We start from the raw sequence: 144,179 nt of genomic DNA, 5'->3' as shown, positions 1-144,179 counted from the left end.
CAGTTCAAACACAAAAGAAGTTTGCTTCACTATAAGTAATTGCTTTTTACACCCAAACATGAACCAAAAAATGACTTCTGACCGAAACAACTGATAAAAGCAGCTGAAATTAAAAGGTTGGTAGCCTGCATGTTTTTTTTTAGGTTTCAGTGTATTGCAAGTGGGAATGTTTTTCAAGAGCAACATTTGTTTTAGTGGGGCTATGATTGCTGTGACACACGGCCATACAGTTACCTAAAAGAAGTCATATATAGTTCTTATCGTCACTTTTATTGTTATCGCAATAGTCCCACAAAATTTTGCAATACAACTATAAGTCCATATTGCCCACCTCTACTGCCACCGCCATGTTTTACCTTGAGAACTGCTTTTGTGGAGTGAAGAGTTCAGTGTTTTTACCTGCAGGTGAACTCGCTTCAATATCTAAGGCTGACTTCTGAGAACGGTCGCTTAAATTTTAGTGTTTCTTTATTTATGGGTGTGACATTATGGGGACTTGGGGAGAGGGGGGTGATATTGGGAAAACTATTTCCTTCCTTTTCTGCATCCTTCTGCAAGACGCCTCCAAAACGGCACATTTCTTTCCAGATGTGTCTTTGAGCAGCAGTCATCATCGCCTCTGCCAGCGAGCCAAGTGACACCGAGGAGGAAAATAACTGAGTCAACATCCTGTAAGGATATGAATAACAGACGGTGAGTGGGAGCCAGAATGCAGGGGGAAGACGAGCGATACCTCACAGATATCTGGGGGCCTTAATCTGTATTTATGACGCTGCGGAAAATCACGGCATTATTTCACCTTCCTGAAAGCTCGGCGGCGCTCATCTCGGGTTGGGGTTTGGGGCTGGGGCTGGGGGGTGGGGGGTGATGAAGGGGGAAATTGTCCTACTTGCAGAAATCCGAGGTCAGCGCGGAAAATATTTCACGGGCGTTGTCAGACCGCTCAGCACACTGTGAATAATGCCTCAACATGACACCGTAATGCTTGTTCAGGTGAAAAACGGTTCTCTCTGCAACTTTCTGGGCCAGCGGTAACAATATTCCATCCTGTGGTGGTGTGTGTGTTCGTGTGTGTGTGTGAAAAATGGCACTACTTCTCATTCATGTATTCATCCTGCAGAGATAAATTAGACCCCAGACATTTCAATCTAACTTCCTAAATAGAGTACTTTGTCATCACTAACGAAAGGAAGAGTGAAGGGGTTCTGGGGGTCTGGAGGGGTGTTGGGGTTTTTTAGATTCTGCTCATCAGGAACAAGATGAGGCGTGATGTGATCATTTGAATTAGTCATCAATTAAACTTGCGGTAATCCCTGAACGCCACATGAAGACAAAGCGTCTCTTTAATTTGAAATCATCCCTCATCGTCTTTGAGTGCAGCAGATAATTGAATATTCTATCAAAATCATTCACATGCGGATGCAAGATCTGAATTTGGCACAGATGTTCCCATGGGCTAGCTTTTTTTTGAAAAAAAAAAAAATCGTTAGCCACTGAAAAATTCAACATGGTCGAAAAGGAAAATGTATTTTTTGCACTAAAAATTGTCAATATTTAACACAGATGAATACTTTTTGTTTCAAATCATGTAATCATATTTTCTGATAAATTTTTAGATTTTTTTTCCAAGATGGCCACCATGGTTGTTATACGAAAGGCATTTTTCTGCTAGATATTTTTTTAAATGGCCGCCATGACGATAACGGAGAAGATGCTTGCACTAAAATTGGCAGGAGTTATTGCCAGTGGTGGGCAAAGCTAGCCAAAGAGTTAGGTTCACTAAATGCTAATTCGCTAAACAGGAATCTTAGCTGTGCTCACATTAAACCACTAAACAAGTAAAAAGTGAAAGCTAACGCTAAACAAGCCAAATACTTCAAAAATTAGCAGAAATTAACTACTAATCGCACAAAAACTTAGCAGAAGCTAACGCTAACCATTTACACAACTATCGCACATCTTCATCTCTTTCCAGTTGATGGATGGTGTGAGACTCGCAAACAGCAAAAGTCCTCAGTTTTCTGGATATTACTTTAAAGTTGCATGAATTGGATGACCAAAGTTGAAAAAAGTTCATCCAAGTCATGAAAATGGCTAGCATTTTATGCCAATAATTGGTTTAAAAAGGCTCAAAAACGGCGTCCATCTTGATAAAAGACTGTCATTCTGAAATTCAAGTGGCTTGTGGGAAGTATTAGAAAAAAAAAAAGACAACCTGTTAGGTGAGCATCTCAATTTTTATACTTGTCTCCACACTTGATAGATTGTTACGGTAACATGGCTCACTATTCGGCGTTCCAGCTGAGCAGCAACATGGAGCGCATCCAGATGTAAAAAGTACAGCTTTACCCAGCTACAGGAGCGCAGCCGGGTAAAGATCATTGGCTTTGAAGTGACAAGGCTGATGGCCGCTGGTTTACTTATGCAATAATGGCCTTTTAATTGAGCTCTTTGTAGCATCAAAGCTCGACAAGGAGGTTTGACAGCAGCACTGTTTCTCGCCTCCCCCTTCTCTGTGACTGACGGGCACAATATGGTCGCCATTGCCCCGACTCAGCATCCTGCGACTGTCACGAATCTCGAAACCGGACACCTGTGCCTGCGGGGACAAGCTCCGAGTCCAAAAGAATTTGAAATTAAAGCGCTTATCCTGTCGAGAAATTGATGCGTAACTGCAGGGCAGTTGGATGTTTTTCTTCTCTTTTTTATTTTTATTTTATTTGGCTCCACATCATTCACATACCCGTATGCACGCCGCTGGTTTTGATTTATTCCCAAAGACAGAAATACAAATAAAGAAAGCAATCTCATTTACCAGCTCCCAGTGTTGCCACAGTGTGTTAAACCACAAGTCAAGTGTTATGACAGGCCCTGTCTGCGTGGCTGCCATGTCTTGGGGGGGCAGCGCAGTGGGCGGCGCGGCGGCGTTTGCTGAGCGATGACAGATGTGGGACGAGCGCTGTAATGCATCTTTCCTCTGTAGCGGCGTGTTTTTTTGGGCTGAGCTTATCGCCGCTGCTGACCGGTGATTATGCGGCCCTGTGTTTGGCCCCTGCTCATGTTTGGGTTTCTAAATGGAGCGTGGATTTGTTTCTGACATTTACGAATGATGTTTGTGCTGTGGGTTAGGCTAAATAAAGTCATCAAAGTTTTTTTTGGTTTTTTTTTTTGGGAGCTGGGGGCTAAGAGTAGCTTTTTCTTCTCTCGTCTGTCCCCAGTTCCTTTGTCGTCTTCCTTCCCCTCCCCATTGAAAACTACCTGCAGGGTTTTCTATCAAAGTAACTCATCGAACAGAGCGGATCGATGTGTGACACGGGTCCAGGGCTCTGTTACAGCTAGCCGCTTTTTCTTTGATTTTATAGACAGATTCAGGATTAATGGGGATCCAGGTTCAGAACAATTGACTCCTGCATCCCCCTCCTTCTCCTTTCTAACACAAGAATTTCTATTCTTTATTAAAAGACTAAGAAAACCACAAAGGAAGCACTCAGCAGGTATAATGTTACAGTACTGGTAATATTTTAACAGTTTAAGAAAGAAAGGTTACCACTTTATTCTAAATACTTATGACCATGTTGACCACATTTGCTGTTACCCCTGAAAAAGCCTTCTCTAAATAAATTACTGGCTCACCCGACCAAATCATTGAATTCATGCGTCCTGATCACTTCCGTGGCCACAGCCGTATAAAATCCAACACCTTGGGATGCAGAATGCTTTTACAAACAAATGGAAGAACTGATCGCCACCAGAAACTCAGTTAATCCCACTGTCATGCAATGAGAGGAGGCCAGCTCAGCAAAAAACTGCAGTCATTAAGTTCCATTGCTTCTCAATATTCCACAGTCACAGTAGTTTGGTGCAGAGCGGATGATGATGAGGATGATGATGATGATGACGACGACTTTTCAGGAGTCAGGCTCATCTGCTTGATTCCAATCAGACTCTTAAAGTTGAAGCGTTATCAATTTTCCAGGCATGCAGTATCATTTTACAGCGCAATCAAGTAACTATGTTGCCTTCAGTTGTTATAAAAATTATGTATATGTCAAGCATAACATAATAGAAATTTGTCTTTGCAATTTGACGCCTTGAAATTGGCCTCCGTCGCTTTAAGAATCTTCTACTTTGCCTTCAGCACATCGTCACAAGAGTGTTTATCAATTAAGCCGTTGAATCGTTCTGGGAGGGTTGCACTGAGAAGTAGTTGGTATGATGAGCTCAGCAGATTCACGGTTTCACCAGGTATTTGCTCATTGCTGCTGCCGCTAGTCTAGAGAAGCTGAGTGGAGACGACTCGGGACAAGGGTTCTCTGTGAGGCGGGAAAAAAAATAACATGATCAAATGTTCAGAGAAGTTGATATTACATCATCTTGGACAGTTCGTGCTATTGAGTGTGTTTGAGGATTGCCTCTTTCTGCTTCTGCACAAGCAAGGTCTATAGAGACATGGATCACTGACTTTTCCATTTAACTATCACCGGAAAACGACGGCATAGTTTTATGATGTCACAGGGATCCTGATCTTCGGCCAATGGGTTTGCTTCACACAGGTTTGACATGCTCTGAATGCTGGGACCTGTTTTTGTTTAACCAGTTTTTTTTTTGTATTCAGGCCATGCAGCCAGCAATGTGAAACTACACATGCTCCTTTAGTCCTGTAAGGCCAAGACAAACCGGTTCCGATCTGACGGATGCATGCAGGAATTATAACTTGCTAAAGTTGCTGGTGCCTCACAGACCGCCGCTAGCGATTCCCTGCAACCGTGTCGCTGATTGTCTATCTTGATCAGAACTACCAAGCGATTTGACAGGAATGTAATGAGTGCAACAGGAAGTGAGAAGTGAAACCCATCTGCTTCGGGGAAAAAGCGGATAAAACTTTGACTTACAAAAAAAGGAAAAGCAGTTTACTTACCTGTAGTACGAGCTCAGAAGTACAGACATGAACGAATGAAACGGTGATCTTGTCTGAGCTTGTTCCAGTAGTGTTTGCTTGTGTTTATGCTGGCAGGATTTCCAGTACATACTCTTTCGTGAATACTCGATCTCACGAGTCCGGTGGTCTGACCGTTGAGCTGTATGTTGTTTGTCGGTAAAAAAATAGGTTGTGTGAGGAATCGAACGCAAGCGTCTTAACCTTAACACAGGCTAATCTAAAACATCCTGGTCATGGATGTGCACAGATAGATGCTAAGGCTACGCTAAAGCCGCTAAAGAATCTGCCCTTTTTCCTCTGGACAAAAACATGCCCTTTTGAAATCTTGTTTTTTTTTCTCTTTTTTTAGTGTATTGTCCCTTACAAAAAAAATCCCATGAAAATCACATGTGGTTCACACAAATTTTTACATGTGAATGATGTGTGAAAGATGTGAATCACATGTGAAAGCACGTGTTTTCGTGTGATTTTGGAACGTTTCGTGGTAAAATCCACATGTGAATCACACATTTCCACATGTGGAAATATGTGATATACGTATACTTATACAGTATATACAATTATAAAATAATGGGACCACTTTGTTTTAGCATGAAAATGTCCAATTTCTTCATATTATTCACTTTTCACGATCAATATGAGGTCACATGTCAATCTCATATCATTTTCTAAGACATAACTGCATACTAAAGTAAACTTGTAGCTATGAATCAAGACTTCTAAGACAAGCATATATATACACAAAACAATTTATTTACTACAGTTTGAAACTGTTGAGAATCAAAAACAACTTTTAACATCTGAGCATGACACCACACAGATTTGCCCCAAATTAGGCCCAGACAATAAACGTGTCGAAACCAGGGGTGTATGGCCGAAGACGGCACATGGCCATTTATTTGAAATAGGTATACATTACATGATGTTCAAGCTGTGGCTGTAAAAAAAAAAAAAAAAAATCTTTACTAAAGCAGCCAGCGGTTTCATGTGCCGCACATGGTGTCCCTTTTTCTTCCCCGCCCTGGAAAGTGTGTATTTTAAATATGTTGTGGCAGTAAATAAATGCCAGGTTGGCACCGCTAATGGCATTTAAAAGACACGAGGTAGCGGTGGAAAACGTGCTATTGATGATCAAAACTACTTTCCACATAATCGATCGGGCTGCAGATGCGAGCGTACGTTGGATCCCAAACGTACGAGCAAATCAACCCAGAAACGGTTCACCAGACACAAAATCAACTTCCTTTCACGGATGTCAGTCCCCAGACGTAAACCCTGCTCAAAACCGGAGTGACTATTGGCAGCAGCTAGTTTTACAAAGAATCAAGAGCAGTAGTTGTGCCTTTTGTGGAAGATGTAATGAATTCTTTTTAAAAACCCGACTTTCCACTTCAGGAGGAATGCTTTAATACTGACAGGTTGTAATTCACCACGATGTCAGCGAACGCACCGTTTCTTTTAGTAAGGAAACGTGCAGAAATGCTATCTGTTTTTTAAGTTCGCTCCCTTCTGCTTAGAAATGAAAGCTTAATGGAACTATAAAATGTCACTGCAAAGAACAGTTTGCTCAATATCCACTCCCCACCACGAAGAAAGAATCAGTTTAATAAATGTAAGTGAATGTTAGTTGCTGACTTTATTCTTAATTGCAGTTTCTGCTGGGAGACGTCCAGGAACAATCGGTCACAATGTTACTTGGGTCATTCTAATCCATGTAGAAACAGTTTAGTGCAAATGAATAAGATCACTAGATGAATACCCTGAGAAACGTGAGAAGCTTGACATCCATTTTAGAACTGCTGCAAACACAAAGGGAGATCGATGGTAAATGATTACATGGCATAAGGGAGCAATGGGAAGGTTTGTTTAGCGCCTCCAGGGCTCCGCAGTCACAATCAATTTCCCTGAAAACGTCAAGTAAAGGTCCCCTAGATCGCTAACACCGCCTTAGGAGTGCATGTCAAACAGCCGCTTTAAAAGAGCGAATGTCAAATATTTCAATGCATAGTTGGCTTCGATGAAGACAATCCAACCCAGCTGGTTTCATGGTTCAAATGTGGCAAAAATTAACACTTTGAGTTCCAACCCCAAAGATGGTTTTGTAAAGTCACAAGCAAAACTCAAAAACAGAGCGTTGCATTTTTTTTAGGGGGGCTGATATAGCAGCAGATTTGAATCAAATTAGTTTTTGGCTAAACGGCCAAAGCTGTGAATGCTATAAAAAAAAAAAGTTATGTTCACTTAAAATACATTGCCGTCCTTGCCCGAAGTGATGTCGCACAAGCAGTTCTTTTGTTGGCTTTAAGAGCGGTTGTACTTAGTCACAGATATAGTTTGTCCTTTAATATTTAGGACAGAAAGAACATCAAGGAACAAGTGTGTGTAATCAGTTTGGTCGCCAAACATCAGAACAGCACAAACAGAAACTCTCCTTAAGGCAAAAACAGAGCAACTTTCTCTCCAACAAACCAGCAAATGTCTGTGGGAATAAATTATTTTATTTATAAAAAAGAATACCTACATGCATAGCGAGGATAGACATTTCAGACTAGCTGAATTTTTAGTAAACCCAGAGGAAAAACTGGTGGTGGATATTTTTTCTAAGGCTGACAAAAAATCTGATGAACACGAGAGAAATCAGGCCTTCGTTTTATGCTTTACTTTGTACAGAGAGTCTGGCTTCTCGGCTATTGAGAAACGATTACTTCCAGGAGGCGTGGACTCTGAAGTTTTAAATGTTACCCATTCGCTAACATTGGCCCATGACGAAAATAATCCGCCAGACTATGAAGCTTACAGGGTCTTGTCTGCACCATAAATAACCATCCTCCTCTGCGAAAAGAGAAGTGCTGAGCCGAACAAGATGGCTGCTAATGTTAATTCAATATTTTGAGGCGTGGCTAATGGGGACTGAAAGGCTTTGCTCACTTCCTCTTTTGCCATTGCCAAAACTACAGACTGTAATTCTAAAACAGTGCAGAAAATCGCCGTTCACAATTTCTTCTTCTGTTTGCTGATTGACCCTGTAGAAATTCTGAGAAATTCAGGTCAATGAAAGAAATCCGATATGGAGGAGTGAAAAGAGATTAGAATTGCACAGGAAGGCAATGGCTAAGCTGGTTACAGAGAGAGACAGAACCTACAAAAGTGTTCAAACCCCTTAAACGTGGGGAAAAAAGTAACTTTAAAAAAAAAAAATTCCAGTTAGAACCAGAAACCTCAATCTATTTTCTTTAGGATTTAATTGTTATTTTATTGTACAATATTGTGAATATTATGTAACTTCTTAGAGGCTGCAAAATATCTGAGACTGGGGCACAGCTGGACAATGACACTAAATATACACAGCCACAGCTACGATGGACTGCTCAAGATCAATTCGTTTTACATAATGGCCTAGACAAAGTCCAGATTTAAATCCAAATGAGAATCTGTTGGACAAAAGGTTGGTCTACAAAGCATTGGATCGTGGGGACTGGATACAAAACACCCTGCGTACATGTCAGGTTTTTATTTTATTTGCATTTTCCATTGTGTAGGTCCATCACATAAAATCCAAGTACAGCGCATTAACATTTGTGGTGTGAAATACTTTTACGTGAAACTGTATGAATCATGGTGTTCGTTAGGGGTGGTCCAGACATTTCAGTGACAAAAGGTTAAACAGTTTTGATTTAATCCTCAATTAGGACAGAAAATCTTTGCTGACGCAGCGTTTTTACTGGCCATCAGCCGACACCTGCGGCTTGTTGATGCAAGATCCTCTGGGGAAAAAGGAAAAAAAAAAAAATATCCTAAAGAGTGTCAAAAAGCATATTCCATGTCAGATGAAATTTCACTGAGCCACGCAGTTCATTGTGATTGCAGGATGGCAGCCTGATCGCTCTGGATCGTTCCACCCACACATGCAAACCACCTCTGCGGTGTGTGTGTGTGTGGGGAGGGTGTGTGTGGGCAAAATGCCTTCTACAGAGGACGAGTGAGCCGACACATGATCATTAAACAAATCCCAAGGACGAGGAAGAGCATGGTGGTATTTAAATACACTGTCTTTTGAAATTATTTTTGAATGATATATTTGCAAGATAGTGATTAAAATGCACGGCATGGATACATTTCTTTATTTATTAATATTAGGATTTTTTTTATGAGTGGATTTACCGTATTGTAAATCATAACCGTGTCTATAAAGTCGCAGATTATATTTGTAACTTCTCTTTATTGATGATGTGCAACTTAATAATTTGAACTTTGAAGGTTTTTGTATTTCGCTTCATTACACCAACAATCTCACGCATGTTACTTAGGTTTTTCAATTATAGTGCAAGACAAAGTGGTATTTAATTGTGAAACAGAAGAAAATGACACATGGATTTAAAATTTTTCAACAAATAAAAACTTAAAATTGCCGAAGTGGTGCCTTACGTTCGGCACGGGCAAACCGTTAGCGATGGGGTAAAATTTAAAACTTCAACTAAAGGCCACGCCTACAGAAAATTGTTTCTCAAGAGCCTATAAACCTTCTGTACGAAGCGAAGCGTAGAACGAGGGATTGGTTTTTACATGGGCAAAATTATGATAATAATGTGTTTATCAAATTTTGTCAGCCCTAGAAAATATCTACCAGATAAATCCAGTAGCTCGAGTTTACAGAAAATTGGAAAAATTCAGCCAGAAACATAATTTTCCGCTGCTAGCTAACTTCAAGATAGCATCGGTAAAAAACAAAAAACGTACATAAAAGTTATTAATTTTGTGTGAAGTGTTTTAAACAGAATATCCTTTGACATTAAGCTTCGCCAAGATAAATTTAAGGGAAACGTTCTAGTGTACATCACGTAGCTTCTTACTAACTTTTACTATGGAGCAATACTACATGGTTTACAAGAAATTCAATGATTTTTGCCGCAGTTTTAATTAAACAACCAAAAACAAGCTGTAAAAAAAGCTACTTGGTTTGAGTTGCTTAATTTTAACTGCATTTCGAAAGCCAAAAGGAACACAGTGTCCATCTGCTGAGAGCAAACAGTGGCGTATTGTCACAGCGGGAGCGGTTCAGAACGACGTCTTAAATTTTGTTTTATTGTTTCGTCATGTGTCGATAAGGGAATGAAAGGAAACTTGTCTCAAATTGAGCAACAACAGGAAGCAGTGATCGCTCACAACCACTTTGCCGGTGCTTGTTAATGACCAACTTCAAGGCAAGTCGTGAAAAGTTAAAGACAAGAGCTCTATTGTTTATCGTGACCTCTTTCTTTGTGTTTGACCTTCCCTGGCTTTCCATGTACTCCCCCTCTTTTCCTTTCTCCTCCTATAGACTTTTCTCCTTCATTCTGAGGGAATCCACACCTGCGCACTGTGTGCCATTTCCAGGAGTTCCCAAACTACAAATTTGATGCAAAAGAAGTCAAATAAAATAAGTCTTCTACCTCCTAGATTTTGATAAAATACATTAGGGAGTTTTAAAAGAATGATTTCATCTATTCAGTAAAAAATTCAATCAAACCCACCTTTTCCATTTGAAAACATAAATACAGGTGGTCGTGACCACTCAGCACCAACAACTGACAATTAGTATAGAGATACCTGAAAATGAGTTGTGTTTAATGTCCTACAGCAGTCTGAACTTTGACTTGGCCACTCCAAATCTTAATTAAATTTTTGAGGCATCCAGCATTAGACTTGCTTTACATTATTACTGCTGCATAACCCACGTTCCCATTTCCAACCCGTGGCAACTTTGAAAAAACTTCGCAATTTCTGTTAAGTTTTTTACTCCAGGAAGAAGTGTTTTTTTTTTTAGCCATATATCGAAATAGATGTGTTTAACAAAACTGAAATGGAAACCCTTTTATTACATCGCAGGAGTCGTGTGATCAACAGCCGGATGTTACTACTGCCGAAAACGACAAAGAAGACGACAGGAAGTGGTAGGAGGATGATGATTTGTTTTGCACAGTGTGCAGCTGGCACAACCAGAGTTTTCACAGCATCACACAGTTCATAAAAGGTTGTGTGTCTTTCTAATGTAGCTCTTTTGTAAAATCACAGATTACAATTTCCCCAAAACACTGCATACTTAGCAGCTCCCAATATAAGGGGCCGTCTCCTCTGATGTCTCATAGATGAGGGTTAACGCCATGCTTGAATTACATTTAAACATCTAATTTAAGTGTCTGTTGCTATTTTTAAAGACTTCTCGCGTGAACAAGCTTATTCATGTGTGATTGTGATTTTGTTTCTTACCTAATGGAAACACTGCAATCGCAAAATCGTGTTTTGTCGACATGAGCAAAACATAGACAAAGATTTGCGCACATTCGTAACGGAAACGCAGTGGAACAATTCTGTTTCCTGACTGTGTCGGGTTGGTTCGGTTAGATTATTTGGATCTTGCAGACCTGGTAATATATGTCCACATTTTTCCTGTTTGTTATTGTTTATGGACTTCCTGTCCACTCCTCATGTCACAGTCCTGTTGTCTTGCATCCCAGCCGCCGTTGTCTCCGCCGTCTCCTCGGAGCTGCAGACTGTGACCTTGTTTCCTGATTAGATGCAGCTCTCACTGCCTGCCTCTTATCACACGGACGACATTGATGGATGGCTGTAAGTAGCCGCTCTGCTGTTTGGGACTAGAGGTCAAGGCACCAGTTACACTAACCTAATGTTGTTGTTTTCGGGGGGATTTTTCACCAACCTAATGCTTATTTCAGCTCATTAACAGGACCGGCAGTGAGTTGGGAAAGGCAGTTCTCTTAGTTGCAAGCATCATCTCAAAAAGAGATCCTGCTTTTACATAAGTATTTATTTATCTCCCCCTCGCTTTGTGCTTACAAGTCATTGCTTTTGAAGATTAGGGAAAACCGCGCACAAACGTCTTGCCAGCTAACTCGCATTATGCAGCCGTTTGCCCACAGGTTATGAGGGATTAGGACTGATTTCGCACTCAATTGATGCCGCAGAAGGGTTGAGAGAATCAAAGCCCCGCAGACTCGGGCTATTTTGGGCTGCTGCTAATAGTTCTTGTCAGGCGTAATTTTTAAGTACTTTAACCAATTCATTGTATAATTGGGTTAGCAAAATTAGCTCATTGCGAAGTCAGACTGCAGCCGGTAATGCAATAAAGTTATTAACATTCCAGATTTATGTAACCATTAATATAGAGGTGATCTGTCTTTATCGCATTTTTCTTTACTGGTAAAAAAGGCAGAAATTAATTTTTAAAATTCGAGTCGTCTGTGACTTGTTCTAGTTACTCAAATGATTTTTTTTCCCCCCTCTTTGTGGTTTAAATCAGTTTTGAAGAGAGACCTGAAATAAAAGCTTATTTAAAACAAATGGTAAAATACCAGCTAGTAGAAAATAGAACTTTAAATGGTTTACAGTGTCTTGCAAAAGTTTTCATATTCCTTAAGCTTCTTCTTTTTTTTTGCATTTTGTTAAGCTACAGCCATAAATCTCAACATATTTTATTTGGACTTTATGCCAGCACACAAACACAAATTAGCAAACAGTCCCTGCTTTTTAAATTTTATCTTTTTAAATAAGAGATTGAAAATGTTTTGGGAATATAGTTAATCCCAAAATTATTCATACACATTTTTCATTTGAAAAGCATTTTTATTGAACCAAGCAGTTCATTTCTGCTATTTTACACAGGCATTTCTCTAAAAACGATAGCACAACATAATGAGTGTCGGTTAAAACACAAACATATCTGGTTTTATTTGTGTTTTCTGGCGTGTCAGGAATCTTTATTAGCAGAAGCTAAATGAGCGTTTTGCAGGTTTCCTGGTATTTTTGGTGAATTATCTCCACGTTTTGGGCTTCAGGTCTCTTTACCGTCACCCCTAATCTTTAGCTTCCTCTCCAAATTCTCTGTCAGATTCAAGTCAAAACATGTTCATCTGTTTAAAAAAATTACTATAAATCAGAATATTCATATAAATACTTTCAGGCTTCAGTTCATGTGTTTAATACGCCGTGAGTCAAAACTTTAACTCCTGTAAAGTATGCATGGACATAAACTTTCAAGTCTTGCCATAGCTTTTCAATTTAATTTAGCCCTGAAGTTTTGACTGCGTCATTCTGACACATGAATTGAAATCTGTTTTTGATCTCAACCATTCCAGCCACCTGCGTGTTGTAAACGCGTCCCTGCACGAACACGCCCAATTAGAAATGATTGCATTATGTCCTGCGCATCGTGTCAAGTTCTGCAGAAGACGGCTAATGGCCTTTTTATCCAAATCAGGCGCGTGGCAACGAGAAAACGATTTAAAGGCTGGTCAACCCTGCGGTTGTGGACCTCTACCTATGGCTTCTGGCAAACTTTAAATATAACTTCTTGTTGCCTTTTTTCCCCCTAGCCACTATAGTTCTCCTTTCACTGTTTGGTTGTAGCTTTTTTTCTAGTAACACCTTTTTCACAATTTTACACTTACCCCCATAAATGAGGTGAAAAAGTTCTAGAATTTAATCAGACAGGAAGAAAAACACAACAGAGGCTAAACCTCACCTTCTGAGTTGTGACACCAGCTACTGAGACCGTTTGTAATAAAATACGAGCAAATGGCCTTGTATGCTTTATTAGTGTTTGCCCGTCGAGGACCCGCTCTGCTCGCTGAAAACACTGCAAGATGACTCGTGTGACTTGTTTTCCGCAGCTCGCCGTGTCCTCTGCACAGTTTGGGCTCACAAAGAAGAATTTCTGTTTCATAAGAGGTTTGGGAACTGCGTCGGAACACACTCGGCATGCCGGTGAAAGTCCCTGCGTTCTCCGTCCTCTCTGACGCGCAAAAGGTTTGATTGTGAAAGACGTTGGCTGTACTTTTGGTTTCACAACGGGAGGTCTGATGGACACTCAGCCTGATGACGTACAAATATGGTTTCTGTGAATTCCAAAAATGAGATGTTCTGCATTCTTTGGTGTAGTAAGATGTATTTTTTAACATAACTGACGAGCATTTTGCTTGCAGACTGTCAATATTTCTCTATGCTGCAGTCATTTCTCATGAGCCGTTGAAACTGGATTGCTCAAAACTCTTTGAAGAAGCTTAATCTTGAATCTCCAAGAGTAAGTATACTGAAAAGGCAGCATATCTTTTTAATGCTTTCCAAAAAAGTGTTTGACCTTTCCAGAGCACCAACATTGCATTGGTGAAGGTTTTGAATGACATATGTCCCAATGTTACATCAGAAACTTATGTCTTGGTTCCCAGTGGATCCCAGTGATGCGTTCACTTGTGGGGTACCTCAAGGCTCCGTTCTTGGGCCACTTTTATTCAACATTGATATCATGCCACTCGTTCAGATTACAGTGCTCCAACTTCTCAGGCGATATGTATGCTGATGATGTACAAGTTTCTTTTTCTGCCACCGTGATTCAGAAAAGACAGAAGTCAGGTGTTGCCGTTAACTCATACTCGAATATTAGTAATTAAATTGGCCGACCGCTACCTTACAAGGCTTTGGGAATAAATAGTTTCCTAACAAAACAAGGCTCAGAAAAACTGTTCCCTGTTATTACATTCAGTGGGTTCAAATATTGATATCATGTCTTCTAAACAAAACATCATATTCATGTTCTGTTGTCCTGTTGTCGTGTTTTTAAAGTGTTTTTCATGTTTTTGATGTATTGGTCGTTCTTAAGACATACCTGGGCTTACCGTTTGTTTTATTGAGTTTTTCTCAGTGATATTTTAACAATGTTGACTGTTTTATAGACAGTTTTTAATTTTGTTTTTGAGGGTGCAAAATTTATATATGTATGCATAGTCATTGGAAAATGTGTTAAAAACACATTTCTTTCTTTCTTATTTCTTTCTGTCAAAGGCATATATACTGTATATATATATAAGTCAAACGAGTGAGAATTGTCACCTTGTGCGCGGATTAGGCTCCGCCTCTTACGCACGCTCTCCCCGCCCAGCTCTTTCCTGATGCGGGCAGACCTCGGCTGCTGCGCCTCCAAGTGCGCCCGTCGTGATCAGAAAGCCGCAGAAGTCCGGCCGGAGCGCACGCACTGGACCAGGTCTTCTCCAACCTTGGATTCTACGATCTTTTCACGCTTGCATAGAAAACAACAACAACAACTGTGCTTCATGTTTTATTTTTATTTTTTTAACTTGTGTTTGTTTATAATTTTTTTTCCCCCTCACGGATCTATATTTCAAGTTGGATACATGAAGATGCTTCCCACTAAGTAGCGCACCGGGACCGGGGCGTCTGTTTCTCTGTCCTCCGGGACATTTGAGGGACTCCTCCCGCTGCGTTTCCGCTTGGATTTCATTTATACGAAACATCTCGTGAGGTTTGGCGTCGTGGGGGGTGAAGGTGGGGGGAAAAAAGGAAACTATCGCGCGCATCACCTCCCGAAAGCACCGGCTTTATCTCCAATGAAATATCAGCCTTCGGGACCAGCTGCGGATCGAGTTAGTGAGCGGATCAAACTCAGCCACACCACCGAGTCGAAGAGGTCTCGCCCCGGCGCCGCGGTCTCCCTGCTGACCCCTCTGGACCCTCTACGGCAGGCGAAGCGGCTTCCCATCCGGCTGATCAAGATGTTGACGGCGCACACCGGACACTTGCTCCATCCGGAATATTTACAGCCTCTGACGTCCGCGCCAGTGAGCATCGAGGTATTTATTGACTTTTTTTTTTTTTTTTTTTTTATGATTTACAGATGGTTCGCTTTTGAACTGCGAGCCTTTGTGTGTTTTCGCGGCGGCGGCGAGGAAATTGATTTAGGAGAAGGAAAATTGAGAAATAGTCTCTTTTTGTTTTATTTCGTTTTTATCCAGAACGAGTACTTCTGTTGTGACTGCGTTGCAGTAAAAAATATAATCATGAAAAAGGTTCCGTGGTGTTTTAAGATAACCACAAGTTTATGTACCTTGAAGAAAGCAAATAAAACTCACTAGACTAATCGGCTGTCTGCCGATTTGCAGCTGATGCAAATTCACTTTTACCCCCAAAACACTGGAGGTTAACCTTTGTCTTTACTCAGTCCAGAAAAAAAGACATGTAAATGTAACTTTTTTTAAGCCCAAAGCCCCTGTCCAATTGTCGCCCAGGTAGTCAAACTATAGACTGATCTTTGCATCAACACCATCCACCTTTAAGCCACATTAGACGGCTTTATATCGGCGTCTTCTTATTATTTTACTTTGCAGCTGCATGGTCGTGTTGTTTAGATGGCCGGCCAAGTTTTTTTGTGTGTGTGTAGTTTCAATAAAACGCTGCTTGGGGGAGGGGGTCTGGGTCAGTGTTGGAACAAAATAAACATCACAGCCAGGGCTTGATTGAAGATAATGTGGGCCCCTGGGCAACAACCGGTTTTGGTGCCTCATGCAAACACACATAAATTACTTTAGATTGATCAGCTTCAGAGTTCTGTTTTTCCTTTTTTTTTTTTTTTTTTAGTGTGTCCACATCTTTGCGTCTGTTTCAAAAACAGTTTGTCAGAAACGTGGCATCAAGTCTAAAAGTGTCCAACAAAGTATCTTCAGTAGCTGTGCCAGGCCTGAAAGTGTAAGAAAAAAAATAAATGAAGAAAGAATGCGTTGAGCATGTTCCAAAAGATGATTGTCGTTGTGACGTCGTCTTATCTACATAAACATTCCACATATTAAAGCACTTCCTAGTGATCTTGAATCGTACATATTGTGGGAAAGTATACAAATTCTGCATTTGCAATAATTTCATTCATCACAACAAGGGGAAAAAAAGAGGAGCTCTGAAATCTCAAGGCCCAGATTGTTTTTGCTAAAGTCTGGAGCAGAACGCAGCTTTTTTCAGTCAGCAGAGAAGTCTGCAAATGTCAGATGATGTTTGAATTAAAAGCTGAAGAGCAAATGTCTAATGCAAAGAAATGTGTTGTTCAAAGTTTTAAAATATCCTTTGGCGTCTAGGAAACTATATTTGTTGCTTCTCTATTATTTGAACATTTCTTTAAAGACCAGTATGTCATTATGTGATAGCTACAGCCATATTTGTAAGCACAGAGAAACGCTTAAGACCAGCGGCCTTAAGAGACAAGGTAATTTGGACCCTACAAGTTTTTCACCCTTTACACAGTCCTACAGGGTCCCACTGACTCCGTGTGCACTTTTATGAGGTTCTTTTTTTTTGTGTGGTTTTGGGAACTGACGGTCTGACAGGACAACCCCCCTTTCCCTGCCGTCTACCCGTGACATCTGCCACGCTCCTCCTGAGTTGCTGGAGGGTTAAGGGATTTAAACCACAATATTTTATATGAAACTAAAGTTCTCCTACTCATAATAACCCAAATCTCATGCTTCTTTTGTAGCTGGATGCTAAGAAGAGTCCACTGGCCCTGCTGGCACAGACCTGCTCTCAGATTGGCAAACCGGACCCTCCTTCTTCCTCCAAGCTCGGCTCCTCCTGCAGCCCGGGGGACAAAGAATCCAGCAGTCGGTCGTCGTCCTCCAGCCTGAAGCTGGGGGAGCACCGCTCTTCTCTGGAGGACAAATCTAGCTTTAAACCCTACAACAAAAGCAACGTAGACTGTCGCAGGGATGGTGTTACCAGCAGCTCCAGCGGTGACAAAGTTGGATTCAGGGTACCGAGCAGCAGTAGCTCAACCACTAATGGGAATTCAACCAGCAGCCAGCAGTCCTATCCATCCCATGCTTCTTCGCCTGGCTCCAGAGGCACCAGCACCCCCCCAGGACAGGCTCAGCAGCATCACAAACAGAGCCCGTCTCCCGGCGGACAGCCCGCCTCGCAGTCCCAAACTCTTACCTCTGAACCCGGACGCGAGCAGAGCAGCCCCACCAGCACTTCCACTAGTAATAACCACAGCAATCCAAAAAAAGACGCTGACGGGGGCAAGGCGAGCGCAGACAGCCCGCACCACGCGAACTCCAGCCACGTCCGGGCGAGCACAAACTGCAGCAACAGCAGCTCAGACGGAGGCTCCAACCAGGATGTCGGCGGTAGAGCCGAGGCCGCCCAGCCTAGCCTCGGCCCTGGGCACGTCACGCCCATCTCTCCTTACAAAAACAGCCAGCCACTCTTCCCCTTACCCTCTTCCAACATGGCCTATCATGGATCTGTCATGGGGGGTTACGCGGGCTACCCATCCCAGTTCCTCCCAGGGTTGGACCCGTCCAAAACAAGCCTGAGCATGGGAGGAAAACACACGAGTTCCAGTCCTCTGACGGGCACCTCCCCGCCGTCCTTCATGCAGGGCCTTTGCAGGGACCCTTACTGTCTAAGCTACCCTGGTGTGTCTCATCTCGGCAGTAGCAACTGCAACTCCTGCATCCACGACCCTTCCTCCACCCTAAAGTCGAGCTTTCCCATGGTGTACCCTTCCCACCCGCTTCACTCCCTCCACCAAAGCTCCTTGTCGTCCAGCGTGTCCCCCTCCCTGTCTCATCCCCTTTACACGTACGGCTTTATGCTACCAAACGACCCCCTTCCCCACGTCTGCAACTGGGTGTCCGCTGGAGGGCCTTGCGACAAGCGCTTCGCCACCTCAGATGAACTCCTGGCTCACCTTCGCACCCACACAGCTTTGCCTGTGGGGATGGACAGTAAGCTGCTCTCCGTTTCCTCGTCTGGACCCGCATCCTGCCACTTGCACCTCCCACACCAGAGCAGCCCGGGCTCCCTCCCCAGCTCTCTGTCGCTCAGGGCTCCACCCAGCCTGGGCTTAGCTCGCTATCACCCCTACAGTAAGGTCCATCTCCCCTCTGGGCCTTCCTCCATCTCCCTGCACTCTCTGCCCACCACTGGCCCTTACTATCCCCACTACACTCTTTACAGTCAAAGACTTGGATCTGCATCAGCTCTTGGATACCAATAGAACGCCATGTACTTATGTGTTTCTCAGAGTAGTTTGACATTTTGGGAATTAATCATGTTTGCTTTCTTGCAGAGAGCTTGGGTGAGAAGCTTAAAATGGCTCCCGTGCACCTCTTAAATGTGAACCTATGGGCAATTAGCTTAGCTTAGCACAGCACCTGGAAAAGTGGTTACACTAGCTGTCCTGGCTTCAGCTGCTCTCTGAATCTCACGTGAAATGTTGTCCGAAAGGAATAATTCAGCTGAAGCAGTAATTTTTAGTTTTCAAACAACTTTGGGAAGGAGTTCTGAACCAACTGATGGAAACTTTAGATAATGTTTCTGATTTGACTTGTAAAATTGCTCATTTCTGCTTATTTTGCCCTTTTTTTTTTCAGATTAAAAAATCATATTTGAACATATTCAGCAGAGCTGAGCTGCTTACATAGTCAAGCTAGCTGTTTGCCTCTTTCTGAGCTAAGCTAACTGGTTGCAACTTTGTAGCTAGCTGGTCGGGAAAACAACACCTTGCTCTGCCAGAAAGTCAATAACTACATTCCCCAAAATGTTTTACTTTAAGATGAATTGTGACAACTTGCTGCTTCTTCTGAATTCAGAAATAACCTGGAGACACTTTTCTCTGTTCTTAAAAGCATCTCCGCTGTCGGTTTGAACGTTTATCCACAAGATTTCTAATAGCATTTCCCTTTCCAAATTCAAAGGGCATGCAGACCTTCTGTTTTTGCACATTGCAAGAGACTTGACTACCCTGAGGTGATCTACCGCTCTCTGCTATTCTGGAAATTGATGGTTGTGCATAAAAGCTTTCAGCAAACAGTGATGATTTGGGAAAGAAAAAAGCTAGTGTGTGAGGGCTGGCTGCTGGCTGCGGCCACTGGCTTCAGTTGCCTTCTCCCTGCAGGAGACGCATGAAAGCCTGAAACGGCACACACATTTAACCGGCCCAATGTTTTGCTTTGATTCCTCATGCTTCTTCCCGCTGATGACGTTTATTTATTTCCTACAGGATACCTGGCTTTAATACTTTCTATATATTCTCCTTTTACAGTAATGTGAGCGGACATGTTGGAAAGGTGTTAGAACTGTGTCTTAACACTTTCGTATTGAATGAATGTTAAAATCACATCTTGTTCTCAGCTTTTTGATTGTTTTTTTTTATTGTGATTTCCTCAACAAAATGAATAAAACTGAGATGTGATATTTTTTTGTAATATTGAAACACCCCATGGTGGGGCCTCGAGGGTGATGCGGTGAAATGGGAGCTCATATTTTGGTAAATAAACCACACTGAAGACGTGTATTCTGTTGTTTTCATTTCTGGTTTGAATCAGTTGAACTGGCAGGCTAGACCAGGGTGTTTGAATTTAATTTCTTGAAAGTTTATAAGGAGATTTTGGCATCCTCAATTAGCTTAACGATCTGGATTAGTTGGAACTGGACATTAGTCCTAAAAAGGCCAAGACTAAAACGTGTTTCTACCTTCTTATAACACCTCAGATCTCAAAAGCAGTTCAATTCCTTGAGTAAATGCAATTTTATAAATCTTTAACATTGTCTGGATATTTCCATTTGCAGGTTCTTTATGCGAAAACCGGTCATGGTTTACACAGGAAATTAAGATTGGAGGGGGTGCACCACCAATTATCACCCTGCGTGAAACATGTACTGACAAGGACTAATCCAAGTTGGGTTTTTTTTTTAACTCCGTGGCTACTTGATTACCTACCTGCTTCAGATTGTGGTGGTTAAGTGACTACTGGATAGTTTATTTGACTGTATTGTGACTTCAGTACGTTTGACGTAGGGTAAACCATTGGTGACGCACTCCCTCCAGTCTTAAGTTCCTGTCTAAATAAACATTGTTATCCAAAGTAAACGTGAAAACTGATCAAAGTCTAGTTTTGGGGGATTTGAGTAAAAGTCCGCTTCAGTCCGGGCCCTCTTGCTCTTGATTTATGCAAAATAAAGATGCCTAGAGGAAAAGATTGCCGGTTTGAATATTTTCATTCTTCCGTCATTAGATCAAGGTGATTACCTCTGATTTATTACGGCTGTGAAAGCACCGAAATACACACACACACACACACACGCACACGCACACACAGCTTGATTTACAACCCCAGCCAATCCACGTAACGTCAGGAAACGTACATAAACCTGTTCAAAAATATTTATGCCTACAGTTTAAATGCTTTTAAAAGAAAAGCACTCGAGATGACTCCTGGGAAGACGTAAATCTTTATGAGCCAAGCTGTCACTGAGATCCGGATGTGTTCGAGCTGCTATTTTTACCGTGAAGGATCCCAATGATGGATGGCTTTTGAGAGTGCTTGACTGACAGCAGTGAGTGCACCTTGGTGTCACCTTGAAGCAAACACATCCAGATGTAACGGGTGTGACAGGCAGACCCACAAGGATGTAACATGTACTGCACACCGCAAGGTCCCGATACGGATCAGAACCACCTCCTTTAGGTGTACAAGGGAAAATCCTGACAGACGGACACTAAAGTTGCCACGTCTGGCCTTGTGATTGGCACTGTGATATAACAATTTTCTTGCAACGTGACACCGTGGCACCCTTGGTGAAGTATAGATGAGCCTCGCTGGTCACTCACGACTCTGACAAGACAGACACGGAGGTCAAAGACAGCCCGTCTCCACCGTAACAAGAGAGTCCGCTTCGGTTACCGTGGTTTGAGACGAGGCCGTTGGCCGTCTGGGTTCAACCCAGGGCCAACAGATCTTCTGGGCTCACGCTGAAGGTTTCACGTTGCATCCTGGAACTAGTTGCACTTAGTTTGATAAGTCTTACGGATGAGCCGGCAGCTGCCAACACCGCGTTCCTTTTCTCCAGCTCTGTCAAACTTGGAAGTTTTGACACGAGTTGAAATGTTTTTTATGTCTGACTTTTCAACTCTTCAGATGCATTGTGTCTCTGTATTTACTGTTACAACAAAAGTAGAGCTGGACAGTGATGCCACCTGTTGGCGACTGCCGATACAACCCCTTGCTGTGTTTTACATCATCTCTTTCAGACACAAGTTTTTGGTTATTAATTAATCAGCTATAAGAAACCAAAGATTTTATGTTTGCTTCTGCTGGATGAGAGCTGGAAACAGTGGTGCGAGTGAGGGTTGGCAATATGGAGTTGGGGTCCTAATAAGAATCTTTACATTTTATTTTGTAATTTTGACGCTAGTGACAAATAAGTTTTGTCTTATAAAAAGAGGCCAGTTCATATTAGTCAACATACCAGATTTAGCCAAAGAGCAAAATTGTATCTTTCTCCTAACAGGTTGATAGAAGGGATTAAAAAGAATACAATTAATATGTACAACTTAACGTACATGAACTATAAAATATAAAATTTACGTCCTCAAATAATTTGAAAGATTGTGTATTTATTTTTAATTAAGAAAAGTATTCATTTTGCATTTGTTTATGGGTATCTGTGTAAACAGGGTAAACACAAATGCACACCACAGTTTTATTTTTAGTTTTTTACTTGTTTGAAGAAAAAAAAAAATCTACAAATGTTTTTTTTCTTTCCACTACACAAATGTGAGCGGCCACGGCAAAACCAGGAACAATTCTCCTCCGAGGGCGCTTTGAGTTATTTACGGATTCTGACAGTAAGCTTTCCATTGATGTCAAACGTGATTTGTATTTAATGGTCAGAACATTGTGTTATTCCGTCATAAAAAACCCATCCCAATAAAATACATGTATTTGTGGCTTTAAAGCTGTAATGTGTACCTTCTACTAAAAAAATTATTACATATTTGCTGAAACTGTCACTGTGTTGTGACAGTTTTGTATGAGACAGATAATCTATGAAAAAACAGCTCTTCTACCTCCCCATAGTGCTAACCAGAAACGACCAAACAGAAGCAGGAGGCGGGTCTTAGCGCTGCCAATCATGCTCAAGTATGTGCCATATACTTCTCCCCCTCCTATGGGGAGAGCCTGCCGTGAATGCTAAGGCTAGTTAGCATGGCCACTGGCAATGGAGGCTAAACTGTTTTCCTGTAAAGGTAAGTTGTTTCTTAGCACATTGTGAAATAGTGACATTTTTAATAAATACATAAAAATCATATTTTCAATTATAAAGGTGACAAAATACTAAAAAGTTCAAGGAGTACCTATTCTTTTGCAAGGCTACTTCACAAATTTCACATCCATCTACGTAATAATCGCCAATCAACTCTGAGTACTTGGCTTGTTCCTGCTGAAGGAAAGCATCGCCACAGCCTGATTCTGCCACCACCGTGTATCAACATTAATGTGTCACAGCTCCAATGTTAACGGTAACTCCAAAACGGCTAATGCCTTGTGTTTTAACATAGAAACATAAAACATAGGATTCTATTTACTATTAACAGTTAGCCAATCAGCCCAGGTCCATTATTCCACATTCACTCTTTCAGTACTTAAACACTTCTGCTCCTCTCACTCTTTGCTGGTTTCTCCACGTCCATTGACATTTTTGGATCCTCGTGTCGCTCCACTCTGGCTCCCTGTGTTCCTCCATGGTTTTTTTTGTTCTTTATTTGTTCATTAAATGCCACGAAATCTGCTCAGTGCCTCCGCCTGCTGCATTTGTGTCCGGCGACAAACTACATATCATGACGCAGGGCATCCAAGCTGTTTTTAAAAAGAATCTTTTTTTGCACATTTGTGTATATCGTACCACCATCACTTTCCTTCGTTTGACCCAAAATGTTCTGCTGAGAGGCAAAACCAGCTGTGTAATAAGGGAGGAGATGGAGGTTTCAAGCCCAGTGGTATTATCCGGCTCCCGCCTGTTTGGTCTGAGTGAGTTCTCGGTACAGCCTGACAGCCCAGATGATTAATGATGACAGGACTGGCGAAACTGCTCCTTCATTCCACGACTAGCCCTTAACCTCTCAATTAGCTCAAAGCCGTGCAAATGGGGGAAAAAAAGGTCCATCCAGAGAGTAATGGTTCGATATTTTTCTTCCCCCTCTTCCCGCTTTCGCTCTGTAGAGATGATCAAAAATCATTAGGCGTGCTCCGAGATTACAAACATCTGCCCCGATGTTTTCTGTGACACATGCCTCTGAGTTATACGGCCTGCGAAACCCGCTTCCTAGAAACGGACTCCTCCGCTTTCGTTTTGTCCTCTCCCCAACTTTATCACTTCATCCATCATCCCGACTAGGAGAGCTTTTTCAAGTGGTCCAAAAATAAAGCGGACGCAGATGTCAAGCCACGCTACGCCGATGTTTCTAAACCGCCAGAAACCCTTCACTTACGTCCGCCCACATAGAAAAGTTGAACGCGTCCCCACAAAGCCGCCATTGAACTCGGCTCGTCCTGCTATTGTTCACGTTATAAAACCAGCCCACGGGTAAATCAGCAAAGGTTTTGAGCAGGTATCTTTGTTCCATTCCTTCAAAAAATTAAATACAACCAATCTACCTTTGCCGTAAAAGAAAGTAAAAAAAAAAAGAAAAGGGATTTCAGCGGCATACACAAAGGCAAATGTAATTATGGTTTCTCTTCTAATGCGCAGCTGGTTTTGATCTGGTTGCGAGCTGAAGCTGCAGTTGTCAGCTCTAATGCATCACAGAGCCGGAGCTTAACGGAGAAACGTGCTTTGGCAGTGACCAGCGGAGGCCTGGAGGCCAGCGGCGGCCACTGGTGGGTTAGCCACATTCAGACGGGAGGTAGAGTGGGGGGAGGTGTGGTTGGGGTGGTGACACCATCCTCTGTTTTCCGCATCTGGAGCCCCGCAAGACCACATCCAGTCATCCCTTATGGGTTTTCTTTCCCATACCATACCATACCATACCAACTTTATTTATAAAGCACTTTAAAACAACCACAGCTGATACAAAGTGCTGTACATCAAAACACAACATAACAATAAAAAAAAAAAACATAAAATAAAAACTTACAGTTTAAAAACAAAAAAACATACAATTTAAAACTAGATCCCGCTAGAGTTAAAAGCCAAATAAAATAGATGGGTTTTAAGACGAGCTTTAAAAGTGGCACCTATAGCGCCCTCCTTCGCGAGCGCTATAGGTGTTCTCCTATTGGCTGGAGCAGACGCCACGCCACAAACTTGGGAGGTCAAGAGAGAAAAACTCTCTAAAACACACGCGCGCACGTGGACGGGTTGAGGGAGTAATAAAAGAGAATGGGGGAGGAGGTATGGGGGGGGGCAGCAGCTCCACGGTGGCCGGGGAAAGGAAAGCTCGCATGGAAATGAGCAGGCATGATTACTCAAATACAGTCATTAAGGAGGAAATGTTGTTTTTCAAGCTGTCAGGATGATTAATGAGGGAGAGCAAATGCGCTCAAACGCTGTTGTTTAGTCTAACCAGCAGACCTGATCTCTGACGGTAACTTACAACAGACAGGATGTGTGGGTGCATTTAGCGGCGCGCTAAAGCTGCACAAGTCCAAAGATCCAGTACAATGGATAAAAGATGCTCTCAAAGGCGATGTAGATTAATGAGTAAATGTTGATCGAGCTCATTGATCGACTAACCTTTGATTGATAAGCGTCCATTTTCTTAGAACCCCGAGTTTTCTCTTGTATGAAGAGGTTTGACCATCTATCCATAACATAAAGGCTACAATTTACATAATATGCTGGATTAAAAAAAACAAAAAAAACTTAAGGAACTTGTTGGGTGTTTATAGGTCAAAACAGAACTGCATAAAGTGCATTTTGCATCCCACTCCGAACTCTGTTTGGACTGTTTCTCTTTCTCCGCCATCTTTATTCCTGTATATCAACTGCTTAAGGATGACCAGCAGCGCTCTCTGCTGGATGGAGTCCAAACTACAACAATAAAAGATCAAAGCAAACGTTAGAACCAATTTGAATTTAATAAACCATTAATTGGCAATTAATTGTAAGTTGATTGAAAGGAGAGGTGTGTGTATAAATAGCTGCTAACTGGTTATATTTTACCCTGGACAACTTAACTATCAGCTATACTGTATACACAGTCATCCATGTTATTTAGATTGGTACTCTTGGTAAATATCTGTATAAAACCTTAACTTTAATGCTTTTTTGATACATAGTGGTGGCCAGAAAAACTTAGCTTTTCACCTAGCTTTGTATTCCAGCAATAAATTGGCTCCTATTTTCTTAATTATGGGTCAATACGTGCGTAGTTGCTAGATTTGAAGAACCCAACACTAAGAAACAACCTGTGGTTTTCTGAACTGAAAACTGACTTTATATATATAAAAAATCAGCCAACTTTATGACAGATTGGATGCTGTGTAAAGAAAAGTGAAACACAGACTTGGACTAAGCCCCGCCAACACACAATTTAAAACTAATACATCCATCAAAATGTGATTACAGGTGAAAAATGCTTTTCAAATATGTCAAATCCTGAAGAAAAACTATCTCGAGACATCTTCCTCTGGTTTCGCTCATCTGCAACGCATCCATTCAACGTGCATGTTATGCTGCAGTAGATCACCTGGCCTGTGGTTTAAGTGTCTGTGAGTTCTAAAGAGAAAAAGGAAAAAGAAAAAATTGGCTCTGTGTGTTTTTCAGCCTGCCTAGTGCCAAAGGCCTCAGAATGTCCAGATGTTCCCTAAATCATGCTGGAAGGCAGATAAGAAATCCGCTTTCAACAGATGTCTTGTGCCTGGACTCGATGATTTATTAGCTATGAATGATGAGACAGCGCTCCAGTGTCTTGCAGGCCGACTGGCTTTTATCATTATGCAGGCAGCTGTGAATCTGGGTGACATCACGTCAGCGGACGGGCGCGAGAATGAGACGGCAACTCCGCTTTTCACATTTTTATGTCTTCGCAAATGCAATGGATCCGAGGTGAACGGGTCTCTCTCTCTCTCTCTCGCTTTTTTGTTTTGTTTTGTTTTTGTTTGGCTGAAGTGTGACGCAGAGTGAGGGGAATGTGGAGCTGGAGAGGCGGAAGAGGCGCGTCGCAGCTGTTGTTTTCAGCTAAAACGCTAAAAATGATCGTTTTGACAAAATCATCCTGACTCGAGGTCGAGGGAGTTTTCATGTCAATAAATGGGTTAAGTTGAAAAGTACACCCCTCAGTAGGGAGGACTTTAAGTCCGTAAGCAACCTTTTTTTAGACTTAACATAAAAAAACCCCCAATAAATATTGAAATTTACTGCAAAAATACTAACAGCAGAGCCAAAGAAATTTAATTGATGGCATGTCAGCTAATGTTCATGAAGAGAAAAATAATTAACAAGTTTATATTGGTAATTATTTATATTATATTTTAATTTCAACACACTGTGGAAATGATGTAAAGGTGTGCATTTAAGCTCAAATTAGCTTAAATGCTACGCCGGTGGCACAAAAGCTACGTATTGCCTAACTGTTGGTCAACACTGGAGTCAGCTTAAGCTAGCATTCACCTAGCATTTTAGAAAACTACTTCTTAAGAATCTTTGAGAAAAGCAAAACTTAACAAGAGCGAACATGCTGGCGTTAGCATTGCATTTTAGGAAATTGCTCGGTAAGAATCATAAAAGTCATTGGAAAGAGCAAAACTTAAGTTAGCTGAAAACTTTACAAAATAGCTAACGTGCTAGCACTAGTGTTGCATTTTAGCAAATCTGCTCTGACTGTAAGAATCACAAAAGTCATTGGAAAGAGCATAACATAAGTTACCTGAAAACTTTTGGTGTATGTGAGGACTTTTACAAAACACAGTTAGCATGCTAGCATTCACGTAGCATTTTAGTCATCAGAAAAAGTCCTTGGAAAGAGCAAAACGTAAGTTAACTGAAACCTTTCAGTGTATGTGAAGACTTTTACAAAGGCTGCTGACCTACAGAAACACCTGTTGTCTGTCTGTGTATTGATGTCATTAAGGGAGAAAGGTGACACTGACCTGATGAGGTGCGTTGTTGTTTTACGGCACTTTAAAGCTACAGAGTTTCCGAGCAAACAATTTACATTGATTTCAAAGAGGTACCGGACCGGGAAGTTGGTTTTGGCAAAAGCCAGGACATCCCTGGCTTTCATGATATGTTTTCACCATCTAAAACGTCAGACTTTGCAAACTTTTACCCAGACAATCTCAGTGGTTAAAGGAAAGGAGGTAAGGAGTATTGTACTTGGTCAGGGGAGTTAGCTTGTGTCTGACAGCAACAATGACTGACAGAAACAGTGAGGGACTTGGACAGATGAGAGCCAAAGGTGGCGGGCGAGAGGGCGTACGAGGGTCAACGCGTCGCCTGTGCATTGAGTGTGGCCCAGCAGCTGTATGCATAGGGGAGCCCCAGCCTCCTGCTCTGCATGTCAGGGGCCGTGATTAATGACCCCGCAGGCCTTGCTCGTAACCCCCTCCCCGCCGCTTGCGCCACAGAAGTCACTGAAGCCACTTCTCGTTTTGGCTAATGGACGCAGCCGGGGTCGGACGGGCGCCCCGAGACGAATGCCTGCGTGGTTTACGCGAGAAGACGTGAAACAAAAACCAATTTCCCCTCCTTGCAAAAAAAAAAAAAACGCGCCGCATTCCGCTTTTGCAGGGCCCGTGTAATTTCAGGGGTTTCAGAACGATGATTTCTTAGATTACCGTGGGCCCTGTGCAATGTCGGGGCTGAGAGGGCGCCGGTGCCTGTGTACTGGTTCCCAGCTTGTCAGGCAGCTGTCGAGGAGTGATTTATGACCACTAGACTCCAACCTGTCTTCACTGCCAGTTCGGTATTGTTACAACTGACAGCTAATGAGGCCAGACATGCTTTCAAGCAGAGCACTTAACAGGACTTCAATCTTCCCCCGTCACGAGTACCATTTTTTTCTTTTTTCTTTTTTTTGCACACTCTCCTTCACACAACAGCCTCCTTTCTCTATGCCTTCCTTGTTCTCCGTCTTTCCATGTTGCAGCCGTATGACAGGAGCAGAAAAGGCCTCCGCTGACAGGAGGAGATGTTTCTCAGAGAGAAATGGCAGCAGAGAGTTTCACCATTCTCTCCCTCTAACATAATAGCAAGTGCTTTACGTAACCGAATTATCTTCTCACGTTTTGCTTTTTAACTTTGGGCTTCGTGAGTCAAACCCTGTGTGCTGCTGTCGGTCTTGACCAGAATTCTCCTCCAAATTAGATTTTCCTGGTGAAATATTGATTAATAATGACAATAATGATACAGAGAACTGTTCAATTCACAATCTGAAAATAAAACGAATATTTCTACAAGACACTGTATCCACTGAGAGTCCTGGCAGGGAGAGAATTACTCAGAAAAGTAGCCAAGAAGCCCATTGCAACTCTGGATCAGAGATTCACTGCTTAGATATGGAGTCTGTTGACAACATAAAGCCTCAAATCTGGACTTTTGGAAGTAACATTGTTATTAAAGGGGGGATATAAAGTATTTTCCAGGCAGATAGTGTAATTTTACAGTACAATCAGATAATTATGTTACCTTCCATTGTTATAAAAATGCTATATGCATCAAATATGACTTAAAAACTGACTTCAAAGTAAGTCAAACTTACTTGTTTGACATACAAACAAGTAAGTTTGTTTAAATGCCTTTAAATTAGGCATTTCTATATCTTGAGATCCTGATGCAAAGCTCACAAAAGTTGATTTTGCATAATGTCGCCCGTTTAAAATGCTGGAAGAGAGAGCCAGTGGCGCTCGTGTTTGCAGTTTGCCACAAGCCATTTAATGGAAACGGCAAACATGCGGACAAAGTTGCATTGGTCAGATGAGACAAAAATGTAAATTTTTTTGGCCTGTCCAAGAAAAAAAAAAAAAAAAAAAAAAGGCAAAAAAAATTGATAAAACAATTGCTGTATGCCTGGAGAGAAAATTGACAGCACAGCAAATCTTTGCTACAGTGAAACATGGCAGCGTTGGCAACATGTTGCTAGAGTCATCGAAAATATTGGCGACTGAGGTGGTTGGTTTAAACTCCCTTCAAGAGTACAAAGACCCTAAACATACAATCAAGGATGTGCGTCTTCGGCCAACATCGATAAACTACCACGCATTCTCCATCAAATCACACTGAGCTTGAGCTAATTTGCAGGTTCGCTTTAAACGTTTGAACATTTAAAAAACAATGTTTGGACACGATTCAGTATTCACAGATTCACCTATTTGTGGATTTCTCCATGTTATTTGTGGGAAATTCAAAAGGAAATGCAGTTCGGCAAACTGACATAACTAGCCGCGATGCTAGTTAACACGCTGTTGGCTGGCGTGTGCAAAGCAGCCAATCCAGGAGAGGTGTTTATTTTCCTTAGCACTGATTGGCTGTCACTCCAGAGCAGAAATAAGGAAGACTGTAGATGTTAGCTTTTGTGGAAGTGCTATGGCTGCTTCCGCTGCGTGTATTAATGCACTTTAAGGTATATTTCATGTATAAATTAATAAAGTAGGAGGTTATGAGTGTTACTAGAGGGGGTCTCAAGTATTCGCAGTTCTTAACCAGTGTTAAGAACTGTGGTTAATTACAGGCATGCTGCTGTAATTATACTGAAATATGTGTTTAGAGACTGCTAACTACAGGAGTTCAATATGACGCAAAATTGTACAATAAAAATTCTGAAAACAATTTATTGGTTTGTCCAAGTAAAGTACATTGACGTTTGTGATGGTGAGGCGATTAAAATGTGAAAAAGTACAAACGGTAAAAGCAACAACATTTGAAACTTAATTCCTTCCAGGTTTAACGATGATACTTTTCCACAGTCTATACTAAAACGGTCCAAAATGTTTTCAAATAGCAATTGGGGAAATAAAACTGAATTAATGTGGTAATTCCATGACTGAAAAAGATAAATTTACGAATAGCCTCACTGCTTTGCAAAATTGTCAAGATTTAAGGCACAGTTCTCTCGACGTTAGCTCTCTGAAAGTAAATTTGGCTCCTTGGGCCACAGAAGGATTTTGTAATGAAATCAAAGAGCAGTGGGAAAAACTCTTGGCTAAGGGAAGGAAGGGCTGGCAGGCATAACAATTATGCATAGCCGGAAACTTTTCAGCACCCCTTACTTTTTTTGGATGAAGGTTTAAGCCACAAATTGGAACTGACTTGATCTTAGATTCATAAAAACAGAGATCTGACACTGCTTTCTGGTTTTTTGTTGTTTTTTTTTTTTTTTACATTTTCCTCCCCTCTGGAGAGATTACTGCTTAGTCAAAATTATGTTTCTGACAACTGCATTGATTAAAGGAAAAGAAAGTCAAATCTATTATTCACTCATCAGAGTTTTTTTTCTTGTTGTTGTTGTTGTGCTTGTTCTACCTCTTCCAAAGAAAGGTCTCCGGATTTTTCATGACTGATTTATGAAATGATACAATTTGATTGTAGTGAAACACTTTACACTGATGTAAGTATTTCAGCACGGGTATTTTGTTCTAACGTGCATTAATCATTCCTGAGCTGTCAGAAGGCCACGCCCGCTCCAACACTCTGCAGCTCACCGTGTCTCTGGTGAACTTTATGGCTCAACTCCTAACTCCAATAGGGGAGCAAAAGTCTTCTTTTTTTTTTTTTTTTGTTCTTCAAAGTGTAGAGACTAATTTTAAAATTTAAGTTGAGGTCGTTTGTTTGCCAGGTGACCTGACGAACAAAACTTGCGTTTGTGACACGTATCATCATCAAGGACCTGAATGCCTCTTGTAAGCCATCGTGAGTGAATCAGATTTAATCACGTTGACGAAGCAACGTCGGTCTCAATGCATCCCAGTTCTCCTTCAGTATAAAATCAGTCACAGGGTCTGTGGCAGCGTTCCCACCTATAAGCCAGTGTTCCCTGTCAGCATGATTAATGGCAGCCTCGCTGGGTGCTAACTTGCATTGCATTGCAGGCTGCGCCATTGTCTCCTGGACAGTGAGTCCTTACTGCCCTCTGTCCATGAAACCAAGCTGTCGTTAAACGGTGCAACAGCGACTCCTGGAGTCACGAGAAGGGAAACGAGGAACAACACTTCTGAGTTTTTATTTAGGAAAGGTAAATGTCTGAAAACTGGACTGTTTAAGGGGCCCTATGTAAAAAAAAAAAAAAACAGAGAAGCTGTAAAATTCTTTTGGATAATCAAATCTAAAAAAATTATTGTTTGACAATAAAGCCAAACAATTGGGGGTTGAATAAACTCACAAAAATTCTAATAACTTTCAGGTTTGGTGTTGGCCAATTTGTATTTGTAAATTAGAAATAAATGTAAAAATTTCAAACGTTAACGAAAATGTAGGAAATCATGTTTTGCTCTTATGTTAAACTGTACAATCAGGTTCACAACTAGATTTAGAAGAAGATACACAAATACTTAATCATCAAAACATAATTTTTTAGCACAGATGGATAGATGTACTGATCAAAATCATTATTTTACTGTTATGCTATTTTTTAAAATGGGGATTGTAGAGTAGATATATAGCATTAACATCTCATATTAGCAATTAGCAGAATTAGACAAGTCAGCTTAAAAGACCGTGTATATTTGATAAAGTAGACTTGGGGGTGTCGGATCACAGTCCTGCAACTTGTCCACCTTAAATTAATCAAATGTCAGAATTACTTCCTCAGCAGCTCTAAGCGATCTTGCTATTCATGTCAAAGCAGATGCACATTTAAACGTTCCCGGACAAACCCCCAACTTTTTCAGGGGATTTATCATCACAAGACAAGTTCCACTTAATTATTTTTCAAAAAGTCACCTTATGTCAGAATTGGTTTTTTTTGTTTTTTATTTTACAATTTTCTGCACCATTGGTATCATGAGAGCATCAATAAATAGAAGTACTGTTGAAAACATGATTAACTGCATGCCATTTATTGACAAGAATCACACATCTTCACGTAACTGTCCTGAAGAAACTTCTTTTCAAATTGGCAGGTTTTTAAGAGCAGTATTTGTGCTTGTGGAACTGTAAGAAGTTGCAAAAACTTTTTATCACAACTTTTAATGTCATAACAATAGAAACCACAAAATATTATGATAACTCCTTAAGTTCATTTGGCACAATCCTATTTTTAGTCGCTCTCTCATCTGTAGCGGCCAGATGCTAAGATCAGTGGCTGGTGAGAAGCTAACATGTCTCAGACGTAAACTGTGTGTTTTAGCTCAGTTTGAAACAACTAAAACTGTTGGAAATGTGGTTTTATGACTCTTACAAATGTTTCTACTGGTAGAATATTGCTTGTTTGGGGTCATTTGTCCTAGAAGCCAACTTTCCTGAACAGGGTTCAGAGTAACTAGATGTGATGTACGTGGAATTTGAGCTTTTTGTAATATAATATTTTTTTATGCAGAATATATAAAATAATAATAATAAAAAAGAAAAATCTACTGATACACAATGGCTTACCTAAATGGGTACGAAACGGTTTGATTTTAGCACCGGAAGGACGAAATGGGAGCACGAAAGAGTCTCCGAAAACACACCAAACATATTAGTTAGATTCTGCTGCCCCCTGCTGGAACTGCATGTGAAATACACTGCTACCTGATGTTTTAGAACATTTTTTAAAAAAAACTTTTAAAAAGAAACACGCATTCAAAACTCACTAACATTTCGCACAAAATAATTACATTACATAAATGTTAGACTTTGTAAGTCGGTGTTAGGACTCCGCTCTTCCCCGTTTCTCCTGACGTTGTTCCCGGCGGCTCCCTCCCCTTCTTCCCGGCTCCTCCTCTGTGCTGCTTCTCCGTCCATCGAGCCACCGTCCCGAACCACACGAAAGAAAAGGGGGAAAAAAAAAAAACTTCCCAGACTTCCTGAAAATCCTCCGCGCAGGGAGGGTGAGGGAAACCGACGGTGGCGGACGAGGAGAAATGAACCGTAAAGTATGGTCCCGATGAGCGAGCAGGCGGACGCACCTCTGACCCCGCTGTCCGCCCCAGATCAACTTCCCTGCAAAGAGTCTCGGGGGAAAAGCTTGACGTGAGTCTGGATAAAGATGCCAGGCAGAAGGACGGGCCTTGCATTTTTCCCTCCTCCACTTTGCACTTTGTTTGTTTGTTTGTTTGTTTGTTTATTGCTTTCTCTCTTTCTCTTTTCTCTTTTTTTTTTTGGCTTAAGTGAAAACGATCCAGATATGATGGACAACCGCTATTTGCATTCGCGTCCTGCTCCATGCTTTGTATGTAAATTAAGTGGATGCGGTGACTTTAAATAGTCGGATGCGGCGCAGTCGTGGCGCGTGCAGCAATTGGGGTGCAGGGGGGGGCGTTCATTTGCATTCAGAAATCCAAGATGTCAAAAAAAACTTTCCTGCAAACGTTTGGGGTTACTTTTACTTTTAAAGTGTCTTATGTCAGCCCTAGTAGTGGCGCCCTCTAGGGTCCAATTTACGTGCAGGACCAAAACAAAAACAAAAAAGGGGGCTTGTCTTTATTAATGCCTCCTGGCTACATGTTCAGTTAACCAGCAAAACAACAACCGCAGCAGAGGGAGGAGGGAGAAGAGGGAAACGAGTTAAAACCTGCAGCAGATGACGTATGGTGGCTTCACCCAGGTGTAAAAGGACTGCATGCAAAGTGTAATTGAACACCTTCTCGCATGTTTGACTGTGCTCTCCTCTGCTCCCAGGTCCTCAGAGGGGAACAATGAGGAGGAGAGGAGGCAGAAGAGGCGTGGACTGGCACCGGCAGACCTCCAGCTGCTGCTGGACTCCGAGTCAGAGCCGTCAGAGAGCAGGAAGAAACCAGCCAGCATCAGGTGACCACCAATGCATCACTGCTTTTTTTTTTGTACTATTAATCCTCATGTTTAGTATCGAATAGCTTTATGTTAAAAGTTCTGTACGGTCAAAATTAGCCGGACAACAATGTCACGACTTATTATCTCTTAATACAAAAGCTTCATTGTGTGTAGCGTTACAACTTTACAGGCATGGACCTGTAAAGGTTTTAAAAACGCTATGATTCAACGACGTTACATCATACTTTACTTACCGTTTACAGTAAGTAAAGCAAGATAAATTCCTGGGGTTTTTTTTCCAGCTGTACGTAATATAGCCGTGCTAGGGTTGTGTTTCTTTTTCCTGGTACAGGATCATTTTTGATCCTTTGTAATATCTCTGCAAGCTATTGCTTGAACTCAAGGTTTCACATGTGCAAAGGTGAAAAACAAACAAACCCTACCAGCACTGCTGAACTTTATTTCAGGTTCAGACGTTTAATGAAATTCTCCACATTTAATAAAATGGGTGAAAGTCAAGAAAACAAATTGATTAATCCGATAGATGCAGCAAAGTATTGGACTGACGGTGTGTACATTTTCTGAAAGCATACTTCAGCTTTTTCAATTTTTAAATGTCACTTTAAAGCTGAAAAAAAGTAGACTTTTTTAAAAATCGTGGTCTCATTCTTTTTACACAGCAAATCAAGGCATTTTAAAAATGGGTGTGTAAACTTTTAATGTCCACAGATGTATTCCATTTTTTTTCTTTTTTGGGGGTGTTGTTTCATATCAGAAGCGATGATATTTTTTGAGCATCAGTGTATGCCTGTGTTCTAAAAAGTTTCCAAAGCCTTTGGTTGCTGCACACTGCCGGCAAGCTACCTGAAACGATGTTGCTACGCTTGTTTTCTTTCTCAATGTCATCATTCCACGAGAGCCTCATTCTAGTCTGTTCCTAAGAATAGTTTGTAATTTTGTTGAAACTTTCCAGCTCCTACAATTCATGAATCTTGTGTAGGACAAAAGCTGTTTACAGATTCCCTCGGCTGCCGTGAGCCAAAGCAGTCTCAAAGTAAACACACATTCAGGATCCGACGTTTGCGTTTGACTGATAATGTGATGTAGAGCTTTCGGGCTGCCCGGCCGTAAACACTGACCTCTTTCATCCAGCAGACAGAAACCCGTGGAGCCGCCGTCACCAATGCTGAGCCTGAGCGACTTTGAAACCAAGTTTGACCGGAAGAAATCCCAGACCAACCAGGTAGCGATGCGTTTTCGAATCCCGCCGAGGTTTTCCACCCGTCTGCTGTTCTTCAACGATTCCGTGGTATGCTCTTTCGTTTTTTTCGCAGTTGTCAAAGACGAACGCGCATTACCACAAGTTATTCAAGGCGGTCAGCAAAGATGAGCTGCTCAAACAGAGTAAGCTCTTTATCCTCCTGTTTGGATGACATGTTTGGGTTGTTTCATTTTGGAAACTGAATACGTGTTTGCCACCAGGTTACACCTGCGCCCTGCAGAGAGACATGTTGTATCAGGGCAAAATGTTCGTCTCGCAAAACTGGATCTGCTTCCACTCCAAAGTCTTTGGCAAAGATATCAAGGTACGCTAAAGAAAAACTGCAAACAGGGAACTTATGACAAATTTCCAATACCGATCGGTTGTCGTTAATTGTGCTTCCTCGTTGCCAGATTTCCATCCCAGTGATGTCGGTGAAACTTATAAAAAAAACTAAGACTGCGTTATTGGTGCCAAACGCTCTTGTAATTGGAACTACAGACATAGATGTACGTAAATTGTACAATCGGTGTTCTTCTTAGAATATAAACATAAAAGTGATGTTTTCTTTTGTCTTTTTTTTAGCATGTCTTTGTATCGTTTCTCTCTCGAAACAACACCTTTAAATTTCTGAAATCCATCTGCCCTCATCTGGAGGTAAATAACATCTTCTTGTAATGTCCAAGAACTAGTTGGTTGTATTTTTAAAATGTCTTCTTAAAATAACTACAACAGGCAGATAGATCATTAGGAGAGGGGTCATTAGCATTTAGCAACTACTGTTACATTAGCTGGATTTAACTTTCTGGTTTCGAATGCTGTTAAATACGGTGACTGACCAGCATAGAAAAGAAGATGCAAAAGGCAAAAAGAATAAAATGCTCTTGTGTTATTTCATGTGCATTTTGTTGGTTGTTTGGGGGCTTTAAAAACAGGTAATTTGTTACATTTGTAGTTACTTAATACAATATAACTTTATAGCATATTCAAAAGTACTTTTTGCAAAAAATGACCAAGCTAGCAAAAATTGTTTTGGATTAAGCTAAACTAGCATAACTCTATATGAAGTTAGCTAGCTAAACATAGCTCGCTAAGGAACTAGCATTGTAATTTTTTTATTATTTTTAATTTTTTTTATTTCTAGTAGCGATGGGTGTTAATTGGTAATTTGTAGTAATTTGTGGCATTTATGTCAATAACAGTGAAACATATATTTTAAAAATTTACTTGATTAATAAATTTTGTTTTTGAAATATGTTACACGTATTTAGTTACCCCAAAATTTAGGTACTACAAAAATATAACACACCTACTAGCATAAATAGGCTAGTTTCATTCGTCAGGTACATAAAGAGCACCACTACAGATAATTGCATTAAACCATATATTTAAATATTTTTTGAAGTTATCTGGTCATTTATGGAACCAGTATCTCAAAAAAAATCAATCGTTCAAACAAACAGGAACAATTTCAAAACATACGGTCTGGTTTGGGGGGTTTGTAGAGATTTCCACCAGTACTTCCAGTTATTCTTCTAAAACTCTGCATGTTGTCATTGCAGGTGGATAAGATAAGTAGCAGCCCTGTAGCTTCCTCCTGTGAAAACAGCTTCAGAGCTAGTTGCCCCACGTCGCTTCCTCTGGTCAGTAAGGGGTCGGGTCCTTCCATTTTCTGCCATGTTTGTTCAGGACGTATTCATTGTACCTGATCCATTGTGATGGAATGCGGACGTGCATTGTTGCCTTGTAACTCAACACCCCACTGGGACTTGCTGTGTGCTTTGCTGCGTGTGCGCCGCAGGACTTTACTGGAGACTTCTCCGACCTGGATGGAGTTGTGCACCAGAGGCGGCAGGACATGATGGAGAGCAGCAGCTCTGGGTCGCAGACTCCAGATTATGATAAAATAAGCGGTGTGTGTTTTGTTTTTACAATAAAATACCATGGACCCCACCTTCATTTACTCTGCTCACGGTCATGGAGTCCTTGTTTTGAAAGGCTTCAGATGTCATAGTCTTTGTTTAGGGCAACAAAAACCAAGCAGGATTCTTTCTACAACGAGAACAGTTTGCAGAAAAACGCTACTAATCCCCCTAGGGACTAAAATAAACTTTAGCTAACAGTTTATTAGCTAAATAGACTATTATTGGTTTTGGGGTATATTTCGCTAAATAGACTAGCTAGTCTATTTAGCAAAATAGACTAGCTAGTCGAAATAGACTAGCTAGTCTATTTAGCAAAATAGACTAGCTAGTCTATTTAGCAAAATAGACTAGCTAGTCTATTTAGAAAGTTGACAAATAGCTTAGCTAGTTGTCTATTTAGCTACTACCTAGTAGTTAGACTGTAGTTAGTACGCTATTTAACTACAAGCTAATAGACTAGAGCTGGGAGTTAGAGTACTAGCAAGTCTATTTAGCAAAATAGACTAGCTAGTCTTTAGAAAGTTGACGAATAGCTTAGCTAGTTGTCTATTTAGCTACTACCTAGTAGTTAGACTGTAGTTAGTAAGCTATTTAACTACAATAGACTAGTACATACTAGTCTATTAGCTAGACTAGTATGTACGAATAGACTAGTACATACTAGTCTATTAGCTGTGAGTTAGAGTACTAGCTAGTCTATTTAGCTAATAGACTCCCCTCATGCTTTTTCTGGACTTAAATGGCAAGAGCACTTGTTGATTTGTTAAGTATTTTAAGGTAGTGTTAATATTTACTCAAGTAACTGGGCTGACAGCGTCTCTCTGTTTATGTCACAGACTTCAGCAGCCTCCCAGACACATTTCTGAGTGCAGCAAAGACCAGAGAGGTTTCGGTCCACGCAGACATTCACCTCCAGAACCCGAGCCAAAAGCACGGAGCCGCGCTCAAAAATGGTATTTAAATCCTGAAGTTAAAAAAAAAACAACAACAAAAAAGTCTCAACACGTTGAGGAATAATCTGTTTAATTGTCATTGCTTCATTTTGTCCTGATAGTTGTGAGAGCAACATGTGTCCAACATGAGCACAGTTTGTCTCTTCACCACAGAAGGTTGTTCAAAGTGAATTTATTGATTTTTAATATGTCTGGAGGATATCTTTTTATTTGCAATTCATCGTATCGTTTGTCATTTATTGTGAATTTTTTTTTGTCATGATTAGTTGCCCCGATAAATTCCAGTTAATGTTGAAAAAAACTGACTAAGATGTCATTTCTACTTTTTTTTCTCCACTGTTTTGTCCACGAGAAAATGTATAGATATCAGTAAATTCAGAGATTAAATGATTAAATGAAGTCTCTATGTTTAGATTAACAATATATATCACTATTCAGGGCATGGCGTCCTGAAAAAGCTTATTTCAAATAGGAATGTTTTTCAAGAGCAGCATTTATGCTATGGCGACACAAAGTCTGCAGCATGCAGTTACCTAAAAAATAAGTAAAAGCCTTTTTCAGTACAGTTTTTTTTATCGTAACTCTTTGTTTTCATAATAGTACTGCAAAATATTGTAATAAATTGTAAGTCCATGTCACCCAACCCTAGTGTACGATCATTACAAAGTGGAAGGAACATATCACATGTGTCAGTTTTCAAGTCATACCTTTGATTCTCAATTGGATTTAGACCTGGACTTTGACTGGGCCATTCTGACACCGTAATTTAATGTTTGGAGTCGGTTGTTTCTCACACAGTTCAAACCGCTCCTGCTGTATCACATAGACCGCGCTGATCTATGTGTGTACCTCTAGACAAGGAGAGTGGATGTAAAGTAAACGTATTCTTGGCACATTGCTCAGGTCAGAAGCTACAAATCAGAACGTTGCTTGTTGAATCGGCCTGATGGAGGATTTTGGGAGGCAGCCCAAGGTCGTCTTTATTTACGGCAAAGCTGACCGTTTCCAGGCTTCTGCTACATCTCAGAGCTGCAGCGCGTCCAGTCAAAAGGTTACTGTAGATGTCAGCGCTCCCTTGAAGTGTTGAAAAGTGTTTTATTGTTTTCCAGGCATGGATAACAATGGAAAGAGAAAACGGGGTTTGGGAAATGTTTGATTTTTCTCATTTTCTAAATTCTTCTTCTTACATATTCCAAAGAACAAAACCCAACCAGAGGTTAATGATGGCAGGAATTACAAAAAAAATTACCTTTATTTGCCATGTTGATTATATTTTACATATTAGCATTTTTGGATTTTGACTTTGACTGAATGCACTCATTCAAAAAGGTTTAAAGGGGCGTCATTATGTAAAATTGACTTTTTTGAGATTTACGTCATGTTATAATGTTATTCCCTCATCAAAAACCTGGAGCGTTACCTTGATTCTTTTGTGCATGTTTGAGAAATCCGTTAATCTCCACGCCAACCATTCAGCTGAGCCAAACGTCTGGGTGGACCTGGCTCCGCCTTCGGAGACGAAGCTCCTCCTCAGAACTTCTGTTTCCAAACGTCCAAGCTTCCACCTCACAGAACACCGCCCCGTCTCCCGCTCAGCTCCTTCAGACTAGCCGGGAGCAATTAGCAAACACCTGGTAGAACAGCTCATCTGCTGAGCTGATTGTTAGTGATGACTTCCTGAATGCGTAGTTTCAGAAAGAGCACGCAGACAAAAAGCCAGATTTCAAGGCGTCAGAGTCAAACTTTCTTTTGTCATATTTTACATATATAGCATTTTTATAATAACTGAAGGTAACATAGTTACTTGATTGTACTTTAAAATGGCACTATGTGGCTGGAAAACACATAATACTTCCACTTAAAAAGGCGCCAATAAACAACCTGTTTTAACTCTAGACAACTTCAAATTAATCTTTAACTGGACTTATGGTACAGAAACTGTTTCTGAAATGCCAGATTTAGCAAAACCAAGGCTAAAGTTCACAAGCTATTTGAAGAACTGTAATCTAGAATTCCTTTTTTTCCCCCCATCATGCCAAAGAGAAGTAGCGCCTCTCCACTACTAGATACATAAAAATATGAATTCTCGCTATTGAAAATGTTTAAAAGCCCTTGAATGTATTTTCCGACTTTCCACCTCACAGCATGACATATTTTCCCTCTTTTTAACCGCGACTGTAGGCCAAAGCAAGCCGCCACATGGACTTACACCAAAAGACTCGTCCTCGCAGCCAAAGTCCTTACACGTCATCCTCTTCATCTATCTGTTTTTGTGAGTAATCGCCTGAATGTTATGAGCAGTCAACCAGCTGCTGTCTTTCTGCGTTGTAATGATCTGTGTGTAGCGGATCGAGGATTGCAACACATGCCGCTATTTTTTTTTTTTGGTCTTTTTTCTTTGTCTCCACAGAGTCAGCGTTCTTGTCTTGTCCTCTTGTTACATGGCCTTCAAGATTGTGGCTCTTGAGCACCGCCTGAACTCCTTGCTGTCGATGGGGGAACTCGTTGATAACGAGTGAGAGCCCGGAAAGTTTCAGCACCGTGCTTCCAGATCGCGCTACGTCTGCGATCTGCTAAATAATTAATAAAAGCAAACCTTGTTGCAGAAATGCTGGGAGCCAGAGGTCGCAGGTCGAAGTGAACGCGGAGATCTACGGGGAGCTTTCCACTAACCTGTTCAAGTTAGAGAAGGTTTGCTCTGCTCATTTACTGACTGCACAAATCTACCGTGTATTAACTCGCTGTTATCGCCTCTTAGCCGAAGGTTTAGCAAAGTGACCGTTTCAGAGGGCCGCTTTTAAGATTAGGAAAATCATGTTGAAGAGTTACTATAAATGTAAAACACAATCTGTTCATGTTTGCAGAGTAAACATGAACCCACCTCCCGCAGCAGAGCGGCTTCGGCTAGAATGATGACTGTAAACAAGAGGGGAAGCTTTTACCTGGTTCTGTCCAGAGAAAACATGAGTCCGCTTTGATATGTACAACTGGGAACTAATCTGGAAATGTAAATGGTTTAAAGAAACTCGCTTTCTGACATTAAATCAGTTTGAACCTTCAGTTAGGATCTTCAAAAGATATTTCTATTTGCTAAATGCCCACATTTTAAGAGTAAAAGTTGTTTTTGTTTTTTCTATTTTCCAGTTTACAAACATTTCCTTAGTATTTGGTAAAACTGCATTTAAACTGAATGGGGTCAAAAGTGGTGGGAATTTCACAGGCTTCTTATAACAATATACTGGAATTTGAGAGGAAATCAGATCCATCCCGAGGCACATGGCTGCATAGGGCCTCCACACCACCGGGGGCTCCCAAGAGCAAAAAGCTCTTGGGAGCTTTTTGCTCCCAAGACCTTTTTGCCCTTCCAAGAGCAAAAAGCTAGCATGATATATATGTTTTTTTCTTAAACACTGAATACAAACTAGACTTGAAAAAATCATTTTCTATATTATTTTCATAGTTGGCACACATTCCTGCTGCTGGCTGCTGCCACTGTCGGGGAAATAAAAGATATTAAATTTGTTAACTTGTTTACTGTAAATTTAGTGTTTTATTATTTTAACTTTCAAATAGTTAAAACAATATTAAATACCACTCTGCATTTCAAAATCCAAATATTTTTAGTTTGCTTCTCCTGTAAGGTTCAAACCAACAGCCATAACAACACCACTACAGTTTAAGCTAGTCACAAATGGTGCTAATGATAGTAGGTTTGTTACACACTTAGAGTAGCCTAGGAATGATGGAGTGTCTGGTGTTGACCTGCTGGTATGCGGGGTGGGGAGAGGGCTCACGGCCTCAAAAAGGCTTGGGCCGGCCCTGTGTGAAAGATACAGTTTTATTGTGTCAGTAAGGCTTTTTTTGCATGACCTTTTTTAGGAAAGCCCTTCACACAATCAGGACGTAAAATAATTCTTCCTGATTGCGGCTAAGACCGACTTCACTTTCATAAAACATTTCCAGGGATCCGCTGCCCGGAGATCTCGGTCAAAAGACTGTTTCACAAAACAGCTCAGTGTCTCGGCTGCAAAGATTCACCCCGTCACCTGCTTATGAATCACGAGTCGAGCTGACCGGCTGGGTCTGAGGGTCAAGTCAGTAAATAGCGGTGTGCAAGATAGTAGTGGAGCTTAGAGATAGTTTAAAGTCTTAACCTCAGTTATGTTCTGATGTGATTATCTAAAAAAAAATTAGCAACAAAATAAAAAATGGCGTTAGCACATTGCTACAGAAGAATGTCAATCTGAAAACCATCAATTTTATTAAATAATTGAGAGAGGACCAAAATTCCTCCACAAAAAGTTTGAGTAATTGATAAACTCGTACAGAAAACAGCTGCTGAACGGAGTCTGACAAGCTATTGATGAAACTCAAACATATTACCTTAAACTCAGGATTCGGGGTGGGGACGAACATTAATGGCAGAGAAAATGAAAAGTTAAGCCTTCAAAGAGGAGAAAATGTGGTTCAAACCACTCCTAATACTGGAGACATTAGTAGCTTTACGCTCCATATTCATCCAATAATGATTTTTCTGCGTTACTTTCCAATTGCTGTGGCGCGCTGCACCAAATTAATAACACCTACATCTCCGGGTTTCATTTTGTTAACGCAATGGGCAGTGATGGCAAGTAAAAGTATTTTGTTTTTTTTTTGCCGTCTAGCATCCTGCGAATGCTCACAGTTTCACAAAGCAACGCTATTTTTTAAATCAGTTGCTAAGCTAACTATTCAGCCCATAGAGATGACAAACAGCAAAAATCAACTTGTCCCGCGCAAGACCATAGTTCTATTTTAACAAATATACAACGGCCTATCGTAAACGGCTAATCGATGTCCCTCTGTCTTGTCTCTCCTCTTGCTGTTTCGCCGTAGATTCAAAGGAACCTCAGGAAGCTCCTGGAGGAGACTTAAAGGAAGACCTGCGTAGGTGTTTCTGTCCAGACGGAGGCTTGGCTGGTAATTGGAGAGGTGGTGGGAGCTTTGCGGCACATTTGGTGGCTCAGTTGCCAAAGCCTGGACAGCTCACACGCCGAGAGCTCGGTCTTAAAAAGCTGTGTGAACATTTGCTGTGCAATAATAGCCTCTCTCTGTGTTTCCCTCAGGACTTTTCTGTCTCTCGTTTCAAACAAAGCAGTGCTGCAGCTTCACGGCAGCATATTTTATGTACTGTATTTTAGCTTGCAATGTCATGATGGTAGTTTTTTTGTTTTTTTTAACACACTCTCACACTTATTTATCTACGTATATAAGTATGACCATGAAGGTTAGGTTCAAAAGTGCAATTGTCAGTGTTTGAAAACGTTCCTTAATAGGTCAAAGGTCAAATAGTGCTCTCTTTCTCTTAGAAGTGAAATGCCAATAGATTCTGTTTACGTCCCGCGTATAAATCACTCAGCTGGAGATGTTTGCACAATATAGCCAAGTACTTTCTTATGGTGAAGAAAAAGTCCACAGTGCTTTTGTAAATAGTTGCTCTAACTCACGTGAGTGGTATGTTTAGAAACAAAATAAAAAGATAATAATGACATTATATTAGGTCTATTTATCATAGATGTTTCGCTAGAAGAGTTGACTTACTTTGATAATCAGATGCTTTGATTTTGTAATCGGATAAATTATGTTCACAAGAATAAACTTTCTTCCTCAAACTTTCGTTTCACTAAAACTTGAAGACCGTTGTTTAGACCGCAGACCTTTTGCGTTCATTTTGCAGTGCTGGTATCAGTTTTCTAGATTATTGGGTTCCCCCTCCTCCCCCTTTCCACAATCAGCTGAACTTTTGCCTCAACAGGATCGTTTCTCGGGTTACATTAGGTTGGTGACAGTCGGCAGACGGCGGTCAAATGAACGCACGTGCACGCGGAGTATCCCGATAACAGGACTGTTTGGTCGAATGCCCGCTGGTAATTCAACATGTAAAGTATGTCTTTTTAAAAGATTTGATGGAACTAGAAAAAAAAGTAAAGATATCAATTAGATCATGTATTGCCTGAATCAGTGGCGGAGGCATAATCCAATTCCAGGCTAGGATGTTGAGCTAATTAAGGAAAATTTTAAATGGTTGCAAGTACCACACTGTGGAGAAACTTAGAGAGTGCAGCAGGACGTTAAAAGTGACTCCTACAGTGGCGATACTGGTGGTGTGAGAGGTGAAAAGGAATCCAAGGGTCACCACCACCAAGGCAATCCTAAAGAATGTAGGCCAAGCAGATAGCAACATTTCACAGTTCAGCAAACACTGCTGGGTGCAAGTCATAGAGGAAGGCTGTTTCGTGGTCAAATGAAACAAAACAGATTTTTTGTTAGGCCACAATAATGTAGACTTCAGTTAGTTTTAAAAAAAGAGAGAAACATACAACGTCAAGATCATCCTCTCCATAGGCCTGCTTGGTGGTAAGAACATAACGGTTTGGTGTCTTTTTTAGCCACTGGGACAGGGAGTCTAGTCAAAGTTACTGGTATTAGGAAAAGAAGAACACTAAACCAACAACATCAGGTAGTCTGGAGGGAAACTTCATCCTGAGCAACATTAGACATGGCGTGGCTAACGTGGTGAAGAAGTGTTTAGTTTCTTTAAATAATGTTTTTAAGTGTCTCAGCTGGACTTGAATCTTTAGCCAATCTGTGGACAGAGCTAAAGATGAGCTAAAAATCCATTTGCCAATGGAGACAATTGTTTGGTTTCTTCAACAGTCAGTAGTTTTTTTTTTTATTAATAATTGAGAAGCAGAAGAATAATTCTGCATATTTGAACAATTTTAATTCTAAATTTTAAAAAGCAGATTTTTAATTTTTTAAAAATATTGTCTATATTATCTGATAGAATATCTGTGAAGCAGGTGAAAGGTAAAAGGTAAGAGTTCAAAACTGATCATAAATCCTCAAAATATCAGTGGAAATATGCAAAAGGCTCACCAGCAATTATTAGAAGAGTTGTAAAAAAATTTCCCATTGACTACAGTGAAAGCTGTAAATATTTCTAACTTGCAATTTTGATGGAAATAAAAACGATATATGTATATATTTTTTTTTTTTATAAAATTGATCCAACCTTTTGTGTTCTTAAATCGTGTTTTTAGAGATATCGGTCTAATTTTCGATCAGAAATAAACTTCATGTTTAAGCGAAGTCATTTCTACTATTTGACAGACAGAGAGCGTATAAATAATTTTGGATTAACTATTTAAATACAGGCGTATAGAACTCAAAATGGAGTGAAACACTGGAAGGAAGGAAGGAAGGAAGGAAGGATATTCTTCCTTGAGGAAAAAAGAGTCAAGCACCTGTGTGTATTAAAACGGCATTAAAAAAAGACAGGTGCGAACATTGGGGCTATTAAAAACACAACCGTGTGTGACGCTTTTGAACGACGGCAGGGACGCGGCTGTTTACAGGCTCCTCTGCCTCGGCCGGTCCGCCTCCTCTCCCGGTTCTCAGCCAATGAGCGCGTCGCCTTCCCAGCTGGTCTGCCTGTCAACCCACGTCCCGCCCACCGCATGACGTAACGCCCAGTCTGAAAGTGCAATGGCGATATTGGACAATAACAGCCATCGCGTTGGGGGACCACATCTGTATTATGTGGCTAACGCTGAAGGAAACACCTCGAGCCGGCTGCGACACCACATATAATAACGGCAGAGCGCACGAGCGGGAGTCCGCGAGCCGGGAAGGGGATTTCACAGCCTGCGCGCGGGATGACAGTTTAGACTAAAACCGCTGGTAAGTGCGAACTTACACTGCTTGCCGCGGCGTTCACAAAGAGACGGCTTTTAAAAAGCGGAACAGTTTGTTACAGACGGCAAAAAGCTTCACATTTCAAAGGGGCGTGGCCGCGTGCTGAGGGTACCACTCGCTAAAGGATGCCGATGATAGCTTAGCAACAGCGACAAGGAAGGAAGAAGCAAGAGGAGAGGGGAAGAGAGACAATGGATGTGCAGCCTGGCCGCACCGTTTCTGGGCAGACTGCGAGGGAGAACGAGGGAGATCCCCAGCAGTCTGTTCCTGGTGAAGTGGAAGGAGCCGTGGATGCAGAGTGGAAATGTAAACAAAGGGTGTGGGCCTCTCAGCTGGCCTGTGATGCTCTGTCACACACACACACACACACACACGCCAATACACACCACCCCTTACTACTGTAAATCATGGGAAGGTTTTACACACACAATGGAAACACGTCCACAGGCACATCTGCGATGGATTGTTACCATCCCTGAGTCTAATTACTGTTGCCTTTGTTTGTCCTAGAAGAAAATAACAAACTTATTTGTTTCACTGAGCATTTAAAAGTAATCTTACAATATTTCTACAGATCTAAGGAAAGCATAAACTATATTTTCTACGTTTCTGACCCTTCTGTGAATATTAACTCATTTTTTGTTGAATGTCTTTCAGGATTTTTTTTAAAAATCATTGTTGTTTTTTATTAGGATGGAGCCCTTTGTTGTTATTCCAAAAAAAAGAAAAGAAAAGTGAAAACTAGAATTGTATTACCCTACATAATAAAGTCAGGACCATTGAACTACACATTTCTGTAAACAAAGATATGATATGTAAATCAAATTACATTTTCAGCTGACCAATATTTAAATCATACAAACTTTTTATTCACTAGAAAATCTGGGATCCACACACCACTAATAAATACAATAAATATATATACCTACTATTTACAGTGCTTACATTTAATAAAGCATAATAAATATTAATAATCATATCAGCACACTTGGGGGTCAACAGGTCTCCATAACAACCACCAGATGCCAATTACCGTGGCTCTAAAAGATGTTCACAACCCCTGTTAAAATGTCACCTTTTTGTAATCTGCAAAAATGTGATCCTGATAAATTATTTCAAAATGTTGTCCGCACATGAGGTGATATTCATTATGTACAGATGAAATATAAAAATAAAATCCAAGTGTGACCATCACTAAGCTACCACTTTGTTGACGCTCCCTTTGCTCTTAATTTGTGACCACACAGGATTAAAGCCACTGGAGGAAAAAAAAAAATAGAATCCTACGTCTGAGATTAAAGTCAGAATTGTGAGAACAACAACAAAACACAAAGTCAGGGCATAATCCAAACTCCAGTTTCTCTTTCTTGACCTTTGTCGTCTCTACCCAGGTGTGACGTGTAAACAGACGCCATGGCCACACAGGAGCCGTCCCCTCCGTCGTCCATGGAGAGCAATAAACCCGGCTTTCCCAAGAAGATCCTGGGCAACAAGCTGGAGGACAAGCACCTGTGCAACTGCTGCCACAACATCCTCAGGCGGCCATTTCAAGCCCAGTGTGGACATCGCTTCTGCTCCTTCTGCTTCAACAGGACTGTGAGGTCAGAATCTGATTGGCCGAGGCCGGGAAAACGGGAACCGTGCGACTGGCCTTTGTTGTCGTGCTGAGCCTGTGCGTTTTTATAAACAGAATCAACAATGCTATGCTTCAAAATGATCTTAGGATACATTTAGATTTCATCTCACATCACACAGTCGACACGGAGCCGGATATTTACCCCCAGGATGCAGTGGAGCCCCAAAGACAGACAGCAATAATGTTGATTCTGGAACTGCGTTTCATTAGGACACAAAACTAAGTCGTAGGTTTGTTTGATGACTATGATCCATAGTGGACTAAAGGCTGCAACAAATGAGAATAATTCCAGGTTTCCTTTTCTTGCTTCTCCATTTTTGTAATTGCTCAGGGCAATCATCTGAAAATATTTTGTCTCATGAGCTTTGTTTTAGGCAAGAATAAACAGAAACAAGACATTTTTTCACAATCAAGCTGAGAACTTAAATTCCTACAAAATAAAAGCAGTTCCTATGTATGTAATTTTAAAGAATATAAAAAAAAAATCTTGCTGATATCTAAACATCTGACATCACATTTTTCCAAGATAAAAGTGTAGTGGCCTTCTTTCAGCCTCCTGACTGTCGGTGTGCAGCAACAGGTGGGGGAGGTGCTGTGCTGTGTTGCTCCACTCAGCCCAGTAAAGCGTCAGTCACTCCAGCAATTTCTTTGGCGTCGTAATAACAACATTTTAATGGATTATTTTGAAATGGTAGGTTTTTAAAACTCTGTGCTGCCGGTGTCAGTCTCAGCTGTGCCGAGAGCACCCCGGCCAGCAGGGGGCAACCACGCGCGCTTGACTTTTTAAATAGAACAACAATATTAAAACTTTGTATTTTTATGTGCAGTTATCGCGAGATTTTTTAAATCAACTCCCAAAGTGTCAAATTCCTTATTTTATTGGCATATAAATGTCAATTTTCCAGCGCTGCTTGTAACAACAAACAATTACTCGACTTCACCTGGTCTGTATTTAGAAACTCCTCATTAACGCGATTCCAGACCTAATGAGGAAGTCAGAAAATGTAACTTGTTTTCTTCTCCTTATTTAAGAAGTAATCGGAATGAGACTGAAACAAGGGTCCCCTACATATGTAGGGCCGGCTCTGAATGCGCTCTGTAATTATAATTAATGTAACTGCTAGCTTAAGCTGAAAAAGTTGTAATAAATCGCAACATTTCGATTTATTACAACTCAAAACATGTTGTAATAAACATGTTTCGAGTGGAAGAAGGGAGCATAGAAGGTATAGGTTTTCTGTTTGTACCCTCCTCGGTGAGCGCCTGCTGATTCATGTATTCAGAGAACAAGATATAAACGGACTTTTGTTTCATTTGAATCCATTGCAGTAATGGACCCCAGAAATGCAACGCTTGCATTAAAGAAGATCTTTTTGAGGAGCCGACATCAGTTTTGAAGCAGGGATGTGTGAGTATCACGGCGTGCTGAGATTACTTTAAGAACAGCTGACTTGTTTCAATGTTGGCTTAATTCGTCTATTTTTGTTTTCCTAATACTCAGCCGAATTAACCATGTTCATTTTATTATTTTAGTCCTGTAAAAGAATCACATTTATTGTCCATCCTGTGTCTTTTTAAAAAAAAAAAATAAATCTTTTCCAGGCGTTTCCTGACAATGCCGTTCGAAGGGAAGTTGAAAGCCTGTCTGCGGTTTGTATCAATGAGGACTGTACTTGGGAAGGAACTATTAAAGAGTATGAGGTTTGTTCCTCCTCTTTTGTTTGCTTGTTTTATTGTAATTCTGACAAACGTTCAATGTAAATATTCAATTGAATCATCCCTCAAAAGAGACATTGCAGGGCATCAATGCCGTGTAAATTTATAAGCACCTAAAAGCACAAAAATGCACAAATTAAAAATAAGCCAGAATATTGAAAATAAAGATAGAAGTTATATATTTGTGTGGTATAAACCTGCACAGATTTAGAGTTTTTATTTATTTATTTTTATTTTTACATATATTTAAAAGTCTGCTTACTGTGTCTTTAAGAAAATATGTTGTTGCTTTTTAAGCTTCTGATAGGTTCGTTCACAAGATGTAGGCCTAGTCGACAAGTAGCCGGATATCTGGGAAAACAAATAAATTCGTATATGTTTTTGGCTTTTCGTCCACACGAAAACTCGGTTTAATATCAGCCAAAATGATTATTTAGAAAAACTTTGACCAAAGTGGCAATTTGAGAAAACTCCATATTTCTGTGTGTATACATGGGAAGACGACATGGTCTTTTTTTTTTAATACTTTACGTTCTAATATGTTACTTAAATGTAGTTCAATCTATCTATCCTGGCACCATGCTTAATTCCTAACAGGAAGTTGTGGTTGTTTTGAAGTGATGTGATTGGCTGATGCAGGTTTTACACTGCCCCCTATGGGTTTGGCATGTTTAAAACAACGCTCAGTGGGTGAATTTGTGCAGATTCGTGTGGATGAAAACCTTTCATGTGTGTGCGATATTGGCTTTTTTTTAAAAAAAAAAAGATGTAGCACAGTTATTTGTATTTCTAGCCTGAGGCAGTCACACCAGTTTTGTCTGAAGCAAAAGGCCAAAAATCCCAGCAAACTACAGTGAAAAGCTTTTGATGCAAGTCTCTAAGTGTGAAGGAAATTCCACAAAATACTTTCTGTTCTAGAAATTTCTGAACTTGAAGAAAGAAAAACAATTTCACTTTCCTTATCCTACCTTTAAGCTAACATAAACCAATTTTCTAGCAGACCTAGAACATTAAAAGTTTAGTATGAGTTCATGTCAGAATATTGAAGAAAAAAGTTAGTGTGTCTTTAAATATTGCGTGGTTTCATCTTTATATGTGCTTTTTAAATATATTTTTCCGGTGTTGCTCATAACCCGGGCTGTCAAGAGATTGTACCACACCCTTACTGTGCGGACCCCCCTGCTTCCTGCTGAGATTCATAAGCACACCCTGTGTTTATGCTGTAGACAGCAGTGTTTATTTGGGGAATTTCCATGAACTTGCCTTTTATGCTCGCAGGTTAATGTGGGAGCCTAATCTTCCGCTAAATGACTTGTTTGGACTGTTGCGGAGTGATTAAAACGGAAACCTTTAAAGTAGCGGCAGTGTTTGCGCAGCTCCCTCCGTGTATTTGCACAGCCGAGGGCGTCGCCGATCTGCCGCTTTGGATTCCCTTCAGCGCCATCTCCTCTCTCCCCGCAGCTGAATCACGAGGGGAAGTGCGAGTTCATGATCATCCCCTGCCCCTCCTGCAAAGAACGAATCCGCTTCAACGAACAGGAGCGCCACAACGAGCGGGAGTGCCCGGAGAGGACGCTCAACTGCAAGTACTGCAAGGAGCCATTTCACTTCAAAAACATCAAGGTTAGCGATTGCTGCTTTGAATTGTTGGGAGGGCGCGGGAGCTAAAAGTGTTGCTTCATTGAAAGTATTGTTGCTTCTTTTAGGCTCATGACGAAATCTGCCCCAAGTATCCGATGATCTGTGAAGGTTGTGCCAAGAAGAAAATACCCAGAGAGAAGGTACTTTTGTAAAATACAATAGCATCTTAATAACTATCAATGTACTGACATTTAAATTAATCTAGAAAAACGCATAAAACAGAAAAATACACGTATGAATACACTGGAAAAACACAGTCTTACCAAGTTTTGTTCTAGTTTCTTGTACAAATATCTTAGTACACTTGAAATAAGACAAAATTCATTTACAAGTACCTTTTCAGCAAGAAATAGGAGCTTATTTTAAGTCAATAACTTCTTAATATTGATGGGGAAAAAAAACTTGTTCCATTGGGAGATTATTTCACTTACAACTAATCATGTTTCCCATGTTATAAGTGACATAATCTGCCAATGGAACAAGTACTTTTTCATCAATATTACTGATTTATTGACTTAAAACAAGCTCCTATTTCTTGCTGAAAAGTTACTTGTAAATTAGTTTTATCTTGTTACTACTGTACTAAGATATTTGCACTAGAAACTAAAGCAAAAATACATTTTATTCCCTATTCTATTAACTAAAGCAACCATCAGTCCATTCATTCTTTCATCCATTTATTGACCCAGTCTGTTAGCAAATCTGGAAATTTTAGTATATAGTGAACATTTTTGACATTTAAAATTTTTTTTAAAGAGCTTTTGAAGAAATCTAATAGGAAAGGTGGAGAAAGCAATAATTTAAGACAGTAAAAGTATTTTTTTTTTATCTCTTAAACTATTTGTAATTTGTTTAAATAAATATATACAATATATCTTATCTGTTTTGGATTGTCCGAGTCAGTCGACTTTGTCTTTGTGTTTTATTTCAGTATGTGGACCATATTAAACTCTGCACTAAATTCCGAACTCCATGTCGATTTCATGTCGTTGGATGTGACATGTCTGTAAGTAGCCTGAATATTCATCACTTCTCTGGGTTTAATGGTGAGACTTGTGCACCTATTTGAACAAAGTTTGGAAATCCACTAAAACTTTCAATTTTGGCATGTTACAAAAACAGACGACATAGTATTTTATTGGAGGTTTGTGTTTTCCTTACTCTGATACCCCTAAATATGATCCGCGGCAATCAGTTCCAATGAATAAACAGAGTCCTCTGCCTGTGTGGGGTTCAGTGTCGGTATAAATACAGCTGATGGGCCAAGGTCGGAGATACGGTGGCCCTGAGGTGCAAAACACTTCAATAATTCACTAAGCACAACTACAAATTACAAAACACAACGACATTAAAACAGAAGGGGTAGCTCCCAGTGGGACATACTACAAAGGCCAGATTTTTTTTTTTTCTCAGTTTGGGCAAAACATAGCACTGTGACTGTCTTCCTGTCTGTCTAAACAAAGACAGCAAGAATGCTAGAATAATATAGTTCTAAAGTCCGAAAAGTGGTATCGTCCGATCAGCGACTGAACTGGCCTAAGGTTAAGGGGTGACACAGGACAATAAAGTTGTATAGATGTTGAAGTACTCCATAATCTCAGCTATGGGGATCGTGTAGATGCTGAATAAAAGAGAACTGAGAACAGAGCCGTGTGGAACTCCATATGATCTTTGTTTGCCTAGACTTGTATACAGCTAAAAGTCAAATAAGGTCTGTCTCTGTACCTGACAGTCTTGCTCAGCTGTCTGATCAATATCAGGATGTTGATGTTAAGCTGTAGCATAATTCTAAAGTGGTTAAACTATAAGTTTATTGTATTATATTTCTCCACCTACAGAATTTTCTTGCTTGTTTCTTGTTTAGGTGGAGAAAGAGAAGATTCATGACCACGAACGCGCTTACGCCTACGAGCACCTTAACCTGCTCCTGCACTACATTATGGGTATGAAGGTGAGCATGGAGGGCCTGCAGCCCCAGGGACTGGAAGTAGCCGGACACAAACTGTTAGAACTCCAACAATCCCTCAGGGAACTCGAGGCCAGAGTCTCCCAGCTCAGCACCACCTCTTCTGGGCCTCCCGTGCAGGGAGCTGCCGCTTCCTCCTCTTCTTCCTCCACCTGCAGTGCCGGCCCGGCCCCATCAGCTCCTCTTCCTCCACCTCCCACTCTTCCTCCAACGCTCTCCGTGTCTACCTCGTTCACACCCCTGCCCAGCTCGGTGGGCGCAGCGCTGGAGCTCCAGCTCCACAGCGAGAAGACCAAGGTGGCCGAGCTTGGCCGCAGATGCACGGAACTCGAGGTCAAGGCGGGGACGTTTGAAAATGTGGTGTGCGTTCTTAACAGGGAGGTGGAGAGATTTGCCACAACCATGGAGGCCAGCAACCGGCAGCATAAACTGGACCAAGACAAGATCGAAGCTCTTAGTAATAAGGTATGACTTCAGACTGCTGGTGAGTTTTGGTTTCCTCGAGTCGACCCTTCGTTTCAGGAGTTGAAGACGTCGCACCAGTGGTAAATTGTTCCTGTCAAAGTATGCTGCAAAGCTCAGGCATATATTAATATGCTATAGAGTAGGAGTGCAAACAATTTGTGTTTTTTTAGATTACATTTAGTTCCAATCAATTAACTAATAATGTCTGCACAGACCGTTTTTCCAGTGTTGTAATTTGGCCGCCATCCAGCAGAGGGCGCCGCTGGCCATCCTTACGCGGAGCCAGGGAATAAAGATGGCGGAGCTATACGGGGATGATAAACGGTCCAAACAGTCCAGTCTGGGATGTAAAATGTATTTATGTGGCTCTGGTTTGAAATATAAACACTCAACAAGCTCCTCAAGTTATGATCTTTAATAGCGCTTATTCAGCCAAGCTGCGTCAATTTACTGACGTGCTACGAAACGGAGGGGAAAACAGAAAAATTGTAACAAGATGGGGAAAAAAACATGACACCGATAAGCACGGTTGATTTTAAGGTCTGTCACGAGTCAAGTTTTAACATTCCTTCAAGATCAACAACAGACTGTACTTCTCTCTATTCGTGGGAAATTAAGAATATCACACATTTATTCATTTATTTTTTCACCTTTTATTATTCAGTTCAGCATCCTAAGAGGTTCCTGTGTTGTTATATTTTACAAATATGTCAATGTTAATAACGTGAGCAAACCACAGTTTTCTTAGGTTTATTCACTTTAGCAGAGCTGACACGAAACAATGTTAAATGTAATGTTTTTTTAAATTCAGCATAGCCCTATCATGAAAAATGTTGCCCCTTAAAACGTTGCTGCCTTACTTCGCCCTCTATAAGCATGTTTGAGGTAATACCAATACATGCATGTACCTTCTAGGTGCGACAGCTGGAGAGGACTGTCGGACTGAAGGACCTCACGGTGGTGGAGATGGAGGGCCGACTGAGGGAAATGTCCGCCACCACGTTTGATGGCGTCTTCATCTGGAGGATCTCGGACTTTGCCAAAAAACGACAAGATGCAATTGCAGGTCGGGCTCCTGCCATGTTCTCACCAGGTAACAATATTTCTTTCTAACCTTGAGTTTGAAGCCCAAACCAAAAGCCTGTCTCCTGGAAGACGTCCTGCTGAATGTGCCTTTTCCTTCTCCAGCTTTCTATACTAGCAAGTACGGCTATAAGATGTGCCTGAGGATCTACCTGAATGGGGACGGGACGGGGCGTGGCAGCCACCTGTCCCTGTTCTTCGTGGTGATGAGGGGACTGAACGACGCTCTGCTCAAATGGCCCTTCAACCAGAAGGTAAAACACATGAAGAGGCATCGTGAGCGTGCAAATGGCTTTTAAATATTCCTCAGTCTGTTTTTACTTAAAGGTCCCTGTGGACGTTTTAATCTGAAAAAAATGGATTATGTGCATAACAACATAGATTTAGGTAGTGTCTAATGGTTGTTATGGTGACCTGGTGATCTAGTAAGACCACACCCCAGATACACTTAAAAACCAAAAGCATAAATAAAAATAATTCATCTAATTTACTTTGGGCAATTTTTATGGAGGCACATTTTTATGCATTTTACTATGCATATTTAGTATTGATCAATCAATTATTTTATTTATGCCATTAGGTACATTTAGTTAAAGTAAAGTAAAGTGGGTGAGATTTCTTCAAAACAAGACATTTTGCATAATCACACAATACATATAAATATAATATGATTAAAGGTGACCAGGTGCTCAATCCTTTAAAATATTAAAAACAATAAAATAATAAAAACTCACAGACTTGCTGCACGCAGTGTCCTCATTAGGACAAGATTCAAATGATATTTTAAAAAAGTATCGGTTAAAATTTAGTTAAACTACACAAAACCCTAAAATTTTAGACCCCCTAGTAACTGACGCCCCAAAATCCTGCATTAGGATAGTAATAAATACAATTCTTGAGGTCTAAGGACGACAGTTAATATAAAATTAATTATTAGGGTCTGTACTGAAATAGCAATTTCCTCCTTGTGGATAAATAAAGTACAATAAAGGATATTCATTCATTATAGGCAAATTTGGTGCACATGTATGCCAAATATATGCATTTGTGCCTCAAATATTGCAGCAACGACCCAATGACACATTTCTTAATCTTGTCCTTCAGCATGCTTCACTGCTGAAGAAATGTGTCTGAAGCTGAAAGTGAAACTGACAGCGTGTCCTACTTGTTTGATTAATTCAGCTGATTATTATCTAGTGACTAATAGAGAGCTGAATGTAATTCCCAATCAGTAGATCTTTAAAAATCAAAACATAGACATGCATAAAACAAGGTGCAGACGTGATGGCAAAAGTCACACTTTCTGCCCTGACATGTTCACATCCGACATGCAGCAGGAACAAAAACAAAAACGTAAAACATGTGACAGAAATTCCCATCATTTCCTTACATTTAGACGTGTAGTATCTTTATTAGGCCATTATTCATGGCCAGTTGGGGGCGGTATCTGCGTTTCCATTGACGTTAAAATTGCACAAGTTGGAATTACAATAATACATTTGCTTAATGGAAACACACCAATTTTGAAACGATGTTTTTGGTAAAAAAGTTAAGTTAGGTGGTTTTTCAGTTATATTGACATTTGTATATTTCACAAGACTTCAATGGAAACATTTCATTTGCATTACTCCAGTTTGTATCCAACAGCAACATGGTTTTTGTTGGCACTTGCCTCCGTGGGCCAGAGCTCTCACAGCATCACAGAGTTCATCAACATTTTTGTTTGTCATTTGAAAGTGTTAAAACCGTGGCTCTTCTGTAAAACTGGTGACTAATCTCCCAAAAATGCAACATCCGTAGCCCCTCCCCAGTATACGGGGCTTGTCGCTTCAACGCCTCAATAAGAGTCCAATGTCTTCCATGATGACTTATGATGATGAGCGCTAGCATAGTGGCAGAAATATCGTTGCTGACGTCTTTTTTTTAATGCCATATTGAATGAAAAACGTATTCGAGTGCGATTTTAATTTCATTCCTCATCTCATGGAAACACGGGAATTACAAAATCGTGCTGTTTTTAGCAGAATATCGACAAAGGTTTGCACACGTTCGTAATGGAAACACAGCTACTGTGACGACAGCTTTAGCTACTGTAAGTTGACTTGACCGTTTCAAAGTGGATCTCTCACAAATGTTTAACACCCAGGTAACACTGATGCTACTGGACCAGAGCAACAGGGAGCACATCATCGACGCCTTTCGACCCGACGTCACTTCTTCTTCCTTTCAAAGGCCCGTGAGCGAGATGAACATTGCCAGCGGCTGCCCGCTCTTCTGCCCGCTCTCCAAGCTGGACGGAAAGAACTCGTACATTCGCGACGACACAATATTCATCAAAGCCATCGTGGACCTCACCGGCCTCTAGGCGTCTCCGTGTCGACGGTTGTGGTGACCAGGCAGCTCCCTGACCAATCAAGGCTTCTGTTTTTTTTGGCCAGCTGTGGCCCCGTTGTGGCTCTGTGAGGGCCACGGTACCGTCCCTCGCAGGAGAAGGGCGTGCTTGCGGCCACATGCCGCATGTGGCTGCTCAGTCCAGACGGCGCTGGCATTGTCATACCAGGTGGTATCTGTGCGAGAGCCATCGTCATTGATGTACACTTGTTTTCTTTCAACATCTTCCTCAATAGGGCGAACATCCTTTCTTTTTAGGATTCCTGGTTGAGCAGCAGCGTGGCTCGGTAATCCACGGCGTTGGAAGAGGGAGGCACGTTGCAGTGGCGTGACAAGGATGAATATTTTTAATCTTCTCAACTTGTTGGCTTTCAGCTTGTGAAAGATTGTCTTAGAACAGGACTGTAGATTACTAATAGTTTGTGTGGTTATTCGGATAAATCTGGCGTGCCATAGAGGTAGGGCTTCTTCTTCTCAAAGGTCATCATGGATATCGTGAGCTTGCTTGTGTTCAGTGAATTTACATAGACAAAACGTGGAGTTACGTTACAAATAAAATAACCGGCTTCTTAGCGTTTCTCTTGGTTTTTCTCAGCAAACTGCATTCCGCCGGAGACTTATTTATTTATTATTTTTTCAAACGAACGACTCCTTTTTCTCAACCTAGCTTCGCGAAAGTTAGTCATTAAAACCCATTGGTGATTTAGCTATTCGTGATGGTGGACATTGCCTGCATGCCTTCGGAGCCAGGCTGTGTTTTTTTTTTTTTTTTTTACATGTTGCGTGTTTGTTGCTGTTTAGGGTTCGGTGGTTTGGTACATCTGTGGAAGATACAGCGGAGTTACCATGGAGTCAGGGCAGCTTGCCTGTCAAGCCTGAGGCATAAAACGCTTGCATGGAGTTCTCCTGCAGGATTTGCTCACTCGCTCACAACTCAACACATAGTACTGTGCCCCACCACGGACTGAGGTGAACGCAGATTCACGGGATCGTTCGTCTGTGCTCATAGTTTCCAGTGCATACCGTACGCGTTTCTGCTGCTCTGAGACAGAATGCTGACGTGAAACTTTTATGTCAGTGCAAATAAACTGCAAGAGATTGTAAAGCGTTGTTGTAGGTCTCGAGGCCGTCTCTGACGATATTTACTGCCGATTTGATGTTTTACGCCGATAAATCTTAACGGCGCTTTCCCCCTTTTTTTGCGGTAACGCACATTCGACGTTATACCTGCTTACGCTATCATTTTATTCTCTCCCCCCCCCCTCGATTCTTCCACTAGAGGTCGCTGTTGTCGTGTGTTTCGCATGCTGAGGTGTTAAGGTTCATGCTGGCCTGTTTGGAAACCAGTTTTGACCTGTATTGAAACCTCTCTGTGCATGGGAGGCTTCAATTCATTTTTGCTATGGAAGTTCAAGCCGGCTGACTCCGTGAGCCGCGCGCTGAAACCTTTATTTGTATTTGTTTGGATGAGGATACGTGAACATAGAATAGTTATTATGTTATATTCGGCACTGCTCCACACAGGCAGAGGCCTATATTCATAGTAATGTATAAATATGTACCTTTCATATCATAATGTTGAAATAATCTAAATATTGATGTTAATATACACAAGATGTTATAATAAACATAGTATTACTCAATACCTTATTAATTCTATATCTATAGAGCAACTTTTTTTTTTTTTTCTTTGATGGTTTGAACAGGCCAGGACAACCTTTTTGTGGAGTGAGGATTTGTAGAGTGCAATATATGATTACATCCTTTATCCAGCTTTTAACTTTTAGCTAAAAGGGTTTAAACAGGTCACACTTATTTGTCGCCGTTTGTTTACATTAGTCATTTTTGGAGCTGATGAGTCGCGACCAGTTTTGAACCTTCTAAGGAAATGTGGTGCTTTTCTGACCATGAAACACACAATTTCATCAATATATGAGACTCTTCAGTCACTTGTTGTTCGTGGAACTTGCTAGCTAGCTCCTAGCTAGCCAGGAGAACCATTTAGCTGTTCGAATTTGTTATGAAATACACCGAGTTTTTGTTCACAACTTTAAAACCTTTTTAATAAAGTCTTAAGGATGTAAAAAGTCCGATTTACATTCACTTTTTAAACTTTGAGTGTGCTTGTACCGTGCCAAACTCTTAATATTACCTCTATATGCTAAAAGTGTTACACTGCAAGATTTATTTTATGTTCTATGCTAAAATATGGTGCCAAATATGTTTCTATATGAGTTTAGATTATTATTATTTTTTATTTATTTAAATGCGTATGGGTGTTTTGGCAAGCATGTCACCTTCTTTTGACATGGTGCATGGGGCCATTACTAGTAGAAATAATTATTTCATACCCATAAATTGGTCCTCACATGGCAGAGGTTTGTGAATGTAAGCTTTAATTCTGCATTTTTCTTTCTTAACAAGTTGTTCTGTCATGTGATGCAACTGACCAGAACCAACTTTATTTGTGCACTTTCTACCATTTGTCTAAGCAGGGTATATATTTTGTTGAGTGACTTATGTACCTTGAACTCAGAGCCATATATACATATATATATATATATTCTGATGTTGATAATTGATGTGTCATGCTAAAACAGCTCTTGCAGTCTGTAATAAAGTTTGTTGGTTTTTGCCACCAGAGTGTTTAATGTCTCATTTCTTTATTTGTTTGCATGCATTTGAAAAAAATAAATAAATCAGATCTACTCGCAGAGTGTGCAGATGGAGTTGGGTTAGCATAAAAAAAACAAAACTCTAAGGAACAAGTAAAACATAAATTATGGTCAGTAATATTTTGTCATAAAAACAGTTGACTAAGCGGTATTGTCAGGGCATTGTGGTTTACTTTAAACAAATCAATAACGTTGTCAAAATAACGTGGCAGGCTAATGCTGCAAACCAATCAAACTCATCCATTCACCCTCTAAAACAAAATCTCAACGAATTTTCCTGTTTGTTTTAATTCTGTTGGATTAAACTTATCGCTACGTCACACCAGCCAGCACATTCTGTGCACATGAATCAGAGACATCAACGTTAAGTCTCCAGAACGGTTTCATTGCTAAGCTGGGCTAATGCGCTCAAAGTGTACCGTACATATTTTGATTTTTTATCGGCCTTCGTAATTCCTCTCTCTTCTATTCTCCATGGCGGCGTAGAAGAAAAACAAACAAACCCCGAAGCACATGTTGGGAAACCCGCAACGTCTCCAAGTAATCCCACAACGAAAACCGCTTGGAAGTGTCGAGAAGAGAGCCGGGATGGAAAGAAACGGGCAGATTTTATTTTATTTTATGGACCCAATTGTATCCAACATCCAACAGGCACCTGCAAAACAGCCTCCTCTACCGTGATTACTAAGAAGAGTGGCCAAGCAGACACAGGCGATGGATCCAGTGGAACTTGTCCGCTCCAGGTGACTGCGCATTGAACATGATGCTTTATTTATTGCAGTATAAAAATTGAGGTTCTGCAAGTCTTTTTTTTTTTTGTATGTTCTTCATAGAAGGTTTAATAAATATAAACAGTGGTTTGTGTGTCACCTGTGTGACTGTGACATCAGATAGTTGAGGCAAAACCAAAGAAACTGCAAACCTGCTCGGAAATCAATCAAAAGTGAACTTCAAAATGGGACAGAATTGAATTCATACCAGATCGAGTGCCAGAGCTGATCTCCCTCCATGACGCCGCTTGTTTCGGCGCCTCGAACCCCGCTTGCGTCCACCGAGGCGATGCTGATTACCCACGAGGCTCGGTGGACGCAAGCGGGGTTCGTTCCTTCTTCTTAAAGGACTGGAAACCTTGTAGAAGGAACGTTTACACTTTTCACACTGGAATCTGTCAAAATTTCTGCTAAATTATTCTTAAAAAAACAAGAAAACTTGGTGAAACTCTGAGTTCCGTTCGTTTTATACACAAGCTAGATCACGCACACAGATGTTAGGTGTGTACAGTTGCACTCTATCTTGGGCTGCGGTCACCAAATACAAATTGTACTAATTAGAACCGTGTGCTTGTCAGTGATGTTAAATATACGTACATTTGTCGCTGTGGTTTCTCAGTTCTTGTTTTCCCTTTTCTCATTTTTTGGAGGTGTAGAAGCAGGCTTCTAGTGTGTTTTCTTGTATTCTCTTTATCCTTCTTCCCTCCTCCGTTCTTACCAGAAGTGGAGGTGACGAACGGTTTGTAAAAAGAGAGGTGAGTATGTTTAACCCGTATCAAGTTATTGTTGCCAAATTCTGCAGCTGCTTGTTCCAGAGCGTCCGGACTCGATGGGGACCTCAGAGGAGTCCGAGCAGCACTGGTGATGTTTTCACAATCACAAACACCAACAGAACCAAAGGGGAAAAGTCAGCTGAGTTACCAAAAATACTTTCTATGTTTCTTACTAAAATTAGATCGTACTTCGTGCTCAACCACAAACACAAAATTGTAAAATTCACCTTTAGTTGTGTGACCTGGATGGTTTTTTTAAAAAATGTTTCAACTCTTCATAAAAGAAAAAAAAAAAATCTGCCTTTTAGATTCAGATACAAATCTAAAAGGCAATCAGATGAGGAGGAAGGATCTGAAATGTCATTGAATTTAGTGCGTGAGACTCATTCCTGTGCTCACTAGAGGGCGCCACGTATCCATCAAATAATTACTATGCCTCTGCTCTTTGTTTGTGCAGAACACCTTTAACAGGCACATATAAAATAACGAAATAGATGAAAACATGGAAACTGAAGACACGTCTGCATCAGGGTCGAGCCGTTGAGTCTAAATGCGTCGCGTAGACGGAAACCGTTCTCTCGTCATTCTGGCGCACGAATAAAATAGTTTTACCTTTCGAGACAAAAATAAAACGCAATCTTTAAATGTGTGGGATTTACCATACACAAGAAATGTCAGTTTACAGTCACCTTGATATTTAAAAGGCCTGCTCAGCTCCTCTCTGAGTCACAAGGTGGAGGAAGTGAACTAACAAAGCAGTGGTTACTTCCACAGGATGTGGTCGGGCAAGTCAGCTCAAATTTTATTTAAAAAAAAAAAGTCTTTCTGTTGTCTGAAACTCTTTTGAAGGTCAAGTCAGACACTTTTGAAACTCGACGCACTCTCTTAGATGTGTGGAAACAAAAATACTCATTATGTAACATGCATTTACCCAACGCTTAATACTTCTTTTTTAATACGTGGTAACTTTATTCTTACTGGATTTTGCACTAAACGAAAAGAATCTGGCATTTACGTTTTACAGAAATGTCGAATGCATTTGTATTTTGCATGCAAGAATGAAATGTTGACAAAAAGTTTCACCAAAGACAACACAGAGAACAATGCAGACTGATGTGGTCAGTAAATGAAAACCAAATAAATAAGAGCCACAAATAGTAGAGACACCCGATATATCGGCGCAAATATCGGTATCGGCCGTTATCGGTAAAACTGGCGTGATGTCAACAACCGATATTTATTCCCAACTTGTTGCCGTTTGTTTCTGGAGAACAAATTGGGGAGGTTAGTTATGTGGTGTGACAGTGATGTTGTGCACACACGGTTTAAGAAACGGTTATGAAATACATCATTTTGTGACCGCAAAAAAACATTTTCTTGAGTCTCACTGATGAAAACGGAAAATGAACTCAATATCTCGAGGCAACCAACAGGAAATGAACTCATCATCCCGAGGAAATCATTTGGCAATTTACTGGAGAAAACGAGAAATTAAACTTAAAAACCAAAAGTCAACTCATCATCAAGAGATAACTATTGGGAAAGTAAACTTGTCAACTCGAAAAAAAACAGAAAATTCACTCACCATCTCGAGAATACCACGGCGAAATGAACTCAAACCGGAAATGAATTTGCTCTCTCAAGAATAGCTGTGGGAAACAAGTTGAACATTTTGCAAACACCACAAAAGGACATCGCGAAATACCTTCAACTACACAAAGAAAAGTACAACACAAAACGTCAGTAATTTCAAAGACAGATTAAAAACAATAACAATCTTCACTTCGAGCATAAATTCACCGATTCCATCAATTCGACATTATTTCACTATCGATTACAGAACTTCTAAAGGTTATTTCTAAAACTGTAAATTACTATTGGTGTTAACTTGGCTGATTCTTTCTTAGACACTATTCTAAGTAAATGTACCATAACGTAGTAATAAGTGACAGCTTCACTGATAGCAGTAATACATCACACTGCATTCACACTATTCCCGTCAGACTGGATGTTCACGTTCTCCTCTCGTGGCTGCGGAATCTCCCCACAACACTTTGGCTTCCACATTTTTTTTACAGACTGCTGGAAAGCGATGCAGTCCTTCAAGCGATGCTTTTTGGCGTCTCTGTGCAATTTAAATATTTACTCGCGCTGTCACGTCTCGGCGTTCGCCAGTCTCACTTAATAAAGACGGATCTTAATAATGGCCGTTTGTCCTCTGCTCTGCTGTTGGCAAGCAGAGGAGGACCAGAAGCCGGTCTCTCCAAACCGTTTGTTTGTTTTAGTGTTTATTACTAATGTCCTGAGGCCGAAGTGAGGAGCACAGAACAACGTCCCCCGCTGCCAGGAAGCTGTGCAGTCATCAGAAAACGGACTGTAAAATGGCGCGCAGTCAAAAACACAAAGGCGCGTTTGAGGAAATCGGGCCAATTCGGCAGCAGCAGAGCGAGCGCCGCTGCGTTTCCAGCTTCAGATAAGGTCAAGCTGCAAACGATTAAAGGTTACCGCAAGGGTTTTACAGGAGCAACCAATGAGCTCTGTTTTCCTGTTGAAGATATTAGCGCGACGAGCTGCAGCTCAGTTTGAGGGATTATTTAGAGAGACTTTGTTCTCTGAGAGTCGCTGGCAAAATTATTCTGTTAAATCTGTAGAGAGTAGCTGCTCTTTCACAAGGTTTTTAAAAAAAAAAACATAGCTCTTTTGATTTTACTTGTATCAAAATATCTTGGGTTGGGTGAGTTCGGATTGTTGGCAATCCTAACCGACCTACAGCGGGAAACGTTTTAGTCTGGTTTAATGTCGGACAGTGAGGGGAAAACAAGACCTAAATGTAAATATTCGACACTCTCTTAACTTTCACGCAGGCCAACATTACAACATTTACTTCTATTTCATTCTTTTCTTCTCAGATTAAGCGGTTGCGTTTGAAGAAGCTGTTGCCTCCAAAGGGGAATGTTGTGTTCACTGCCCGGCTCCATTGTCCCACATTAGCAGAGCAAATGAAGTTGTCATTCAAATCAGGTCAGTCCTCAGGGTCCCGTCAATACATAATTAAAACAGGATGTAGACACGGCTTCCTTTACACTGTGAACCACGTGGGCGGCTGGATCTGGATCTCTGTAGTCGTGAACTGAAAACAGCGGCTTTGTCTTTAACACGTTGATCTGACTGACTTGCTCTTCTGTGTGACCTCATCAGATGCCTTTTTTAAAACATCTGCAGACACACCTCTATCAGTCTTTTGTATCCACTGCCTAGGCCTTCTGTAAAATGATTAAAATCAAAATGTTCTTAGTTGTATGTAAGGGGATGGTTGTAACACTTTTTAAAGATGTGTTACAACCCACCCCAACCCTGTCAGCCATGTTTAGCTAGCTGTAGTAGCATAGCGGTTTGAAATTAGCACGGGAAAATGCAACACATTTTGCCTGAGAAATTGCACTTTCATCTAATGTAAGTCATATGGTTTTATCTGCAACAGTATAAGTACTAAACAAAATATAGTCATGGTCAAGAAATTTACTTTCTTACCTCAAAATCCGTTTTTTCTCCTTAGTATCTGCATGTGCCTGTTTCCAGCCTTGACAATCACAATGTGGGATTGGGCAGGAAGCGGGTAAACGCTGAAATGATCATGTGACTCCTATCTTATCCCTGATTGGTGAAACTGGTGGCGTTACAACTCTCCCTATGTTACACCCATACCCGGTCTCCCCTACATTTCGACAAACATAGCAGGTTTCTCCACCTGTGGGACATTTGGTTTCACAGTGTGACTCACTGGAAAGGAAGATTTTTTATTTTTACCATGCATTTATATAAAGGATTATCAAGATTTGCTCTAACAGTCCAAAACTTGACCTGCGTGTTGCACCTCCACTATGGAAACCGAAAAATCCTGTCACACACGTAGCCACCCGGTGCAATATTTTTCAAACATCGCATGTTTGCTTGGAGACAGAATTTGTGTTTCTGTTTCCACTCGCCGGTCTGATAACGGAAAAGGAGGGAATCCCTATGGCGACCAGTGACTTAACGTTTCCTGAGTTTCTGTTTCTTGCATCATTCAACAGGTTCTTGTTTTTTTCTAAGTCTATTTCTTCCAGTATTAGTTTCAAATTCCTAAGAAGTACGTTGATGTGTAATTAAGCTTCAGAAAGCTGCTGCATTGCCAGTTTATTTTGGCCACTCTAGTTGAACTAATTGAATATTTTGTCATTATTTTTGCACGGCGTTCATTCGTCTTATTTTCTGTCCAGTGTTCTTGCTCAAATTTGTCTCATAATACGAGGGGGGAAAAGAAAGAGAATATGTTTAATTCATGACAGGATGTACTCAGAGAAAGATCTCATCATGTCGATACATGCGTGCCTCCTTCTGCGACCTGAAGATTTACTGGTTCAATTTCCACAACCACAGGAGTTTCTTACATGCTAATGATTCCAAATGAAGCTGATCATAACTTAATAACTTACTCTGGAAATGAGCAGGCAGCACTGGATCATTCTAACATCCTTTATAATGTTTGCACTGAAGTATTTCATCAAAGATGGAACAAGTAGCTATCCGCTTACGGAACAGGATTTTTTTTCAACAGGATTTTGCCATCAAAACAAATATTTGGGGGAAAAAAAAGACTAAGCCAGTAAGAAAAAAACACTTGGAGCACTATAAAGTAGTTTGTGGAGAACTGCAGAATTTCATCGCAAATTCAATCTTGAAAGAGAGGCCTTTTAAAAACGGCATTATTTGAAAGATTTGTCACTTTAATTGCGTTCAGAGTTAATTAACTCGTTTCGCGTTTGAGGAACAATCGTTCCGAAACCAAACTCCTATAAAGGAAAAGTCAAAAGTTTCTGTTCACCAGTAACGTCTCTGTTCTGTCTCCCACAGTTGGAATGAATTAGTCTGGACTAGGTCTCATTTGGGCTAACCTCGGCTATAATTGTCCAAATAATTTCTCTTCTGTTTAAATGAACAACTGGTCCGACTCAAAAACAAACCATGTTCTCTTTTAGTGTCTTTATTTCTCGGCTATTAAAACCAAAAGCGTTGAAAACCAGCAAGAAGGCCGTTTGTTGGGGCAACGGAACGACTGTGGATGAATCCTTACTGCCACTCATGAGATCCTGTTCATACATGTTCACTACATCTGAATGCAGTACAACTTACTGAACAAAAAAACGGTAAAATATATTGCTTTAAATGCAGTAACTTGAACGGGTTGTTAAAAACTGTAAAAAAAAAAAGGAGAATTTCTTTTCATGTCTTTGTTGTCTGCTAAACCCGAAAGTGCTTAAAGGCCAGCGACTAATAAAATCAAACTTGTAAATCGCGTTAACAGGAACTTTATGTTCTTTTTGCAATAAGTACACTTGATGTCAATAACAAATAACTCATACAGAGAAACAAAATTGACTAAACAAATTAAAAAACACTCTGTATCAAAATGTAATGTATTATGATTTAGAAAACCCCCCACAAACAAACAAGTGAAGTCTGGATTCCTCCTGTCTTCCTGCTCATTATCACCAGCATCCATATCCAAACAAAGCTAAACCATATATTTCACTGCATGCTGTAAACCCTGGCGCATTCAGCTTGTAAACTTTGCGGTGAAGTGGAGGACAGAAGCATCCAGACCACTGAAGCCAGACACGCTTGCCAGCTCTAATCTCTCACTGTCTGCAGGCGCTGACCTCTTTCTGCTCGTCTGATGGCTTATTAGCCGTATTGATTTTGGCTTCTTTATGTTGCAATACGTCCTGCAGGGAGGCAAATCCGCTGCGCACATATCAGCTACTCTAGGTCACTAAAAACATCAAGTCAGGCAGCTCCGGGTAGATTTACAGTGGAGATTTTTCTTTTTGTCTCAAGAAAGGGCTGTGATAGATGAGCCTTGATGAAGCTGTGGCTGCGGTGGTGACCAGCTTTGAGTCTTCTGCTGGACTTTTGTAATTTCGCGGGGAATTGAACCAGGGGGACACACGTGACTGGGAAACCTTATGCTGTAAGTGTTTTCATATAGAGGGAAAAAAAACCCTTGTTTGCATGTAATATCTTTTTATTGAAAATTAACTTGTTGTGAGGTGCAAGCATAGAAATCGTTTGGGGGATTGACTCTGTGTCCATTAAAAACTTGTTTGAACATCAACATACGCAGAGATTCATAGATGCAGTAGTCCCACCTTTTAATCTTTTTTTTAGGTTGTATAATTAATCTCCCTGCACAAGATATTATTTGGTTATTTTTGGATATTGCAATTGTGTGAATTTTTATTTGTTGGCAATGTTATTACAGTGGGTACCCAGTATTTTTCTGGTTTTAGGGACTACAAAAATTCTTGAGACCTCCTCTAAAAATGCATATTTTAATACATCAACTATACCTTACTGCGCATTAACAAGCACAGTACAAACGTTCTTGACACTAATGCAGAAGCTAACATCCACCGTGTTCTTTTTCTCCACTTTGTGTTGTGAAAATGGTTTAAGACCAAAACCATCAAACATTATCCAAGATCTACACCATCCAAGGATGTGCTTCATCTCCACGAAGGCCAAGCTAAAACCTGGGGATAGAATGAAGAGTTCCTCCATTTAGCAAAGTTGAGATGCCTCCTGAACACTGACTTTTGAAGGTTTTCTGATTACTTCCAACTGGCAATAGACCCCAGAGTAGACTAAAAATTAGCCAGAGGGAGGAACATAGCCGAAGGCATGTTCTTTTAGCCAGAACATGCCTTTGGATCCATCAGAGAGAGCAGGGCAGGTTTGCTGAGGAAAGTCCTTCTGAATCTGATCTAAGGTAAGCGATGGATGATGTTACAACAGACCTTCAATCAATCAATCAATCAAATTTTATTTGTATAGCACATTTCAGCAGCAAGGCATTTCAAAGTGCTTTACATCATAACAAACACAGAATCACAATGCAATATAGAATCAATCATTAAGTCAAGTTACATCAATAAATTTGTAATTGATTACATTTCAAATACAATTCTAAACAGGTGGGTTTTCAGTTGAGATTTAAAAGAAGTCAGTGTTTCAGCTGTTTTACAGTTTTCTGGAAGTTTGTTCCAAATTCGTGGTGCATAGATGCTGAAAGCTGCTTCTCCTCGTTTGGTTCTGGTTCTGGGGATGCAGAGCAGACCAGAACCGGAAGACCTGAGAGGTCTGGAAGGTTGATACAATAAAAGCATATCTTTAATGTATTGTGGTGCTAAGCCGTTCAGTGATTTATAAACTAACAACAGTATTTTAAAGTCTATTCTTTGAGCTACAGGGAGCCAGTGGAGGGACTTTAAAACTGGTGTTATGTGCTCTATCTTCCTGGTTTTAGTGAGAACACCTTGCAGTCTTTAAATGTAAAACTAAACAATGAATTATTTGTAAATGTAATTTGCTACCCAGTCTGAAGCAAGCAGCTCTGCAAGACATGCATGTCTATCACCCTTAGGTTTTAACAGCCAAGCAGGTCGGGATTTTTACTTCTGATTTTTATGACCTACTTCCAGATGTTTCGCTTTGAAAGCTGAAGCACTTGTGGTCGAAGTTAAATTTCAAATATAAACTAAATATTGAAAATTAGCCTGTCCTCAACAACTACTCCTAGCAAGAAATGGGGGTTGGCCATGAAAATTACAACTGGTGCATCTCTAATTGTGTAGTTAAGTTGTCAGGACCAATCACCACACAGTGACATGACACATCGTCCCATTGTCACCCTTCCACATATTGCACACACACACACGCGGATAAAATATATGTATGTTTAGTAACACATTCAGAAATACTGAATGCTTATTTTCCAAATACAACAATACAACTTGCTTAGAAAAGATATCTTAAAATCACAATAGTAAAGATTTTAAGGCACACGTGTATTTATGTACTCCCTTTTTCATATAATGTTCAAAATTGTAATTATTTTTTAATATTTTGAATACAGTTGAAATATTTCTCAGAGTAGAGGTTTCTAAGCTGAAATTGAAGAAATACAAAGCTTTCCATGTGGATTTAATGTTGAGCTAATTTGTGCACAGAATTGGGTTTAAGGCAACTTTCTTTTAATGAACGTTAACTTTTGAGGGAAAACACGGGATTCATTTAAAATATCGATACACAGCTAATTATTTTAGGGTGGATTCCTACCAATTGTCAGGTTGAAAGTTATTTTAAACTGATTGTTTCTTTGAGCTGGGATAAACGTCCCAGTGCAAGTTCTGTGTGGTTACGTTCAGCAGAGGGTTTGTCTTTCTAGCGGACAGATGGAGGGGGTGGTGGACGTTTTTTCCACGAGGATTTCCAACCACGAAATGCCTGACGTCAAACTTGGAAGGTACGGTTCGCCGCCTGCCACATTTCTGGCTCACGCTTTGTGCGGATGACTGCCTTTCTAGGCAATGACCTGGCAACCGGATAGGTGTAAGCTGGAACATTAACGTTCTGACTCTAACAAAAATCCTCCCCCCCCCTCCTCTTCAATACAAAGGTGACTTCACCGGAGGTGCAATAAAACATTTAGCGTAACCACTGAGAAAAGGTTAAATGTAGCCCCTTTCGCAAAGTGAAAACTGAATTGCATTCCCTCTTAATGATCTGCACATGTTTTACGGGGAACTTAGAGCACAACACTGAAGTGGGAAAAAAATCCTATACGTTGCTTTCAAAATGTTAAAAAGTGTAAAGTCGCTGCGATCTATCTATCACCTGTAAATAAATAAATTCCTGTGCAACCAGTTGGACTCAGAAGTCATCTAATTGTTAAATATATTTGATTTACAAAAAGAAAAATCAGATTATTGTGAATCAACAAAATTAACGTTTTCGCAAAGTAATATATGAATAACATTTAGTTATTATTCCTAATTCTGAATACTTGCTTATGGCCGTCAAAGTAAAATTTATTTACATTTGTAAAAAAAAAAAGAAAAAAAAAAAGTAGTTCCACAAAGAGTCGGAGGTTCTTAAAGAGACAGAGGCCCAATTTCAAGGCGCTAAGTACAAAGTCAAATTTGGCATATACATCATTTTTATGAATGTCACAGTTGATTGTGCTATAAAATGAAACTATGTGGCTCTAAAACACAACACTGCCCCTTTAAATTGAAGGCGGTAGAGCACGCCTTCTGCACCTATTGGCAAGTTTCTGTCTTTACTTCGCTGCTTTCCTTCTCCGGAGTCGAGTCAAAATGAACTTTTCTACCTTCGTCCAGTAAACAGTGTCCTCTGATGTTTTAATAAATCCCATATTTTATATCCAGTTCATTTTATTTTACCTTTGAAAACATTAAGTGTACAAGGAAACTCAAATGGCGTTGCAGCTCCTGTCTGCAGGAGCAATCCCCGATGTTTTCTCGATTACATTTCAAGCAAGTCCCACTAATAAATCGCGCAAGCACACAACGTACAACGTTGTTTACCTTAGCGTGGATTATTTATGAAGTCGTTTCAGCCGAACTGACATTTTCCTGTAGCTTGTTGAGCATTTGGTCGTACCTGCCGCAGAGTGTCTCTGGATGTTTTGAATGTTTCGGTGGAGCCGACAGCTCAGCATCACTCATCTCACCCGGCGACGGCCGTCCGAGTCGGAGATAGATCTCCTTTTGCAAAACAGAGAGAAAAAAAATCTTTGAATCCAAACCAAAACAGTGAGATGTGTTGCCGTGCTGCTGAGTGTGGCCATTAAATCGGACTTTGAAGGATGAAACTGTTTAGAACAAGTGACGGCCGGAGTGTTAATTTCATTCCCTTCTGCTGACACAGGAATCTTTCCTCTATCAATTCGCTGCGAAGGTAAACATTTAGTCGAAATGTGACACGTGGAGATGGCGGAGCTGTGGGCGGCTGCGTGCAGCTGTCCCTCTGCTGACTCAGCGTTGGAAAGACGAGGGTTCCTCAAGTTAAAATGTTCCCATGACATCACCAGTAGGAAATGTGCTGCCCTGGAGTACCACCGCTACCTCTTATTGAGGTCAAAGTAAATGTAGAAACTAAAAAACCTTACCAAACAAAAAAAAATAGAAACTGATTACTGATTTTTGCTTTATCTGTTTTTTTTGGTCATACTGAAACGTTCCCAAAAATGTCTGATATTCACAGAAAATATCTTAACGTGTGTGCTTCCTGTTATACCCGGTGTAAACAAACTCAATTCAGTGAAGGCAGTGTGACCACCATTAAAGGCTTGTTGTCGTCACATCGGCCTTCCAAACCACTCAGGTCTTTTTGTTCTAGCATCTCTCCAGAACCAGAACCAAACATTCAGTTTTTACGCTTTGCTAATCTGGAACAAGCTCCCGGGAAACTGCCAAAACTGCCGAAACACTGACATCCTTTAAATCAACCTGTGCAGAGCTGCCTTTGATTCATATCAACCGGAACATCGATCGACATACTTGACGTGTATTCGTTTGAAGACTTTGACGATGGCATTAGACAAAATGTCATGTTTGTTGCTGAATGATGTTTTTGCGGTGTAAAGCATTTGGAGCTGCAAGCTTGTCGCTGAAATGTGCTCTACGAATAAACCGGACTTAAAACTTGACTAGGAAAAGTGGGACAGATGGTTTTTAGAACAAGTAGTTGCAGTAGGTTTAGGGGAAATCACTTTTTCGATCAATTTCATAACTTTATCCATATACTACTGACTATTTTTACTCAAACAAAATATTTTAAAAGTAAGAAATCCTTCCTGTAGATTTAAAACGCCAAAGAGTGCCAGGTGTTTGTGGCTCAAGTGTATTGTTGACGTTCTGGTTGCACTCCAATCCCCCGTTTACGCATCTGATGATGTACCAGTAGCTGTAAACCAGGAGCCAGTTAGCAATAGACTGACTGTGGTAGTCTCAATAGTGAAACATATCACTCCTCCTGTCCAGATTTCGCAGGATTTCCACTTTGTAGGCATTTCATTTGCAATAGTTTGTAGTTGTTTGGGGGTTTTTCGGTTTAGCCCCACGTTAAATTTAGCTTCCTTCTTCCCAGATTTGTGGTTTAGTCATTCCTCGTGTATTCAACTCAACAAAGTGTCGCCGCAGTGTGAGAATAATTCATACCCCCCATCCCCCTGAAGACTTTGCTTTCCATGAGTTCCTGTCGGAGAGGATTCCGCAGAAATCCCTCGGCCGCGCGTGTAGAAACAGAGTAGCTGCTAAGGCCAGCAGACTCTCTGAAGACCATCCGTCTCCCACGGTGGCAAAACGTCAGCTGGATGGAATTAGGCAGGTTTTGCAAGGGGAGGAGGCTCTTGGTGGAGGAACAAAGGCTTTTCTAGCGGAGAGTTATGGTTTGTACGTCATACGGTATTTTTGCCTCAGCCACTATAATAAGCAGAAGACGCTTGAGAAATGGAGTGAAACGAAGGTTTCCACGGAGCGACGGGAATGATTCGGTGTTCAAAACATTTGAAACGAGAACACATACATTCACAAGATCTAGAGGATACAGAAGAAGATTAGGGCCACTGAAGAAAAAAACAAATTCTCATAATTTTGAGTTCAACCTCATATTCCTGACCTTTTCTCAGAATCTTTACTTTAATCTCAGAAATCTCACTTTTTTTTCTCAGAATTTTGACGTTAATTGTCTGAGATCAAAAGTCATAATTCCTTTTTTTTTTTTTTTTAAGTGGCCCTAGTCCTTTTCTGTAAAAGGACACTACTTGCTACCACATTATTTCACTGATTTAAATGGTTAGGGTGTCCAAACCAAGACTTTTTTTTTTTTTTTTTTGTCTTTGATAGAGACCAAAGCCATTACAGATTAGAGCTCCAGTCACATGAAAGTAAATCAATGCCAGCAATTAAGATAAATAGTTTTAAAGTGCAATAAAATAAAACAGATTTCATCAGCATTACATGGGCTACTTAATTATTGAGTGTGTCCCACTTAACTAAATCACCAATCGTAATCAGGACTCTGTAGCCTTAGGGGGTTTGGTCTTGGTTAAGACGGATACAATAATAATCAAATATGTTGAAATGAGTTTATCTGAAATTTGGCTCTGGTTGAGGGACTACGGTGGCCCTGAAGTTCAAGTCAGTACACCGTAACAGTCGATGTGATTTTAGCTCATTTAAAAATGTGTCTCAAAAGATAAAAAACATATTTGTCAAAAAAAAACAACTTTCATGCGCTTAACCCCACACTGACCCAACGACTCCAGGTTTGGAGTGCAGGGATAAGACGCTCCTGCGTTGTTGCAGGAGCGACAACGTGTCAAAACCCGTTATCACCTGTTCTCGTTTTATTCCTTTGTGTCTGTTAATTGGCTGCGACGATTTCTCTCTCAAGCGGGGCAGTCGATTAACTCGGGAAATGAAACGAAGGGAAAGAGGGAATGAATTACCACTGGTTTAATTGGATAGCATTGTCTCCACTACCTAGCACGAGTTCCCCCTTGTTTTGCTGCTTTATGTTTTATTACTGAAAGCAATTACAGCTATTTTGTTGGAATTTCTCATATAATACCATACGACATGGTCAATAGGGAGGATGTTGCCCTTTTTGAGGATGTTGAGATGAGATTTTTGGTCAAGAAAATTGCAGTCGCAATGTTTTTGAGGCTTTTTAGCCCAAACCTCATAATAATAGACATAAGAGACTTACTGCCTGTCTGGAATTTTTATCCATATTTTTGCCACACGTGATTTTAGATTTTACTTTTTCCTCTTGCAATGGACCGACATTGTTAGCTCAGGTAGAGTAGAAATATCTTTTAATGTCCGTCCGTCGGTTGTTGTATGCTTTGCTCAGCTCAACGTGTGGAGGTCAGAACGTGTTTTCTTTGTCTCAAACTAAAAGAGTCTATATTTTGAACTGGGCTGTCTGTAAAGGTTGCCAGTAGGTACAGATCGTTCGCCGTGCCACGCTGAACCCGAAACTTCTGCTTTGAATCATCGAACCTGTACTCCCTAAAGCCCATTACAGCTGCCACAGCGAGTACAACAAAGGGAAGTCATCTCCGCGGCGTCTGCAGCTTTTTCCGATCCTGGCCGCTCTCAAATACAGTCAAAAGCTTTCGCCAAACGTGATGGCAGGCCTTTGGAATGGCCACAGGAAGGTCTTCCGATGCCTTCAGAGCCTTATTAGTTCATGTTTGTGGGAGCTGCAACTTCTCTGATCTGGTTAGCATCAATGTGTGGCCTGTGGTTGACTCCTAGTTAGGATGTGTGGATGTGATGTCGCCCTTGAGGATGCAGGGCTCTATTTTGTCTGAGCCGCAGTAACAGGATGTTGCTAAGCCAGCCGATGTCAGGATGATGATAGCCTTTAACTTTTATTTTGTAGGTTGCTGGACACCCAGCTCTCCCACAGCAGGGCTTTCACTAGCTGTGGTGGGAAACGTGTGCAAAACGTTGTCGATTGCAGTGAACGAACGGCGCAATTAAAATTGGACGCGACTAAGTTTGCCCACGTAACATGTCGCTCCATCGTTCTCCTACCACTTCCTGTCGTCGTCGTCCTCTTCTTCTTTTCCGCCAGTAGTCACGTCTGGTTGTTTATCACGACTCGTGTGCTTTAAACAACATCTTTCCATTGCAGTTTTGCAAACCACACTCATTTCAAAAAAGCCGAAAAACCACCTCATCTTAAAGCAAATATTTTTTCACTAAAATAAGATTTAAAAAAAAAAATTTTTAAATTGGTGTTTCCATTAAGGGAATTTACTTTTGTAATTCTAATTTTCACAATTTTGAGGTCAATAGAAACGTAGCTACTCAGCATTTGAGTTATTTTTTGCCAGAGCTAACTCCAGCTAGCTAGAAGCTAGCCAGCTAGCTACCATATTCTGGTTACATTAACTTCAGTAATGTTTTGGAAAAAATGTACTTTTAGGAGTATTTTTACTATTGTGTACTTGAGTAACTTTGTAATGAAAAACTCTTACCTGAGTAAAATGTGTGTGTCTTCTACTCCCTGTGAGTCACTTCACTGACTGAAAAACAAGCTTGTTTTAGCTAAAAATTCACCAGACACAGACACAGCTGCAGTTTTTGGTTAAAGTTTTCTAAGTTTTCTATTGAACGAAGTTGATTTGAAAAAAAATATATTTTGTCTGATTTTGTAATTGTGTTATTTATATAAATGACTTTCGTTTTGGTATTTAAAATACCAAAACTTCCACATAACTTTGTATCTTGGTCCATTGAACGATTGATGTTTTTCGATCGGTCTTTTCTCGAGAACCGAATACTCTTTTGAACGGCTATATTTCACTTTTAAGTAAAAATGTGTTGACGTACTGCTACTCTACCCCCCTCTCTTCTTTGCCATAATAATCTATTTAAACTGCTAACTTGCCCTTATTACTTAGTTTTTTCCCCCCTGATCCTTCCCAGCAGTGAACTGGGTGCAACCATCAAACCCAAAGGGTCATAAGTTTAGGCGATTCATGTTGGGTCCTAAAAACTAACGAGGTCATCCAGAAGTAAGCCCTTCTGTTCAGCTGTGTTTACAACACACTAAGTTTGCTGATAATAAATCAGTTAAATACTCTGAGTGGAGGGTGGGGGGGGGGGGGGAAATCTAACCACCAAATAAACAGATGTGTTTCCATAGAAAAATAAAAGCGAGTTTATTCCCAAGTTTACCAGTGCATTAAATTTAAAGCAAACAGAAATCTAAATCAGAGCGTCTAAGATGTAAGTTGTGTTTAAAAAAGATGCTGGATCACAGAGGATTTTATTAGCTTTTTATTTATTTGATTTTTTTTACTCTGAAGTCAACCAACCAACCATCCAACCAACCAAACAAACGAACAAGACGTGTCTGTTTCAGATTGAATTTATCTCCAGGCCAAAGTTTGTGATCCAAAAAGAACAACTCCTCTTCCATTCTCAACCATGACCTCGCGTTAATACAAGTTCGTTTGACGTTTGGAGAAGAACTAGCTTGTGTTAACCAGTTAGTTCACCTTCATGTCAGCAGCGCTTGTGATATGGTTTATGGGCAGCGGCCCAGGGCGATATTCAAAATGGGGATCATATGCTCACCTTCCTAAAATAATGGTCTAAGTAGCTTCTTTTCCAAAAGTGAATTTTTTCTTTGTTTTGCCTAAATCATCTTTTGGCAAAAAATAACTTAATAGACCATTGTCGATGTGAGACGAAATAAGAACATATAGCTTATCTCTCAGGTACAAATTGTCAAAATTCACTACTTTTTTCATGCAGGTGTCAACAGGGTGTTTTATCATCCCCAGAATTTTGATGATTTGCTTTTGTTGCTAAGACTCTATTCGTACTATAATTGCCACTGCTGGTTTGTGTGTCTTTTTATCACACAATCAAGCGACTGCTACCTTCAGTTGTCGGCCTCGTTCAACACCCTCAAACAGCACAAATAAAACACGGTAGAGCTGTTTCATTAGAAAAGATAAAGATACATGTCCTTAACCTTTAACAACATCTGTTTGTTGTAGACCCAAATTCCAGAAAGTAGCTTTTATGTCCTCTTGTGCCACTAAAAGGACGCAAAAGGCAATAATTTAAACATTTCTGAAGGCAAACTATAGGATCTAGGAAAGTAATTTCCGAATTCTTAAAAAAAAAAAAAAACTCTGCAGATTCCAGAAAGTAACCTGTAAGCTTCAAACTATTCCTTTTACCTCCCAGCACAGAAACTTGCATATTTCAATAAATTAATCTATAAATTCTACAAAAGTAATCTGTGAATTTCAGAAATTTATATGTATGTTCAGTACAAGCAAAGTGTACATTTCAGGAAGTAACTTGTATTTTCTGAGAAAGTAGCTTGTAAATCCCTAGAAAGTAACTCGTACGTTTTGGGAAAGTGACCTGCAAATACCAAGGAAGTAAATTCTCTAAAAGCAATCTGTTAAACTCAGAAAGTAGCTTGTAATTTCCAGGAAAGCGCCGCAAGTCTCAGAAAGTAACTCATACATTCTAACGAGTTCCTTCTAAGCTTCATACAAGTCTGTTGAATTCCAGTTTAGAGTCAAACCGTCGGACTAACAGTTCAAAAACAAAAAATCAGCAGGGCTCCCCACCGTTTTTATACGTTTATTTAGCTTCTTACTCTGCTGGTCATTCAAAGTTTAAAGAAAACCTTCGGTTTTCGAGGTCAGAGTGAAAAGCGATGTAGCGCTTCTGTCCAAAACGTGACGCTGTCGACCCACAGCGCAGATATAATCCGTTGTTTCTTGGGGGATAAGAGAGACTGAGTAAGTCATGGAGCTCAGTGGGGGATTTTAAGGCTTTTCTGACCGACTGACCTTTCCTTTAGTGTCACTACGAGGCTGGGATTTGCTATAAATGTCAGATAAAATGTAGATGAGAGAGCGCGTTTATTTCTAGTCATAACCTCACTCTCACGGCTGATTCGACTCCCTCTTCCTGTAGGGATAAACTAAACGCAGTCAGGAGAGTCGTCTGTTTGCACAAACTGATCTTCAAAAAAGTGATATCATTACAGACCGTGGAGCATCTTGCTTTTTTTTTGTCTTTTTTTTCTTCCAGGAACCGACACGGCCGGGGTTGTTCAACGAAAAGAATGCGTCCTCTCTCCGCTCAGCCCGTCTGGTAAATTCAGATGTGTCCATGAGAAGAAAAAAAAGAAAGTGTCCGAGCGAGGAGGGGAAATATGTTTCCTTGAGGAACCAGAGATGGATTTCAGTCTGTCAGTGATTTATCAGATTAAGCCGAAACAGTGCAGCCAGGAGGAGGCACGCTGCAGACTTAGAGGATGAACTTTAGCTTCACCTTCTGTGACAGAGCTGGAGAGGAACTGCTGTCTTTTTGGCAGGATAAAAAGTCTACACATCCCTTTAATTGGTGTAAAAAAAAAAAAAAAACCCAACACATTAAAAAAAAAAAAGACTAAGCTTAATAATTTCAGAACTTTTTGCATGCTTTTTTATTTTCCTTTCTTTGAAACATGCATGTGTAAAGAAAGGAATGGCGAAGGAAGAGCAAGTATGGATGGCAGGGGTGTCCAAAGGGCGGTCCGGGGGCCATTTGTGACCCTTGGACTGATTTTGGTGGCTGTGGTTCAAAAATGCTAAGAATTTGCCTCATCCATCACAGGTTGTTGAAGCAAATGGAGCCTTTAAGAAAAAAAATAATCAGAGTAAAACTGTTACCGACATAACTTATAATAATCGTAACTGACAGACGTAATTTCCTTACAATGTAAATTAAGCGCGACACAAAGTATTTGTCTTCTTTACAACCTGGACAATCAGAACCGTGTTTGTCCAGAGACGAGTGGACGATGCTGCACTCAAATCAGATTTTCATTCAATCTGGATAAATATTGTGAGCATTTTGAAAGAAATCCCGTTTTTATAGCTGCAAATAAATTCAACTGTTCAACTGAGGCTAAATCAATTTGAAAGATGGGTGCCTTTCTTTTACTATGGCGTATGTGTAAAATCATTTTTAAGTTTTGGATCTTCGACGAATATTATCCCTGTTCTACAAAAAAGAAAAAGAAAAAGGGGAAAAAGTTATTGCACTGCTTCATGTGCTTGATTTGAGTTCTTCCAACTTTCCTTTAAGTTGGTGATTTTGGTCCAGTGTGTGTGATATATGGCATTGGTTTGGTGGTCAGAAAGCAGCTGGTTCTTGCTAACGGCGCTGTGTATCGCCGACCTGAAGGTAAACGGTTTGTGTCCAGCATGTGTGGGGTCTGCAGGGACGTCAGTTCCCCTTTTTCCTAACTCCAGATTTGTTCAAGTCTTGGACGGAGGACAGATAAACTCCCTCTTTCCAGACATGACTGCTCATTGTCGTCCAGCCCTTCCTGTTTCGTGGATGAGCCAAGCCACACAGTCACAGATGAACACGGGGCAGACTGAGTAATGGCCGTGTAGAACATGACCAGCATTTCCTGCGACAGGTTGTTGTCCTTCTTGAGTTGTTGCAGGAACTCCAGTCTCTCTGCTGGTGTTTCTTCCAAACGGCGTCTGTGTGTGGCGACTGTCTCAGGTCCAGAGAAAGGAGCGGTTCTTAGGAACCGGACGTAGCTGCGTTTCCTTTACAAATGTGCGCAAATCTCTGTCGATGTCAAACAAAAAAAAAAAACTACATTTCACAACTGCTGTGTTTCCCTGAAATAAGAAAAGCAATTAAACTCCCACGTGAATAAGTGAGTTTACACGATAGGTCATTAAAAAACACGCCAGCCATGACCCTCCAACTACTTCCTGTCGTCTTCTTCTTCTTCTTCTTGTAGTTTGTTTCAGTGGCAAAATCCGCATGTTGATCACATGACTCCCGAAACGTAAAAAAGTTTTCCATTTGCAGTTTTGTTGAAATAAACCAATTTGTCTAGTCCCACAAAACGCCTCATCCTTGCACCAACACCCTTTCAGCGGAAAGCGAGAGTTTTTTTTCGAAATTGCCGAGCACATTTATTTTCGAAATGTCAGATCGCGCAATAGACCCTTTTCACAGTGACGTCAGACAATGGCCGCCATAACTCAAAACTGGGTATCTTTACTTCCGGTGTGATTTTGCCTTGGGAACCAAGCTGAAAACTTCCCGCATTCTCATAATCTTAAGGATATAATAAAAGTTAAGTTTAATAATAACAGCATTTAAGTGTTAGATAGCTGTTAATAATCATTGTAAATTCACCATTCTCTATCTGTGTATAAAATAAACAGCCTCCGATCGGAGCGTAAACCACCTAGCAGCAGCTTTAGCCACATTTAGGAAAAATATACTCTCTGTCAGCGCTGTAACGTTTAGAGGTTCACTTTCTGTGTTTTATAAAACAGTGTTTACGTGCTAGATAACCGTTATAAGTCATTGTCAATTTACCATTCTCCAACTGTATTCAAAGGAACCAGCCTCTGATCATGAGTAAACCAGCTAGCAGCAGCTTTAGCCACAGTTAGGAAATCAACTTCACGTTCAAACACAAGTCCCCCAAAAAACGCAACCGGTGAATCATTATTTTTTATAAGTTTAGAAAAAACAAGACAAAAGCCACAAATAACAGTTGGGCTTGACGATATTTCTGTTTTTCCAGCAACAAAATGCGCATCTCCATGCACTGTTCATGTTTCTGTCACTGCTAACTGTCACAGAGTCTCTCCCAAAGACGCAAAGAAGGAATAAAAATAAATACACAAGAAAATATTAATGTGCAATGATTTGGATAAATAACTTTAATCTGATTACTGGATTTGAAATACGAACTCGTTAGATTATTCGTTACCGAAAAAGTGGTCCGATTAAAGGCATTACAAAGCAGCGGCGGCACCGGACATCTCTGCTTATAACAAACAAATCCCTATTTTATGGGATGAGTGGCAACTCCAGTCTATAATTTAATAATCTGATCAAGATTAGAGCCTAAAACGTTATAGTTCAAAAACAGTAAAAAGTTCTGGTTAAGGAACAGTTATGTCACGTAGTTAGCTAGCTAACAAAATTCACTAATGCTAAGCTAACGGTTACGCAAAACAAAAATACCTACCTTCATAGTCAAACAGGTATTGTTCGGTGAAGAATTTGTAGCCTTTGTCTAATTTAGATTTTTTGGTCAGAGAGAACTGGTTTGCAAATCGTGATATATCTTCAAATCTTATTTTAGGCAAATGTTTTAGAGACTGTGTAAACTCCATGCTCCGGTGATCTGTCTGATCAACATATGCTGTCAGATTTATACATCTCTCTCTCTCTCTCTCTCTCTCTCTCTCTCTCTCTATATATATATATATATATATATATATATATATGAAATAGACAACTTTATCATTACTTACTATGTACACCGGAACTAAGGATACACAGCTTCGAGCCAAAACGGAAGTTGTGTGACGTCATGTGAAAAGGGTCTAAGACGCAGCTAGGGATCCACGGTAGAAGGAGGGTTATTGAGGAGGCCGTGAGGAACCAGAGTGGCAGGTACACGACACGACAAAAAGGAGTACATTTCTGCCAGACATCTCAGAAAATTTGAGAACAATTGCAGCAATTTTCTAGAAAGAAAACTCGGAAAATTCTTAGTTTGAAAAGTCGAGAATAATCTTGAAAATTTCTGAACAACTTTTTGACCTTTCAAACTCAGAAATGTTCAATTTCTTTTCTGAAAAATCTCTGAGATAAACCTAAATAAATTCAGATTTTGGGGGGGTTGATGTAAATTTACTCCTTTTCTGCTCTGTTCAACGGCACCGAACTCGCCGTCGTACCACCGTATCTTTAGATCTTTAAGAGATGAAGAGACTTCGACTTGTTTCCGAGCTTCAGTTAAACGTCAGAAAAGGTCATTTTGCTTCTCTTGCGTCATTAAAACCCTGCAGATCTGAGCTTCTTATCCACTGCAGCTCTTCAGCGAAGACAACAGCGGTTTCAGTAAACTTTACAAACTCTTCCCTGCTTTAATCATGAAGTCAGACAATCCCACATCATTATAATAAAAATCGCCTGAAGGTAGACGTCTGCCATGCTGTCTGCAGCCTTTCCTCGACTTTCCTCTCATTTTGCTCTCCTCCCCCCCACCCCGCCTCTAATTTTCCTACACAACCACAAGGTCCACTCTTTTCCTGTCATGACTCCCGGTAACAGTGGCATCTCATTTAGAGGCAGCAGGCCAGCTCTGCATCCATTAGCTGCAGCGGAGGGAGACGGAGAGGGAAGGACAGGGTGGCAAAAAAAAAAAAAAAAAAAACCAGCAGGAAGGGAGGGAGAATGACGGCTATTTAAGGGGCTGGAGTTTAAAAAGCAATGGATGTCTGACCTAAACACTCCTCAGGCTTTAAAAGACATTTCCTCCCACACCAATTCTCCCTCTCTCTCTCTCTCTCTGCTTTTCTTTTCTTCTCCTTTTTTTTTTCTTTGACTCACTCTCCCTGTCAGAATCGGAGCTGAGCCCCAGCCTGAGCTGTGAGCGCTGAGGGAAGATAAGGAGCTCTGGCTGAGGGAGGATTGACGGCGCTGACTGCCACCTTGCTCGGAGCAGCGACGGAAGACGGAGCGAAGCATCCTCCTTTCTTCTTCTTCTTCTTCTTCTTCTCCTTCTCCTCCTTCCCCCTCCAACCAGCCGAGCTGAATTAGGAAGGAATCTGGAGGAGCTCCACATGTTGAATGCAGAAAATCTGATCTGATTTGATCCAGACACAGGTAAGAAGAGACATTCATAATACATAAGAGCAAAAAAAACATAAAAGCTTCCTATTGTTTTGGATGTTGCAGATGTGCAGAAGTGATCTTTGTTTTCCAGTTTTTGTGTGCACATGTTGTCAAGTTTGACTTCGGTTCCAGGAAAGATCAAATAAAATCAGTGCGTGCCGCATGGGGGGGGGTCATGAACTCCCCTCCTACCCCCCATCTGCTGTGATTTTGCAGCCTCATTATTCACAAAATCCAGTTTTTTTTCCCCACCACAAAGCTGACATGAAATGAAGTAAAAAGTGGGCAGCAATCAGAGAGGGAGGTGTGTGTGGGGGGGTGGAGTCCATTTCCGTTGAGCTTAATTGAAGTCCAAATGTGGTTGATTTGAGATTTTTTTTTTTTTTTTTTTGGTGGAAAGTTTGAGTCACAGGTTCCAGTTCATGCTCAGCTGATGTGAATCGTAACCGTTCCTCCTTTCAAGTCCTGTCCATTAGCGTGGATTTCTGTCTCCCACAGAGGAGCCGGAGGGGCTTTTTGGTGTGAGCCTGGATCCCTAAGATGTGAGCTCACCCCCGACCCCCAGTCCCCCAGACGGACAGCTGGGTTTCAGCTCCTCAACACATTCCAGACACCCAGGGGGGCTGACCGTAACTCACCTTCACACACCGCCTTGTTTTTCCTGTTGAAGGTGTTTAGATTATCCTTCAGCTTCTGGTTAGGAGTGACTGCAACAGGCTGCAAAAAGGTGAATAAGGGTCTGTGTTGTTTTTATTTTTTAAAGTGTATCTGTTTCTTTTTAGAGGCACTTTTAACAGAGCGGTGTGTTATGTAATACCAGTCTCTGTTTCAGCAGACGACCTTCAGCTCTTGTAGCATTTCTCTGATATTTAGTGGAATTCTTGGACCCCTCTCCCCCATGCCGCACGCACTGATTTGAAATTACACAAAGTAATTTTGAAGTGGGGAAAAAAAACATGCGTGGTTTTCTATGATTTTTACAAAGAAAAATCAGGAGTATTTCCAATTCAAATGAGTTGAGCCCCCTTTACTTTGACACACTTAATAAAGTCGAGTGCAGTTTACAAATGGATAGCTGGTTGGAGAACAACAGTCATCAAACAGTTTGATGAAGGGAAACGGCAGACGGATCAGGGAGAAAGTGATCGTACACATTATTTTTGTCCCAGTGTCATGATGGCAAATTTTACTGGACGATAAATTATACCAGTGATTATTGCGATAAACAATAATATCGTTGTCTTGAGATGATTTTCAAGCAATACAGTCAGGGCCGTGATTAGAAGGATGAGGGCTCTGGGTACACAGCTGGTTTTTGTGCCAAAAAAACAAAACAAACAAAAAAGAAATAGCTATTTGCTCATAAAAAAAACCCACAGTGCATTAATAAATATATGTCAGCGGGTTTAGAAAGTCCCATGTAAGATGTGCTGTAAGTTAAGAATTTTCAAATATTTGAGTATTGTATTCATTTGTAAAAATGTAACATTAAAAAAACTAACTTCATATGAGAGTTTTGTATTAGGTACAATATTAAACATGCATTCAAAAACATTCCAAGTCTTGGGAGCGCCCCAAAGCTAAAATGACCTGCACAACTGCCCCCGTTAGCCCTTTTGTAAAGTCTGGCCCAGAATATATTAATAATGGCATAATACTGCAAGTTTGTGGTCTAATTTCAATTTTTTTTTAAATTAACACTGGAACTGAAAGATATTTTAAATATCTAATAAAATAATAAAAAAAAATAAACAAATAGATCAAAAAAAGCCTAAAGAAAAAGCACACACAACCAAAACCATAAAGGAAATGGATTATGATATCTGTAAACAAAAATATAAATAATCGGAATAAAAATGATCTAGGTCCTTTTTAATGTATCATGTGATTAATTGATTTATTGCTTATTGCTACGGGTTTGTCCCAGAGGAAAATTTTTGTCTGCAAGAAGAATAAATCTGCACCCAACTATGAACACACCATCCGCACTGTGAAACATAGTAGCGGCTGCAATATGCTCTGTGGATTATTTTTGCTCAGTGGGTCAGGGAAGCTAATTGTACGACCATCGGAGCTAAACAAGCTCAGATTTTGAGACATCGATGTAGGACTTGAATGCAAACAGGATACCAGCAGGTGAACGGCGAAAACGAGGCCTGACGAGGAAAAGTAAAATACTTCATAGTTAAGACGTGAAGGGAAAACAACAGGAATCGCAGGAACAACGATGAATGATCACATTATCAGGTGGGGAGGTAATTATCAACATGGGAACCAATGTGAGTATGATAAATGGAGCAAACCGCTGGTGAAGAGGGCTGAGGAAACTAAAGGAGGAACGTGACCAGACTGAACGAAATTGAGCGCAAGGGAAGCAGAAAAATATCAAAGCGCAGGAAAACTGAACCTAATTGAACACTCGGAAAGTTTGAGCAGAAAAATAAACCATGTGCGGATCATTACACGCATCAAAGTCCCACACAGCACGACAAATACAGGGCGATCCTGGATGAAAACCTGTTTGAGACTGGAAAAAACAGCTGGTTCACCTTCCTTTGGCAAAACGGCCATAAACATGCAGTTAGGGGTATAATCAAATGCTTTAAGTCAAAGCCAAGTTACTCGTTTGAGTGATCCGGAAAACTCCAGGCTGAAATTCGTTTCAGAAACTGCGGGTGAATTAAAAATTGCGCTTTTTTTGTATATGATTTTCAGTCAAATTGACCGGAAATTACAGTCGTTTGTGAAAAAGATGTGGCACCTTTTAGACGCGAGGTAGACGCTGACCTAGAAGGATTTAAACTTGCGGTGTATAACTCGTACAAAAAGAGTTTTTTAACGTATTTGTTAAAACTGTCACCTGTAAGTTATAAAAAATAACTTTTTTCATAACCGACCAAAAAACAACCAATCAGAGCCAGTGGGAGGGTCTTAGTGCTGTCAGTCATGCTTGTCTACGTTCTGCCAAATGTGGTAATGGTGGAGACGCTACTTACAGGTTTACCGGAACTGTTTATCCGCTGTCATCAGTGGCCATGCTAACTAGAAACAACCAATCAGAGCCAGGAGGCGGGTCTTAGCGCTGTCAATCACCTTCGTGTGCACACTTGACCCCGTTGTTCTCTGACAGCTAGTCTGCCATGAATGGTAAGGCTAGTTAGCACTGGGAGCAATGGATTGTGGGAAAGATTACACACGGCTTTGTGCTGATTTATTATGTAAAATCGCTGCGAAATCCAATGAGGTATGTGGTTGTGATGTTACAAAAGCGTGAAAAAGACTCAAAAGGAATGAATCGATTAGGAAAGTAGCTACTACGATTCAAAAGGCGTTAGCCACCAATTTTGTAGACAGTTTTCCAAAAACGGCTAAAAACTTCTCACCTCCTCTGGGGATGTTTGGCATTCAGGCGTGCCTGGTTCCGGTTGGAACTAATCAGGTAATCAGCTGCCGCATTTTTTGTCGTTGCTTCAGCCGCAGCGACTGCTCCAGTTAGGTGGCGTGAGGTCGCTTCCAGCTGTGCCAGATGTTAAAAGGATGTGGATTTCCGAATGCATGGAAACTAAAGAAAAGCGCACAAACAAACCCACAGAAAACCAAGAGGAGCCCTTGTTTTCTGCTTGCTGCCGGGTCCCCGACACTCAGTGTTTCCGACGAGGAGTGTGTTGGGCCGGGAGCGCGCCGCGGGGTGTGTGTCAGCGCTGCGTCACTCATCGGAACCGATTGTGCAGACGGGACCGAAGCGCCCGTGCGGTTTGTAATTTGAGATGAGCCTTCTTTTCTTCGTCTGGATACATAACGAGCACCTTCATGGAGTTTTCTTTTTCTCTCTCCTTGACTTTGCAAAACAGATGTCGTCAGCCCACGGCCAAAATTCTCAATATTTTTTTTTATTTTATTTTTTCCACGAGGCAAAGTTTTCCTGATCCTGCCAACGTGGGGGGAAAAAAGGCACTAAAGCTACGGCGAATGGATTATAGCTTAATGCTCAAGTTATATTAGAGTTTCAGGTTTTTCTCCCAAAAATTGCCTTCCCATGTCTGAGCGTCACAGAAGACGTCCTTGGTTCACCCGGGTCCTGCTCTGAATGATGCATTCTGGGGATTTTTACTGTAACGACCGATGCTTTCACACACTGTCCAGAAACGTCACATAAACACAGTGTCTGCGTGTCTCTGAAAAGTGGCAGTTGCTTCATAAAACAACCAAGCGGTTCCCTTAAATTTGGATTATAGCGATATCTTTTTCTCTCTCTGTGTGTGTGTGTGTGTGTGTGTCACTTTCTATGTGTTAAGGCTGTAAGCTAAGAAGAATTGTTGTGAAAACCAGACGGCTAACGAGGCTGTGATTATGCTCTGTCATGCAGTTCTAATGCTGCTACAGGTTAAATGGATGGAAACAGGATTTCTACATATGTGTTGTGGTCAGTTTGGCTTTCTGCCTGGTGTGTATGCCAAATGAGCTGCAGGAGCTTCACCAAGGAGCCTGAGCCACAGTCATGGGAGAAATAAACTTCCCATGACTGACATAGGAAGAACTTCATAAGTGGTGAATGGAGCACAATAATGAAGCAATGTGCGATAGCAGCACTGGGAGGAAGTGAAGGAAATCCATCTTTTCACAGATTATCTGTCTCATGTTAAACTGTCACACGACATGATGACAGTTTTAGCAAAGATGTAAAACTTTATAAAAGTTTCATACTGCAGCTTTAATGGTAGAATAATTAGTGAGAAATTTTACATGCACTAATTCTACTGACCCTTTGCAACAATGTCACTTAATCACACCAGGCGCCACGGTGGACGTCAGAAGTGAGGGACAGGAGTATTGAACAGAGCAACTTAAATTGTTTTCCAAAGTTGTTTTTGCCAGTTTATTCATGGCCCCTACGTGTTCCAGTCGAGCTAAGTTGTCTGTGAACGTAACAGACCTGGTTGGGCCTCATAGACGGCTGTATTTACAAAAGTTGGAATTAACTAGCTAAGAAACCGAGCCATACCTGCTTCCTCCTGACATGTTGATCAAATTGCAAGCTTTGCCTGAGTCACAGACCTTTTGCACAATAATGATGCAATGTGCAATAGTAGCACTGGGAGGAAGTGAAGGAGATCCTCCCTTCACTTGTGCAAAAGGTCAATACTTTTTTTTTTATTAGCGAAAGCCCACCTCTGGTGTAATGGCTTTGTTAGCTTGAGATAGTTTTCTAAATTGGGGTCACACCTGCAGCTGTGTTACAGGCATCACCTCAAAAACACTGTTTCCTTAAATGAACCTCCTCAAGTCAAGTTCATCTGATACAATTTCAAGATGCTTAGAGGTGCCACCTTCATCTGTTGGAGCATTCATATGTTAGCATAAAGAAACGACTCTTGTAACATGAGCTAAAAGAGCATTTAGAGAAGAAGAAGCTAACACCCTAAAAGCAATATGAAAAGCCAGGTTAGCAAATACAAGCTTAAACATGTCTTATGATTATTGTTTAGCCACAATGTTTGCTAGCTAGCTGGCTTGCTTCGCTCTATCTAGCTAACTACCTAGCTATCTTCATTGTAGCTAGCTCTGTTAGATTTAGGGGTTAGAGTTATCTAGCTTTGCTCTAGCTATCTATCTAGCTAACTACCTAGCTATCTTCATTGTAGCTAACTCTGTTAGATTTAGGGGTTAGAGTTATCTAGCTTTGCTGTAGCTATCTATCTAGCTAACTCTGTATGTCTGTCTATGTAATCTATCTATATCACAAAAACAGCTACGTGTTTTAGAAAGCCAGGTAAGAATTACTTATGGATAGTTTTCTGACTTACAAAGTTAATATTTTGCTTGTGTATATTTTATTCATTACCTCATTCCTATTACATAACTTTGCCTTCCACTTGGATACCTTCACAACTCGTGTGAAAGCTCTTCAGACCAAAATTTACTTTCATCATGTCTGCCGCACCATAAATATTCAGCGGTGCACGCAAGACATTTGTGAATATTTTCCTCATTTTATATTTGGCCAAAAAAGCTAATAAAACATGTTTTTGCGTTGTGCAAGCAAAGTCCAAAATCAGGAATGAACTGCATCCAGACTGGGAGCCCTCCTGGGGACTTTATGGGATCTGTTCTGTACCTTGAGGACCACAAATTATCTTTACGTTCACGGTAACGTTTTTTTCTAGAAAGGGATCAAAAAAATGTATACTCCAGAACCAAGTTTTTAGATTTACAGCTTTCAGTCACATCCCAGCCCACTCACCAGATGTGTGAGAAATTGTGAAACTCCAATTCAATTTTTTTTTTTAATATCTGCTGTTAAATGTAAAGATTAGCAGAAATACTGGCAGTGGTGTCAGGGAGGTGACACCAAAGGTGAGTACAGTAAAAAAATAATAAGATGAGACTGAGAAGAGGTTTTTATAGGAAAAGAAAGTGGTTTCATTCTTTTCTCATCACTGTGTGATCAGTTTACAGGACGCAAGGTAAGTTCAAAGATCTCCACGGCCTGAAACTCTTCTCCCTCTGCTGTATTGTCTTTCCTCGACAGTAAATCTTTTTGGCGGTCCTTGCAGGAAAATTCAGCACAACCCGTTTTCCTCACATTTTGGAAGAAATATATTCATATTTGATTGTCGGATTAAGGGCTCAGAGGAAACTCTGGTAGTGGGATGAGCTTTTATCGGTAGGCTAATGCAGAAACGTGCAGATTTATTTGAAATTTATGAGGCTTTTTTTTCTTCGTTTGATTGTTTAAATATTTATAGCTTATGGATTTTTACTTGGTCTAAATCCGCATTTCCTGCTGAACTGTAAAGCCTTAGGAATGGCATGGTTTTGGCTTTTTTGGGGTTTCTCGTAAAAAGGATGTGGAAAAGACTTAAATTTTTTTTTTTTTTGATTCATGAGGAACTGTTTGGACTTTTTGTATCCCTGTGGTATAACAATGTCCTTTTAAATTTAGAAGAGGCAAGACATATACAAGTTTACTGTCATGGCAACGGAGATGCAACAAACGTTCAGTAAAATCGTTTGACGATGTTTTTCTTTGTTGAAGTTCCCAATTGTACTCATACGAATCAATCTCAACCCAGATGCACATCATGGTTCTTTTTTAATTTATTTATTTTTATAAAAGTGCAGGTACTGGTTTCTCTGTTTTTAGCTCTTCTGAACAGATGCTATTAATAAGAGGAAAGACATGACACAATCCTTAAGCTCTGCCAATATGCAGCTTGCTGTAAAGGAGTAACATGTCTACCAGACGAAACAGCAGACTGTAAGAACCAGTCTCAATGACATTTGCAGGCAGATTGAGGATAAAATGTTTCACACGGCATCATCGTCGGTTGTCATGTAACCTAAAAAAAAAAACTGATGGAAGCGGTTTCCAGTCATGAGGAAGAGGTCATTCATCACATCAGGCTTCTCTATCCGTTTTCAGTCATCTGTCATTACTCAAATGCTGAAGAGACTCATTACAAGGTTTTCCCACGCTGCGGCAGGAGCTTGTTGCTCGACTCCGCCGAATCAGGGTGTTGTCGTTGCCCAGGTGTTGAAAGATGCGAAAAGCTTGTGGGTGCATCAGTGAATGGAGTGAATTAGGATTTAGGTGGTTTTTTTTGTTGTTTTTTTTACAATTTTCCCCCTCCTGTAATTGTAAGTTCTGCTGAATCAAAACAGCTGAGGTTTTTCTACACTCGCGTGAAATCCATAAAAGACGCCGACCTGCCAGCACAGCTGTGGATTCTTCTGTCTTGAGACATTTTTAGGGATGCGTAGCATTTTCCAGCATGCTCGAAAGGTATTTTTTATTGTGCATCTGTGGTTTGTTTTGACATTGATAGCCCCAAACATCGTTCACTGCAGTCTGTAGATGTACACAAACTGCGTAGACATAGTAGAAATCTAATGATTCACTCTGAACAACATCTGTGAGAAGAAGTCGGACTCTGTTTCACGTTAACCAGTGTCTCTAATCAGAAAAAGTGGAATTTAAGTTATTTGATGGTTGGGGAAATCTTTAAAGCTGAAGGACAAATAAATGATTAAGAATATTAGTTAATGTCACTAATAGTAATCTCAAAAGTGCAATGGAGTAACAAAATCCACAAATATAATCTCTATGTCACATAATGACAGAAAACTAAGGCTCTCATTCTGCCCTCCATGAATCTTCTTGTACAGTTTGGCTAGTAAACAGAAATTCAGTGAAAGAAAAAAAACTTTGCTTCCTAATGGAAACAATGTACCACACGTAAAAGAGCAAAATTAACATATTTCATGTTGTACATGCATGCATTCGCCGTGCGTTATCTAGCTATCCCAATAAAGCTAGCATGTTTTACGTACAAAGAGTTGGCGCCCACAAAGCTACGTCGGTGCTAATATCTCCGGGTAATCCTATTTATTGCTAACCATTAGAATCTGTGCCGTGACAATTCTTAAAAAGCATGTGCCGATATGTAAAAGTTTAATGTTGAACATTTAAAAACAATGTCTTTAATACTCACAGCCATCTGTTTCCTGTGACGTGGGGAAATGAATGATTTTCATCGTGTTTTACTACAACTTAACAGCATTAAGTTGTAGCTGTTCCATAGAGATTACATTAAAACTGAAGTTTGAATTCACAAGTGAACACAGCAGTAAAGAGCAGAAAATGACATGAGAGTATACTGTCTGGTATGCGCATGTTGGGGAGGTCTTACCCATATAAAGCAGTCTTTAAAATGTAAGACAAAGGATGTTCAACAAACTACCATGTGGATATTGTTTGCAGATAAAAACCTTTCTGTGGTCTGAAAATCTTTTCCTTCCTAACTTATTTGTCTGTCACTTGTTGCAAAATTAAACCTCATTAAAATGTATCTCTGCCTTTTCAGTTGCTTTACATACTGTAATACCGTTTGAACTTCTCTAATTTTTTTTTTTTTGCTTTATCTTCTGAAAATTAGCCGGTGACAATTCAGAAATGTTGTTTAGAGATATGTTCGTCAAGCTCAGCATAATTTTCTCAAGCATTTGTCGGCGAAAACGACTTGCTCCTTCAGTGTAATTTTTGAAAACGGTAAAAGAGGGGGACTTTTGTCTTTTGAAAATATTTCATTTCCGTTTTTTTCAATTGCTTGGGTGTATTTCTCTGATCAGAAGTCAATTTCTCATCAGTGCTACTTCAACCTCTGCTACTCTACAATATACTGGTGTCACGTCAGTCATCTTACTTATTAATAAATGCTTAATAGTCTTTCCCTCTATAACAAAAAGGCACTAATTTAGAATTGTAGCCTGCCTGTAGATTTAGCAATGGTAGTGGAGGAAATGATTGGTCACACTTCCAAATATTGAGTCAACATGAACAGCCGCCTCGATGAGCTTGATGCATCTCTGTTCGCAGTCTGGGATAGTTGATTAAAGTGCAGGCAAATTCTCATTAGCTTCATAGTGTCAAACTCAATAGTTGAGTGTCTAGAACCTCTATACGAACCAAAGCACAGAACAAGGGGCTGGTTTTTACCAGACTATTGTTTCTATTAGTCTCTACTGTGCAGTCATAATGCTTTCATTGTACTAACAAATTTACTTAATTGCACTTTATCTTTGGTCTTTTCAGACTGTCCTCGTGGATTGCCCCTCAAGCCAGAGGTCCATACAGATATTTTTTCGCCCGTACCTTGCCTCACATCAATCATGGGTGCACAAAGTCTTCTGGGCTGCCTTCTTCTGTTTACTTTGATGAGTTTGTCAACTGCTGGGCTTGTCAAGGAAGTCCTCCGCCATCGACGACAGACTCTTTCTCCCCATACAGAACACAATGCCACCCTTCCCAGTGTAGGCCACCCAATGGTTTTCAGCCATGTTTATAACATCAACGTTCCTGCAAGTTCCCTGTGCTCGGTGGACCTGGAGGCATCAGAGGGCACACAGGTCCATCCCAAAGACGTAACGGCGGTCCCTCCAGGCCATCACGTCACCGAACATACGCTTAATGGGGAAAACCAGATTGTGTTCACCCATCGCATTAACATACCTCGGCAGGCCTGCGGTTGCACCGATGACTTTCCAGGCCTGAAGGACCTTGTGAGCCGCCTGGAGATGCTTGAAGGAGAGGTTTCAGCTTTGAGGGATCAATGCAGCAGTGAGCAGCTCACAGGTAGGAGTGTCACCCAGCAAAGAAGTAGACTCCTGTATTTGTTTAAATTTCACACTGAAAAGAGCTTTTCAAATATATCACGTAATCCCCTGAGTCTCCCTCAGTATGAGGTACATCTGTTTGATTCATCTGTTTGGAGTGGTTTAGGTTTTATTGTGGGAGTGTAACTCTGTCTCTAAAGTACAGCCCAACATCTCATGAATTACATTTTAATAAACCTTGTGGTGAAATGTTGTGCCAATGTGATGAGATACTCTGCAAATCATCAACTTCTTCATCCTTTTTTTCTGTATAGGTGAGTTGGGAACAAAACCGTACTGCAATGGCCATGGAAACTACAGCGCTGAAACCTGTGGTTGCATATGTGATCCTGGCTGGAGGGGACCCAACTGCACTGAGGCCGAGTGTCCTGGGAGATGCCAGGACCGTGGTCGCTGTGTGGACGGAAAATGTGTGTGCTATAAGGGCTTCGGCGGAGAAGATTGTGCCCTTGAGACCTGCCCTGTGCTGTGTGGAGCCCACGGCCACTGTGTGGGAGGCGTTTGTGTCTGTTCCGATGGTTTCTTTGGCGAAGACTGCTCTCAGAGCCGGTGCTTGAACAACTGCCTGGGCCGCGGTCGCTGTGAGGAGGGAGACTGCATGTGTGACGAACCTTGGACTGGCTTTGACTGCTCCGAACTCATCTGTCCCAAAGACTGCTACGACCGCGGACGCTGTGTGAACGGCACCTGCCACTGCGATGAGGGTTTCAGCGGGGAGGACTGCGGAGAACACTCTTGCCCCAACAACTGCCGCGGCAATGGGTTTTGTGTTGACGGCAAATGTATTTGCACTGCTGGGTACAGTGGTGAAGATTGCTCTCAGCTCACCTGCCTGAATGACTGTAATGGCAGAGGAATGTGCTTCAATGGACTTTGCATCTGTGACTCAGGGTATCAAGGTGAGGACTGCAGCCAGCTTGCATGTCTGAATAACTGCAACAACAGAGGTCAGTGCATCAACGGACGGTGTTCTTGTGATGTCGGGTTCCACGGAGATGACTGCGCCGAGCTTTCCTGTCCGAACAACTGCCGGCTGAAGGGGCGCTGTGTCAACGGCCAGTGTGTCTGTGACGAAGGCTTTGCAGGTGAAGACTGTAGCGTGCGCATCTGCCCATCAAACTGCTACGGCCGTGGGGAGTGCATCAAAGGACGCTGCGTGTGCCACGTAGGCTTCGTCGGCGACGACTGCAGTCAACTGAGTTGCCCGAACAACTGCAGAAACCGCGGTCGCTGTGTCGATGGGCAATGCGTTTGCGACGAAGGGTTTAGCGGGGAAGACTGTGGCAAGAAAGCTTGTCCCAACGACTGCCTGGCACGCGGTCACTGTGTAGACGGCAAGTGCTTCTGTCAGGAGGGCTACATGGGAGATGACTGTTCTGTGCTGGCTTGTCCGGACAATTGCAACAACAGGGGGCGTTGCGTCAACGGGAGGTGTTTGTGTGAGAGTGGATATGAAGGGGAGAGCTGTGCAGAGCTGAGCTGCATCAACAACTGCCATGATAAGGGCCGCTGCGTGAATGGCCAGTGCTTCTGCGATGAGGGGTATGTCGGAGAGGACTGCTCCGAAGGTAAGAAGCTCCTAATGTTGACACACACACACAGAAGGATTCTGCTGTTTTACTTTCAGAGGGTTTCCATGTGTCAACTTGAAGAGAATATAAAATCAAATTCAGGGTGATTTTCTTCTATTCTTAGTCACTACCCACTAAACTGTTTTTGGGGAATGTAAAATAGGCTCTTGGTCTGTCTTTTTTGTCACACCACGTCTAGATTGTAGGTCTGGAGTTTGCATTACTGCCACATAATGGATATTCGCCGACACACAGAGCACGAGAAACCATCTGAAAACAAAACCACAACATCCTTTTTTTTTTTAAAAAGAACATTTTTATTCCAGTGTCTCCTCCTAAGACCCTGACTGTCGGTGAAGTCAGCACCGAGACCGTGGACCTGTCCTGGAACAACGAGATGCTGGTCACAGAGTACCTCATCACATATGTCCCCACCAGTCCCGGGGGTCTCCTCATGGAGTTCACTGTTCCTGGAGATAAAACTGCTGCCACTGTTAAAGAGCTCGAACCTGGCATTGAATACCTGATCAGCGTCTACGCGGTCCTGAGCAACAAGAGGAGCATTCCTGTCAGCGCACGAGTGGTTACAGGTACGTCACAATGCTGCGTTAACTATCTAAAACTCACATCTGGGGTTAAAAAAAATAAAAAGGACTTCACTATTTCCCTCCATTTTGGCAGATCTCCCACAACCAGAAGGCTTAAGATTCAAGTCAGTGAGAGAAACCTCTGTCGAAGTTGTCTGGGACCAGCTGGACATTTCCTTTGACAGCTGGGAGATTTATTTCCGCAACACGGTTAGTATGCCCGCCGCTTCTATTAAGACTTCCCTTCCTGTTTAATAACCGTCACGGAAAAAGTGAGAGGCGATAAGCTGTGCCAGCTTTTTCAAAACTTCAGCATAAAAGATTTATGTCAGCGCTAACCATTAAATTTGCTTTGACACGAAAAAAAAAAAAAATTAAATAAAAACCCTCACTGAGGGCAAATCTGGATGTCAGCTAAACCCGCTGCAAGGAATCTGAGCTAGACATGCTTTGAAGGAAAATGACTGTGCCGGCTGATAAGTCAGAGCTTTTGATTTTCTATCCTCTGTTGACTTGTATTCCCTTTTAAATAGGCTGTCCTTTTACTGACCTTTAAGTTTCTTCTGCTCCTTCGCTGTGAGATGCCTGCTTAGATGCAAGTTATAGAAATCAGCATCAGCACCTTTTCACTTTGAATGATTAGTGAAAACCGATGCAGATCCACATAAAAAGAGCAGGTTGTTTGCAACCTCATGTTACTGCAACACAAGACAATACAAATGCAAAAATGAGTGTAAAAACTGCTTGTGTTGTGTTCCCATGTATGCTTGTCTTTAATTTCTTTTTGTGCTTTCCCGTCAAGCATCTCTATAAGAGATGAGTCCTTTGTATTCATCACATGAGAAACTGATATGAAGTATTCAGTAGCTGCTGCAGTCATGAATGTAGTCTCAGGTTTGTTCTCTTTGCAGGATTTTTATTTTTTTATTCCATTCTTTCTCTGCAGAAAGAAGAAAACGGAAAAGTCGTGAGCACCCTTCCGCCCTCCCAAACCGACTTCCTCCAGTCTGGGCTCGGACCAGGACAGGAGTATGAAGTCTCCATCAGCATCGTAAAGAACAACACCAGAGGGCCCCAAACATCCAAAACTGTCACCACCAGTAGGTTTCTAAGGTCCTCATCAGTGCAGGCGTTTAATCATTCAGCGAAAGCACTTTAGTGTTACAAAGAGCTCTCTGTAACTCTTTGTGAAAGTATTAAGTTACCAGCCGTCTTTAAAGGCTGACAAAAAGTAAACTGATGATGCTGAGTGAAATTCCATAGTAATGAGAAGAATTACAACAGGAAATCTATGTTGGTTCTGATTAGTTCACAAGGCTACATCATACCTGTAATTTTTCTCCTTTTTAGTCCCCATCATCTGTTAAGTGACTTTTTTATTGCTCCAATACCAAATACTAGATGTTATGAAATCCTTCCAAGACCCTTACGCAACGGTTGCCTCCTGCCAGACCAAACATCTTCAGATGTGTGTCTGGCAAAAGCCATTTATGGTTTTTAAGGTCTGCGGTGAGGGAGCCCCCTGGATTCCTGGACCCCCGCATTTCATAACCGATGTCATTTATTTGGGCAGGTTGAAACTTGACGCAAATCCCAGAAAATGACTGATAAAAGAGAGCTCAGAGCTTTCAGAACGTCAGCCTCCCACAGGTTTTTTAAAACGTGGATCTAAAAAGGACAGAGGTCTCCTCTACATGTTACCACAGGAGATTTAGCAGGTAGTAAACATGAGGCTGGAGTGAAAAGGAATGACATTATATAACAGCGTGTCCTTTTTGGATCAGAGGTTTTCTTTCGTCTGCCAGATGTCAAGTTAGGTCTAATTTCCGTTGACTTTTCTTGATTGTCACTTTAGGAAGCGTAACGGTGCATTTTGATGTATTGCATAGGAAAAGTTTGGCGGAAACGGCAAAACTCGAAATGGCTTCCACATTTTTGCAAAAAAGATTTTGCGCTTGCGTGACGTGATTTCGAAGAGTTAATGTGCTGAAGGTGGAGATGGAAACGTATTTGCTGAATACGTTCTGACGTATCGAACATTTACCTTGCATGGCTGATCAGATTACAGCCATGGTTTATGTCAACATCCGACAAAATTCTGGTTGGTGTCGTATGGTTGATTCTCTCCAAACCCTTACGCAAGATTCAAACACGCCTAATTCACATTTTCTCGCGTTTTTTTTTTTTTTTTTGCGATATTTTAAAAGTTTGCTCAAAATTCGCATGACAATTGGATGGAAACATGGCTATTGCTTGGAACATCATTAAACATTTTTAAGATATTTTCTCTTTCGCTTTTGTTTCTTTGAGTACTTTGTTTCTATTTCAAATTGCCAAAACTTTCATTTCTCCTTCCTGCCACAGAGATTGACAGTCCCGGGCAAGTGGAGGTGAAGGATGTCACGGACTCCTCGGCGCTGATCAGCTGGAATCTGCCGGTGGCTCCGGTGGACAGGGTCACCATGTTTTACATGCCCAGCTCCGACCCCTCAGACGAAACCAAGGTGGACGTTTCCCCACCAGACAAACAGTACAACACTGACAATCTGAGGCCGGACACGGAGTACACTGTGTCGATCATCTCAAGGCGTGGAGAGGCAACCAGTGACCCTGTCACCACCACGTTTACTACAGGTGAGAGTTTGGTAAGAAAAAAAAAAAAGAAATACCCGCAGCATTTTAATTTATGCTTCATAGCAATCAGATCCCAGGTACTGTATTAGGGTCCTGGTCAAAAGAGAGCATGTAGAATATTAGTGTTTAATTTTTATAACATTTAACCCCTTAGCTGTCATGAGGACACCAGTGTCTTCATGGACACATTGACTAAAAACATGTACGTGTTTTGGGGGTGACAGTTAAGGAGTGTTAAAGCAAGCACTACGTTTCTGAAACAAACTTCTTCTGTGGATTTTGTGCATTTTTGGAGTCAAATCAAAAAGGTGGCGATCTTACCATTTCAGCACTGCATAAAAGACAACAAGAGCAAGATTTTATTTAACCGAAGACTAAAGCTGGAAGTGTCAAGTTAGGTATAGGGTAAACCGCCGATTCGTGGTTCAGCATTCACCTAAAGTGTACGTTTCTGTGGAAAATGAGTCCAAATTATTTGTGGAAAATCCGTCTTTTCGAAGACTACATGTAGTGGAAATGTAAAATATTGGAGGAAAAAAAAAAACCCTCACTTGTGGAAGCTGAAATGCACACGGGCTTAATGCTCTTTGACGCGCAACTAACTGGCGATTGCAAACCACCCAATCCAGGAACGCCATTTATTTTCCTCGGCACTGATTGGCTGTACTCCCCAAGTGAAGAGGTAAGGAATACAGTCGGTATTAACTTCTGTGGTAACACTGAGACGGTTTCCACTGTGCGTACTAATGTGTATTGGGATACTCTTAGAGACTGAACTGATAGTTCTAGGCATCTTCAGAGGCGGTTTTGAGTATTTTAGCTTTTTCACAGACGACTGTGGTCCCTTAGAAAGACAACACAACCGTTGGCCATCTATAAGAACAAATTGTCCATACCCATGGCAACACATGCAGTAATACTGGAGAAACAAGAGCTAAAACAATAAATGATGGATGATTTTCAAATAAAGTTGGATATTTCATCCATGGTCGAGGCTTATAACAGGCTCCAAAGAGTAAATACTCCCTGAATTATGAGCGCTTATGAGCAATGAACCGCTCTGCCTGCAGGAAACGTCACAGTAACAGAGACAACCAGATGGGAAATGATTTGAGCAGATGAGGACATGGTGTAGTAGTTAATCGCGTGCATCCTCCTATTCTTCTTGTTCTACTTTTTTGACAACCAGATCTTCATCGCCTTCATTATCGCTTCTCACTCATCTCGATTTGTGACTGTGATCGGTAAACTGCAGCATTTTTCTAATCTACTCGTTTTGTCTCCGATTGCCGCAGTTCGCAGCAGCTCAGAAACCTAACTCCGTGGCACGGGTCCTGTAGCAGTGTCTGGTTATTGCTCTGCATTTTCTCCATAAACGGCAGACAGGAAGTTAGCTGACATTCAGTTGCAAACACCTTTTAAAGTATGTGCAAAAACAAAAGAAAAAGAAAAAACAGAGATAGTCTGGTGAAAGTCTTGCTGGAACAAAATTTTGTACTTTTTTGCATTGAGAGCGATGAGGACCAAAGTGCCATAATGAATGCAAGAATAAAAAGCAATTCTACCAAATGGACTGAACTAGGATAAGAGTATGTATAGCAAATAAAAGACTGAATGGAAACTAAAACACAGAAACAGGAAAACTAAACTATCACCAAATACAAAATAACTCAACTGTACCTCAGTGGGTGGAAATCTGAGACATTAAGTTCTTTGGGACAAAATATCCTTATTGGAACATTATATTAATAATTTCCACATGTTTGGTTAAACAGCTGTGCAACTTAGAAATGACAGATGTTAATGTTAGACCATAGGTCGCATTAAAAAAATATTTGCCGTCTTAGACCTCCTTTCTTTAAAGTGATGGAAAACTGTGAAGGCCGTCCGTCCGTCATTTTGACAAATTGCAATTCACACACCTGACCACGTGGTGGCGACGTGCAGACATTTTTGACTTTACTCAAGAGTACATAGCAGAGATAACTAAATAAAGAAAATAATAATAATCAGAGCATTACATCTGACCTGGTCACAGAACTCAATTCATCTTGCTGTTGGTAGGAATCTGGATTTTACTCTCAGTTTAATGTACCAGCTACTGCTAGAAAAAACAAGTATAGAACATTTCAAAACTCAAAAAGTAGGATATCTATTGCATACTATAATCCACTGGAACACATTTTACTCATTTTCCAGTCGGAAGCTGCTCTACTTTTCTAATTACTTCCATGTTTTTGCTCCCTCAGCTCTGGATCCCCCTACAGACGCGCAGGTTGCGTCTCAGACCGCTGACAGCATCACTCTGGAGTGGACCAACAGTCAAGCTGATGTCAGCAGTTATCGGGTGAAATACAGTCCCATCTCTGGCTCCGCTCACGGCGAGAAAGTCTTCCCACGAGGATCAGGACACACCACACAGGCTACCATCACTGGTCAGTATGGGGAAATAAAGAACTTGCACTGCAAAAACACAAATTTCTTACCAAGGCTTTTGGGCCTAGTTTCTAGTGTAAAAATATTAGTACACTTGTGTGAGGCAAGACTAGAAAAAAAAAAGACAAATAGAAAAAAACGAGAGTACATTTTTACCAAACAACTCAGAAACTATTTAGATTAACCTCAGAAATTTTCTAGAAGGAAAAAAGGAAATTTCACAGTTTGACAAGTTGAAAATTGGCTTGAAATAAACATTTAAAATTAATCTCAGAAATCTTTGAGAAGTTTCTGGGTCTAATGTGGTAAATTTTTCACTCTTGGAATTTTCTAAGTTTCAAAAAGTAGCAAATATTTTTGACTTTTCAAACTCAGAATTTGAGGGGATTTTTCTTGACAATGTCTGAGATTAGTCTAAAACATCTTGAGTTTTTCTAGCAAATTATTGACCTTTAAAACTCAGAAAATTAATTAATTAATTTTGAGATTAAGCTCAAATTTCAGAGTTTTTCTGGTGAAAATTCAGTCGCCCAAATATACTGCTGTACTTTTGATCAAGATATAAGAGCTTGTTTTAAGTCAGTTATTTCATAATATTGGTAAAATAATGTACTACTTCCACTGGCAGGTTTTTTGAGCTATCGCAGGACATCTTTCCTATTTTATAAGTGAAATAATCTACACTAGAAATTAGACAAAAAAAAAACAAAAATGGTGTTTTTGCAATGTGTGCATGAGTGTGACGCTCCAGAGCCCCTTTACTCTTGTCATATAGTCATTTACCCTCCATGTTGTTTCCGTTCCAGGCCTGAAGCCGGGGACGGAGTACGGAGTGGGAGTGACAGCTGTGAAGAATGAAAGAGAAAGCCTCCCTGCCACTACAAACGCAGCAACTGGTGAGAGAAGACGCCACACAGCTGTGCAAACACACATCATCCATAAATCCACAGAACGTTCTGTCGATACAAGCGTAGAAAAAACTTTCGCTAGCACCACTAACTCAGATTAGGTCTCGAGAACATCGGGAAAGGTCAAGGCATGACGAGTTGCGTTTCTTACGCGAGCTTCTGTGCGTGCCCTCTGTCAGACCTCGACCCCCCCAGAGACTTCAGAGAGGTCCGCTCCACGGAGACGTTGCTCGCCGTCGCCTGGCAGAAACCCCAGGCCAAGGTCGGCGGCTACAGGCTGGCGTACATGTCCAGAGACGGCCAGGCGGAGCAGGTGGAGATCCCAGCCTCTGAAAGCACCTACGTGCTGCCCAACCTGATTCCCGGTACGAGCTACACGCTGACGCTGGCGGCAGAGCGGGGACACAGGAGGAGCAAACCCGTCTCCCTGACGGCGTCCACAGGTGGGTCGCCCCAGAGCCAGAAAATGAGTTTTACAGGTGGATGTTTTCTAAGTGCTCATCTTTTCAATGCTTCATTTTGCTTTTCAAACAAGTTCGTTTAGATTTATATGGGGCCTGTTGAAAATTGGGGGAAAGTGTAGCAAAAAGTGAGCCATAATAACCTGCTTAAGATATTTAGTCTTTTTAAAAAGCGTATCAACGGAAAGCCATATAAAACTGGTGAAGATTGTAATTTTATTAAGGAGCACTAAGGCCAGACTAAGAGAATTTGTTTTGATTACGAGAATAAAAGTCATGATATTAATAAAGATGCAATATTACCAGGAGAATGTTGCAAAATTATGAAAAAAAAAGAAAGTTTTTATTAGTAAAAGGCTTTGAGTTTTCGAGATCTGATGTGACCAGCTTTCATTTGTGCAATCATTTCAAAGTCCTGCTACTGATATTAATCTGATGCTGATGTATTAAGAGATGAAACATTTTCTTATTTTTAAAACAAGTATGTCTGCACGAGGTGTTTAACATTCTTCATTTAAATTCTTAATAATTTTTTGTGGAGGAATTTTCATAAATTGACTTCTTGATTCTCCTAATATTATGATTTTATTCTCGAATTGTTGCAACTTTCTTCTCTTAATAGAATGACTTTGGTCTTGTGTTGCTTCTTCAACTTTATTCTCGCAACACGACTTTTCTCCTACAAATTTTTTTCTCGTACTATTGTGACTTTATTCTTGTAAAAAAAAAAAAAAATTCTCAGCCTGTCCTAAAACTCCATCGTACAAATTAGACCTTGTGGTGCCTTGCAAAACGTACCTGACACTCTTTTTCACCTCAGTTCATTGTTGTGAGATTTAAAAAAAAAAAAAACTGTGTTTTGTTTATGAAAAAAAGTTTAAGGGGTAACATATCATTTTATGCAATATTGAGAAAACTGTTTAAGTCTGAAACCATAAAAATGTCTAAACGTGTAAGCTAAACAGACATTTATACTGTCAGGTCGATGAACATTTGAGTAAATCCTCTGGAAGCACTGGAGATAAGATGTCATTCTGTCTGGATTTGTGCCTTTTTGTTTTGTCCTTGTAGCCACTTTCACTTTTTATTTAGCTGCCTCAGACGACCGTGAACAGAGGACCCCTACAGGCTCGGAGGGCAATGTCACTAGCTCTGTTATTTTAGACCCGCCAGAGTCACAGATTTCCGAGACGGAGGCCGAGGATGAGCGTGGAACGCTGACCGCCTCGAGCGCTGCGTCCGACGGACTTGACCTCTCTTGGGAGCTAAAAACTCCCGGCGCCTCCGACAGCGTCGCCGTACGGTATAAGGACGCTCAGATATCGCGGGACGGGAGCGAGGTCCAGCTCCCTGGAGATTCCCGTGGGGCCGGAGTCGGCGGCCCAGAGCCGACAGCAGAATATCAAACTGAGTTGTTTGGAATAAAGAGTAGCCAGGGACCTGCACTACCTGAAGCTGTTGCGGTTACAGGTACAAGGGTTTGTTTCAGTGAACAATTTTTCACAGTTTCTCAAAGCAGACCCTGTGTGTCGCAGACCAGCTGTGTGGCCTCCATAACTCTCGCATGGCTTTATACGAACAGAACACACCGCTTCCACTCTGACTTGTGTTTCCAAAAAGGTCAAAGAACTCATCCTGTTTTTTATCTGCCAGGGCTTCCGTACCAAACCAGGATGTTGCTTTCTGAGGGCTTTTTTTTCACTCTTCTAAATTACAACTGTTTTACTTCCAGGGCGCTTCGTGCCTCTACTGTACGTTGCTAAAGTATTCACACCTCCTGATCTTTTTCAATTTCTTTTTTTGTTTTGTTAAGGACTCCACAAATCTGGCTGACAGTGAAAAGCCATAAGATGTGCTAATCATGTAGAAGAACAAATTCTGGTTAGTCCAAAAATAATGTTTATTTAGAATAGTAGAGGCTAAACCATTACCTAAATAAAACTGGACGTCGGCAGCATGACTGGACATTGACGTTCACAGACTTTCTCCATCCAGTCAGACTGAGATGGAGCAATTTGGCACAAGAGTGGGGAGGAATTGTCACTAAACGTGTAGAGACTATAGAAGCAGCTTTTCCATTGCTTTAATGCCGCTACAGCATTGACTTGTGACCAGGGCCGGATGTAGAAGGACGTGGGCCCCTGGGGCTGGAGCCCTTTTCACCAAAAGTGTATTTTACACTTACAAATAAATTACAGTGCACTGGCAGGTAGACCAACATGTTGGTGGGTATAAATAACTGCATTGTTGGTTTAAAAAGTCTGGCAGATGGCCACATGTTAAAGGAGGTACTATAGATTCATAATTGTTATATCAAATTAATTGATGTAATTACTTTTAGTCACTAATATTGCTTATATTAATAAAAATCCAATAATATTAAGACACCTCACTTGATGATTTTTCTAGGAGTTTACTTGCAAAATATGTATTTGTAAAAGGAAAAAGAAATAAATCTTTGAGGTCCCCAAAAACTGGTTTAAAAATAATTGCCATTAAGCTTAAAGGGGCAGTATTATGTAAAATAAACTTTTTTGAGCTTGACATCACGTTATAATGATTGTCGGAGCAGTGGTTTCCACGCTTCCCAGCCTCCGCCATGTTGTGATGACTTCCTGAAGGCGGAATTTCAGAAAGAGCAGGAGTTTCTTAAAGAGACAGAGGCCCGATTTCAAAGCGTTAAATTACGACAGAGTCAAATGTCTCTTACATCATGGGATATATACATACGTTTATATGTAGCATATTTGAAACAACTGAAGTTAACATAGCTACTTGACTGAGACATAAAACAGCACTATGTGCCATTACACAATACTGGCCCTTTTTTTTTTACAACTGTATGTTGATTGATCTACATTAGATCCCACCGACATACACTGAGGTTTGAGACTGGAATGTAAAAAATGTGAAAAGGTTCAGGGGTGTGTGAATACTTTTCCACTTTACTATTCTTCCTGCTACTTGATTCACTTCTTCCATTCCCACAATCTAATAATTGTCTTGCAGTCAGAAGAAAAGACGGCAAATGTAACTCGCAAGTCCATCCGTCCAACGGCCTCTTCAGTTTTATTTTGGAGCGGCAGGAAGCCGAACGGCTGTGCATGGCTTCGCTAGTTGAAGAGAGCTGCGTACTTCCACTGCGGTGGGCTACTCAGCTCCTTCAAGAAGTTAATGGCGCCCAGTCAAGTGTCATTAACGGCTTAGATCGAGCTTGGAGAAAAGTCTGTGCAGAATTGTTTATTTAAGCTCCTTCTTGTTTTGTTTTTTTCTCCAAGGTTTTTTTTTCAGTTATCAACAAACCTAGCAGGAAACTCACAAATTTAACCAGCTTTTATCCACTGTAGCACCCCCAGACGTTCTCGCGCTGAGCATCAAAGAAGCCTCGACGGCCCCAGAGCCCGCCGAGGAGGAAGAGAGCCTCAAACGTGTCGACAAGGTTCACAATGAATCGCCTTCAGAAAACGATGCGGTGGTTTCTGGGGCCGAGATCGAAAGCTCGGGCATGGAGCTGATAAGCGGCCTCGCGGTCAACGTTACCGCCACAAGCGTGAGCCTGGCGTGGTCGGCGCCCGACGACGCGTACGACGGCTTTTTGGTGGAGATGGTTGCCGTGTCGGCTGCAGCGGCGCAGCCTCAAGCGAACGAATTGCCCGGGAGTTTTAGGAAGGCCGAAATAGAGGGGCTGTTGCCCTCGACGATGTATGAAATAACACTGCAAGGGCTGATGGAAGGGAGGCGATCTGTACCGCTCAGAGTTTTTACTGCAACAGGTACACCGAGCAAAATATCTCTTGCCACCGGCATCATCCCAACCCCATCATCCTCATCTCATTGTTTGTTGTCTGTCGTGTGAGAGGCTCTTACTGGGTGAACGGCTGCTTTCCTGCCACAGATGGTTCATATTTCTGTTTTACAGGTTCTCTTTGCCTTACAATTGAATAAGTACTGACCAGCAATGGGACCAAACAATTGGAAGGTTTTGGATCAAGGCCAAAACCTTTTGCAAAATAAATGCTGAAATTGCCCTGAAATACACTGGGGGGGAAAACTGCTTAAAAACAACTATAATTTAAATCATAACGTCCATAAAACACATTTTCAAATTTCACAAATACATTTTTTGTGGTTATGAAGCTTACATTTTAGGCGACGTCTTCCCTACATATGGAGAGGTGATTGATCTGAGTCGTTGGAAACCATGGAGGATGGAAAATAGTTACTCAAAATGAATATGATCATTATCTACAGCAATTCATTGTTCTATCAATTTATTTTCAGATTATTTCAACATTACTTTCTAAATAAAAAACAAAACAAAACTAGGATTCAGTGAAGTTATACGTTTGATAAAATGTAACAAAAATTATTTTTGAGGTAAATGCTTCAGGCTAATATCTTTCCGTCTATAAGGTTATAAATATATGGCTCTTATATATAAGAGGCTCTATTTTAAAAAAATTCAGCCGGAATGAAGTTGATCAGATGCACCAATGTTGTTTTCATTATACCAAACCCAAGAAAATCTTACTTTATGTCCCCATTTTTGCGACATTTTATTGAGCTCTTTGGAGAATCTCCACACTACGGCTGACATGAATAAATCACAGAACCAGCCTACTGGTTATATATCCTGTTCAATCTGAATTTGCTGCAGTTCAGGCATTTTACTAGATATAGAGCATTCTTTTGTTGGTTCTGTTCTCCTGAATAGAATTTCTACAGCATTAGCTTGAGCTAAATTAGCCCTCTGTCAAAGTATATTTTCTGAAAAACATCAGGCGCCCAGAAAGTTATACTCTGCTGCAGTCCTGACTTAAATTTCCTTGCCTCGTCTTCATTAACAAAAGTTCAGATTCAGAAGGTCGGAGACGCAGTTCTGATGATGTTTAGTGAGTTCTGCTTGTGGCAAAGCTAACATGTAATTTGAATGGCAAAGAAGGATTCAAGTAAATGAGGGCAAATCGGAGCGGTAGAAAAGAAAGCACAAGTCCAAGGATTTTAATCCCTCCACTCAGTCCAAAATCAGTGGGTAAAATCCACCAACTGGCTGACTTTCACACAGAAATATAAACGTTTCCCAAAATCCACTGGCACTTGGCAAAAAAAGAAAAAAAACAACAACAAAAAAACATATTACTGAAAGAATTTGTTTTTTCCCCCACTTAAAACAGTTCTGGTGCAAAATCAGATCCAGTTCCAGTAACCTAGAATGAATGAACGAATGAATTAAACAATTTAGTTTTCCACAGACCGAACCACGTCATTATTCTGTTATTATCAAACTTTCTTTCTTTTAGTTTTTCCTCCTCCTGCTGATGTATTTTGAATTTATGTAGATCACATTTAAAGAACACTTATCATGTATTTAGTCTCATTATTAATGTTACCAGTCTTGGGTTTAGAGGCTATTTAAAGCAGCGGTGGGTGTTTCCTAATGCTTTTTATTATATAAAAATCTTAATAAATACCTTTTTTTAAAATTCAGTTAAAATCAACTATTGTGAATCCATGTATATGTGATGGATTGACTGACATTTAGTACACACTTCATACATTAAAACAAACAGTAGGGACGTTGTGCTAGTCTGATTTTTTTTTTTTTTAATAACATTAGCGTTCAGTATTTTTTATTTATTTTTTTTGTCTCAAGCTAAACCTAAAAATAAAAGTAAATTGGATGTTCTAAACAAGAAACATATTGGTCTCCTTAAGCCCACACAAATGAGTTCTTCATGCTCCCCTTGTCTGCTGCTGTTTTAGGATCTCACTCAAAGTGAGTTTGGTGGAAAGAATTGTGAAGGCGTTGCCTTTTCTAACATTTACGGCAACTTGCTTTTACTTTTAGAACTAGAACAGGTAAAATGATAAATGCCTTTTGAATTTTGAACAAATGGTCCCCAAAATTGGCTTGAAACTTTTGCTTTTGATTGAGGTGAAAAGCTAAAAACCTCAAAGATCTATGTCTAGTTTGTATGTTTACAGTCATGTGAAAACTTTAGGACACCGTCTTTTGACACAAGAGTATCTGAAATCACGTTTAATGGTACTGGGGGGAAAAAATTACGGATTCCATCAAAGCAATTAAACCTTTATATATTATACTTATTTATAAAATGACATCACTGTAGAGGAATAACTCTTGAAGACCAAGTGAACACGGCGGTGGGATCCAAAGACATGTCTGAGGCCTTCAGAAAGAAGAGTAGAAGCTGAAAGAGGTTTCAAAACAATCTGAACTCACCTATTCCACTGTCCTGATTTTCAAAACAACAGCCAGCATGCTCAGGTCTAAGCTAATTTCACACGAAGAGTAGACTGGAAGATGCTAAAAGTTTACAAAAACTTTAAACTGTCCTCACAGGACCTACTTTCCGTAATGTTCTTTTCGTAGATGAGTCTAAAGTCGCATTGTTTGGACACCAAAACACAAGACATGTTTGGCATAAACCTACAACTTCATGTCTACTGCGAAGCACGGAGGTGGAAATGTCATGGTTGCTGCAGACGGACTTGATCTTCAATCTCCAAAGCATCCACATTCTTTGAAGGTTAGCTTCTGTAAATAAAATAAAGTTGAATCGGATCCTGTAACACGACAACGACCCAAAGCCAACCTGGGGAAACCCACCACGAAACAGAAATTCTTGGGCTGAGTCAAAGCCCTGTTTTTTAGTTCCTAGAACTTATTGGGTTGCTTGAGTTAGGCTGTTCAGACTAGTAGATGGCTACAAGAACCGACTCACTAAAGTTGTTTAAGGTTAACAAGCAAACACTTGCTGTTAGAGTGTCCTAACTTTGATTAGACTAATCAATCTTATTAGTATCTTTTGTTCAATATGTAAAACAAGGCTAAGTTTCATTGCTTACCTTTTAAGTAAATAACTTTCTTTTTCCAAAGATAATGCATGTTCTTTTGAAAAAAAATACAAATATTCAAAGGGTGGTCCTAATTTTTTCACATGACTGCACCTGTCGTATAGTGGAACTTGAAAAAAGAAAGATCTTTCCTACAACCCACCTGACCCCAGTTTGATTTGTCTATCTACCAGCGGGGCTGGAGCCAGCACTAGGGAACCTGGTCCTGTCTGACATTACATGGGACAGCTTCACAGCATCCTGGAGCCCCACAGGGGGAGACTTTGACAGCTTTGTCATTGAGGTAATAAACATGGAGGATCTCGCAGAGAGACAGAACCTCACTCTGTCCGGAGACGCATCGAGCCTGGTCCTCTCCGGATTGAATCCCAATACCAACTACATGGTTGGCTTGTACGGGATGCATCAGGGCTCCTACCTCGAGCCCCTGTACCGTGAAGCCACAACAGGTACCCGCAACTTGCCGCGTTGCAGTTAAAATCCTTTCTACTTCAGTCAAGATTTTTTTTTTATTGTTTAAAAAGCACCGAAACGCATAACTCGTATGTCCAACGCACAATGGAGCGTGAACTCTTGGCTGCATGAACCGAGTCGATCGCAATAACCTGGTTTGTGTTTTTGGTATAACGTTCTGACGCCGTGGCCTCAGTGCATTGAACTGCTGCATCCTAACCAGCATTACCTGTTTCACTCCTCAAGTCACTGTTTCTGTTTCATTGAGAAAAGGGAAGGAGGAGGCTACTGGGCAATGGAACCGCATCGTCGAGCGGCGCAAACATTTTGTCCTTACTCCCATCCTGATTTCCAAAGTGCATGAAGCCTCCCCTTCTTCCCCCCTACCATCATACTTGCATCGTGGTCAGGTCTGTCGCTGATGTGCTACAGTGATTGCAAAAGCAAAAACCAGTAACTCACTCTCCCCGACCCCCCTCCCGCTCATTTTACCCCTTCAACCTCACCCACCCGACTCCGTTACCATTTCAATCCATCCGTCAACCTTCATTCAGTGTGTCATTGATTAACCTTGAGCAATCATTTGCCCATGTGCTCCGGAGCTCACGGCATGTGTGAGTATTCATCTCAGCTGAACTCTGTGAGTCTGTGGGAATGAAAGTGAGGTAGTTTTTTTTGTTTGTTTGTTTTTGAACATCAAAAATAAATATCCTCATTTCCTTTTGAACCACTAGGTGGCAAATCATTAAATCTTCTTTCTGTTATCAAGGTAAAAAAAAATAATAAAAAAGCTAAAGAGGCTAACCATATTCTGCCGCCTTGTTTAACACCAAGTGCATGTTTGCACTAAGTTGTCTACCTGCATGTAAAATATAAACATTATTAGTAGGTGAAACATTTGTTCCGCATGTTGTGACAATATGTCCATAACAAAAGTGAAGTGCTGCATGATCGAGTAGTGCTCCGCAGGCATGAACCCTTCATTAACCACATTGACAGCATTAAAAACAAATACTTTGGTTAGACTTTTACAACAGTAGATTTCAGCGATGTGAGCACAGGCTTTCTGAAATACTTGTCCTGAAATTAATTGATGCTTGTAAGTATTAATCCTTTTCGAAAGAGCTAGTAGGTGTACTTTGTGTTCGATCCAAGCTGCAATTTAACTACTGGTGCAGAATGTTCAGTTAGTATCTATGCAGATACATGCATGTAACTTTTACTTAGCTGCTCCCACTGTCAGGTATTGCTTTTGGTTAATGGTGAGCATTCTGTACACCTTTTTTTTTCTTTTTTTAATTCTTTTAACAATAAGTCAATGGAAGCATTTGCTAATAACACTTGAGATGTGTTTCTGATGTATTCGTTTTACAGATTGACTGACACATTTCTAACTGTGGTTTCTTTCTTCAGTTATTACACCAGTGGTTGGCAAACTGTATGTCTCAAACTTAACGTCCGAAAGCTTTACGATCCATTGGAACAGCACTGACAGGCAGTTTGATGGTTTTGTTCTGGAGATAATTGACTCAGACTGGCTCATGGAGCTGAAGGAGTACAACATTTCTCAAAATGTATTGGCCCATGATGTCACAGGGCTCAGGCCCAGCACTGATTACATAGCCTACCTCTATGGGACGTACAAGGGATCTCGAACACGACCTGTCAGTATTGTTGCATCAACAGGTATTTGGACTTCAAGTACTTTAAAATGTCACAGAAAGTTAGGAAGTTAGGTTTTTCTTTTGTTTTAGTGTCAAAGTGACAGACAACTTTTGGAAAAATCACGTTTCCCTGACTGTCGTGCGAAAACTAGGAACACCTTTAAACAATAACTTCATACTTGATTAATCAATTTTACCACCTTTGATCTGTCATTAAAACTGAATAATTTTAGTGAGAGATTAAAAATACCTTCTGCCCATCTGGGAAGGGTTATAAGGCCATTCCTACTATTAAAAAAATGAGGATCATTATATGCTAGCTTTGGACAAAACGTTTGGCTCTTTTCCTCTTTAATCTTGCCCGGGATCTTCCGAGTCCTTGGCGAGTGACGCTCTCCGTGCAGCGACGTGCAGCGACCGCGTGCTGGTAAAACGAAACAACGACAAAGCGTGTTGACGTCACAGATCACAGAGTTTAATCTCATACAAAGCAATGAACAACAAAGCTGCAGAGGAACAGAGATATGCATTTTTCATAAGAATTAAGACACACAAGGGAAGACAAACGAACACATAAGACAGACAAAGGCGCCCACGTGGAGAAAAGATGGTAAAAAAACCTCTCTTGGCTTGCTGACTTGTACTTTTTTTAATGAAAGAGGTGTTTCCCTATTTAATATATGCAGTCAAGGCGTTCCGTTCTTTGACCAATCAGAAACTCCCTCAACACCCAGAGATCCTGGGACTCCCCCTATCTCAGCTCCGATGTCTGGCTTTTATCTAAGTCAAAGGGCGGACGACTTCGTCCTGGGCCGCGCCAGGTACGGGGAGAGGCGCCAAAGAGTCTGTAACTCCTATCAGAGTGTAAATTTTATAGCTTTGTGTCTGTCAGCGGGGGAGGAAAAAAGGCCCTGCTTTGGCCTGCTTCTTCAGCTGAATTCCCAAATGTTCAACAGAAAACTATTCCAAATTAAAGTGTTGGCTATACCTTTACACATGTCGTGGATTAGCTATATTAAGCACCAAACAATAATTATTTTCTTTACAGTTCCCCCTTTTGAGGTCTTCAAAAAGACCTCAATAAAAATTGATTAAGCCTTCTAATGCAGAACCAAAACTATGTATTAAAAAAATAAAACAAAACAAAAAATAGAAAACAAAAGGTTGACGTAGCCTAATTATATACAGTTCCCCCTTTTCAAACAAAACCCAAGGGTAAAAACGACTCATCCTTACAGAAATATAAAATCATAAAACAAAAACACAGGATAAACAAAACCCAAAGTGCACAATGAAAAATGAAAAAATAAAACAGGGACATACATAGTAAAATTAGTAAGAAATGCTCTGCAACTTAAAAGACAACATTCACCACCCAAGTACAACCTGTCAAATGAGAAAGACACAAAATTACAATCTGTTGCTCGTCTTTTTCTGTTTTTTTTTTTGTTTTTTTAAATGTCCATCGACAGTCTCTCAAAAAATATGAAGTCTTCGTCAAGAAATGTTCAAAAATTGCGCGCAAAAAACGAAACGAAAGTCCTTTCCAGAGTTCTCAACGAACGAAAAACACGCAATAAAGATTAATGTCGATGATGATCCTCTTGTAGCCTGATCTTCTTCGACTGGAAACCTCAAGAAACGACCTGTCACAGGTCATTAAACAGACATTTTGTGTTCAACATGAATTTCATTAGCCTCAGAAACACAATTACCACATTCTTTAATATCATCTTCATTACAGTCAGCATAATCAAACGATGGTTTCACCTAAAAATAAATTTGTTTTGTTATTTTCCATCCAGGGAAATTATTTTAATCCTTTTTATCAAAGAACGCAGACTTTGAAGGAGACCACATCCGCAGGGCACCAGGAAACCAGCTGCAAAACTATAATGACAAAACAGAGATCAGATTTATCCAAAGGCATCATTCATTTGTGTAATTCAACACAAACATCTTCAATTCACTTTGTGTTCAAGTGAATCCTCCAACGCTCGTGGCTCTGTGGCTGTTATCTTCGAAATAAGTGTGAAGCCGCTTCTCCAAGCAGCCCCACCCCCGCCTCGCATGACACAGCTTGTATGACAGAGTCCAGAGTCCTGGAGCTCCGAGCTCCAGGGCAGTCTGTGTGTAAAACCATGAGCAACACATCACGTGAAACCTTATCTCCTACTCTGTCCAGTTCTGTTCATCAAATGGTGGATGTGATCCCTTCAATTTACGTTTCTATTATAATATACTATAGCTCCTAACCGATGGAAAACACCAAAACCCTGTAATCATTTGCTTCAAAAGACATGTTTCCAAAGTAACGTTTTGCCAGAATATCAAACAAATGCAGATCTTTTCTTAAAGCAATCTTGTAAAAATAGGATCAAACAAACGAAACAAAACAAACACAAAAACTTAAAAATGTAGTTGTAAAGCTTACATTTACCATCAAAATGAATAACAATGTGAATTAAACAGTCCAGTTTAAATTACTTTCATAGAACAAACTAGATCTTATTGGTTATCTGTGTAAATCATTTTACATGCGTTCCTTAAACAAAATTCAAAAGTTAGACTTGGAGAAATTATAATGAAACAAATCCAGACATTTTCAAAATACACCAATTGTACCTAGGCTTATACTTGTCGTCGAATTTAAAGTTTTATTCAAAATCGTTTTAAATGGATGTAAATCAAAACAAAAATCAAGTTTAGAAAAAAATCATTATAATCCCACCTGTGTACGTTTCCTGATTAATGATAACTTTAATCAATGACAGATTCTTCAAAACATTTCTTAAAACATTCATGCTCCATTAAATTAATGCTCTGAAAATGGCTGACACAATAATATTTTAATTTCTATAATTATTTTCCCAAGTTAATTAACCAAAATATGCTCCATTATCACTATAAATTTATCTATTGTATCAACATACCTTAGCCCATTGTCAGAAAATCTTTTAATGGAGAACAACTCAAATCCATTTAAAATAAGCACATATCAGACATATTCTTCAAAAGTTTTGTTTAAGTAATAAGTGTTTCAGTAATCTAATTAAGTAATATAAAAATAACCCATAACATATTCTCCCTCTGTATGATACATTACTGGCTGATGTATCATCAGTACCTAATATGTTAACTAACGATGTTGATTAAACAGGGTCATTATTTTACTGAGAAATTCTACCCAATACCGCCCCGTCCTAACAGGCAAACTGTCAAAACAAACAGAACAATTTATTGTAGCATGCTTTAAACCTTCAAGATTATTATGTTCAAAAAACATTTCACATTACAGTTTCAAAACTCAGTATTCAATTTAACTCTCATGATTATCAAATAATTCGTTGTAGAAACTTCTCAAAAATTTTCAGCAGTGTTTGACAAAACGTGTTTACCAATTAAAAACTCAGTGAAGGTTATGCATAAACCAGGCAGAGAGACGTTGAAAAAGGAAAAAAAAAAAAAAAATTCAAAATATATTCTTAAGAAAATCCAAAAATGATAAATTTTGACAAATACTGGTCAGAATATTACCAAATCAACAAATGAAAGAAATTAAACTGAAGACTGAATTTCCCCCTCCCCCTTTCGAACGGGTCAAGAGGAAACTGGTAACTCAAAAGAAAGAAATTAATTTGGTAGATTTAACAAAATATAAAGAACTGACACAAATAGCCAAATAAAAAATCAGACTAATGTAAAGAAATGTAAAGATTAAAATCCTAAATTACTCACTACTTAATATATAAAGTAATATGAAAGGAAAACAGAAAATCATTACCAAGAGTGTCTGTGTGTGACAGGCGACTCAGTGTTTCGATGCTACAAACTTATATTTTACATTTTCCAGGAGGTAGTTTAAACGATGGGAGAGAAAATTATTTGCCTTACAGTTGTTTGTTCTTTTCTGCTGAGCTGCTGTGAGCAGAGGTTGCTTTGTACTTAAAATTAGTGATATACAAAAAGGTTTCACATGTTAATTAGTTGAATCTAGTGGGGGTAGAAATTACAGCACAGCTGTAGCTTGTTCTCCCGTGCTGAACTTCTGTGAATGGGGGTTGAAACTCCTCCCTGAGCTCCATTATTCTCATATCTTAAATAAACATACTTGTCGCTTCTTCTTGTTTTGTTCTATGTATTTATTTTACTTAATTTTCTTATTTTATTTTATTCGAAGCCCTCTCGTCTGTCTATAGGCAGTATTGAATCATCTCGTATTACAGTTTAATATTGATTCTCTACAATAGTTCCATATAATCTTTTTTATTTATTAACCAATAAGTTATTTCAAACTTAATGTTATCCTTCAACAACAAATCTTGTAAATTTTAGCAAACTTTTCTATATTTAACCAATTTCTATTTAACAAGAGAGTGACTTCTAATTTATCCTGTCTAATTATCCGTAAGTCCTGTAGATTTAACAATATTTTATCTATCTTAAAGTTTTGGTCTGTTTGAAAAAGACTGATTGTGAAAATATCTAGAGTCAGTTGTATATTGCAGTTTGTTGTTATCTGAACAATTACCTCTTACAGTTAGAGCCTGTTTCTCTAAAAATCTTCGTTTTTTTTTTTTTATCCTCAACTCATGAAAAAAATCCTATTTTACTCATTGTATGTTATTCCATTTTCCTACTACCTTCACAGCCTTAGAAGGAATAATTAACATTATATCCACTATTCAGTTCTCAAGTCTATATAAATTTTTATTTAATTTATTTCATAGCTGTACCTAATCAGTTATGTATTTATCTATTTATCCATTCAGCATATTTATGTATTTAACTATTAATTTGCCAAGACAGCATTTCTAGAATCCTCTGTGACCTAATTTTCTTGGCTTATTCTTTCTTTCGTTATTTATTTATTCATTTATTTAACCGTAGAACCCATATTGTAATTTCAATTTGTTCAGATAATGTATTTTATCAAGATTCTATCCTTTAATCACCTTCCAAACTGTACACTGCAGGTCACAGTTACTGCTGTTATTGTTTAATTTTAAGTAGTTAGTTCAATTTAACACAGAGGATGTTTGTAAAAACTAGAAATTTTGCACCATCAAACAGCACTGAGAAAAATTCAGTAGTTATATGACATAAAATACCAAATGGTATTTTATCTCCAATCACACACTCTGTCAAACCAACATGAATTATAACACAAACAAAAACACACAACACATTACAGAAAACACAAAACACACACATCTGGCCAGGTTTTATAGTCAGTCAAAATTTCATCAGTCCCCAAGTGTCAGTCTGTGGTCATTATTCTATCAAATTTTACTGTAATTTATATCAATTTTACTAAAGTTTATATGAAATTTACTGAAGCTTCAGAAATTGTCCAATGTTTTATTAACATATTTTCATGTGTCAATTTAATTAATTTTAAAATCCAATCGTCAGGAACCTTTTAATTCCCCGTGCACGTTTAAAAAGAGAGACATCTCAAAGTTATGTAAAAATCAAACCACAACCAATAATTTTGTTTTCTGGTACCAGTTTTATTTACTTATCTCTTATTTTATTTATTTATTTATTTTTAAACTAAACGACCACGTGTTCGCCATCGTTCTACTTTCCCCGTTAAGACTCTTCAACGAACCCCTAGCGTATAGCACGTGTCGCAACTCAGTGTCCATAATAACTTCACAATAAAACGCAGCAAAATCAATGCAAATTCACACACACAGCGCTATCCAAACAACTTAACACTCTGCTGAAACACACAGCCAGCCCGAACTCGTGCACGCGCACACACACGGACACGCAGACACACATACGCACACACAAAACTCTGAGGAGAAACAGCGCACTTCCACGGCAGCCGGCACACAAAGCAGCACACACAGAGAGAACACAAACACGTTTTCAGACAAACGTAACAGACAGACGGGGAAAAATAAAATGCCGGCCAAAAAATAAAAAATGCACCATATCAAAGCCTACCGCAGGCCGTTTATAAAGTCTACCGCAGACTATTTGTCAAAGCTTCCCGCAAGCTATTTTTAAAGTGTGCCAAACACTAATACTTGATTCCTTAACAGTCTACCTCAGACTATTGTCAAAGCTTCCCGCAAGCCATTTTTTAAAGTGTCCCACACACTGAATAAACCTACCCCAGGTTATTTCAAAATACACAATTCCTAAATTTCTTTCTTTAAGGAGCACAGCCATGGGTCTCCAGGGAAAAAGACATAAACTTAAGAAAACCCAGCTTTTACAACTGAGGGAGCGCAAAATCCTCAGTCTGAACCCGCTACGGTCCGCTGTACATGCGTATTTCCATACAGTGTACCACACACTCAAAGCCTACCGCAGGCTATCGTTAAATTCCAATTATAACTAACAACAGACTATTTTAAGAGCAAAACTATCCACCCTTGCAGCTCCGAAACTCCGCGTGGCTGCGCACAACAAAAGAGTAATTAAAAAACGTCTTACCGCACCAGCCGGACGGATCGATCAGGGAGAGACCGCCACCCGCCAAGATTCCAGAACCGGACGAAGCCCCCAAATATTAAAAAATGAGGATCATTATATGCTAGCTTTGGACAAAACGTTTGGCTCTTTTCCTCTTTAATCTTGCCCGGGATCTTCCGAGTCCTTGGCGAGTGACGCTCTCCGTGCAGCGACGTGCAGCGACCGCGTGCTGGTAAAACGAAACAACGACAAAGCGTGTTGACGTCACAGATCACAGAGTTTAATCTCATACAAAGCAATGAACAACAAAGCTGCAGAGGAACAGAGATATGCATTTTTCATAAGAATTAAGACACACAAGGGAAGACAAACGAACACATAAGACAGACAAAGGCGCCCACGTGGAGAAAAGATGGTAAAAAAACCTCTCTTGGCTTGCTGACTTGTACTTTTTTTAATGAAAGAGGTGTTTCCCTATTTAATATATGCAGTCAAGGCGTTCCGTTCTTTGACCAATCAGAAACTCCCTCAACACCCAGAGATCCTGGGACTCCCCCTATCTCAGCTCCGATGTCTGGCTTTTATCTAAGTCAAAGGGCGGACGACTTCGTCCTGGGCCGCGCCAGGTACGGGGAGAGGCGCCAAAGAGTCTGTAACTCCTATCAGAGTGTAAATTTTATAGCTTTGTGTCTGTCAGCGGGGGAGGAAAAAAGGCCCTGCTTTGGCCTGCTTCTTCAGCTGAATTCCCAAATGTTCAACAGAAAACTATTCCAAATTAAAGTGTTGGCTATACCTTTACACATGTCGTGGATTAGCTATATTAAGCACCAAACAATAATTATTTTCTTTACACTACCCAAACTTTAGTTCGTCTGACAGTGACAAAGAAGGTTTACACCTGAAGATAATTTAAAAGTTCAAAATATTTTCTAGATTACCTAGAAGTGAAAGTCCCATCAAATACTGAACAAACTAATCTATGTTTCAAAGAGATGTAAGGCATGTCAAGCAACTCCAAAACTAGCTCTTGCTTGTGAAGGTGTTCCTGCAAGCGATTCAATTATGGTGTGTGCTTAGTTTTTTCTTGGGTATATTGACGATCATGGGAAACTGACTGTATTTTCCAAAAGTTGCTTCGATTGTATCTTACTAAGTTAAGTAGAAATCTGAAGTAGTTCAGTAGGTCTTTAGGCATGAAATTTTAAGAAAGAGACCAGCACAAGCTTCTAACGTCATTGAATGTGTACTATATTTTTTTTTCTCCCCTATAGCTGAGGAGCCCGATTTGTCCAATCTAGTTGTTTCCAACGTTACCTCAGACAGATTCTCTCTGTCATGGCGAACGAGAGAGAAGGCCTTTGATACGTTTGTAGTCGAAGTCAGAGAGTCTGCTTTGCCGTCGCAGGCGATGGGGCGCACTCTGCCCGGAGATGTTCGCGCCACAGTAATGGTGGGGCTCAAAGCGAACACGAGCTACGATATAAAGCTTTACGCCAGTAAAGGCGGCAGGCAGAACACACAGCCTCTCCTGGCTGTAGCTACTACAGGTATCCCAGTAACACTGCACTGTATTGGACGGTATATGTGCTCCGGACAAAGTAACTCAAAACACATTCTTCTCTTGTTCAGAGGACGTCCCGCAGTTGGGGCCGATAGTTGCTTCGTCTGCTAACCCCCATTACCTCAGCTTGTACTGGGACACATTGTCTGGCCACTTTGATGGCTTTGTTGTCCAGGTTAGTGACTCGGAGCAGCAGTCTGACACGTTGGAGTTCAGGCTGCCCGGTGAAGCCCGTAACATTACAATCCCTAACCTGATGGATGACACGGGCTATGATATCGAAGTGTACGGTATTTCTCATGGCCGTCGCACTCCGTCTATGTTCGTCCATGCTGTCACAGGTACTACGTATTTTACTGATATCCATTACTTTAAGAACTTTTCTAAAGTTTGGTTGAATTAAAAAATGCACTCAGAGCCAAATGGGCATGCATCACCAGCAGCAGTATATTTCTTCTTATACGTAGATGCTGTCTTTAGGTGTCCCTTGCCGCCATCATGAAGGCTGGCACAGCATTGTTGTATGGTTGGACTAAAAACCGTGAACACTTGAGACCCCCTCTATACATTAACACACACAGTGGAAAACATCTTAGCGCTACCAAAGAAGCTAATATTTACAGTCTTTTGGGGTACCGCCAATCAGATCCAAGAAAGTTAAATGGTTCTTCTAGATTGGGTGCTTTGGAGATACCGGTCAATAGCATGTCACGTAGGATTGCTCCCAGGCTTATCAGCCTCTCAAGCTGCATTTTCTTTCAAATATTTTAGGTATACTCTACAAACAAAAACAAGTATAGGCCAGGATTTTCACAATTAACTTGTATAGGCAGGGTTCCGCTGTGATTACTTATGTTTTGTCTTTTTACTTCAGACTAAAAATCAAGCGTAGATACCAAGATGTTCAAAGTTTCTGCTGTAGATTTTGTATTTTCAAAGCTAAAATGGCACGATGAACACCGTAGTCATTATGGCGTATAGTTGCAACTGGACAATCACAAGGTAACTTGACGTAAAGTACCTCGTTTCATCAACTTGACTCCTCTCTAAAAGAAAATAGGCATATTGTCACCTTCCTAAAGTAATAGCCTACGTCATTTTTTGGCTAAAAAGAGTTGATTATTCCATTATTTTAGGAAGGTGATAATATTAAGCTACAATAGAAAGCTTTCCACACCAAACAAATGCATGAAAGTCAAATGCATTTGATTAGCAAGAAACTGAAGACCCACTGATGCATTTGTTTTTAATCAGTAGTATGCTGAATGGCTTCAGGTTTACAGTGATAGTAGAGAGGCGGTAAATGCTATATGCTATAAAATAATGTGATTATGGCAAAACCATTTTTGTGCACAATCTACGTTGTTGAGTTTATTTTGCCCACTTTTATACTCAGCTTCTTCTAATTTTATGTCTAGATAAACAGCTTTTTGTATTCCTTTCAAATTAAACAATATGATGCATGTCACATTTTATTTTAGGGTGTTGTTGACTGATAGAAACTGAAAATATTGCACGTTTAATGCATATTTAACCTTTTTTTAAGATACTATGGCACACACTTGAAAGAACTGACGATGTATTTGCTTTTGCAACCACTGCATACATCATACTCCCTAAATGAAATGTCATATCCCCTCCAACCAATCCCCTTCCCCCCACACTCCACTTCCTTCCCAGCTCCTTTACCTAAAGTGGAAAACTTGACCATATCCAACGTAACCCCCTACGGTTTCAGAGCATCCTGGGAAGTGAGGCAGCAGCCACCGCCGCAGCAGGAGGAGTTATCCCCCTCTGGTGGCGGTTTTAGCCACTTTCACATAGTGGTGACAGATTCAGGCTGGCTGCTGGAGCCTCAGGAGTTCACCGTGCCAGGAGACCAGAGTCACCTGGACATCTGGGGCCTCATCACCGGCATTGGCTATGAGGTCAAGCTAACCGGCGTGTCTGAGTCGGGGCTTCTCTCTCGGCCCCTGACTACGGTGGCTGTGACAGGTATTGCTTACAGTGCGCTGAGAGGCCCTTCGTCTTACTTAACGCTTCTGGGGTTTTTTGTTTTGTTTCAGCTGCCATATAAACTTATCTCTCAAGATCCAATTAGGAAGTTTCACTATCGCAACATGATGTATTCATCTTGATCATGATTAAAATCTTCGGACCGAAGAATAAATTCCAAGTGTTCACATTTGGTGCTGGTGGATTATAGCCAGGTAGTAGTTACAGCTTTAAAGGCAGTAAGAAGAAAATGGAGCTAAAGACAAATAAAAAACAGTAATCGATTAAAAATAAAGTAGGACTCAAGTTATTGAAACTGTATTTAAATGCTTGTGAACGGGCATTTCATCAGGTCATCAAATGGCTTTCATGTCATTTCATGTCATGCATTCACAATGTTGTAACCCCCCCTGAAAAGGCAGAAGGCCTTTCTGTCTTTGAACATGGCTGGATTTCTCAATGGGACAACGATGGAGTCCACAACACCCGTCTGGTGAAGAACTTCCCCTGCCTAGGAGAATAACATCCCGCATATCCTCGGATCTAAACCCCAGTGAAAATGTTTAGGGATGGATGGGAATAAATGTCGGTGCCAGACCGATGATGTCCTTCATGAAACCATCTTCACTAGTAACTAGCAGACTACTGGAAGCACTTGCATCAACCAAGTTTAAACTAACTTTCCAAATTTAAAGGGGCAGTACAGTAGTTTTCCAGCCACATGGTGCCATTTCGCAGCACAATCAAGCCATTATGTTACCTTCAGTTGTTATAAAAATGCTATATGTCAAAAATGACTAAAGAAATTTGACTTCATAATTTAATGCCTTGAAATTGGGCCTCTGTCTCTTTAAGAAACTCCACCTTCAGGAAGTCATCACAACATGGCTCCTCTATTAACCCTTTAACAACGTTTTTACCAGCGTTTCACTGATAAGTAGCTCATAAAATGAGCTCAACAGATACACAGTAGCTAATTGGCTAATTGCTGAAGGTTAGTCTGAAGCAACACTCCATGTATGTTTCTGATGAGGGAATAACATTATATGTAACATAATGCAAAGCTCAAAAAAGTATGTCACTTTTAATCGATTGCTTGCTTTACTTGCTTAGTTTCGCTCGATGTTGAAGCCCAACATCCAACCTGGTTACAATCCATCAGTGTGGAATGTGAACGCCTGTAACTCTTTCCCATGTTTGAAGATTTCAGTCAGGGATGCACCATGTTTTATATGGTGAAGCTTCACCTTCTTCAACCTTCTTCTTTTTAACCCCATCTCTCATTTATAGTGGAACTATTTCTCCTCTTTTCCTTTATTTCAAGCCTTCTCTCGGTCTCCAGCTGCATCGGCATAAAGAAGAGACACGGAACGCCTCTGGGTTTCGACTTTCCTTCAAAATATGAGCCAGCATATTAGCTTGGTTTCATATTTTGCCATGTGTTTTCCTTCACGTTGTAAATTCGCAGATGCTACCTTGCTGTTGACCTCTGCTGCCACTTTGTAGCTCAGGTTAAAAAAAAAAACTTTTCTAAAAAAAATGCAGGAAAACACTGATAAATCAACAGACTCTCTGAGCATGAATTTGTCTGTTGATTTAAGCCTTTTAAATAAATAGTTTTATAGTCTTTGATGTGCGCTGAATGAATCCAGTTTGCATGGGGGACTCGTCTCGACCGACACTCTGACGTCAATAAACAACTACAAGAAAATCCTCTCATCGTCATCTTCTTCTTCTTCTTGTACTGTATGTGCTTCCTGGGTCGTCTTCGGACTGATTTAGACTAACGGATACTTGAGCAGGCTGGATCATAAACCTTCTACTTTCCCTGATATCTGACCTCTTCCACAATGATCACTGTTGCCAAAAACCCATTGCTGCCCGTTCCTGTTTCCTTGTCTAACCAGAGGCAGAGCCGGAAGTGGATCAGCTCTTCATTTCGGACATCACGGCCGACGGCTTCCGCCTGTCGTGGACGGCCAACGAAGACCAGTTTGACAGATTTGTGATCAAAATAAGAGACAGTAAAAGATTAGCTCATCCGCAGGAGTACAACATCCGCGGCAGTGAGCGAACAAAGGTCATAACTGGGCTCATGAGTGGCACCGAGTATGAGTTTGAGCTCTACGGCCTCACGTTGGACCAGCGATCCCAGCCTATAACGGGGGTTGCTCAGACAGGTATATGGAAAAAAAAGAAAAAAAGCTGCTGTGTCACATTTTCAGACTAACTCTCCTTTCTTTCTAGGCGTTGTTTTAGCGCAATGATATGACAATTCCACTAATCATCTTTGATCCTCTGGTTCAGGCCAATCATGTCGCATGGAATTCGGTCTAATGGGTTCCTGACATTTTCCTCACAAGAATTCACCATCTGTGCTTTCACTTTTGCGCTCCGCTAGGTCTGAGTGCGCCGAGAGGACTGCATTTCACCGAGGTGACGGACTCCACGGCTGTAGTTCACTGGTCCATTCCACGTTTTCCGGTGGATAACTACAGGATCACCTACGTGCCCTTTGAAGGAGGTAAAACTGATGTCAGGGTCGTAGTTTTCTGATGGTTGAAGTTCACTGCGCAGTGGTAGTTAGTTGTGTTTAATGTACAGCAAAAATCACATGAATTAGTCAGAAGCAGAATACAGCAGATTTTGTTGTGTGCAGAAACAACTTGAAACTTTCTAGATGTTCATTTTTTGTTTTTGTATTTTTTATATGCAATAAGTTTGACAATTCAACTCAGCTTGAGACTACGTAGCTGTAGAGATAAGTGGTTCTTTTGCAGAACAGCACCAGAACCCAACAGTGCTCTCCTGAGACGTGGCTGACCAATGACTTGATCATTTTTAGCATTTACAGACTTGGTTTGCTGCAGGTTTTCCCAAGTAGTTTATGTTCTTTAGTTTTGTATCTTTGTTTTTGACTCACTGATAGATGCTTTTAAGGTTTTTTTTTGTGTTTTTTTTTTACATGATTACTTTGTACCATTGAAGTTTTGCTTGACTGGTACAAGCAAAACTTGACCTATTGTTAGTTTCAGATTAGGATTAGTAAATTGGATCTCATTCAACATGCCTACTATCCACTATGTGACGTGTTTTAGTTTCCAAGAGTTGCTCTTCTAAAGCTTGACCTCTGTAATCTCCAGCTCCAGACGTTTTAAAGTGAGTTGCAGCACATAGTAGTGCTGGAAGTGCAAATAAAAAAAAAGCAGTGTGATCTGTCACCATGGCACCGTTGTTTGTTTGTTCCCTGTCTTTCCCAGGAAGCCCATTGATCGTGACGGCGGACGGCGGCGTATCTGAGATGGTGCTGATCAATATGTTTCCCGGAAAGACGTACCAAGTGACGCTGAGTTCCCTGAAGGGTCTGGAGGAGAGTGAGCCCAGCACCGGCACGGTTACCACAGGTTGGATTTCATCTGTTCCTAGAATTTTCCGATCTTGTTGTCGAGACATTAGTAAATAAAAAAAAGCATGTTTTTCTTGTGTGTGTCCTCCAGCTTTGGACAGTCCGCGAGGTCTGACTGTCATCAACGTCACGGACACGTCGGCTCTGCTGCTGTGGCAGCCATCTGTAGCCACTGTCGACGGCTACGTCATCACCTGCAGCGCCGACGCAGGTGATTTTCTCACTCAGAAGTCCACTGAAAACCTTCCTGATTGACACAGCATTTCGATCTCTTTGACTGGACTGTGCCATTTGGTTTTCGCCCCAGTGTCCCCAGTGGTGGAGCATGTTTCTGGGAACATAGTGGAGTTCCAGATGAACACATTGGTTCCAGGAACTCTCTACACGGTTGGGGTTTATGGTGTGAAAGAAGCTCAGAGGAGTGCGTCCACTGTTACTAAATTCTCCACGGGTAAGTCAGGCAACACAGAGGAAGAAATATTTACTGACTTTTTGTGCATGGCAGCTTTCCAGAACGATTATTCTAAACATTACTGTGATTTAAAAAAACAATTTTTTTAGACGTGGATCCTCCTCGCGACCTGATGGCTATTAACGTTCAAACGGACAGCGCCACTCTGACATGGCAACCCCCTACCGCTGCCGTCTCTGGCTATGTGCTAACCTTCGTCTCTTCTGATGGTGCAATCAGAGTATGTACACTTTTAAATCGCTTACTTTTACTGCTTCAGTTTTCCCGCTAGAAATTTGCATTGGGTGTTTTAGCCAAATGATATGCAGGCATAATTTCAATAAACATAGTTTCATCTGACAAGAACAGGTCCGAAGATCAGAATGATTGAGTGTTATTTTTCGTCGGTCATGTTTACCTCCATGCAGAGTTTGGTAGTAACTAGTTACATCTAGTTGGGTAATGAATACTTTTACTACACTGTACTTTATACTTTTACTTGAGTAAAATAAAGTGTTGCTACTCTTAGTTGAGTAAAATTTCTGGACTCTACCCCACTGTAAAATTCACCAGGAACAAACACACACCTGCAGTTTTTGTTACAGTTTCACAAGTTTTATATTGAAAGAAACTGATTTAGAAAATGTTTCTTTTGTCCGATTTTGTTATTTTGCAGTTACGTTATTTATATGAATAATTTTCATTTGACTTCTTAAAAATGCCAACATTTACACATAACTTTCTATTTTCACAAATCTGATGATGTGATATTTGAATATTAAATGATTGATGTTTTGATCAGTTACTCAGTTCTTCATGAGCCTTTTTACCAAAACTTTTTTACTTGAGTAATTTCTTGGATGACTACCTTTCACTTCTACTCAAGTAAAAATATGTTGAAGTAGAGGAATTTTTGGGTACTTTACCCACGTCTACCTCTAAGGAAACAAGTGCTATCATCACTACTTTGCGTAAGAAAGGTACAACATGTGAGAAAACGTCTGTAAGTAAGACTGCACCCAAATCAACTAGTAATCAAACCATCAAGGACTTCGAAGAGAGAGTTGCTGTGACGAGACTATCCAACATAGTCCAGCAAATTCCAAGTTTTGACCAAGGGATTGAGTTCACCCCAGTGCAGAGCTTGGTCAGAAATGGCAGGAGGAATGTTTTAAGTGGTTTTGTAAGAAAGACACGTCTGGATGATTGCCTGGTATCATTAAGGGCAACAAATGAGCAAATTAGTTCCAAGACAAACACCAAGCTCAGACTGACATTTTGCTGGATTGGACTCCAAAGGATTGCTTGGGACATTAGGAAAAAGGACTGTCCTGATGAAGAAAAGGCAAGACACTCACAGGTCCTGTGCCAAGCTGACAGTGAAGCCTCTGGAGGCCATTCAAGTGTAGACCAAGAGATTTCACAATCTCCCCAAAAATCACAAACCAAGAATGAATGATGAATGGTGTCAAGTCTTCCAAAAGCAACTTTTCCCAATGATTAAGCAGCTGTTGATGAGCAATGCTTTTTCCATCAAGACAAAGGAACGTGTCATGAGGCATAAATAAGGGCGCCTTCACACCAGAGGCCTTTGGACCAACTTAAACAAGCCAGAGATTTTGTTATCAGATAGTCTGCTTCATTTGGGCAGGTCGGACAACTCATCCGACCTCTGGAGTGACCCAAAAAATAAAACTCTGGACCCTACAAAACATTTGAAAGTATAGGGAATAATCCGCAAAGCAAAAGCTGTGGGAAGAGCACTTTACGTCATACTATATGTTACCTAGTCTTCAATCTGGTTTTGAAGGTTGTGAATGACCTTTGTCTAATCTCTTGAGAGGAAGCAATTCACCAACTAGTGAAGAAACCTAAATTAGAACAGGCCTTTTTCTTGCATCTGTTTCTTTTTTCTTAACTTAGCCAAAAAAAACTGTGATGTCTGTTCTAGATCATGGTGACCTTGTATACATGCATGCTTCCTCTCAGTGTCTGCATATGTTAGATTCAGTCTATAATAGTGCTCTTTGATTTGTAGTAAATCTCAAAAGTTCTTACACAACACTGTTTTTAATGTGAGAGGTTGGACTGGTCTCCTCTGTCCACTAGCAAACTAAGCCACTATAATTACATTTACAAAGTAATTGATGGAGTTCTACCAGCTAAGCTACATCAGTCAAAAGACTACAAGTTGCTACTCTCTTCGCTTATAGAACATCTAACTTCTCAAGATCTGGACTTAGCCTGGTAAACACCTGCGCCTTGTTTTACATTTTTCATCATACAAAGGATTGGTACCCTTGGCTTTTGAGAAATGACTGCTAATTTAACACGATCGCTAACATTTGGCTGTGACTTATGTAATGCACCAGCCGGACCGAGAAGGAAGCTACGCTATGAAGATTACTGGAAATTACGTGCGCTGTAAACAACCATCACCCACTGCAAAGAGAGAAGTGCTGAGTCGAACAAGATGGCTGCCAGTGAGTGGGGCAAAGACATCTTTGCCAGCAGTGACATGTCTTAAACATTCCTCTTACTCTGACTTCAATTGCTCGATATTTGGTAGAATGGCCAACATGGACTGAATGGCCATTGGCAAACTACATCCATAGGCAGACTCCAATTCTAAAACGGTGTAGGAAATCAACGTCATTGATTTTCCTTCTGTTCGATGATCGATCGGTTGAAATTCTACTGGAGAAATGCAAGTCAATGCGAGAAAGCCCAGATGAAGCAGTGAAGGGTGAGGAGAATCGAGCAGAATTGTGTAGGAAGGCCAAAGCCAGGCTTGTCTGGTTTGAACTGAAGAAGAACTCTTTTCAATATCCCTACCTGCCTAAAATCAATTAAATCAACGAGCTGGTCTCTCTGAACATCTTGAAAGGGTTTTTAAAAGTTTTGGAAATAAGTACATCTTGTAGACACTTCTAGAACCTTTTGTTATTGTATGCATCATATAAGAGTCTTTCTTAGTGATGGTTTCCTAGTGAAATTATGGTGAAATATAAAAAGAGAAACTGAACCAAGACATGTTTTATTGTCCATGTGAAAACGTTTAAACTGCTCGCTGCCTTGTCTCCTGCTTACATTGGGCAGCTTTTTCTGATAGCTCCCCAAGCTAGCATCTGTTGAAACTTCATGACAAAGGTTTGAAGGGTGTGAGTCACTTTAAAAAGCATAGCGTGAAAAGAAACCAAGCCAAACAAAGGTGGTCCTTCCTCCCCACAAAACTCTCCCGGTGTGAAACTGGCCTAGGTGGAAACCTGTCAGATTTTACAGCCAGGAAAACTCCAAATCTGAAAACATTTGGCCACAACTGCAGCAACAACCGTCAGTTAATTTAGATTTTTTATTTTTTATTTTTTTTTGTCACTGCAGGAGGTAATGCTAAGCCCGACAGCGTCGTCTTACAGCATGTCTCAGCTCACTGCCTCGACAGAGTACAGTGTCCGCCTTCAGGCCATCTCCGGAGGTCAGAGGAGTCGCTACATAACCACCACCTTTTCCACCAGTAAAGGTAAGAAAACCTCTCGGTATTTGCATCCATCACTAAAAGTCACCTTTTAATGTGAATTTTGTCGGCACCGAAGGCTCTGATTACTGGTTACGCAACATTCCAGATGGGTTTCTAATGCTAATTCCAGCAAAAGCAGATTACCTCTGCCTATTTTTCCTTTTCCCCAAACTACTCAGATGGAAAAACCTTCTCTTTTTTTTAACCTTCTTTACTTTCTTTCTTTCCAAAAGTCATTCCCACTCATGACCCTGAATATTGTGGGATGGATTTCTTGAAGATAAAGTGCTTCTATCTTTCTCTGATGTCTTTCAAACATGTGGCGTTCCAGCTGGACAGATGTACGCTCGCCCCCGGGACTGCGCTCAGATTCTGTCGAATGGGGAGACCACCTCTGGTCTGTACACCGTCTACATAGGAGGAGAGGAGAGCCAGCCCGTTCAGGTTTACTGTGACATGACCACAGATGGCGGAGGATGGTTGGTGAGGAAGCACTTTCACACCACAAGATCACACAGAATAGGCTAGCCGCTATGCAGCACCTGTTTTTCTGATGATGTATGATAGACAGACCCGGAGAGACCTTAGCTGTTTTTGTGGCACTCATGAAAGCCAGTACTCCTCAGGTTTTCCTCAGGCGCCAGAACGGAAAGCTGGAATTCTTCAGGAACTGGAAGAGCTACACAGCTGGCTTCGGGAACATGAGTGATGAGTTCTGGCTGGGTAAGAGAATTCCCCTTCTGGCATCCGTCACTCTCCTCCGTCCCCCACACACCTTCTGACATACGCTCCTTTTAAACTTGGCCTACAGGTCTCTCCAACCTCCAGAAAATCACGTCTCTGGGACATTACGAGCTGAGGGTGGACTTGCGAGATATCGGAGAGTCGGCCTACGCGCAGTATGACAAGTTCACGCTTGCCGAGCCGAGAACACGATACAAAGTCTACTTAGGAGCTTATAGTGGAACAGCAGGTACGCAACAGTCCAAAGTTAATCTGAAGTTTAAATCCTCGTCATTTACAGTGGGTGGCGGGAATTTACCCTCCATTTGAGCTTTTCCACATGTTGTTATTGGGATTTTATCAGATGCACAAACAGGAGTGCGTGGTTTTGAAATTCATGGGAAAATGGCACATGGTTTCCATTTCATTTTTTTTCCCCTAAAGCAAAGAAAGCTGAAAAAGCATGCAATACATTTTTATAGAGTGGACACTCAGCAGATCATAAATGGAAAAACTTTACCACAGATTCTCAATTGGATGCAGATCTGGACTTTGACTGGGTCATTGTATGTTAAGAATATGCTTTGATTGAGGGAGTATTTAAAGCTGCTGCTGTTTGATTTAAATTGGTTTGCCCTTTGACAACAATTTGTGAATTGTAGAACTTTGAGCCACCAGTACCATCAGCTACACAAGGCAAAATGTCCTACTACCTATCTGCTTTTTGTTTAATAATGTCAATAAAGTGGGAAGGGTGATCTTACAAAGATTAGCGTTGCCACTTTTTAAGCTTTTCATTGCTGAACTTCAAATTGCTTTGATTCTGACTAAACAAGCTAGGGGTAAAATTCAATCTGGAAGGAAAATACTTTGGAACTGCATAAAAGCTACAGGATAACTCTGATAATTTGAAGTCAGAACAAAACCTCTTCCTAAAACTTATTTTAACCAACAGCACTGGAAACTTAAATGGCTTAATGTCTTCTAAAGCACTGAAAGGATCTTTCAGCTTCAAATCTTTTGTACTTTCATTTGGAACAGAGGCAGGCAGATGATTGTAGAGATGTCCAATCATCCTTTAAAATTCCCCACTACTCTAAATTGTGTGGCTCGTTTTAAAAGTACTAACTCTCTGACAGTGGTGTTTTGAGCATCAGTCCACTGCTTCTTGACACGTAATGTCAAGAAGCAGTGCTGTGGTTTTCTCATTTGGTGGTTCTATTGGTGTCAATATTCTATGACCTTCAGCAAACGCTCGAGTATTTTGGTGCAGAAGGCAGCCAGAGTGAACGTCAGCTTTTGTCTTAACCCCAAAAGAAAACGGTGCTTCCTGCAGGTCAGGGGTCAGTCTCTGCCTGAAGTATCTTGGAGTCTTGCTTACTAGTGAAGGTAGACTGGGAGGTGGAAAAGACATATCGTCTGGACACCGATCTGGTTAAAAAAAGAGCTCAATTTTGGGTACAAACTGCTTACATGAAGCTCCTCAGTGGAGAGGGTTTCTGGACTTTTCTCCTGGACCTGTTACCCCCATGGCCCAGTCCTGGAAAAGAGGAACACAATGGCAGTATAGGTAGATGTACAGATCCTAAGCATGCTTCTTCCCCTTTAGAGAGAGACATATTGTTCTTAGAGTTTGTAAAAGAGCCTGGGTACTTCATTTGTCGCAGTCTGGGGTTGTGAGGAAACATTTCTACTTTTTAACTTTAGTTTTTTTTATGCAGCAGAAGGTTATATTTACAGTAAAAAGAGCATCGGATACAGAAAAGTGGTGGGCACGTTTGCACCAACATATTAGTGTTATTTACCTTGTGAATTAGATGCTTACACATAGTCGATATTGAGCCCAAAATACATGTAAAAATAGACACCATGAGTTGGTGAATTGGGGCCTATGAGTCATGCGAAGGCACCTTTGCAAGAAAAGTCAAGTATTTCCAAGCATGTTGAACTCTTCCATTGATAAAAACTATTTGAAGCAAGTCAGTCCTTTGGAGTTGAATGTGTGGGACTCGTTATTATCGTCTTTTATTTGATGTGCTACCAGGCGACTCCATGTCCTACCATCAGGGCCGGCCCTTCTCCACCTACGACAACGATAACGACATCGCTGTGACCAACTGCGCCTTGTCCTACAAAGGTGCCTTCTGGTATAAAAACTGCCATCGTGTAAACCTCATGGGGAAATACGGTGACAGCAGTCACAGTAAGGTGTGTATTATGTTTTTTTTTTTACTCTTTGAAAAGCTGAGTTTGCTTGAAAAAGCTGTCTCGGCTTTTATGCTTATTTCAGTACTTCTGTAACTTTATTCCCTGATTAATGCAGTCCTGTCAATGGACCTATTTTTCTCATGATCTTAGTGTTTCTTTTCTCTTAGGAACTTTAAGTTAATGAACTACGCTGTTAGAAAATTACTGTTTTAAACAGTGCGTTTCACATTTTCTCACTTAAATGAAATGAAATGAACATCTAACTTTCCAGGTCAGTCAGGGTTGCTAAATGTCAGATTTATGAGTGAGAAAAGTTTGCCTTTTCTTCTGTTTGTTTTCATTTGCACAGAGTATTATGTATATTTCCTCAGTATTTGGTACCTTTTAAACTATGAGTTTGTTTCTTAAATGTCAAGAAGAAATGCCAAAATTACATAAAGTTTATCGGGAGCTCACAAATTCATGACATCTTCAGTTTAGGCTTTCTCAAATTATTTAAAAGCAGAGCAATATTAGTATGTCATTTTTTGACTATAAAGAAAAGTATTGCTGATGTAAGAATTCCTCTTTCTCATTATTTTGGATTTTTTAGGTCAGGTAATCCTCCTTGCCACCCCCCCAAAAAGTCAAATTTACTTTGATTTAATACAAAACAGTGAGGAAAAAAAGATTTGTGTCTCTCCACGGAGCGTATTTAATGATGTGTTAGCAGCTGTATTTATGGGTTTTTTTCTTTCTCCACAGGGGATAAACTGGTTCCACTGGAAGGGCCACGAACACTCGATCGAATTTGCAGAAATGAAGATTAGGCCAGCCAACTTCAATAACCTGGAGAGCAGAAAAAAGCGATCGTAAACTCCCGAGACAACCCCACTCCAGACCCTTCCACTCCTGCACCTTATAGTCTCCGAAGAGCGCCCCCTGGCTTTTGGAATCACTCTCTAAAACAACACACACACACAAACCAACACAGTGTGACTTACTGGAGTCCAGTTCGGACTTTTACAAAACAGTTCGGTAAAATCACATCAGCGACCCAGATTGGCAGTTAGTTCTCCTGGTGTGATTTCCTGTTGACCTGTTGTCTTTTTAAGAGTCCTGTAAATGAACAATAACGCCCCCTGCTGTATCCCAGTGACATTGTATATTGAATTAATTTTCAAATAAGCAACAAAAGAAAATTTCTTTTTGATCAGCATAAATTAAGTGTTTATTGTGAAACCACTCACCTTGGTGTTCGTATTTAAAATCTGATTTATTTTTTATTTTTCTTTGTTTGGAGAGAAAGCAGCATCCGGTGCTCTGTATACAAATAAAATGGTTTGATACGTGGGAGTGAGCTCTTGATTTTCCTGTTACGCTGCGTCTCCTCCAGCAGATGGCAGTGTTTACTCTATGTTCAAAAACTTCCCAACGGTGTCAGACGTAGAAGAGGATTTTTTTTTTTTTTACACACCAGCAACCGGAAAGTAGTATTTCTTATTCGGGTCTACAAGAGGGCTTAAGGCATTAAAAAGCTCTAGGATTTAATGTTAATTTAATCATGAATGTATTATTAATCCGCCTCTGTGCAGTTCGGTGAGACTGTTTCCCACTTTGACGATCCAGGTCTCATAAATTTAGATGCTTCAAAAGGAATGATTAATCACTGCAGAGGACATACATGAATTTGCATTAAGAAGTTTTCTTCTGTTTGCTATTAGAAATGCACAAAACTCGAGTTTAAACAGTTTTTTCACATCAGAGGCTTATTTGCTTCACATTAAAATATGTCAATTGCTACACGTATCAGTACATGCGTTTCAACTGACTATACTACTGCGCAAATTGGAGCTACAAAAATAAATTTGCTTAATGGAAACACAATAACTTGGGGGGGAGGGACTCATTTTTTCAATTAAAGGTTTACTCATGATGGCGGGTCTTTTCGGCTGTATCAAAATTAATGTATTTTGCAAAACTGCAATGGGAATTTTGTTTGAGAGTCACATGATCAACAATGTTCCAGTGCCAGTGTTGGTACTGGCGGAAAAGACGAAGAAGAAGACAACAGGAAGTGGTAGGAAGGATGATGCGCAGCATGTTTTTTAATGACCTATGGTGTGAACAAACTTATTCACTTGTGATTTTCGTAGCTTGTCTTATTTAATGGAAACACCACAATTTCAAAATATAATTTTTTTTTTTTTTGGTTTTTAATATTAGTGGAATATCAACAATGTTTTGCACACATTTGTAGTGAAAATGCAGCTACAGATGAAGCTTCAGCCTCGGTGAATAAAGTTAAAAGTACAGCAGGTTCTCATCCCCGTTCCAAAGTTTGTCGTTTATCTCTTCTCTTTTGCAACACGAGCCTGTTTTAGCAAACCACTCAAGGATTTTGCTAAATCGATACATTTTCTGCTGATTTCATCGAATCCACCCCACAGTACATTGGAGCAATGTGCAGATTTGGTGTTGGCCAATCTGTTCAAATCAGTCTTTTGTGACACAGTTTGGCTAAAAGTGATTGATTTGTGTCCTACTTCCACTTAAAAGTAGGTTGTCTCAGGTTTTCAGCTGTGGCCAGGTGTTAGAGTTTAGAATACCATAATGAACTATGGTTCTGTTTGGGCTTTTTTTCCTCTAGCACAGAGACGCCCAAAGTCGGTCCTTGAGGGCCGGCATCCTGCATGTTTTAGTTCCCTCCCCGGTTTAATGCACCTGGGTCAAATGATGGCTCGTTAGAAGGCCTAAGAAGAACGTTGACCTGCTGAAAAGGTTGTTGGTACTACCAGGGAGAGAACTAAAACGAGAGTGGTAAGACCGGACTCAAGTCTGGTCCGCCTAAAAACCTATGTCCAGGTTTGACTGAAGTGAGCTTGGACGGCCATGGTTTGGCAGGTTTGCAGTTGAACCGCACTCCTTGTTTTTTTTGTTTTTTTTTAGGTTATATTGGCTCTAGTGGCCTTCATTTGACAGTGAATTGACAGGAAAGAGGGTAATTAGAGAAGGGGGAAGACATGCGGCAAAGGTCGCCAGTCTGGGAATTGAACCTGCGACGGCCTCGTCGAGGACAAAGGCCTCCATATGTGGGTTGTGTTTAACCCCTGCGTCACCACAGCACCCGAAACCGCACTCTTTTTGCACAAAATGTTGACTCCAGCATGCATTATTTTCCCCCTCCACCTACTTTTGGTCCGCCACATAAAATCCCAATAAAATCTACTCTATTTTGTGGTTGTGACGGAACGTGAATTAGTTCAAGGGATTCCAGCGGTTTTGCGAGACCCTGCATCCCTCATTCGGTCCATCTGGTGAAACACTGACTGCTTAGTCACCAGCGGAGGAGTAACGGCTTCTGCTTAGTTATCAGCCTTTTCGCATGTTCGCAGAAACCCAGGAGGTTCAGCTGTCAGCTGGTTTTGGTTTTCAGAACATTGTGTTTGAACGCAACAAAGAGGAATGATGAGACATTGGACGTCTGCCGGCTCAGAGCTGGGAAATTTTCCATATTAACTTCAAGGTGTAGAAATAACTTCTGACCTGGATTCCTACCAGTGCATTCCGCCCCGGTCTAATTTCATCCAGAGATGTTTCTAAATGCAGGCAGCGCGAGTCAAGTGTCCTTCTAATAACGCTCAGCTGTAATGGCAATCAGAGCACTCAAGTAAATTCTGTACATCTTTTCAGGAACGGCGACACTTATTTTTCACGGTCAGGAGTCTATTTACACCAACTAGCCTGGAGGATGGCATGATGAGACATAATCTGTGCTTTTCATGGCTTGTAAGATGTAAAAAATGTTCTTATGTTTATTCTTAAACATCTGCTCTTATGAGACATCTTTAACTTGACTTTTAATTATTGTTCGATGTTTCCTTCTTGCAGAAACAGCATTTCGGGTTGCAGAGTCTTGCAAGGAGCAGATTCCACCTCTGTGATTTGCATAGGGAACGTAAAGTTTTTGACATAGCTGTCAAATTTCGACTCAGAATACCTGTCGGGCTTTGTGATTTGTGTGTTTTGGCCCAAAAACGTCTTGGGGTTCCAACCCCCAAAATGTGATGTTTCCTCTCACTCTGCATCACATCTGAAGCTGTAAGTCATCGGATTCTTCAGTCAGTTCATGAGACTGGTGGATAAAACACAAATATGTGAGGGATTATGTGGCCTCTGGGAAAAACTGGCAGCGTAGCTCAGAGTCTCCAGCTTCCTAATTAACTCATTTGGTTAGGACTATACTCTATAAATACCAGCTTGTTGGCTTAAGTATTTACCTTAAAGGGGCAGTATTGTGTTTTCCAGCCGGGTAGTGTCATTTTATAGAACTGTGTGCTATAAAATGTCAACTTTGTTACATTCAATTGTTGTAAAAATGCTCCATATCTAAAAATTTGAAATTGGGCCTGTGTCTCTTTAAAAATCCCTGCTCATTCTGAAACTCCATCTTTAGGAAGTCGTCACAACATGGCTTCTCTATTAAACTTTGAGCAACGCTTTTACCAGCGCTAATTGCTGCTGGCTAGTCTGAAGGAACTGGAAGCTTGTAAACTGCTGGTCAGAGGAGGAGCTTTGTCCACTAAGGGACTGCTCTGTCCCTCCAAGTGTTTTGCACAGCTGACTGGTTGCCACGGGAGATTAAAGGATTTCCCAAACATGCATGAAAGAATCAAGTATGTTTTTGACGAGGGAATAATAATATAATAAAATGATGTGAAGATCAAAGAAGTCGATTCTACATTATACTTCCCCTTTAAAGTGGTTTGCATGGCTATAGGTTTCAGTTTCTATAGGCAACTAATATGTACAAAAGGTGAAGGGTGGCTTTGATGTTTATATTTTTCACAAGTGTTTAAAAAGTAATCCTTATTAGGATGTTTGGCCGAATCTAGACCCAGCTGCACTCAAAGTCTAGGTTATCTAGTAGCAGAACAGCAGCATCCATGTCATGATAGTGGACGCTACAAGTTCCTTTAGTGTCAGGGATTAAAACCAGAGTAGAATGGAATTAGCCTAAATTTAGATATATATATCTAAATTTAGTAATTAATTCACCTTTCAACTCTGTTTTCACATTCTTGAGATTCCCCCGTCTTGCTTGGAATCCATAGAAAAAGTATTTACTTTCCTGGATGCCACTGAATATCAGCTGAAATTTTCTTGAGAAAACAAACAAAACATTGGTAGGTAAACTCCAGTTCCTGAGATGTATGGAGCTGGACTCGACTCTGGTTCTGGTTTGGCTCTTCTGGAGGAAAAGTCTGTCAACTTCCTGCTTCCGCCAACCTGGAAGATCCAGGCTCCCAAACAGATAAGACTTATGTATGTCGATGGTAAGATTCCAGCATTAATCAAAGGACATTATCAGTTAGATAAAGGAGATATGAGGGTAGTTATTTCAGACTTTAACCACCGGTGTTCACCTTGACACACCTTGTCAGCTGTGTAGGTACTCCGTCACTACGGTGAGACTAAACAACGTCATTACTGGGTCATTGTTGCAAAATTTAAATCACATTTGACTTGTTTCTGAAAGTGACACATGACTTTTGAGAGCTGTGGTGGCCATTTTGTCAGAATTTTCTGAAATCTGAAAGCGCTAAAAAAGAATCTGTGGCAGAATGAGTGGTTGAACCATTGATGCGACTCTAGATTGAATTTGTAGGAGGTGTGGGGATGCCTATTTATGGCATCATGTTTTAAAAAAGTAATGACACCCAACAATGTGACACGGGTATTAGCATTTTCTGAGCTTACTATAAATAGTTTGAAGAATTACAGCTACGTAAGTAGAGTTTAAGAGTCACAGCTTTGTATTTAATAGAAATGTTTGATGCGCTTGCAGTCAAACTAGGTAGTAAAAAATCCACCGAGACCCGACATTGAGAGGACCGTGCACAGAAAGCTGAGTCTGGTGCCAGCTTTAAGGGCAAGGACCTCAGGAAGTGTGCATACTTCCTGCTGGGTAATGTATACATCTCCTGCAAGGCTGCAGTTCAACAGCCCCTTACCTCGGTACACGTGAACCTAAATTAGCAAACAGTTCTCTGAAGTGTCATCGAGTTGCTGCAGATTGTGAGATTCTTTCTATTTGTGCAGGGTTATATCACTGTTTGGTCAAAGCGCTGCCTCATGTTGACACTGTCAACTCTCTCTCTCTCTGTCTCTCTCTCTCCATCCGTCATTGCATCAGCGATGCAATGACGGAGAGTTTGGTTTATACACATTTAAACGTAATCGAAGCGCCGTTAGGTTACATGCTGCGACACGTGACGATTCTATGATTCTGATGTTGTGCTTATATGTCCTGATGGCGAATGTTTTCTTGGAGTAACGTGAATGAAGGGCCCCTACCACCATCAGGTCAAATGGAAGCCAAAATAATAATGTGATTTCTGCGTCTGCCAGTTGAGCAAAGGTTACTGTGTTGCCCAAGAAAACCTGTTTGCATTAGTCACGCCATGTGGCCTGAGAGAAACACACCGAAGAGCCATTAATCATGATTTTCAAGGAAAGTTTTTCCCAAGAGTCTGAGCTATATTTGAATTGGCTCTACTCTGAGTGGAGGGTCCCTGGCAGTGTGCGAATATGTATCTAAATCATCTCCCCTGGCTCTGTCAGTGCACCCGAAAAATATTTTTCCACTCCTCTATTGGAGCCCAGCTCTTTTTTTAGTTGCATGTTTCCCCCCCTCCCCTCCTCCTCTCTCTGTTTGTTACATACGCTCAGTTTGTTCAACGAGGGCAGCTGCAGGTTTGAATTATTAAAATGGATCCTATTTAATGTTTCCCCATCTTCGGCTTCTCGGAAATATGAAAGCAGCAGGGAGCGTTCCCAAGCGTTTGATGTAAAGCCTTTTCTGTTTTAAAGCACAAAGACATCACATGAGCAGAGCTCTGTAATCTTAAACAAACGTTAGCAGACGCTGCATATTGCTGCGCGTACATCTGAGCTTCAGTGTGCTGCAATCAAGCAGCAGGATAAAGCAGAGTCCTGCAGAGAGAAAGCCTAGACTGGAATAATTATCGCAGCTTTATCCTGAGGAGTGACATTGTGTAACTTGACCTGGATAAAATCTTGTCGTGAAATTTGTTGGCTTACTGCAGAAATGTCTTCTTTTTTTTTTTAGAACTGAAATGTGTTACAAAAATCGTCAACGCGGATTCTCCTGTTTTTTGAGAGCTGCTGCTTCATAAGTAAAATGATCAATTTTAATATTGTGAACAACGTTTACTTAATGCTGGTGAAAGGTGTGTAATTGACTGCATCGTTTAAAGCGGCTAAATTTGGGCAGCCAGCAGTGACTACTTCCTTGTCACAGGAGGCTACATTCATTCTGAAGCTAGCTACTGCTAACTGATTGGAAAATTAAAAGGAGGCTACTCACTTGAGTTAGCTTTGAAGAGGCTAGTGACTAGCATGCCTATGTCACCCACTGGATTGCCTTCTTAGAACGGACAGGCTAGTGTTAGCATTGAATTTTCTAGCGCTAGCCTTGGATAGACTAGCAACTAGCTACCTAAGCCACTCTCAAGACATAATTCCTTCTTTAAAGAAAACTTTGTCAAGACAAATAGTTGACATACAATGTCTGTCGACGTATTGACTTGTTCTTTATAAACCAGTTTTGAAAAGGAGTAGTTTGAATTTTACCCCTTTTGAGTAGCATCATAAGTATCTAAGCATAAACGAACCTTTTGCATACATACATCTTTAAACACAAAACAGGCTATGTGTATATATAAAAATAACACAAAAACATAGATATTATCTTTGTAATGATATAGCACTCTGAGTATTATATTTTATTGTTTTCTTTAAAGTACAAATTTGCCTTCTCTCTTTGGGTTCTTTAGACAGATCGTTCCATAAACGGAAACACAACGTTCCATTTGTTTAGTTCTGACTTTTATTTTTACTCTCATCCTCTCAAATCATAACTTCTATCTCTTTTAATAAATCTTTTTTTTTTTTTTTTTGCAAATGAGCTTGTAATATACTGTTATGTACTTTAAACATATGACCCACTTTCTTCTGACCTTTCACAAAAGGTTAGAGCATTTTTTCCCCAAGGGGGTCAATGTGTTCCTCGGTGTTTAATAGATAGCACTTGGAAATCCTTTCTTGGAACAAATTTGGCAGTAAAAATTTATAGCTGACTCATCTAGAGGATTTTGGCAGCCTGGAATAAATTATGGGTTTTTTTTTTCTTTCTTTCTTTCCTTCTTTTTTTTCCACATAGAACAAAATCTCCAGAGGCCGACTGCTCTCAGATTAATCACTCACTGAAAAGTATTTTTAGCTATTTTAGACCCCCAGAAAAAATGGGTTATCTTATCAAAATAACATCAGTGCAATATTTCACAGAATCTATTCCTCACATTGCTAAATAGTGAAAATTTTAATCACTTGTATGAAGTTGTGTAATTCCTACGGAATCAGCACCGGAGCCACCAAAGTAAAAATGAGTCTTGACTACGTGACGGTAGCTGACCGTCCACATACATGTGATCCCGCTGTGGACTCGACAGTGTGATGAGCCCCTCTAATGGATCCATGTTTTCCAGAACAGGACTTGCTCAGGTCCGATCAAACTCATAAAAATTGATTTTGTCTGCCTAGCTCAGACCTTTAGGCAAATTTGTCAAAGCAACGGCGACGAGGCGACCGAGACCAGCCCCATCGTGATTGAAAGTGACAAACGACAATGAAGGGGATTATTCAATAAAAAGTCACGCAACTGTCAATCCCCGGTCCAAATGAAGGGATCTTGTAATCCTGTGCAGCACCGGTGCATTGTCAGCTCCTACATGCGTTAGGAGAAAGCAAATTTAATTAGAACTCTGTAGATGCACGTAAAGTTGGACCGGCGCCTAAGAGGATTGTGTTCAGAGTGTGTCTGTTGAACGTCACACATGACCTGCTCAAGCTGCTTTCGTCCTACATACTATACAACACAGATCGCGACTCTGACCTTTGACCTTATCAGGTTGCCATCTGGACCTTTAGGCATGCGGGGTTGTAAAGGTCTTAAAGCGAATTCGCTGTAATTCCATTTATATAAGGATTTTTGCAAACTGCCTGTCGACAGAACTTAAATAGTTGCAGTAACTCTGTTACAAAACGTCATTAGAATAAGGGCATCTTATATTGCATTACCTCCACTTTCCACTTAAAGAATCCTGCTAACATTTCTAATTAAAATAAAGTCTCTCAGAAGTGCTAAATGAAACAAGTTGACGAAAAAGGCAGAAATATGGATAATTAGTGACAGGCCGACTCATTTCAACCCAAAAATCTTCACACTTGCGAAACAAAGAAAAAAAAGAAACAAAACCACCGCAAGTTGGGTTAAGTGACGTAGCGACAGGTAACCATTGACATAAAAATAGCATGAAGATGTGTGGTTATCAGCTTTCTGCATCACCAACACTGATGTATTGTTTAGGTGTTTAAACCAAACAGTTACATATAATAAAAAAAAACAAAGCACCACCAACAGAGAAAAACAGGTTTAATCTGCATTTAACTGCATTGATAAAGTTCCTGTTCCTCCTGAGGTATTGATTTGGGTTTTCTTTGACTTTTGAAATTATTAGCTCAGGATTCTGAAATACACTGATTCACAACTCTACTCCCTGACCTCTACGGCCTGTGATCAGTGGTGGTTGATCATCCATCACTAGTTTTCCTCTTGCTCACTTCTTCCCTTACAACAACAACCTGTTCAACATCCAGCAATCATCTCCCCAGCATTTAATACTTCCTCTTTAGTAACAGATCGTGATCCTGCCATGCTCCTTGTCACAGTATTGAGTTGTTTCCACGTTTCCCCACTTGCTTTCTATTTACTTTTGTAAATTTTGGCATCTGTTTCTTTAAAGTCTTAATCTTTTGTTCTTTTGTCCAGCTTTGAGATGTCTGGGAAGATGCGGTTGCTGCTACAAAAGAGTTGATTGTCAACAGATCCCAAAACTGGCAGACTGAAAGTATAGTTCAAACAGGAAGTTATGGCTTCCCAGGCTTTCCTCTTTGAACACTAAGGAATACGGTTTTGAAATACTTGAAATTTTGACGGTGAGAGAGAAAAGTGTCAGTTTACTGGGGATTGTTTCACCGGCGGGACCGCCACAGCTTTCAGATCTGTGGAAGAGAAGTGACTAATTGAGATATGACAAGATAACACAAACCTGTTCAGGGTTGTTCACATCCAACCAGGGTTGGTCAATCCTGGTCGGATGTGAAGGTAGAAACCCAAAGCACACCTGTGAGTAGAAGCTTGTGGAGTAAAAGGTAAAACTCTGAATATTACTGGAGAGAGAGAAAAAGATGGTTACAATTTCTGGCACGAGGCAGCAACAGGAGAAATGAGGTGGAAGAAATGGTGCAGGATTAGTTCACATTGGGTCAGGAAGAGCGGAGTCAGAAGACAGATAAGAGTTAAAAACCATTACTTTAGTTCTTTAGGTCAGAAGTTCAGATGGCAGAGACATGGTTTGTGTTCTCAGTAGCTTTTTCCATTGCAAATGTGCGCAAAACTTTGTTACAAAACACAATTTTGTGTACAAAACACACGGCAGTGTTTCCATTAAACGAGAAATGCAATTAAAATGGCACTTAAATAAGTTTGTTCACATGATAAGTCGTTATAAAACATCCTCCAACTACTTCCTGTCGTCGTCTTCGTGGTTTGCGCCAGCAGCGACATCCAGTCGTTGAAAAATGTTTCCAACTGTAGTTTTGCAAAATAAACACATTTTGATTGGGGGAAAAAAACCCAGTTTGGATCAAAACCTTTGATCAAAAAACCATTTGTTTTTTGTTTTTTTTTATTGGCATTTTTCCATTTAGCAAATTTACTCTCGAAATGTCAAATTGTGCCATTACACGATCAATGGAAACGCAGCTACTGACTTGACTTGAAAATCCTGGCTTTTGTCTGCATGCAACTTAAGATGGTGACACAGGTGGAGACAATTAGACAGGTATAAGTGTTGAGGGTGAGCGCAGTGCGATATGGAAAATCATTCAGAGTAACAACATGAGAAAAACACGAGTTAAACAACTTAAAAGACAAAAAAACCCCAGATGTCTACTGAATTGTTGTAAAATCTCCATCGGAAGCACACAGGTTTGTATTTATGTTTTTCATTCATTCAAATTCACTCTGGTTTAGTTGTATTTGCATACAAGGACTTTATACTTCCTCTGCGTGATAGCTACTTTGTTCCTTAAAGGCTTTGTGAAACATTTCAAATCAGATCAGAGAATCCCTTTATGGGATTTAGTGCACCTGCTCATATTCCCCCCTCTTCTCTTTTATGTGACGATGGTTTGAAACCCGCAGCAGGGTGACATAACGCCGTGCACGGCACTGAGGATTACGACTCATTCTCCAGAGCGCTGGTTCGAGTGGATAAAACAGGATTAGCATCACAATGAATCTACGAGTATTCAGAGGCAGAGACCAGTGGCTTTGTGACCTTTGGCATCTGAAACGTTTCTTAATCCCTCCTCCATCTGTGGCTAAACATAGATCTGATGAGCTGTCGTTTCAGCAAGGTGTCCCCTTTTCAAAACAAATGTAATCAGAGTTATTAGGGGTTCTAAAAACATCGAAATGTCCTGCAACGTTTAGATGTGTTTTGGGTCCAACACACCTGAATCAAACGGCTGGAAAAGTTTTTGCGCTGGGTCAGGCGGGTTTTTGGCTGCATCCAAATGTATGTATTTCGCAAAACTGCAATGGAATTTTTTTTCCCGCAAAACATGAATCATGCGACCAACAACCGGATGTTACCGCTGGTGGAAAAGACGAAGAAGACGACAGGAAATGGTAGGAGGATGATGGCACAGCGTGTTTTTTTTTTATGACTTGTCTTGTGGACAAACTTATTTACGAGTGATTTTAGTTGCGTTTCTTATTTAGCGGAATTGAGAAATTGTGTTCTATTGACACTTATGGAATACCGGCAAAGTTTTGCACACAGTCTTCGCACAATGGAGATGCAGCTATTACGAATAAAACTTTATCTGTGCGTTTTTTTACACCACGGCAAGTACTGAGTGTGTGTTTGAGTCGTGTGTGTGGCGCCGGTTTCCCTGAAATGAACAGAAAACAAAAGTGCGACTCTGCTGCGCGTCCTGGTACCTTTGCTGCATTGTTTTGGGTCATTGAGCCCTGATGCTGAAGGAAGTGAAGGTTAATCAGTGACTCCTTTGTGTGAAAGCTTACAACCAATCTCCCTTAAGGTACACTATTATTTTCTATTGAATTGTGTTCCTAAATGCTACATTGCACGTAGCATCAGTTCCCCAAAAGCTACATTAGTGAGGTTGCTAGCATGCTAATGCTTTTGAACTCTTGGGTTGGACTTCAAACGGAATTAATAACAAATTAGGGGATTTTACTCAAGAATCGCTTTTTTTATTTGCATTGTACAGCCCTTTGTCAACATATGTTGTTTTTATGTGCCATATTTTTATGTGACAATTCCCTATCATGGGGAAATATTCATTTCTAAGGCACGTTGGTTTTGGTTTGATCATCAAAATCCAACCAAATGAAATCTCTGCAGCCATATTTACTGCAGAAGTTTGAATCCTTATGTTACAATTCTATTTTCTAGATGTGCTTTAAGCATTTCTTTACTGGTAATGCAGAAACCTGCAAATTTCCCTCAGGATGCGCCAGTCCTCTGCGGTGGTTAGAAGGGATGTACAGAGAAACTGGGTCAGAGCTTCTGGGAAGCATTAATATGTGAACGAGTCCATCCCATAACTTATGAGATATATGATCTAAAAGCACAAATATCCACCTCAGTAAAATCTATGTTCATATCAGCCTCATTTTGGCTGCTAAAAACCTGGGTGTGCAAGATAAATTTGGAATTTAGTTTTATTTAGTCACTTTACATCCACAAACTGCAATGTATTTTAATGGGATATTTGTTTATTTAAGGATCCCCATTAGTATTATTACACACCACAGACATTACAATAAAATCACACTTTTACAAACATTACAAAAAAAGACATAATAAAACGACATCAGGACACAATCAAAACGCAAAATTCTAATTGACCGCCTCAAGACTTTTAATATTTTGGGCACGCACACAAGATTAAAAAAGAAAGATTCAAAGATATATTTAAAAACATATTAATTATGTGAAAGTCCAACACAATATATATGATGTTTCTTTAGTTTATTTTACAATGAAAGGGTTAGGGTTGGGTATGATGGGAATCTTTTCAGCTCTGGGCTGGGTTGAGGAAGTTCGTCCATTAAGAAGTGCAATATGTTCAGGTTCAAGCTTGTCATTAGATTCATTGAAAAATAATCACTCAGACAGCAGACCGGAGCTTTTATTAGAAATTCAGTCAATCAATCAATCAAATTTTATTTGTATGGCACATTTCAGCAGCAAATCATTTCAAAGTGCTTTGCATCATATCAAACACAGAAACACAATGCAACATAGAATCAACAATCAAAACACGACATTAATTCAGGTTCCACCAATAAATTTGTAATTGATTACGTTTCAAATACAATCCTAAACAGGTGGGTTTTTAGTCGAGTTTGCATCCATAAAGGTTTACCT

At 40.5% G+C, this 144,179-nt stretch overlaps 4 protein-coding genes across 9 annotated transcripts; all 4 read left to right on the top strand.

Annotated features, from left to right (window-relative positions):
* The first annotated feature begins 14,866 nt into the window (after nucleotides 1–14,866).
* On the top strand, nucleotides 14,867–20,072 carry LOC116724213 (zinc finger protein 703-like). Its single transcript, XM_032569713.1, has 2 exons — nucleotides 14,867–15,579; nucleotides 17,250–20,072. The coding sequence occupies exons 1-2, from the start codon at nucleotides 15,337–15,339 to the stop codon at nucleotides 18,771–18,773; spliced, it is 1,767 nt and encodes a 588-aa protein (XP_032425604.1). The 5' UTR covers nucleotides 14,867–15,336; the 3' UTR covers nucleotides 18,774–20,072.
* A 13,338-nt stretch (nucleotides 20,073–33,410) lies between these two features.
* LOC116723864 (GRAM domain-containing protein 2B-like) lies at nucleotides 33,411–45,623 on the top strand. 3 transcript variants are annotated; one of them, XM_032569047.1, is made up of 14 exons: nucleotides 33,411–33,667; nucleotides 34,316–34,444; nucleotides 35,582–35,669; nucleotides 35,761–35,830; nucleotides 35,909–36,012; nucleotides 36,101–36,196; nucleotides 36,273–36,344; nucleotides 37,250–37,330; nucleotides 37,489–37,600; nucleotides 38,449–38,565; nucleotides 40,747–40,837; nucleotides 40,976–41,080; nucleotides 41,172–41,256; nucleotides 43,441–45,623. In XM_032569047.1, exons 1-14 carry the CDS (start codon nucleotides 33,573–33,575, stop codon nucleotides 43,477–43,479), a joined length of 1,284 nt encoding a protein of 427 aa, XP_032424938.1. In that variant the 5' UTR covers nucleotides 33,411–33,572; the 3' UTR covers nucleotides 43,480–45,623. The 3 variants fall into 3 exon arrangements, with proteins under 3 accessions (XP_032424938.1, XP_032424937.1, XP_032424939.1); XM_032569046.1 differs by having other exon boundaries at nucleotides 35,579–35,669; XM_032569048.1 differs by lacking the exon at nucleotides 33,411–33,667 and adding an exon at nucleotides 34,099–34,222 and having other exon boundaries at nucleotides 35,579–35,669.
* A 420-nt stretch (nucleotides 45,624–46,043) lies between these two features.
* Nucleotides 46,044–59,851, top strand: LOC116723863 (TNF receptor-associated factor 2-like). Its single transcript, XM_032569045.1, has 11 exons — nucleotides 46,044–46,287; nucleotides 47,694–47,903; nucleotides 49,268–49,346; nucleotides 49,541–49,639; nucleotides 51,116–51,277; nucleotides 51,361–51,435; nucleotides 52,227–52,301; nucleotides 53,160–53,726; nucleotides 54,642–54,819; nucleotides 54,915–55,063; nucleotides 56,956–59,851. Exons 2-11 carry the CDS (start codon nucleotides 47,716–47,718, stop codon nucleotides 57,172–57,174), a joined length of 1,791 nt encoding a protein of 596 aa, XP_032424936.1. The 5' UTR covers nucleotides 46,044–46,287; nucleotides 47,694–47,715; the 3' UTR covers nucleotides 57,175–59,851.
* A 7,488-nt stretch (nucleotides 59,852–67,339) lies between these two features.
* On the top strand, nucleotides 67,340–131,925 carry tnca (tenascin Ca). Of its 4 annotated transcripts, XM_032569040.1 has the most exons (31): nucleotides 67,340–67,428; nucleotides 82,259–82,522; nucleotides 83,030–83,258; nucleotides 92,124–92,663; nucleotides 92,959–94,272; nucleotides 94,602–94,865; nucleotides 94,957–95,072; nucleotides 95,809–95,962; nucleotides 97,227–97,496; nucleotides 99,746–99,931; nucleotides 100,739–100,828; nucleotides 101,020–101,283; nucleotides 102,373–102,771; nucleotides 104,649–105,074; nucleotides 108,354–108,629; nucleotides 110,047–110,319; nucleotides 118,001–118,276; nucleotides 118,359–118,631; nucleotides 119,971–120,285; nucleotides 122,193–122,465; nucleotides 122,687–122,809; nucleotides 123,546–123,689; nucleotides 123,783–123,902; nucleotides 123,999–124,142; nucleotides 124,253–124,383; nucleotides 127,524–127,662; nucleotides 127,991–128,142; nucleotides 128,286–128,382; nucleotides 128,471–128,632; nucleotides 130,427–130,590; nucleotides 131,335–131,925. In XM_032569040.1, exons 4-31 carry the CDS (start codon nucleotides 92,201–92,203, stop codon nucleotides 131,443–131,445), a joined length of 7,119 nt encoding a protein of 2,372 aa, XP_032424931.1. In that variant the 5' UTR covers nucleotides 67,340–67,428; nucleotides 82,259–82,522; nucleotides 83,030–83,258; nucleotides 92,124–92,200; the 3' UTR covers nucleotides 131,446–131,925. The 4 variants fall into 4 exon arrangements, with proteins under 4 accessions (XP_032424931.1, XP_032424932.1, XP_032424933.1 ...); XM_032569041.1 differs by lacking the exons at nucleotides 83,030–83,258; nucleotides 110,047–110,319; nucleotides 118,001–118,276; nucleotides 118,359–118,631; nucleotides 119,971–120,285 and having other exon boundaries at nucleotides 67,408–67,428; XM_032569042.1 differs by lacking the exons at nucleotides 67,340–67,428; nucleotides 83,030–83,258; nucleotides 102,373–102,771; ... (4 more) ...; nucleotides 118,359–118,631; nucleotides 119,971–120,285.
* The last annotated feature ends 12,254 nt before the right edge of the window (nucleotides 131,926–144,179 follow it).

Source organism: Xiphophorus hellerii, chromosome 8 (assembly GCF_003331165.1).
Source record: "Xiphophorus hellerii strain 12219 chromosome 8, Xiphophorus_hellerii-4.1, whole genome shotgun sequence".
NCBI classification, from domain to species: domain Eukaryota; kingdom Metazoa; phylum Chordata; class Actinopteri; order Cyprinodontiformes; family Poeciliidae; genus Xiphophorus; species Xiphophorus hellerii.
The sequence above is the reverse complement of the archived record's forward strand: the minus strand, read 5'-3'. Positions and strand labels throughout refer to the sequence as shown.

Excerpts from the sequence above, each read along its gene's own strand:
- tnca (XM_032569040.1), top strand. The coding sequence starts at position 92,201 with ATGGGTGCACAAAGTCTTCTGGGCTGCCTTCTTCTGTTTACTTTGATG. Across the intron at positions 94,273-94,601 it reads CGGAGAGGACTGCTCCGAAG|TGTCTCCTCCTAAGACCCTG; the intron begins GTAAGAAGCTCC and ends TTTTTATTCCAG. Across the intron at positions 95,073-95,808 it reads AGATTTATTTCCGCAACACG|AAAGAAGAAAACGGAAAAGT; the intron begins GTTAGTATGCCC and ends CTTTCTCTGCAG.
- LOC116723863 (XM_032569045.1), top strand. The coding sequence starts at position 47,716 with ATGGCCACACAGGAGCCGTCCCCTCCGTCGTCCATGGAGAGCAATAAA. Across the intron at positions 49,640-51,115 it reads GAACTATTAAAGAGTATGAG|CTGAATCACGAGGGGAAGTG; the intron begins GTTTGTTCCTCC and ends CTCTCCCCGCAG. Across the intron at positions 51,436-52,226 it reads AGAAAATACCCAGAGAGAAG|TATGTGGACCATATTAAACT; the intron begins GTACTTTTGTAA and ends GTTTTATTTCAG.
- LOC116723864 (XM_032569046.1), top strand. The coding sequence starts at position 33,573 with ATGGTCCCGATGAGCGAGCAGGCGGACGCACCTCTGACCCCGCTGTCC. Across the intron at positions 37,331-37,488 it reads GCCCCACGTCGCTTCCTCTG|GACTTTACTGGAGACTTCTC; the intron begins GTCAGTAAGGGG and ends TGTGCGCCGCAG. Across the intron at positions 41,257-43,440 it reads ACCTGTTCAAGTTAGAGAAG|ATTCAAAGGAACCTCAGGAA; the intron begins GTTTGCTCTGCT and ends GTTTCGCCGTAG.
- LOC116724213 (XM_032569713.1), top strand. The coding sequence starts at position 15,337 with ATGAAATATCAGCCTTCGGGACCAGCTGCGGATCGAGTTAGTGAGCGG. Across the intron at positions 15,580-17,249 it reads CCGCGCCAGTGAGCATCGAG|CTGGATGCTAAGAAGAGTCC; the intron begins GTATTTATTGAC and ends CTTCTTTTGTAG.